The following is a 144,179-nucleotide window of genomic DNA, read 5'->3' on the forward strand; positions in this document are numbered from 1 at the left end:
CTTATGACAGCGAAATAAGATTGAGGCTTGATGTTTTACAGTTTAAACGTGAAATTTATTATAAATGCAACCAACAATCCTGCCTTCACTTGGATTGTCAGTCGCCGTGCCACATTACTCAGCATTTACATAAATAAGACTTCTCGTCTAGTTTGTCCTCATCCAGCTGGCGACATAGTAACCACTTGTCTCTTGTCACTATAAAATGCCCACTCTGCTTGAAAATGATTGACAGCTACTCGCTTTGCCTCACTCTCTTTTAGCAAATGAGACCAAGGGGTGATGGGGTCCCAGCTATGCCTTACAGCATTGTAAACAATGCTTGCCAGAGTGCCTTCTCCTAGACAAACCAGTTAATGACACCATTTAAACATTTTAAACACCATAAACATTTTTCATATCATCATGAATTATGCCGAGGCTGAGGCTCACATTGGCAAATACTAAATAAAATAGAGTTCAACTGATATCAGTTGCATATATTATCACATGTAGTAAAAGTTCTTTCTACTCACTTAAAATCATGTCTGTTTTGTGATCTACTCTGAGTTGCTGTTACAACTTGTAAATGTCTCTCTCTCTCTCAACACGTGCACGCTCCTCCTCCTATTTGCAAATTGGACAGTTTGTGTGGATGTCACCAGATCTGATGCTGGACATGACAAACAGCGGCGTCTGGGATATTGAGAGATTTTTCAAAATAAAGCTCTCAAAACAGCTGGAAAAAACACTCTGCAAGACATCAATGAGGAATGTTGTCACATTTTAATATTGTGAGATCTTGTGGTAAAAGATCTCATCAGACCCTTAGTAACATCTACCATCTAGCTAGTCAACCCAATCTCTTCAATGGCTCGCCATGCTAGTTTATTACAACCACTGTCATATTACCGAGCCATTTATTTTGACAATCGTAAAAACATATCAGTGTAGTTTACAGCAAATTGTAAGACTATACTGGACAACACAACTACACAGCCTTCATCTACTGTAACTAGTTTATTATTTGGTAGACACAAGCTAGTTAGATAGTTATCTCTTAGACCTACAACGGCCATATTGGCTTGCTAGTGTGGAGGTTTTAGTAAACATTTAAAATATATGCCAATCACATATGGCTGGATCGTACAAATTTATTCATTTAATTTTCCAAAATACTAATTGTTCATATTTCATTCACAAATATTTCAAGTTAGTGCCATTCTCCTCGTTGTGTATGCACTAATTTATTCATATCTAACCACCAACAGGGTTGCACCGTTGCGGTGTGAAATGTGGCATAACTTAAATTATAAATTATAAAGAAGCTTGGTCAACCTCTTTGACCTTCACTCCCACTTCAGCTCTGTTGGATAATTAACGTGTCATAATGCAGAACGATGTGTTTTGTCGGAGGTGAACAGACTCACATGGTAGAATGTTTTCAAGCCTGTGACCTTGGACGCTGAGGTCTCATTTTCCAAACCATTACCAGTGGAAGAGGCAGTTATCTCTGCCCCGCAAGATCCTCGTGTTCACATAAAGAAACAAACAAAAAAAAAATCACACATCCAATCATCTCTTTACTCCACTACTGCAATAACACTCAAATTAAGTCCCTTGTCCTGGAGGCATTAGAATAAATGTGAACTGACTGTTTTGTCTGCGTGCACGTCCAATCAACAACCTGGAGCGATAATAATGATGCCACATTGAGGATTATGAAACAATATAATAACCTCTATGAAAAAAAAAAATCCAACTTACATTCAGAGTTTGTCCAAATGTGATTTGATGATCTCAACGTCAAAGATGTGATTATATCAGATTTGATATGACTGGAACAAAATCAGGGTCTCAAACTAGTAAATGGTAATGGACTGCATTTTTCTAGTGCTTTCCCATCTTTACACTGATGCCTCACATTCACCCATTCACACTCACACACTGATGTCAGAGTGCTGCCATGCAAGGCTCTCATTACACACCGCGAGCAACTAGGGGATTAAAGACCTTGCCCAAGGGCCCTTATCGATTTTTCGATCAGGCTAGGGTTTGAACCGAGCATCTTCTGGTCCCAAGCCCAACACTTAACCACTAGACCATCACCTCCCCTGATGGCATGTGGGCCACATGGTTATGGCCTGTCCCAGTTATGTAGCTTGAAAATTTTACCTTGATGGAGCGCGATCAAACAAGTTTCAAGCCTTCTTAGTAGTCACTAAGAATACCCCGTTTAAAGAACTTCTAACATGATCGAAGACTGTGAATACCTGGAGGATACCACGTACTATCACCGATTTCAAGAATCACCAGATTTGAAATTTGGTGCCGATGATTGCAGTAGCTACTACGTATACCAAGTTTGTTCAACATTGACAAAGGTGGATCAAGACATTTCTGCAATGCTTCAAAACGAGCCTTGAAGGAACAGCATTCTGTGGAATAGCTCCATCAGCAGCCTCTTGTTAAAGGTTAACATGTGAAGACAAGCAATGCTGGAAATAGCAAGCGCTAGTTACACTACCTAGTATAGCCTTGCTTGTTAACTATAGCATTAGCGATAGACTACAGACTGAAATATAGACTATTCCAACAGACATTTTTACACTTTCTACAAGATACATACTATTATATTACATGGAAGGTATTTTAACTAGTACTTCATTTGGTTCTCAGGGATAGGGGTGGTGGCCAAGTGGTTAGCACTCCTGGTTTCAGTGCAGAAGGTTCCCGGTTCAAACCCCACGTCTGCTGGTTTCTCTGTGTAATGTGGAGTTGTATCAGGATGGGCATGTTGTGGCTGGCGTGCCTGGCTGGCTTTTGTTTGTCTTCTGTTTCTGTTTTTTGGTTTTCCTCCCAGGTGGTGCGCATTTGGGACTGAGTGGCTGTGTGGCTGAATTACCAGAACCTCACCCTGATCACCTGAAGCTGAGCAGGTGCGGCTCGTCAGGACTCACAGCTGTGGTGCATCTACACGGATTGGAACATGGTGGCATTTAAGTCTGGAGTACACAGTGTGTATTTGCCAGAGACTCGACCTTGTGACCAGACGGGTGAGATCGTCGTCTCGAGAGCCATCTCATCATCAGTGGATGCAGAGAACGTCCAGGTTTGATGCATGGTCTGTGAAAGAGGAGGGGGTGAGGTCTCACGCTCGTCAGCACACTTCCTGAGGTACGTTAGATTTTGTGACTAGCATTTATACAGTCAGTAAATGTGGTGTCCCTCACACCTTATTATATTGAGCTGTATGTTAGTCGTGTAATCAGCTTCCACTGCAGTGGAGTATTGTGAACTGGGTGTTCCATGCCTGCAGGGTGGGAAGCTGATTAGTAATTAAGCCAGGAAGTGTTTGCTGTTTGTGCACCTTTGAGCGGTCTCTCTGTGTGTGAAGTGTGGACTCACATAATGATTTCTTCTTTCACAGACTCGGTTTGTCGCGGCCACCTGGGGGGTGTCGGCGGGGTCCTTGGGTCCGAACTGGTTCTGGCTCCGGACCGTTTTGTGCTGCTAGGAACGCACCGCAAATCCACCACGCCAGACCGCGCACTTATTTGTTTGTATTTTTTCACATCACTGTTATGTCATTAAATTTAGTTATCCTTTGTACCGTGCTCTGCTTATTTCATACTGGGTCCTTCAAACGCTGGTCGGTTCTCCGGGCTGCGTCCGACACATAACAGGGCAAACTGAAACTGAGCTGTTTTTACCCCATAACTCCAGAACATTCAGTTATAGATAGTCCAAACTATACATTTTTGGAATCTTTGTGATCAGACACATAATGTGGTATCACTTTCAATATGATTGGAACATTTTTTTTACCCATATGCAATTGTTCACTTGACCCCTACTTGGCCCCCTATTGAAAATTCAAATGGCTAATGTTATTTTTCTGCAATATATACCAAAAGGTATACACAGTCAAAAATAGGTGCTTGTAACTGGATCTGAATGATTCTTACAGTTACCTGCTGTACTATAACCCCAAGTGGAAAAACAAGGGAGTGGCTGAAAGGACTTACTTACTTCATTTGGTTCTCACTGGTTTAGGAATGATAATTTTAAGGTGGAACCCAAAATCAAAAACATAAAAAAAAAAAAAATACTACAGTACTTTCTGGAGGATAACTGGCACCTGTCAAAAAACTGCCTCTTGAAGACGAACAAAACCATGTATAAGATGCACCGGAGTGACGCCTTTTTCTGTATATGGGCTCTTTAATTTGAGGTTTTGTGCATTTGTTGTTATGTACATTTTATTATTTGCATTTATTCTTTTATTATTAGAGTTTATTTTGTTTAGTGCTTTGAATTCTAGGAAAGTCCTATATAAATAGTAATTAAAATTAATGATTTGTTTTTGGGGTTTTTTTTGGTATATGAGTCCAAAATTTGAATTTTAAAAAGTGAATTATACACTGGAAAATAAATAATTCTGCTCAGAATGAACTCGATTGGGGGAAAGAAAGAAACAAATGTGGTTTGAAGCCCTGCATTAAACACAAACTAAATGAGTGCACACATGAATTAATTCTAAATGAATAACTGAGTGGAATCTGCATTGCTGAAATCTGTGTGTCTCTGTTTTGTTTGAGTAGGAAGCGAGTTCACCGCTGTTCCTCAGATGAGTGTTTGGAGATCAGACACAAATGACATTTACACATTAATCCACAAAGCGCCTGCAGAAATTAATAATGGCCACCCACGCTGCCCAAATATTACCCACAAAACATGTGCGTGTGAGTAGGCGCGGTAATTAATGTTTCAGAAACAAGCTACCAACACGGAGATTAACATTTCCATTCAGGCTCACAATAAAGGTGAAGAAAATACCTGAGCAATGCAACAAAATGGCATTTCAACTGCAAAACATTGTGCGTAGTCCCCTTAGGACAACAAGACTATGACCACCCGGATTGCTCCCCTCCTAAGACAGTCCCCAACACCCCCCCCCCCCCCCCCGTACCACTGAGGACTACAGGGCAAAAGCAGCACTACAGCATAGCACCCCAACCTGCTGGGGTGCACTCAAGGGTGACAACCAGAGATCCCCAAGCATATACAGGTCCACAGGCACCCCCAGGTTCCCTAGCTATGGGAAGAGGGGTTTGACTCCCAACCATAGCTAACCCAAGCTGGCAAAAGTCAGAGAAAGCTGGAGTAATTTAACCAGCTTAAAAGAATTTCTTAAGTTCAAAAAATGTCACCCTATTTCACCCCAACAGGCAATCCCCTACTTGATCTGTTACCCAGGAGTCACGACACGGACGAGGGGTTGGATTTTGACACCCGACTGAGTCACTGTAAATGGATTGCCAATGAGGGGCTCTTTTGTTTACTACAGGAACCAAAAACAACAAAATGTTGAACCCAAGTTGAAAAATGCTGGTGTTCCCCTTAAAATGAGATCTAATGTAGTACACACACACACACACACACACACACACACACACACACACACACACACACACACACACACACACACACACACACACACACACACACACACACACACACACACACACACATCTTCAGCCTCTTACTCTGGAGGACTGGAGCTTATCTCAGCAGTCATAGGGTGTGAGGCGGGTTCACCCTGGACAGGACGCCAGTCTGTCGCAGGGTCACATATGGACAAACACATTCACACCTACAGACAATTTAAAGTTTCCAGTCCACCTAACTTGCATGTCTTTGGAGGACCTGGAGGGAACTTACGCAAACACAGGGAGAAAATGCAAACTCCACACAGAAAGGTCTTAGGTGGGATTCGAACCCATGACTTTCTTTCTGTGAGGCAGCAGTGCTAACCACTAAGCCACTGTGCTGCCGTAATATGACCAATGAATTTTGATCTTATATCTTACACAGTTTTCCCCCATGCTTCATTTTGATTGCCGCGCCTAAATGATTAGAAGAGATTCATCAACTCGCCCTCCGATGATGAACGCATGAACGCATTACGCCGCCCGTCATGTCTACACCATTATAATTCCTGCACATCTGTTTCCAGACCAAGAAACAACATTTTCATCGGGGTTTGTAAAATCTGGTTCATTTATTTATGAGTAATGATGCAAGTAACCTAACAATCATACAATCTACAAGTGAGATCACAAATAAACCTCCTGTTGCCAAAGTTCAATAAATAATCCCAATGTGCCAAATGGCAGATTTGCAGTAACATCAAAAATCTATTGCAGCTCAAAGCTGATTTATCTAATGCAGTCACCTGATGCTTTGTTCGATGGTTGATTATAGCAGCCACCTGTTCCAATTAACGTCATTTCTGAGGACAAAGGTTCTGTTTGTCCTCCATTTATTGACATTCATGACTTCTAATGCTTTAACTGCAGTTTGGAAATTAATATATTGATGCAGTGATGAATTAATCAGCAGGAACAGTCTGTGTGCGTGTCAACAACAGCACAACATAGTAACACCAGTGTGTAATAGTGACTGGCCCCACTCACACGTTGTCCTCCCATGGACCTCTGACTCAGTGTCCATAAAGACAGGGCCTATGTGAAGTAGGACATTGTGTTATTGTAACATCTATTGCTTTTTTTCTATTGGTCAGTTTCTACATTCTTCTTTACTGGATGTAGAGCAGGTGGCTCGGTGAGACAAATATGTCGTCCAGAGTTCGATTCCCAGTGAGGCTACCTGTCTGTGTTCTTGGACAAGATGCTTCATCCGTGTTGTTCCAGTCCACCAACTGTAAGTGGGCGGTGGCTGTGGTTGGGGGAGTAACCTGTGATGGATTGGTGTCTCATCCAGCAATGTTCATTCGCTTTATGATGTAGCCGATTATAGGACGTTTCCTTATTTTTAACAGATCTAAGAAGATTTCTCACTATTAATGATGAAACTTTGTGAAGTGCTACAAGACACGCACACACACAAATCAGGCTATTTCTACTAAAATATGACTCCACAATGGGGACGTCTGGGACGTACTCCTCAAAGGTCAACTGTGTAGTCTTTTTAAATCGATCCGCATGACATGTTTTTCTGGGTGGCAGCATCCTTTATTTCAATTGCTCACAATATCACAAAAGAGTCATAAAACTAATCTGTGAGCAGACTGGACAGACACTTGGCTTGTTTGTTTGGGTATGTTTTTATTACGGTACATTATAATTTAGGTGTTTGCCGTTTATTGTCGTTATAGGAACATGTCATGAGGAGTGCTTCCCCAACCCCAGTGAAACCACTGAAACCACTGGTAAGATGTGTTCACCCAGCGCTTTTCCACCAGGAAAAAATAAATAAACAAATAAATAAATTATGTCATTAAAAAACATCTGAAATATTCCGACAAAAATTTGGTTTGTCAGAAATTACTAAAGGCATCACAATGTCACAGTCGGACTGCTGATATGACCTACTCTGATCAAGAAAAAAAAAAAACAAATCCCCCCGGTCTCCACAAATCAGTAATACAATGTCAGTAATGTCAAAATGTTGGGGATCATCCAAGTGCTAAATATCAAAGAAATTGGTTGACTGGTTCTTGAGATATCACACTAACAACTGAAAATGGGCCGACGGGCAACGGATGGACAGAAGGATGGACAGACGGACATGCTGATTACGTTAGCTACATAAATGTTCGTTAGCTTACCTGGAATTCATCCCTCTCCGTCATGTTAGTTATAGGCTAACCTGGGCTACATGCTGCTGCAGCCACAAGCCTCGAGCTCTCTTTAGCCGGGAATATAATCCACCTTTATATCCTTTCACTAAGGTACTTATATCATGTCTCCATATACATTTCAACATGCTTTACCTTTTCTTGTTCCCCCCCTTTTCAATATTATTACATTTATGGAAAAATTGGAGTAGTGGGGTACAATTAGTTATACCTAACAGCTAACGTTAGCTTATCTAGCCGGCTGTAGCACCGTTTATTGTAGCTTACAAAATAATTGGTTCTTTTCTGTTTGATAACCCACATTAATTCATACTTTTGTCCACATTTATTTGTATATGTATTTGTTAATACTGTTATTGTAGGCTTAACTACGCTATTATACTTTATACACTAATTATCGTTTCTGTTTATCTTGTTAGCTTGCTAGGTACGGTTGGCTTATTAACGGCTAATTTAGCTCTTCTAACTATAACTAGCTTATTTTTGTTATTTGCAATTTTATTCTACATGGTGTAGATTTTTAATGATTCATCAGTTTGTGTTCTTTTATAGATATCAACATATAGTACCTAAGTTCTTAGGTTTCCATTTGATAAAATATAGATTATACTTTTTATTTCCAATAGTATGCTAACAGAGTTACTTTACATAGATACCAATTCACAGCTTCTGTTTCTATAATAAAATACCAGATCTATAGCTTAGCCTACTAACTATATTTAAATTTTACTACTAGTCTACATACCTAATTACCTATACTACAATCTTCTCTTGTAATAATATTTAGATTTTAATACCTACTCCTGCTTCCCGAAGAGGAAGCAGAGACTGGGGACTCAGAGGCGGACTCATCCATTACCCAGGCCAAAGTCACCGAGGTGGTTAGAAAGCTCCTCGGTGGCAAGGCTCCTGGGGTGGATGAAATCTGTCCTGAGTACCTTAAGTCTCTGGATGTTGTGGGGCTGTCTTGGCTGACACACCTCTGCAACATCGCGTGGCGATCGGGGACAGTGCCTCTGGATTGGCAGACCGGGGTGGTGGTCCCTCTGTTTAAGAAGGGGGACCGGAGGGTGTGTTCCAATTATAGGGGGATCACACTCCTCAGCCTCCCTGGTAAGGTCTATTCCAGAGTACTGGAGAGGAGAATTCGACCGATGGTTGAACCTCAGATTAAGGAGGAGCAGTGTGGTTTTCGTCCTGGTCACGGCACACTAGACCAGCTCTACACGCTCCATCGGGTGCTCGAGGGTTCATGGGAGTTTGCCCAACCGGTCCACATGTGTTTTGTGGATCTGGAGAAGGCATTCAACCGTGTCCCTCGGCGCACCCTGTGGGGAGTGCTCCGGGAGTACGGGGTCCGGGGTCCTTTGCTAAGGGCTATCCAGTCCCTGTACGACCGCAGCAGGAGCTTGGTTCGCATTGCCAGTAGTAAGTCAAACCTGTTTCCAGTGCACGTTGGCCTCCACCAGGGCTGCCCTTTGTCACCGGTTCTGTTCATTATTTTTATGGACAGAATTTCTAGGCGCAGCCAGGGTGTAGAGGGGGTCTGGTTTGGGAACCACAGAATCTCGTCTCTGCTGTTTGCGGACGATGTGGTTCTGTTGGCTTCGTCAAATCAGGACCTTCAGCGTGCACTGGGGTGGTTTGCAGCCGAGTGTGAAGCGTCTGGGATGAAAATCAGCACCTCCAAATCCGAGGCCATGGTTCTCGACCGGAAAAAGGTGCTTTGCCCTCTTCAGGTCGGTGGTTAAGTATCTCGGGGTCTTGTTCACGAGTGAGGGATGGATGGAGCGTGAGATCGATAGACAGATCGGTGCAGCATCTGCAGTGATGCGGTCACTGTATCGGACCGTCATGGTGAAGAGAGAGCTGAGTAGGGGGGCAAAGCTCTCGATTTACCGATCGATCTACGTTCCGATCCTCACCTATGGTCATGAGATTTGGCTCATGACCGAAAGAACGAGATCGCGAGTACAAGCGGCCGAGATGAGTTTCCTCCGCAGGGTGGCTGGGCGCTCCCTTAGAGATAGGGTGAGGAGCTCGGTCACTCGGGAGGAGCTCGGAGTCGAGCCGCTGCTCCTCCACGTCGAAAGGAGTCAGTTGAGGTGGCTCGGGCATCTTTTCCGGATGCCCCCTGGACGCCTCGCTGGAGAGGTGTTCCGGACACGTCCCACTGGGAGGAGGCCCCGGGGAAAACCCAGGATATGCTGGAGGGACTACATCTCTCGGCTGGCATGGGAATGCCTTGGGGTTCCCCCGGAGGACCTGGAGGAGGTGTGTGTGGATCGGGAGGTCTGGGCGGCTTTGCTTGAGCTGCTGCCCCCGCGACCCGACTCCGGATAAAGTGGAAGAAAATGGATGGATGGATGGATACCTACTCCTGTATATTATATAGCGCCATATTTATTGTATATGTTGTTTATTACCCTTAATATTTAAATATAAGTTATATATACGATGTCTTATCTTTCTTATGTCTTATTATTTATTATATATATACCTTTTTTCTTGAGCCTTTTGGGTGGGTAGGGAGAGTTCCCATGGGATAAAAAAGCTTTTCAACCTACCATCCCTGGTTCTCAAGACCAGGCACCTAAGTGGCTCTACTCTACTCTTTTCTACTCATCTTTTTTACTCTTCCTTTTTTGGATATTCAAATATACCTTAGTGTACTGGTGTAGTTCCGCCTTGGAATTGGAATATACAACCCCTGGCAAAAATTATGGAATCACCGGCCTCAGAGGATGTTCATTCAGTTGTTTAATTTTGTAGAAAAAAAGCAGATCACAGACATGACACAAAACTAAAGTCATTTCAAATGGCAACTTTCTGGCTTTAAGAAACTATAAGAAATCAAGAAAAAAAGATTGTGGCAGTCAGTAACAGTTACTTTTTTAGACCAAGCAGAGGAAAAAAATATGGAATCACTCAATTCTGAGGAATAAATTATGGAATCACCCTGTAAATTTTCATCCCCCAAACTAACACCTGCATCATATCAGATCTGCTCGTTAGTCTGCATCTAAAAAGGAGTGAACACACCTTGGAGAGCTGTTGCACCAAGTGGACTGACATGAATCATGGCTCCAACACGAGAGATGTCAATTGAAACAAAGGAGAGGATTATCAAACTCTTAAAAGAGAGTAAATCATCACGCAATGTTGCAAAAGATGTTGGTTGTTCACAGTCAGCTGTGTCTAAACTCTGGACCAAATACAAACAACATGGGAAGGTTGTTAAAGGAAAACATACTGGTAGACCAAGGAAGACATCAAAGCGTCAAGACAGAAAACTTAAAGCAATATGTCTCAAAAATCGAAAAATGTACAACAAAACAAATGAGGAACGAATGGGAGGAAACTGGAGTCAACATCTGTGACCGAACTGTAAGAAACCACCTAAAGGAAATGGGATTTACATACAGAAAAGCTAAACGAAAGCCATCATTAACACCTAAACAGAAAAAAACAAGGTTACAATGGGCTAAGGAAAAGCAATTGTGGACTGTGGATGACTGGATGAAAGTCATATTCAGTGATGAATCTCGAATCTGCATTGGGCAAGGTGATGATGCTGGAACTTTTGTTTGGTGCCGTTCCAATGAGATTTATAAAGATGACTGCCTGAAGAGAACATGTAAATTTCCACAGTCATTGATGATATGGGGCTGCATGTCAGGTAAAGGCACTGGGGAGATGGCTGTCATTACATCATCAATAAATGCACAAGGTTACGTTGATATTTTGGACAATTGAAAGGATGTTTGGGGATGATGAAATCATTTTTCAAGATGATAATGCATCTTGCCATAGAGCAAAAACTGCAAAAACATTCCTTGCAAAAGGACACATAGGGTCAATGTCAATGAGCAGATCTGATTTGATGCAGGTGTTTATTTGGGGGATGAAAATTTACAGGGTGATTCCATAATTGTTTCCTCAGAATTGAGTCCATATTTTTTTCCTTCTGCTTGGTCTAAAAAAGTAACCATTACTGACTGCCACAATCTTTTTTTCTTGATTTCTTATAGTGTTTCTTAAAGCCAGAAAGTTGCCATTTGAAATGACTTTAGTTTTGTGTCATGTCTGTGATCTGCTTTTTTTCTACAAAATTAAACAACTGAATGAACATCCTCTGAGGCCGGTGATTCCATAATTTTTGCCAGGGGTTGTAATATATAAGATATACCTTACTGAATTTTCATGCTGATTGCTATAGCCTCCCCACAATTTCATACCGGGGGGATGGGGGTCCGCAGTAAAAGGCATTTTGCACATTGTTTGGAGAACAATGCATGTTTTGCATTTAACATTCAGAACTCTGTGTGTGTGTGTGTGTGTGTGTGTGTGTGTGTGTGTGTGTGTGTGTGTGTGTGTGTGTGTGTGTGTGTGTGTGTGTATACACATTTTGGTTAGGTTTTGGGTAAAACAGACAATGTTAACAAATAGACAACTTTCCACATTTAATTTTCGTTCAGATAATCTGCCATCTTGTTGTCAGTGATATCATCACTGCCTCCTGGTGCCAAATACGTGAGATACGTACAAATTCAAGCTCAAAAATATGTACAAATACATACAATTTTTTTTGCATTACTTTTTGTATGTTTTATAACAAAGTTTTCGTGAGAATAGGCCGAATCACGAGCTGTGTCACATTACAAAGGATGGCTATGCAAATAATAGGTATAAGTTATATAATTTGCATGGGCCTAGGGGTCCAACCTAGTCTCACGGCAAGTTGTGATTCAGCAGCACAAAATATACATTAATCTATTGGTTCATCATATTGTCACAAAAAGTGCAAAATTTTCAACACGGGAGTACAAATTCATTCTAATTCATTCTGTGATGGCTGCATGTAATTAAAAGTGCAGCTGGTGGTGGGGGGGGGGGGGGGGGGGGTGGTTAGGGTTGGGGTTAGGAGTAGGGTTAGTAATAGTGACTTAAAAAAATTTGAATCATTTCGTGACGGGAGGATGAAAAAATGTGAGACTGGGCTGTAGGGGTCAGATTTAAGGTTCAGAGCACATTAGGGAGCAAAAAATCTTGTTTAATAATCATTAGAATGACGGTGAACTGGGGGAGCGAGGTGGATTAGTGGTTAGCACTGTTGCTTCATAGCTAGAAGGTCATGGGTTCAATTCCCACCTATGTCCTTTCCTTGTGGATATAGTGTGTTCTCCTCCAGGTGCTCCGGCTTCCTCCCACATCCAAAGACATGCAGGTTAGGTGGACTGGAAACTTTAAATTGTCCGTAGTTGTGAATGTGTTTGTTTGTCTGGCGTCCTGTCCAGGGTGAACCCCGCCTCACACCCTGTACCTGCTGGGATAAGCTCCAGCCCCCTGTGACCCTTAATTGGAGTAAGCGGTTGAAGATGAGTGACTGAGTAAGTATCCAGGCAGCTTTAGTATATTTAACCAGGCAGATTGCAAATAACACAATAAACCCTTTTTTACCGCTGACAGTTTCTGATCCCATCGGTTAACATCGACACAGCTGTTCCATGACAATCTTTTATTTCAGGTTGTTTTCAATCACATGGCAACATTCTGTAGATTAGAAAACCCCCTCAGAGAACAATTCAGCAAAATGACAGAAGTGTAAAGTGACAACTCTCTCACCGCTGCAGTGACACAGTGAATCCCGTTCAAACTCAGTGACCTTTTCACCGCACTGCTACATTCTTCCTCATGTCCTCCCTTTTTTTCTTCAACCCAGCGATGACCTGTGAACGCTCGCCGCAATCTGTCCAGTCTTCGGACAGATATGCTTTAAAATGCCATGTGTGTCCTCTCCACTCACAGCCACTTTAATCCCCTTGCGTCCCCCCAAAAACTCAAACCCTAATTCCAATCCTTTCATATCCCTTCCTCTGTCATTTATCCCTCCATCCTTAGGAATAAAACTAGTCCATCCTTCCAGTCTAAACACCAGTGCTTGGTAGTCGAGCTTCAGCCGTATTATAACTTTACACTCACCGAAAGACAGATTGTGCTTCATGGGCATTTGTTCCAGAAGATGGTCACCAAACATCAAATATGGATTTTGGAGCAAAGGCAAAGAAGGGACAGAGAAAATCTAGCCGAGAGTGAGAGGTTCTGTGAGAAGAATGCTGAGCGTGACGGAGTACCCTGGGAGAAAAGTGGAGATTACGTCAAATTCTTATCTTGCGCCACAGAATCCACAGTGGGGACACATGATGATTAAACTGATGGCTGATACTGTTGCCAGACAATCTGCCAATAGTTAATATATTTTGTGCCAACATTAAAATAGATTTTTTTTTTTTTTTTTTTTTTGATCTGGCTGTGTGTGTGTGTGTGTGTAAGGATTTTTACCTCTGCCAAATAAGTTGGGCAGAGGTTATGTTTTCACCCGTTTGTATGTTTGTTTGTGAACAGCCTGGAGCCCACAATTTTTCTTATATAGTTATGAAAGTTTTACTGAAGATTCATATCCTGATAGGCAGGAACTGATTCAATTTTCAAGGTCACAAGTCAAAGGTCGAAGTCAGGAAAAATCCCTATCTTTAACATTGAACAAATTTTCAAAAATTCATAACGCTGTCAAAAAAGATCAAATTTCCTTTATATTTGACAGCATTATGTAGGATCATATCCCTTATCACCTGACAAAGTTTAATCCAGATCAGATCCATATTACAGATTTTGTGGTCATTTAAATTTAACATTGAAAACCCCTGTTAATGTATATTTTATAATATATCTTAATCAAACATGCCCCAATCACTCTCATATTCAAAAGTGAGGTGCAGACTGGCACTCACTATCACCTGACAAATTTTGATCCAGATTGTAGATTTTGTGGACATTTGAATTTAATATTGAAAAGCCCATTTGGTGCACATTTTGCATTATATCTCAATTAAACGTGCGTCAATCACTCTCATTTTTCTGTTACGGATTTACCTACACCACCAAAATTGGATGGAGGTTCCAGTTTTATGCCTGTTTGTCTTCAAGTTATCAGTTGAAAACCAAGTGTCAAAAAGTAAAGACGAATTGTGCATAGCAGAGATAAACAATTATTAACCAAAATTAGCTGAAAAAGAATTCAGAAACCAAAACAATTAATTAAAAAAACTAACAACACCAGAAAAAACTTTGATTCAAGTGCATGAACTAAATACATCCTTCTGATCACATCTAATTTATTTTATAAAAACAGGACTTTGACTTTGAAATTTTTTTCCAAGGTCAAATTTAGTGGAATGATAAACTAGTGCTGGTGGAGTTTTGTGCTCTAGTTGTGTGTGTGTGTGTGTGTGTGTGTGTGTGTGTGTGTGTGTGTGTGTGTGTGTGTGTGTGTGTGTGTGTGTGTGTGTGTGTGTGTGTGTGTGTGAGAGAGAGAGAGAAACAAAAGTTCTCACAAACCCCCCCCCGTGGTCCAAGAGTAAAGGCTGTCTGTCCAGCTGTCTGTCCCCGGTGTGTTTTTTTTTTTTTTTGTATCTAGTGGTGCGTTCTCAGTAATTCCAGTTTTGGTTAAGTTTGTGTTGTAGAAATTGTTTCTGGGTCCATTCATGTAACTCTTTAGTACTTTTAGTTCTGGCTAATTCTCTAAGTTTATATCTATTTCAGTCTTGTTTGCTAATTAATTGGTATTGAGGTTTAGGTTTATTTCTATTATAATGGTTTGTCAGGTTTAACCTACTTCCTGTTTTACTTTGACACTGCATTCTCTGTTCTTGTTTAGTTTGCTTTCTTCCTGTTTGAGCTCACACCTGAGCTCATTTAGCCATCAGTGCACCTGTAGTCAATTATAATCACCTCCCAGTCTACTTAAACTCTGCTTTTCTGGGTTTTTGCTGGCTAGTTCATCCTACGTACTGGCCCTAGTGGTTTTTGGCTTCCAAGTCAGATGGTCTGGTTTAGATCTGTTTTTTGTTTTTTTTGTGAGCTTTGATCCTGCTGTTTGAGTGTTGGACTTTGTGTTTTAAACAGTGATCATTTTTATGTGACCCTGGACTAAGTTTGGCTTTGATTTAGAAGCACTGTCTGAGCACATCCTCCTGGTTTCTCTGTGCTGAGGTCACATCAGAGCCCAACTACAACAAGGCCAGTGTGATTCAGTCATGCAAATATACTACAACAAGCCCAAAGCATAAAGTCTGAAAGCCACAGACTGTGCCAGGCTCTCAGTGCACTCCCTAGTTTGTTTCTAAGGGCTCATTTATCCTCTGTGTTAAATCCAGATATGGACGGAACCTTCTCTCCACAATCTGGGTACATTTTGTCTGCATTTGTGTCCACTTTCTGAAAACCTACAAAGCAATATCTGTGGCAATTGTGAGGGGGAATGTAGCCAACGCTGACTTGAGACACAACCACAAAGCAAAATGACACAAAGACAATTTTATATGTACGAGGTCTGTCAATAAAGTATCGTACCTTTTTATTTTTTTCAAAAACTATATGGATTTCATTCATATGTTTTTACATCAGACAAGCTTGAACCCTCGTGCGCATGCGTGAGTTTTTCCACGCCTGTCAGTGATGTCATTCGCCTGTGGGCACACCTTGTGGAAGGAGTGGTCCCGTCCCCTCGCCGGATTTTCATTGTCTGGAAATGGCGGAATGATTTGGACTTTTTTTCCGTCAGAATTTTTTCAGAAGCTGTTAGAGACTGGCACCTGGAAATCATTTGAAAAATTTATCTGGCTTTCCGCGATCTGAGCTGCGACGACGAGGCAGAAAATGCCAGATCATTTCAAAGCTGATGGCTCTGTGGGCACGGCGCCGAGCGTCCTTAAAGCCGTCCTTAAAGCCGTCCTTAAAGCTGTAGTAACAGTCCTTATTCTCTGTGAAGCCCGTAAAATTTTCACTGAAAGTCTGGGCACTGAATGGTCAAAATGTGCCTTAAAACTAGACAGAATTTTTATTTTAAGACCAGCCTCTGTCTCAAAATAAGGAAAACAATCTTGTTCCTTCGATTGGATGATGTGAAATCCGTTGCCTTTCCTTGTTACTGGTTAAATACAGCTGGATATTAGCTGGAAAAACTTTAAAGAAAAAGTGAGTTTTTTTTCTTATATGAAAAATGCTTGACAATATTATTTTTCTATTTATACAAAAATTAAGTAATTTTTTTCTTTAAACAAGATATCAGTTTTTACAGTGTGTGGGTGGCAAACACTTTGAAATGCAGATAGTTACAGTACCAGTTTCACATATATTGATGCATGTCTTAACAGATTGTGCTTCTATCAAGATGATGACAATGTAATTTACTTCCCATGGACTTCAATGTAACCCAATAGAGACCAACGTGACATTTCTAAACACTCACAGGTGATTTATGGATCTACCCTGTCCTCATCAATATGTTTGTATATTGTTACCGTGATATGAAATCACCTGTGTCGCGATATATATATATATATATATTTTTTTTTTGTCATATTGGACCCTATATGTGTGCATGAGGAACTGACACAGTCCTGAAAGGTAAACTAATCCCCACATCATCCAAAACTGACAATCCTACAGATCTCTTCTCAGCAAAGCACTGTCAATTTTGATTTGCCGAAAACCATTAAAACTGTAAATTTCATTGCCGGGAAATAACCACCCAGTCACTGTGCTGCTCACACCAGTCACCGAATCTTCACAAAAATCCAACCCAAACACTCAAACACATCTTATAAAAGAGTGAGGCCAGTTTCACTGCTGGATTTGGAGACTTCTGAGCAAAATCCACAAACGCTGCAGAGTAATGATTCCTCTGTGCAGCCGTGTTAAGATAATAAAAGCGTACTGACGAGCTGTGGTCGGGGAGGGAGCTCCATCCTGGCAGGGGTGGATGATCCAATATCAGATTTTTATTAAAATGTCTGTTACAGCATGCCAGCCTGACTTTAGCTTCAATAAAATGAAGGTGAAAAAAGCACTGGAGAGAAGATTAAGACTGAGAGATGTCTGCCAATGGCCATGTCATTAGGAATGGATGGAGAGAGAAAAGTGAGAGGGCTGGAGAGAAGAGGAGACACAGAGATGTGGGGGGGGGGGGTCAGTGCTGTAAGCGTCACACGGTTTAAGCAGACGGAGCTGGTGCCATGTAAAGAAGCAACAGATCAAAAAATCTGACAGGACCTATTGATTTTTTTTTTTTCTCTCTGCCTCACTCGAACGTTTTCAGCCTGCCGTCTCCAGTTGCTTATTCTCAAAGAGCAGCAACCCGAGAGGCCACCTGAGACACCAGGAAGCTTATACCATCCATAATTCTGTTCCTCCACCAGTCTTCTGTTTTTATCTCCCTCATAATTCTGCATAATTTCTGCCAAATGAGGCCTGACCCTCACAGTTCTTTGTTCCAAACCACGTATTTACATTTATTGGTCTCTCATTTTAAACCATGTAAAAACCTGTTTATCCCAAAACCCGCCACAGGGAGGCCAGGGAGCTGTAACTGATATGAATCGGAGATCAATTTTAAAGAAAACACTGCGACTACATTTATATGCCAACCCCCCCCCAAATCAGTCTAAATATATGCCATGTTCCAATACCCCAGAAGTTGTAATTTACAACTGGGAATGTCATCACACCCAAGTTAAATGCTTTCCAGTTTCCACACAACAGTTCAGTTCTGAGAGTAAGATGGAAGCCCAGAGAAAGCTTATTGCTTTGCTGACTATTTCAGAATATAGAGAGCTACAAAACAAATATACAGTCCACCAACGAGACCTCATGGAAGAGAACAAATGGTGTGGGACAGAGCTGGGCAACAAGGGCCAAGACAGTGCAGGTTTTCCTTGCAATCAATCACCTCAGAAGGTGATTTCATTGACGATCAGGTGTTTATGTTCAGGGGAGAAGCTCGTCAGCAAACCCACCTGCTGAGGTGACTGGTTGCACGGAAAACCTGCACTATCTTGGCCCTTCATGGCACATGACTGTTCACCCCTGCACAAATCCATAGATTAATGTACTTTTCCTTCTTTTTGTACTTTCCATGTGTCCATAAAGCAACAAAAATTCTTGAAGTAAAAGAATTTTGGTGCAGTTTTTGATCCATATTTGCACATTGGAGAGACTGCAAAGACCTGCCTTTTTTTTAATCTTTAATATAACGAGGACTTGACCAATTCTGTCTGACAGATGCACAAACATTGATTCATGCCTTTGTTTCATCTACAATTGATTATTGCAATGTTCTTTGTTTTGTTTTTTTTTCCCTGGCTTGCCACAGACCAGCATTAGGGGGCTTCAAATGGTTCTGAACTCTGCAGCAAGAGTTTTAATCCAGAGAAGAAAGTTCTCCTCCAGCATCGGTCTCTCTTCACTGGCTCCTTGTCCATGTGAGGTTCGACTTTAAAAAGACTAGTGCCTTCATACTTGGCTGATTTACTTACACCCTATATACTGGCCTGGATCTCGGGATTGTGGACCGTCATGTGTTCCAAGGGTGAAGAAGTCGTCAGCAAGTCAGAGAGCTTTTTGTTATTGTGGAATCAAGAAGGCAGTCTGATTCTGTGGACTTATTTAAACCAAGGCTGAAGATGCATTTTTTTTCCTCTCTTATAACTGACAAGGATTTATTTGTCTTTTAATTGCATACTGAATTTTTTAAGGACCTAATCATTGGTCCTTTACTCACTTTACTTTTATCTGACTGAACAAATTTTAGCCTGTTTCATACATATAAATCTACATCTTATATTTCAATTGTTAGTGCACCGTAGCCGGCGCCACGAGGGAGCGTTTGGGGGCGACGCCCCCTCATGTCATCAACCTCGCCCCCTCAGATGTTAGAGTTATCAAAAAAATAAAAAAGAAAGAAAAAGAAATACTGGAAAATATAGCAAAATATTAGTTATTCAATAATATCACGTATTTAACAAATAAACCAAATTAATTAAAGTAATTAATTTTAAAACAAACGGATATGGCGTGTGTCTGTGTTCAAGGGATTTGATAGGTTGAGGGTTGCGCTCGTCAGTGCAGCAGAGGGCGGTGAGTTTCCAACGCGTCATGACGTCAGACGTGTCGCTTCGGAAGTGGCAAGGGGAGATTACTACGTCACACTCTGGCTGTTTCCACAACCTGAATAAAGTTCAGTGATCACCATCTTGAATTTACGTCGCCTGAACCATAAAAAAAACCTTTAGAAACAGCAGTAGAACGATTCTCCCATCACCTGCTGGGAGAGGCTTTTTTCAGCTACTTTTCGGAGTGACACCGACCGAGGGAGGACTGACGACTTGGTGGGATATCGATCGAACCGCGACAGCGAGCCGACCCGCACGGAGAAGCCGGCCTTCAGGCATCATCACTGGTCAGAGCGAAGCAGGCCGCCGGGGTGATGGAGCAAACCCACTCAGTCCGAAATCTCCCACTTTTTGGATATATGCGAAGTCCCAGTTTGCCCAACGGAGGTTAGTTCTGCAGCTTTACTGAGGTGAGGATAATGTAAAAATAAAATGTGACGTTTACTGAACTGTGAAGGTTTAATGATCGGCTAACGTTAGCTTAGCCTTTTAGCACAGTTGATCTGAGTGAACACTTTAATTTGTAAATGGTTCAGTCTTTTTTATTTTTACCAAATAAAGCTACAGCTTTTTTCAGACACCACAAAAGCTCAGCTTTAAATAACTTATTTTTTCGGGCATTTTTTCCATCTTTTTTTTGCCGTTTTTCCCCCTTTTTTATGTATAAACTGTTTAGTGTTTCTTTATATTTAAAGAAATATTTTTATTTGTCCCAATCAGGACACCCGCGAAGTCCAGTCGAAAGAAAACATCTTTGCTCTTCAAAATAGGACAAAAGTGTCTTCAGCAACACCACCAGAGGTCAAAGCTGCAGAAGAGACCTTCATCTGGTCCCGAGAATCCAGCAGAACATCACCTGCTTCTAAATAAAAGGCTCTTTCAACAGCAACTACTTTATTATTTTTAAAAAAGCCGTTTCATTTTATATTTTAACAATAAATGAACGGATCATAAATGTCCACAAATCAAAGTCAAAAGACATTTGCACAAGTAGAAGCTCTCCACTTATTGTGCTCAAATTAATATTTTAGAAATGATTCTGTCCTGATAACATGAAAGGCAATTACATATTTTGACGAAATTACAAGTTTAAATGACCATAAAAAAATTCATCATGAGGTTTATGTCACAGAAATCCTACTTTACAATCACACTACAGTCATTGTTAAATTATTTCCTTTTGCATTTATAATAAACATTTGTATTTATTTAGTGTTTGTTTTTCTGGTTGAAATGAGATATAAATAATCTACCAGACTTAAAAAAAATACACAAGTTTCCATGTTATTTTATTTGTCTAAAAATAAATGTCTGAGTTTCCTTATGTTAAACAAGAAATTATCTAATATGAAATAACAGGTGGTTTTAATTTACAGATGAAAGGTTTCTAAAGAACCATTTATTGATTTATTTAGCTATTTTAATTACAAGTGTTCTAAACTTTTTTTTAACAGTAATCAGAAATTTTGAGGTAACAAACAACAACAAAAAAACATTTCCAATGATTTTTCTTCAGAAAACTGCTCTCTAAATGAGCAGTCCTGTCACACGTTAATGTTTTGTACAGATCAGTGGTTTCTGCACCAATCGGATTGGTCCAATCCATTTTGTAGAGATCAGTGGTTTCTGCCACGAGTCTTCCGTGTTTTGGCCCGACGCGTCGTTCCTATTGGACAACACGAAGGTACGTCACAGCTCAGAGCGTGGAAAGTTGGCGCACCTCATCTCGACAGAACACCGGCTCTGTGTGGTATGCAGGAGATCACTTGACCGAGCGTCTATACGTTCAAATAATAATTAAAAAAATACTGTCATCACTCTTCCCTCTTAGTCAGTCAGTCTCTTACAACGGTGTAGCCTAAATACACAAGCTTTCCAGGAGCGCACCCAATTCATTACGCACGCTGAGAGGCACGTCTCCTCCAGTGCGCACTTTTTTTGGGGGGGGGGGGGTCCCCGCCCCCTGTGATAAACTCATAGAATAGAATAGAATAATTCTTTATTGTCCACCAAAAAAGACAAAAAAACAGTCATAAAACATTCATACAAACACACGAATAAAACAAAAATAAGATAAATAAAATACATGGAAGTAAAAGAAGAAATAGAATAAGACCTAGTAAGATAAATAAAATGTACAGTAAGATCTAATAAAATCAAATAAAACAGAAGTAAAGCAGTTCAGGTTTAATTTGTGGAGTGGTCACTTTTTTGAGTTCATTATGGTGACGGCATTTGGTATAAAAGATTTTTTGAAAGAACCTTTGGCCAGAGGGTCATCGCCCCCTTAATATTTTTTTTTTTCTGGCGCTGGGCCTGTAGTGCACTCTTAGTGTTTTTTGCCTGTTTGAATTGGTTCTGCTGGTGTTGGAACCTGATTTTGTGATGAAACTTGAGGCAAATTTGTTGTGCTCTGGAGCTATATACAGTAGTGTTCAGAATAATACAACCCCTAGCAAAAATTATGGAATCACCGGCCTTGGAGGATGTTCATTCAGTTGTTTAATTTTGTAGAAAAAAAGCAGATCACAGACATGACACAAAACTAAAGTCATTTCAAATGGCAACTTTCTGGCTTTAAGAAACACTATAAGAAATCAGGAAAAAAAATTGTGGCAGTCAGTAACGGTTACTTTTTTAGACCAAGCAGAGGGAAAAAAATATGGAATCACTCAATTCTGAGGAAAAAATTATGGAATCATGAAAAACAAAAGAACGCTCCAACACATCACTAGTATTTTGTTGCACCACCTCTGGCTTTTAAAACAGCTTGCAGTCTCTGAGGCATGGACTTAATGAGTGACAAACAGTACTCTTCATCAATCTGGCTCCAACTTTCTCTGATTGCTGTTGCCAGATCAGCTTTGCAGGTTGGAGCCTTGTCATGGACCATTTTCTTCAACGTCCACCAAAGATTTTCAATTGGATTAAGATCCAGATTGTTTGCAGGCCATGACATTGACCCTATGTGTCTTTTTGCAAGGAATGTTTTCACAGTTTTTGCTCTATGGCAAGATGCATTATCATCTTGAAAAATGATTTCATCATCCCCAAACATCCTTTCAATTGATGGGATAACAAAAGTGTCCAAAATATCAACGTAAACTTGTGCATTTATTGATGATGTAATGACAGCCATCTCCCCAGTGCCTTTACCTGACATGCAGCTCCATATCATCACTGACTGCGGAAATTTACAAGTTCTCTTCAGGCAGTCATCTTTATAAATCTCATTGGAATGGCACCAAACAAAAGTTCCAGCATCATCACCTTGCCCAATGCAGATTCGAGATTCATCACTGAATATGACTTTCATCCAGTCATCCACAGTCCATGATTGCTTTTCCTTAGCCCATTGTAACCTTGTTTTTTTTCTGTTTAGGTGTTAATGATGGCTTTCGTTTAGCTTTTCTGTATGTAAATCCCATTTCCTTTAGGCGGTTTCTTACAGTTCGGTCACAGACGTTGACTTCAGTTTCCTCCCATTCGTTCCTCATTTGTTTTGTTGTGCATTTTCGATTTTTGAGACATATTGCTTTAAGTTTTCTGTCTTGACGCTTTGATGTCTTCCTTGGTCTACCAGTATGTTTGCCTTTAACAACCTTCCCATGTTGTTTGTATTTGGTCCAGAGATTAGACACAGCTTACTGTGAACCACCAACATCTTTTGCAACATTGTGTGATGATTTACCGTCTTTTAAGAGTTTGATAATCCTCTCCTTTGTTTCAATTGACATCTCTCGTGTTGGAGCCATGATTCATGTCAGTCCACTTGGTGCGACAGCTCTCCAAGGTGTGATCACTCCTTTTTAGATGCAGACTAACGAGCAGATCTGATTTGATGCAGGTGTTAGTTTTGGGGGTGGAAATTTACAGGGTGATTCCATAATTTATTCCTTAGAATTGAGTGAGTCCATATTTTTTCCCTCTGCTTGGTCTAAAAAAGTAACCGTTACTGACTGCCACAATTTTTTTTACTGATTTCTTATAGTGTTTCTTAAAGCTAGAAAGTTGCCATTTGAAATGACTTTAGTTTTGTGTCATGTCTGTGATATGCTTTTTCTCTACAAAATTAAACAACTGAATAAACATCCTCCGAGGCCAGTGATTCCATAATTATTGCCAGTGGTTGTAGTAGTGCTATGTGCCTAAAAAGATTAATCCAGGTTTTGCGTATATTTCTTATTGTTACATGGGAAACAAGGTACCAGTAGATTCAGTAGATTCTCACAAATCCAACAAGACCAAGCATTCATGATATGCACACTCTTAAGGCTATGAAATTGGGCTATTAGTAAAAAAAAGTAGAAAAGGGGGTGTTCACAATAATAGTAGCATCTGCTGTTGACGCTACAAACTCAAAACTATTATGTTCAAACTGCTTTTTTTTTAGCAATCCTGTGAATCACTAAACTAGTATTTAGTTGTATAACCACAGTTTTTCATGATTTCTTCACATCTGCAAGGCATTAATTTTGTTGGTTTGGAACCAAGATTTTGCTTGTTTACTAGTGTGCTTGGGGTCATTGTCTTGTTGAAACACCCATTTCAAGGGCATGTCCTCTTCAGCATAAGGCAACATGACCTCTTCAAGTATTTTGACATATCCAAACTGATCCATGATACCTGGTATGTGATATATAGGCCCAACACCATAGTAGGAGAAACATGCCCATATCATGATGCTTGCACCACCATGCTTCACTGTCTTCACTGTGAACTGTGGCTTGAATTCAGAGTTTGGGGGTCGTCTCACAAACTGTCTGTGGCCTTTGGACCCAAAAAGAACAATTTTACTCTCATCAGTCCACAAAATATTCCTCCATTTCTCTTTAGGCCAGTTGATGTGTTCTTTGGCAAATTGTAACCTCTTCTGCACATGTCTTTTATTTAACAGAGGGACTTTGAGGGGGATTCTTGCAAATAAATTAGCTTCGCACAGGCATCTTCTAACTGTCACAGCACTTACAGGTAACTCCAGACTGTCTTTGATCATCCTGGAGCAGATCAATGAGTGAGCCTTTGCCATTCTGGTTATTCTTCTATCCATTTTGATGGTTGTTTTCTGTTTTCTTCCATGCGTCTCTGGTTTTTTGTCCATTTCAAAGCATTGGAGATCATTGTAGATGAACAGCCTATAATTTTTTGCACCTGCGTATAAGTTTTCCCCTCTCCAATCAACTTTTTAATCAAACTACGCTGTTCTTCTGAACAATGACTTGAACGTCCCATTTTCCTCAGGCTTCAAAGAGAAAAGCATGTTCAACAGGTGCTGGCTTCATCCTTAAATAGGCGACACCTGATTCACACCTGTTTGTTCCACAAAATTGACAAACTCACTGACTGAATGCCACACTACTATTATTGTGAACACCCCCTTTTCTACTTTTTTAACTAATAGCCCAATTTCATAGCCTTAAGAGTGTGCATATCATGAATGCTTGGTCTTGTTGGATTTGTGAGAATCTACTGAATCTACTGGTCCCTTGTTTCCCATGTAACAATAAGAAATATACTCAAAACCTGGAATAATCTTTTTAGGCACATAGCACTACTATTATTCTGAACACTACTGTTAATATCAAAATTTTTTAATTGAAATTCCCTTGTCTGTGAAATATGTATTTGAAAGTACTGTAAGAAATCCCACTTTGACTTCTAATTTATCGTGGGGAAATAAGCCATCTATACTTAACGAAGAAATGTATTGGTCTGCATCGTGTCACAACAAATTGAATCACACTAAATCGCATTCCATAATTAAAGGTAAAATCTCAGATTCGTAAGGTTCCTCATGTATCTTGAGCATAGGTTGTATAGTTATTGGACAAACTACAATTCACATAGCCTCATACCATTAAGATATTTCTATTATTAGATCCACTGTACCTCCAAACTCCCACTGCAGGGACCTCAAACCAACCTTCGGAGGTGCCAGAGGGCAGATGGGCAGCAGTCTTATCTGTGGTGTCCAAGGGGGAAGGTTCCTAGTGGGTTCCCTTCCCCCTAAAACCACCAATTAATGAACATCTCACACTGCACAGCCACTTACGATGTATCCCTTCTGTTCATCTCCATGGGGAAGACTGAAGTACCTCCTGTGAGACTTTTTTTTAACCACTTACATCAAACCAAAATTACTTCCTTATATCAGCGACTGAGTCCAACCCTGTTGGGGGAAGGATACTGCATAAAAGCCACTCATTACAATCCCAAGAGAGGGTGGGGGGGTAATGGTCTAGTGTTTAAGGTGTTGGGCTTGAGACCAAAAGATCCTCGGTTCAAATCCCCGCCTGACTGGAAAATCACTAAGGGTCCTTGGGCAAGGTCTTTAATCCCCTATTGCTCCCGGTGTGTAGTGAGCACCTTATATGGCAGCACCCTGACATTGGTGTGTTTGTGTGAATGTCATTTACCATTTAACTGGATGTCAATATCCAAACGTGTGTCCAGATTGGACACTTCTGTCATTTATGGGCAGGGTATGCACCAATATAAGGTAATCCTCACCATCATTTCAAATTTACACATAAGTGACATTAAATGGACTGCATTTATATCGCGCTTTTCCATCTGCATCAGACACTCAAAGCGCTTTATAATTATGCCTCACATTCACACAAACACACCAACGTCAGGGTGCTGCCATGCAAGGTGCTCACTACACACCGGGAGCAACTTGGGGATTAAGGACCTTGCTCAAAGGTTTGAACCGAGGGTCCTCTGGTCTCAAGCCCAACGCTTAACCACTAGACCATCACCTCCCAACAATTACATCATTTATGCAATAATTATACAACAAGATTTTTGAGGGTCACCGTCTCACTATCTATGGTTAGCAACCTGCTATTTCATTAGCAGCCTGAGGCTTATCATCCATTACTTGGATGATAATAAACCATAGGACCTTGAATAAAACACTGCACGAGCACATACAAATCACATGAAACAAACAACCCTTTACCCTACAGTCACATTAGTTTGTTGGGCATTCCTGGGGGCGTGGCCAGCTCCTCATTACTGTACATTATGTTTAACGATAGATTATTAAATATGGGGAAACAAGACACTGCCAAAATTAACTCTCCCCCCCCCCATGCTTGATGGGCCCAAATTTGAAGTGATTTTTTTTTTCAGTCCAGCGTGCGTCACACTTATCTTACTAACATCTGTAAGATTTCTTGTAAATCACCTCAGTGGTATCATCTGGTTACAAAAACAGGGTTGTTAAATTTTAAGAGTCTTTATTTCTTGCTAACCTTGACAAAATACAATAATAAAAAAAAAACTAGCAAACAGATTTTTACAGAAATGTTTGGGAGCGTCTTCCGCCATCTTGGATAATTTTGTTCGATCAACCAACTAAATGTAGGTGGCGTTAAGGCCGGACTGCCTTCAGAAGCAGGTTGGGTGCTGCTGCTGAAGGGTTACAATACCAAAATATGAACCAGAGAGGGTTGATAATGACATTATCAACCCGCTTTTGTAGAGTATCAGCATCCATGTCAAGTAATGGTAACGCCCGAGTATATAATGTGGACTATCTGGTGTGGCACGTTTTTGGACGAATTGATAAGTTTGAGAAATCTGAAAAGAATTTTTGCAAACATTCTTGCATGAGGCCTAATTTCTCCAAAGCCTACCTCTGTAAAGCTGAGGCCTGCCGCTGCTTGTGGTGTGTGTGTGTGTGTGTGTGTGTGTGTGTGTGTGTGTGTGTGTGTGTGTGTGTATATCCAAACTGATTTTAACTGAACTCCCAGCTTGATGATAACTGATGAAGATATGGAGCCACAGAAGGAAAAGCTATTAATAAAGTGGTTAAAAATAAGAATAAGGTCTGGTCCTCAGTGTGGAGCCGGTTTGTACACAGAGAGAGAGAGAGAGAGAGACAGAGAGAGAGCTCATCACATGCAGCGAGGTGATAAGAATACAGCAACAATTCTTTGGTTTCTTTCACTTAAAAGTCCTCCGTAAAATCCAACCTGCCACTGCTGATAGAGCAAGAAAACAAGGACAAGAGAGGATAGCAAGATAAAGCCAAGTTTAAGATCACGGAAGAGCAGAAAGCAAAGGCTTAGAAGGTTCATGGTTTTTATTCACTGCAAAGAGCGATTTAAAGGGGGAAAAAAAGCCAAACCAATGAGGGATGATTCTAAATGGAAAAACAACCAAAACAAACAGCAGTAACAATAAAACCTCACACAGGAAAATCATCAAACATTATCAGACAAACACAGAAGACTTTCTATTACTTAAAGGTGGATTTTCAATTTCGAGCACTGTGGATACTTGATAAGCGCAGAGAGAGAGAGAGTGTGTGTGTGTGTGTGTGTGTGTGTGTGTGTGTGTGTGTGTGTGTGTGTGTGTGTGTGTGTGTGTGTGTGTGTGTGTGTGTGTGCAGAACAAAAATGTAAATATTGAACATGTTCTTCTCAGGAAAAGTGACAAATTATGTTGACACAGGTATAGAGCAGGCAGTCCAACACACTCAGAATAACTGGATCAGATTTACTTCACATAACTACATCTACAACACGGTGGTACATTCATACTTATATGGGTTCAAAACCCAGCCAGACTGGAGAATCACTAAGGGCCCTTGGGCAAGGTCCTTAATCCCCAAGTTGCTTCTGGTGTGTGTGTGTGTGTGTGTGTGTGTAGTGAGCACCTTGTATGGCAGCACTCTATCGGTGTGTTTGTGTGAATGTGAGGCATAATTGTAAAGCGCTTTGAGCTTCTGATGCAGATAGAAAAGTGCTATACAATTACAGTCCATAATAGAGAAATGTGGATAGGTATATCCAGTCTTCTATGCATGAAAACTTAATAATAATATTAATATATATATATATATATATATATATATATATATATATATATATATATATATATATATATATATATATATATATATATATTAAATTCGTTGTTTTTTTTTTACATAAATTGATAAATCATGACATCCAAGAAGAAATTCAGTTGTTCTTTTTAGAGATGGCACAATACTGCTACATAATGCCAATACTGGGACCTTCAGTGTTTGACCAAATGACTCCAACCATCCAAAAGATATGTATTTGCAATAAAATGCTGAGAAAGGATGAAAAGGATGGAGTCCACAGTAGCTAGCTACCACTTCTACCACGGCGCTGAAGTCTGGAATCCTTTTGCCAGCACATAGCTGTTACTCAGAGTGACCACACCCCTTATCATTCATAACTTTATTGCTTAAAATGGATAAAACTAGGGGTGGGGTGACTAGTGGTAATAGTCAACTACAACTAGCTAGTACCCAACAAGTCAACTATTATTCTACTAGTTGAGTACTTCCATTAGGATGATTTTCCTTCGAATTAAAGGCATATTATTAAGAACAGTTTCTAATAACTGTGCAGGTGATGTATGTCTGTGGCTTCCATGTCTGTTTTACAGTCAGTTTATTTAAAGTATAAATTTCCATTGTGGGATTGATTTTACAAAGCAAAGCCTCCTGACTTGAAAATGATTGCTTTGAATTCCAAGAATCAGGAAATCTCCAAGACCTTGGTTTCACTTTCACTTTTCAGCAAAGACTATTGCAGAGAATAAATGCTCAACATTCAGACAATAAAGCACATCTGGAATCAAATACAGTACATGAACATCTGTACAGCTACAAAAAGACACACGGGGTACCCTTGCACAGATTGTCAAGCAGGAACCAAACGCTTTGAGCATCTGATGCAGATGGAAAAGCGCTATATAAATGCAGTCCATTTAACTAACACAGTCCAGCCCTCACCAGCAGCCTGCATTGTCTCCATATTCTCAAGGTCGGTCATCTGGGCATTTTACCTGGAGGGGCGGAGGTTCTCAGTGAAAACATCACTGAGCAAATACAATGTACAAGTAATTTGGTCACTTTTCCAACAGGCAAGACTCATAAATAACATCAATTTAATGTACAATGGTTCATCTCAGGTCAGGTTGGTGTATAAATCTCACCATTCCAGACAATGATAGCTGTCAGCTGGCTGTTGGAAACGATAAAAAAACCCAACTGATTTCAATAGAACAGCACACAGACTGAGTGTGTTGTCGCGGAAGTACGAATTCTGGCCTTTGGGTTGATCATTTCACGTGTGACATGGTGCCGACCTCAAGAATAGATCAGTGTTTTTAATACCATATTCTTACTGCATTTGCAAGTCTTTGGTTCTTTTTTTTATGAAGTCAGTTTGGAAGATTAACTGCTTGAATTTCTTTGTTTTCAGAATTAGCCAACAACAAATGGTATCTGACTAATGATTTTCATTAGTAATCCAAACCCTGAGTATCAATGAGTACCAAAAGAAAAAGTATCTATAGAGATAAAAACAGTTTTTTTGTTTTCTTTTGTACCGTGCATCTTTATTTCTCCTGTAATGTTGGACAGGCCCAGCGACAGATTGCCGTCCTGTCCAGGGTGAACCTCGCCTCACACCCTGTGAGTGCTGGGATAGGCTCCAGCCCCCCCGACCCAAGCGGTTGAAGGTAGTGGTTCTATAAGGAGTGACTCGCTTTTGGAGCCAACTTCAAGTGGCCATTCAAGGAACTACAAGATTGCCACTTCAGCACTGGCTGTATTTTTCACAACTGGAGGTTAAGGCTTGTGCTATATGACAGCAATTCACTTGACCACACCCACCTTTTGACCAAAGCACGGGGTGTGAAAACGTTGACTGCAATGGTTGTACACGACCAATGACACTTGTGTTGCACTTTGTTCTGAGTGGAAGTCAATAATTTAATGAGTTTGGATATAAACCAAAACAGCGGTGTCCACAGAGGCATTTGTGTTCTTTCCCATTTATTGAGGTCAAGTACACGGACGCAATGATGCAATTCCCAGGTCCCTTCCCTGTTCTGAGTCGAGGTGAACACATTCATTTCTAAATTCACCTTGTTTTGGGATGATGGTGGAGAAAAATAGTAGAGTTGTACCTACTAGTGCATTAAAACCAAAATAATATCAATTATTTTAATTCTCAGTTTTTCTGTCATGTTTTCCAAAGGAATAAACTTAAATTCCAGGTATTTTAAAGCTTTTTGTAGAAATGCCAACATGTGAAAATGAAAATGGAGCTTAAAGTTACAGTTCCACGTGGAACAGCAAAGCCAGGAGCAGTAGACCACTTTGAAGAACTCACGACCTCCATCTGGGTCACGGCTGACCTCATTTATAACACATCCATCAGAGGGCAATGCTATTTCCATCTGGGTCAAAAAAGGTAAGAAATAATGTCCTTCATCCAGAAGTATCTTAAAGCAGATCAGCCTGATTGTCAGCACATTCACTGCCAGCTCCGTAGATGTCTGAGTCCCAAGTCGGTCTGGACAGATCAATTCTCTGCATGAGGAATCTGGGACTTTGTACTCTGCTGGGAATAGTTTTACCTGCAGGAGGTAAGGTGTTTTGGAATAATAGCCTCCTTGGCACAGGTTGACCATTTAATTTTCCTGGACAAAGAGACCGTTGGGCCTGTTGAACAGGTGTCCATGTGTCCTTTTTTTTTTTTGTCAGGAGACTCTGATCACATCTCAGAAGGTGTGGTAGACTTTTTCACTGCTTTTCAATCACCTACAACATACAACAATCTGTGGATTATCTCCTAATTAAGATGTTTTTCACTTCAAAAACCTAGCAAGACAAGAAAACAAATCAAATAATGTAAACATTTGAGCAATATCTGTATTTGCTCTGCCATCGATTACCCCCACCCCGCACGGCGATATATCAATCAAACTGGGCACATATATAGAGGTGGGTTCTGGAATTACCCAGCAAGGACCAGTTTGCTCAAGGTCATTCATTGGGGACATGGTCATGGTTGTCTGCCTGTTTGTTGGCCTCCTCCCAGGTCCTTTGGTTGATTTCTATTAAGTAGGTATGTCACTTAAAGTTGACACCGAAATTTCCCTTAATGAAGTAATTTTGACACAAAGTCAGTAAAGTTGATATTCAACCTAGTTTGAACCAAATGTGGCATAAACCTGGATTCCAGGATTGTTCTGCTAAGGTCTGACAGTGATCAGTTATTTGGGTGAAGGTCAAGATTATTAATGTATCAAGTCAAATTTGAAGTTTTCCATTCTGATTGGCAACTTACCTGCACACATGTTGATGGATTCTGGAATTGCCCAAGTGAGCTTAAATTTGCTAAAGGCCAGTCACTGGGCTCAAGGTCATGTCTGTTGTTCTGGCTGTTGGCCTTCAGCTCACTCAGTTTTTGAAATCAACCTACTAGTGTGCTGTTTTGTACTGTAGTTCTTAATGATTGAAGTAAATGAAGTACAACACATATTCAGTCACTTGCAAATGTATCCATCCCCTGAAATGTCTACAGAAGACGAGCTGTAAAAGTGGTTATTTTGTATGAACAAGTGTTGCCATCAAGACTACGACTACATTTGTATGAGTCCAACACTGTTTGACATGTTCACAGTAAAATGTGGAAACTACAAACCACAGGCACTATAGATGTGACATATCTCCATTCCCATCAATATACCCACAAACAAACATGAGGAGCTGAAAACAATTGAACATTCTTTATACGGCCCGTGTTTTCCATAGTATATCATCCACCAGTGCTAAAGCATCAGAGTTTGTAGGAGCCTATTCCAGCAGTCACAGAGCATGAGGCGGGGTTCACCCTGGACACAACACCACCCTGTCACAGGCCCTCATTCAGTACAAAATATATCATACAATTATTTAGCACTAATGACTTTACTTTGATCTGCCTACAACAAATCTTGTACAAATGTGTACCATCTAGGATGTAAACCAGTTTGTACACACTCAAGACATTCAAGCTTGTGGACTCTTTCTGCAAGTACAAAGCAATAGTTGGAGTCATTAAATGTAAAATACTGATGCTGATGATCAGTCATCAAGACTGAACAACAAACATGAGCTTTACAGTTTTTAAGGTTGCTTTTAGATAAATGTGTGGGCTTCAGCAGAGATCTGACCATCTCACCTTTAGGTTTTTCAAAGCAACATAAGATGAGTAATCAAAAGAGGTCCAATATTTGCTGGCTTAACTGCAGGAAATTTAGTCGTATCTTCACTGCTGTGGTCTTGAAATAAAATCCAGACTCTTGTCTGTCTAAGACGAGACGACGTAAGAAGGTGGTTGATTCTGAGACCAGACTGAGATAATCGAAATGTGGTCTTGAGATCAAGAGTGATGTCAAGTACTGCAAGATCAGTTAATAATAATCTTTATATTACTTTCTCCAATTACTTATGGCCTCTGAAGATGGAGAAGCTGTGTGTATAAATGCTCCAATATATTTTTAAAGCTAACGTCTACACTACAAGCACATATTGACTTTTTTATTCCATCTCTATTGTGGTTGAACAGAAGCAGAATTACAAACAGTGTCATTGTTCAAATACCTTTGGACCCAACTGCACAATTGCTGTTAAGTTGAGATGTAAAGTGATCTTACGTGGTAAAGGCTGAAATGCACCAATCTAACACATAGTCACATTTTTGTCACAAAGGATCCTGCACAGATACACCCAAGCTTTCCTTTCTTGCAGGGTTTTTTGGGTTTCATCTTTTCAAAGAGACAAAAACACTCCAGTAGTGCATACAGCAGAGAAACATGTGAACACTGCACAAGAAACAGCTGCAGTACAAACAGCTGCACGATGGCGGCAGGTAGACACCGTTTAGTCTTATTTAGTGGAAAAACTGGAAGTCGCTGCATTGCAAATGACTTCAGTGCCTCAGCATATGGCCGAGTTCAGACCTGCTGTCCGTGGCGTCACAGCGGGGGGGATTCTGCAGCCCGACTGCACTGACGTGTGCATGCGTGTGTGTGGGATGAGTCGCGGGTCATGGAGATGACGTGCTGAATGTGTGCACAGCTGGTGCATCAAACAAACTCCTCATCCACAGGAAAAAGGATGAGTTGAGAGAAGAGTAGATGATAAAAGATCAAACAAAACTACAAAAAAAAAACACAAACCACAGTCAGGTTTTATTGTCAGTTATGTGTTCACATACAAGGATTTTTGCTTTGCAGAACCACTGCAAAAATAAGGACAATACAAAAGGACATACAGTATATACACTCAGTGGCCACTTTGGTAGCGCCAGGTTGGACCCCTTTTTGCCTTCAGAACAGCCTTAATTCTTCATGGCATAGGTTCAACAAGGTGTTGGAAACATTCCTCAGAGATGTTGGTCCATACTGACCTGATGGCATCACACAGTCAACCATTCAACCAGTCTGTCTATTCTCCTCTGACATCAACAAGGCATTTATGTGTACACACCTGGTGCTCACTGAATATCTTCTCCTTTTTGGACCATTCTCTGTAAACTCTAGAGATGGTTGTGTGTGTGTGAAAATCCCAGTAGATCAGCAGTTCCTGAAACACTCAGACCAGCCCGTCTGGCACCAACAACCATGTCACGTTCAAAGTCACTTAAATCCAAATTCTGATGGTCAGTTTGAACTTCAGCAAGTTGTCTTCACCACGTCTAGATGTCTAAATGCACTGAGTTGCCATGTGATCGGCTGATTAGCTATTTGTATTAACAAGCAACTGAACAGGTGTACCTAATAAAGTGGCCATTGAGGATTAAGAAAATGTGCAAAACATATATATATATATATTTTTTTTTTACTATAATAGGTGATGGAACAAGATAGAAATTCCTCTTATCAGGATGTTCACTCTGGCTGTTGAAATGTGTGCAAAAGAAGGTGTTGGGCCTTGAATGAATGGGCCATTTTACAGAATATACACTGATTTATTTAAATACATATAAAAAAAAATGTACAACAGACAGTTAATGCTGAAAACTTCCTTCCCTCTGTCTGTATTTGTCTCAGTATCTCCTCCTGTGCTGTGTGCTGACCTTTAGCGAGCGTGTAATTCTAGTGCAGAGGCTGAGCATAATACGTAATATCTAAAAATCCATACTGTGCAGGTGAAGCAAAGACGGAGGCTGCTGACGAGCCAAATCACAGCATCCGCCCAGCCAGCCTGTGACATCAGCACCGGTGCGGGCGCTCCCACGGGGGTCGCCACAAGTGGACTCGTCTTTTCTCTTCCAAGCAGCAGAGCTTGTCATTGTACATTTCTCAATGCGTTTATTTTTCAGACATATTTTAAACAACAGCTTCTCCAAGAATATGTGACCTATAGCTGCATTAGTAATGACAGCCAGAGGGATCAAACAGAATAGAAACATACCAATACCCTTTAGATTGTTACGTTTTTGAAGCTCTCTGCTAAGGAGATCATGTTTTTGGAACATCTTTTTGGATGGTTGGTTTGCTGCAGCTGCTCACAAACTACTGATCCCAAACCTAGGTCAGTAGAAAATATTACATTTTGGTGATTTCCTGGATTAACACTACTACATGGACATTACGCTGCTCTCTGTGCCAGGAAAGGGACTTGTGTCATTCATTCATTTTCTACACCTGCTACCTCCAATCAAAGGTCACTGGAGCCATTCACAGCAGTCATAGGGCGTGAGGTAAGGGTTCACCCTGGACAGGATGCCAGTCTGTCTCAGGGCTGCATGTAGATGTTCACACCTACGGTCAATTTAAAGTCTCCAGTTCATTTAACCTGCATGTCTTTGGATGTGGGAGGAAGCCAGAGCACCTGGAGGGAACCCACACAAACACTGGAGAGGAACATGCAAATTCCACACAGAAAGGCCACAGGTGGGAATTGATCCCATGACCTTCTTGCTGTGAAGCAACAGTGCTAACCACTAAGGCATCAAAAAGGGCCCCAAAACACATTGCAGCTTAATTTAAAGCAGAGAAAAGCACAGCAGAGGAATGTACAACATTGCACTCAGAATTTAATGAACTGAAGAAATTAGTGGCACAGGGTAGAAAAATGGCATTAAAACTGCATAACAAATGATCTCGCACTGTGATAGTAGTCATGTGTTTTCTGTCACTTATCCGGGTCGGTGGCAATAGACCAAGTGACAACACATGTTCGTGTCCTTAGCCAAGTCCTCTAACCCTTCCTGGGGGATTCTGAGTCATTCCCAAGCAAATTGGGTGATATAATCGCTTTTCCCTGGAGACTTTCAAGTCCAGACACACTAATGTTCCCTTTCGTATGGCTAGCACACTGGCATAGTATGTTGCTATGCTTTTTACTCTTTTTAATTCATTTTATTAGGAAACAGAGCATGCAGCGGCCTCAACTTTATCTAAAGTCTGGGTCTGTTAGTGAAGCTTAGGGCTAGTGGCCGACGATCACCTTAGTATTTCTTGTTTTTCTTGTTGCTAACAAACACTGACAAATTACACTGTATTTGTCTTTCTGATGCCTGATTCTGCTTTTCTCTCTATTTGAAGTGCAGGTCCATCCAGAGATGGGTGTGATATCTGTTCCGGAAACCGCCCAGTGCACCGGCAACATTTCTTCTATGTTGGTTTTGTGAATTGTTCTGTAATTTATGTCTGTATCATGGCCCAAGCAGAGGGCCACCCCTTTGAGTCTGGTCTGCTTGAGGTTTCTTCCTCAGAGGGAGTTTTTCCTTACCACTGCTTCTCTTGGGGTTAGTAAAGTGAGACCTTACTTATGTGAAGTGCCTTGAGGCAACTCTGTTGTGATTTGGCGCTATATAAATGAAAATAAATTGAAATTGACTTCCCCCAGTTGGACCAGTGGATTTGACCAGTACACTGGTGCATCAATTAAAAAACATTAACATACTTGTCATATTTTGACCTCACTGTCATATCAGGTCAATGAATAAATACACAGTAATAACAATAGTAATATATTTAAAAAACACAAAATTGCAGATGTAAAAAAATTTTGTTCTCACACACTTGTGCCAATTCAACATGCAGATCCACCTTGGATTTACTGTGGCGACCCCGAGTGCAAACAAGGGAGCAGCCGAAGGGACTTACAAGAGTCACTTGAGACATTTATTGATTTCAAGTCTAAAGTTGACTCTCACTTTCTAAAAACATATAAATACCTCTAAATACATCTGGCAGCCGCAGAATCTCCTATGTTTTTCTTCCCGAGGTGAAGGAGAATCTTGATACATTTCTATTCTCGGCGGCAATCGATCTGCTGGCATACGACACCTCTCATTTAGTCTCTACTTTTTCTTTCCCCTCCATTGCTGCTCCATCTGTCTTCCTTCCCCTCTAAAGCATCTCCGGTGTCAGTTTGTCACATTTTTAACAGCCCTTGATCTTTGCTAACCGCCTCAGGCCTCACGTTGCTGGAGCCGGAGCTCCCTTGGTATCACTGCTCTTGATCTTTCCGTCCTGACTCTGCCAACACAAACTGGCAGCAGGACCTCTTACAGCCCAGCCTTCTGCCCCCCCGCTGCCACTAAATGACCTAAAAATGGGTTTCCATTTGCGGTGTCGTGCTGGGATTCATGAGCAGTGCCGTGGTGTCCTGGTTTAACTGTGTGGCTGAAATGGTTGGAATAATGGAAGCTCAGAACACCTGGAACCCAATGATGTCCCTCCGGTTTGAGGTTTTTTTTTTTTTTTTTCCATGCAGTCAAACAAACTTCCATCTTTATGTCCGTCCAGCAGACCGGGTAGTTTGAAAGTTTGTGGTCGGTGCAGTTGCATGTCTACACTGCAAAAACTGTCCCTCTCAAAATAAGCCTAATAATCCCAAATCTAGCCAAATTGTCTTGTATTAAGCAAAAAAATATGCCAATGGGGGAAGAAAAATGTACTTGGTTAGAATTCTCAAAACTAGCAAAATGTCTGGGCACTGAATAATCAAAATGTGCCTTAAAAACTAGACAGAATTCTTAATTTAAGATTAGCCTCTGTCTTATAATAAGGAAACAATCTTGTTCCTTTACTTGGATGAGTTGAAATCCGTTGCCTTTCCTTGTTCCTGGTTAAATACAGCTTGATATTAGCTGGAAAAATTTATTAAGAAAAAGTGAGATACATTTTTCTTCTGTAAAAAAAAAATGCTTGGCAAGATCATTTTTCTATTTAGACAAAAAATAAGTCAAATTTACTTTATACAAGTCTCTTTTTTTTTTTACTTTCTTAGATATCATATATTTTTGCAGTGTGTACACTGCCTAGCCAAGTACATTTTTCTTACCCCATTGGCAGATTTTTTTGCTTAATACAAGACAATTTGGCTAGGTTTTGGATTTTTTGGCTTATTTTGAGAGGGACGGTTTTTGCAGTGTGTAAGTGATCTTATAAGGGCAAGTTGAACAAGATACTGACAGAAACGTCTCTGCTTTCAGCTTTCCAACAGTATCACGTTGCCTACACAGGAAGTGATCTGTCCTACATGCACCGTGTGCTGAAAGGGTTTCTGTGGTGCTTTTCAACTCTGCATAGACTCAAAAAAAGAGGAAAAAAAATGAACTGGACATCCTTTGCTGGGAGATGTCTGCAGGGTAATGGGTGCTCCAGGTGCCAAAGTGTGTTTCAGCCCTCATCCAAAAGCAACGTCAGCACCACGGCACACCGGTAAGAGTCCCAAAGAGTCACTTGTGACCTCACATGGGATATACACACACACACACACACACACACACAGCTAATTAAAAAAAGGACAACAACAACACACCTGTGCATGCAGTAGACACACACACACACACACACACTTTCTCACATGAAGGTGGTAATTATTCTCCCAGCATCAATTTCGTTCCTTTTTTATGCTCAAGGCAATTATGTCATTATCTAGGTCAAGGATTGACTCCTAGTGGAAAACTAGTTACAAAAAGTAAAAAAAAAAGGCAGGTAAATGAGCACTGGGTGGATTTAGGAGAATGTGACACCTCTCACAATGAAGCCAAGACAGTCATCATTTGAAATGTTGGTCTTTTGGTGTTACTGCACATCTAGTCACTGTCATCGGAGAACTGGAACAGAACACTGACGCATGACAAGGAGAAAATAAATGAAATTTATTTAAAGTAGACCTGCATTGAAATAAATGTGGTCAGATCTCAGAAATAGCTGATATGTATTTATAAGACCCTTATGAATGCAGTAAAGTGAATCTGCAAGCCCAAATTTGTAATTCAGCGGAGAAATCTTCATTTAAAAATGACAAATTTGCAGCTAAAATTTGGCCCTCAGCGAAAACTGTTTGTACATCCGGGTCATTGCAGTGACATTCATTCAGCAGAAGACGGAGCGCTCCCGCCTTCAGTCCGATCCCGCACTGAAATTGATTTTATCTGTTAGTAATGTTACTGTTATACACATCCTGGTTTCAGCATCCAAAAGTAAGCTGCAATGAATGTGAGATACAGCTCTGCATGCTCAGATCAGCGGCGACATCGACAGCGGGCGACGTTCTTCCGTGACGCCTCGCTCTCTGCCTCCGCTGCGCTTACCGAGTCTGCGTGCTTGGTAAACGCCGAAGCGGGCCAGTCACATCGCCCCCGTGTCTGCTGTGCAGCTGGCACCACGTCCCTGTCTACTGAATGGAGGTGCAGCCAACTTGGCAAAAAGTCCAGAGACTACGCTCGCTGTTTTGATGTGGAGCGGCCGGTAACACCTGTTGCTGGAAGGACAGACTTTCTGCAGCGCCGCACATCTCGGTAATCGGAGCCGCAGAGCTCCGTGGCCGCTGAGAGAGGTTTATATCTTTTTAATGACTTGGATTCTTTGCGGGTCCCGCCTCTGTACCCCGCGATGGTAACACTGGAGGTGAAAGACAGTAGATTTTCATTGCGACACCACTCAATCAAACGGGCGTACGAAAAAGTCCCCCAAAATAATTTTCAAGCACAAATAAAAGAAATGTGTACTCACCAAACGTGTCGGAAAACAATAATGAAGTTTTTAAAAAAAGTAGATCCTTCCGTATAAGACAAGAGAAAGGTGCAGATGCAAACTGACGTAAATCCACAAATTACAGTTGGTGCGTGCAATGCATGCTGGGAGAGGGTCTTCTTCCTGACGTCTCGGCAGCGTCCCGGATGTGATGACAGTTTTGCGGAGGGCTAAATTTTAGCTGTAAATTTGTCATTTTTAAATGAAGATTTCTCCGTTGAATGACAGATTTGGGCTTCCAGATTTACTTTACTACATTCAGAAGGATCTTATGTGTAAATGCAAGTCATTTTTTGGTCCAAAGATCTCACTGCATTTATTTCAATGCAGGTCTACTTTAAAAAAGGAAAACTGGCTAGAGATGGGCAGAAGTAAGTCCTATACACAGTCTGAGGGCCATTGCTTGTCTCCAGATTCTCTACCGTCAAGCAGATGAGAGTTTACAACTCACCCTGGATGGGATGCCAGTCCGATGCAGGTTACTTGCCCAACCTAGGCTGGACCGAGACAAGTTAGACTGTCTTGTCCAAGGACACAGACAGATGGCAAGAGTAGGATTGGAACCCAAGTCTACATACTGGCAGACCATCTGCTTTTCCACTTAGCTACCTGCTCCACTAGAGATAGGAACCAACAAGAAAATGATGAAAACTAAAGTACTTAAAGTGCTTAAACTAAAAATCGTGCAAGAAAAAGTTATAAATCTCAAAGGTAAAATGAAAGACAAATACAAAGGTTGCTTTTCTGTGCAGGGATGAGAGCTGTATTCCTAATGGTGAAGGCCAAAAGATTAAATATCAAGAACTGTTTCTCGGCTTGACCCCAGAGATACTTTTTCTGTGTAGACATCACTTCTGACACGCTGGACACGTTCAGTCTACAACCTCCTGACACTGACAATCACCTCCTTGGTTTTGTCGACACCAGAATATTTTCCTTACACAGACTCAAAAGGTATTTGACCTCATCCCTGCACCGTGGTTCTTCATTTTGTCATCCACTCCTCTGCTAAACTATGATAACAGTGAAATTTATGAGCGATCACTGGAATCAGGACTGAAGTAAAACATCAGAAGCAGTAATGTCAAACAAGAGCAAGACAACGGAGTTGATCTGTTAGGTTCAATTAATCCACAATTACAGAGGAGATAAGCAGATCATAATATTTATGTTGTGTGGGCCGCCAGAAGAGGAGGTACTGCTGGCCCACCACCAAAGGGCGCCCTGCCTGAAGTGTGGGCTTCAGGCACGAGAGGGCGCTGCCGCCACGGACACAGCCGGGAGTGACAGCTGTCACTCATTAATTCCTGACAGCTGTCACACATTCTTCATCATCGCACTCCATAAAGACCAGACATCATCCCCACCTCATTGCCGAGATATCATACTTCATTAGAGGTAATATCCTCAGCCGTTTGTGTCTTTTGCAATATATCTGTATATTGTGAGTGTTTGCAGGAGTACCGGTTCCTTTTTCTGTGGAGGCTGAGTGAGTGCAGGACGGCACTCTTTTCCCCTGAGGAATCACTGCGGTACTCTGCAACATATTGAGTGAGAGGTGGAGGTGGCATTCCCACCGCTGTTGTTACTGGGTGTACACACACCCACACTTGACTGTCTTTGTTCTTCGCCAGCAGTACCAGATCCGACAGTCGGGGACGGTGATCACCTGGGAATTCGGGACTTGGCGGCTCCAGTATTCACCAGGTTCTGTGGGGGCGGAAATCGTGTGGTTCCGGCTCTTCTCAGGACAGACGTCTTCTATCCTCGAGCCTGCCCACACGTCACCTTTGTAATTTGACTGTAATTATATTCTGAGATTGTATGTATGTTCGTTGTGCACGTTTCACAACATTAAATTGTTACCTTTTGGCTCATCTATTGACCGTTCATTTGCGCCCCCTGTTGTGGGTCCGTGTCACTACACTTTCACAACAATTTAATGCCCACACCAAAGCAAACCAATATGAGGACCACTGCTCACTCCGCAGAAATATGATTTTAAATAAATATCTGAACAGAGGTTAGTCTCTTAGCTTAGCTTGACAGTTATTTAAAGATTGGGGTTGTGTTCAGGCTTCGGTTGTCCCGCCTCGGTCATGCACGGTGTCGACCACACTCCACCTCTTTTAGTGGGGCGGCATAGCAAAACAATTATACATTTTGTGATAAAAGCATGGAATTTGGCAGTCATATTCTAAATTAACTAATGTTTATTTTCAGATATGGAGCCATCCTGGAGGTGACCTCTAATGAGGTACAGGGGTCAAAATTTAAAAATGCTCCAATCATGTTGAAAACTATACCACATTATTTGTCTGATCATAACGGTTCCAAAAATATAGTTTGCACTATCTATGACTGAATGTTCTGGAGTTATGGGGTAAAAATGGCAAAAATGGTGACAAAGATCAGTTTCAGTTTGTACAGGGGTCAAAAGTTAAAGTTGCTCCGATTTTGGTAAAAAGTGATGCAAATTATTGGTTGAAATAAAAGGATTAATAAATGGAATAGTTTTGACTGTGCTGAATGCTTGGTCTCCAAAGTAAAGGTCAAACAAGGTCGACATCCATTGGATTCTGTTGGGGAAAGTGTAATGCACGGACCCACAACAGGGGGCGCAAATGAACAGTCAATAGATAATCCAATAAATACAATTTATTGCGGCAAATGTGCACAACAGGTCGAATACTGCTTTTAGACAGTCAATGACAAAATACAATAGGTGACGTGTGGGCAGGCCTGCGGGTAGGAGACGCCTATCCAGAGAAGAGCCGGGGCCCACAAGGTTCCGCCGCCAACAAAGACCTGCAGTATACTGAAGCCGCCAAGTCCCGAGTCCCCAGGTGGCCTCTGCTTCCAGCTGTCAGATCCGGTACTGCTGGCAGGAACAAAAACAGGTTAAGGGTGGGTGTGTGGACACCCAGTAAGCAATCAGCAAACTCACAGTTCCTTCCTGAGTGGAAACAGTCCTCTACTCCAAGGTAGCAGGAAACACAATCTGTGCAGTACCTAATGTAACAACTAAGAATTTAGGAGTGGATTCGCCTACTCCTCCAAATTCTCACCAACCAGCTCCAAGCTGCAAGTTACAGAAGGTTACAACTGCAAAAACGTTCAGAAAAACACTTATGTGCATGCGGCACAAAAGACGGCTGAGAGGTTACCTGTGTGGTAAACTGATGTGGTGTCTCCTCCAGGCTTTTATGGTGCAGTGATGATGATTGCTGACAGCTGTCAGTCCTGGCTCCTGGGTAGTAACTGCGCCCTCTGGTGCCTGAAACCTGACTACAGGCAGGGTACCCTCTGGCGTTGGCCAGCAGTACCTCCTCTTCAGGCTGCCCACACAACAGATTCTATATGACGTTCGACATATGTTACCCCATAACATGATAACTAAGCATGACAGATGGTGCAAACTATTCCTTTTTAAAATGCCATTAACTCAACCAATAATTTGCATCATTTTGTACCAAAATTGGAGCATTTTTAAATTTTGACCGCTGTAGCTCATTAGATGTCAGCTCCAGGATGGCTCCATATCTGAAAATAAACATTAGTTAATTTAGAATATGTCTGCCAAATTGCATGCTTTTATCACAAAATGAATATTTTTTATGGAAATTTTAGGTCAGCTGCCCCACTATTTTATTCAAATATGTGCTGATCGTGACGTAGGCAGAGTCAGCGCTGCCAGCACGGCGACCCCCAGAGCAGCAATTTTTGGACTTAAAAATGTCTCTTCCAGGCCTCTATCGTAAACCTACGGGTGACTTCACACAAGGTTTTGTCACGGCACATACAAGCTGTAGTAATTACACACTAAAGAAAGGTTATAAACGCTACATTTAATTTCTGCTCAAACACCCATGAAATCATGCAGGGAAAGCTTCAGATCTCATGAACTGAAGATGAACTCATGATACTGTAGAGAGGACGAGCAGCAAGCAAAGGTATATTTAAAACGCACAAATAACAAAAAGATGAAGTGGTGACACCGAGAGGGAAAAGGTGATGAAAACAAAGGAGAAGGCTCTGATCACGTTGATATGAGGAGGAGTTGTGGGTCTGAAAGGCAGATGGTACAGACAGCATCAGTCTTTTCCAGCTGCTCGTCCACACACACACACACACACACACACACACACACACACACACACACACACACACACACACACACACACACACACACACACACACACACACACACACACACACACACACACACACAAGGTTACGACTCCTCCAGCTTTGATGTTTCTTTTCCTCCTTTGCTCTTTTTCCATTTGCTTCTCTATTTTATTCTCTTTTATGTCACGGCATGTTGTTTTAATTTTACTTTGGTAAAATCGTTCAGTTGTATTCATCGCCGACGATTCCACGACAACATGCCTAACAAACGCAATGAATGATTCTATAATAACTTACAGTTTTGGCAGCTTGCATATCTGCCGCTTGTACTGTCGGTTTGTAGATGCTACGTTACATACAACAAATCAGTTGTGAAAACTCTAAACTATTTCCTGCAGCAAACAATTTACACCTATACAGAAGGTATCCATGGGTATTTTTCAGATATCTATACAAGCAACAGTGGACTCAGGGGGCTACCAGGACCCTACAATTAGCAACAAAGTTACATAAATTGTGTACAAACCAAAGGCCTGCAATACAAGCACATGTTCCACTTATTTAAAACCAATATATAAAATATTGGTATTAGATCTGTTTGACTATCATTCAAGCAATTGCCAAAGATCCTCTGAACAACTACTTCATCCGTTTAAGATGATCACTAATCACTTGCATTGTGAGGGAAGGCCAGCTAGGGGACACGCAGAGCCAGTTCATGCTTCAAGGCCTAACCTGACATGACTCTGGAGCAGTTTTTTAATGGAGCTACCTACAGAAATTTCACCAATCACTGAGAGCAAGACTTCATCCAGTTATTTTACTTATTTTTTTCTTTTTTTGACTGCATATTTTGGTTTAGTTTTATTCACAATCTTGACTAAAATGTTGTTTAGCTTTAGTCTGGGACCCTCTGATTAGCAGGCGATTTAGTTGCCTGAAACTCGACTAAAATAATTTGCACATTAAAATTGTGAGAAAAACTAAATTACATTTTCCTCAAGACCAGCGTTGCCGCACTTACTTTGAAACAGTCATCCAACTACTGATTACTCTTTGAATAAGTAACTTACGTTACTGATTACTCAATTTTAAAAGTAACTAAGTTAGATTACTAGTTACTTTCAGCAGCTTCCGACAACACCCCCCCCTGCCGCTGCCACATAACCAGCAAGGAAATTCAAATCTACAAACTTTTTTTAATCTGACAAATCCAGACTCCCAAAATTCTACATCTCTATTTTGTCATAGGCTTGTCCACGTGTCATCATGACAGTCCCTTAGTGGCAAGGAAGATTGTCTCTTTATCGATTCCCGGATGGGTTTTCTTGAGATGCCTGTGGATGGGTTTGTTTAATGTGGGAATGTCGCCGCATGCCAACAAACAGTCTTTGGCAGATCCTTAGCCTGGTCCGATGGCTGGTAAATCTTAGACAATTGCGTGTCTGAGGACCTAATGCAGCCTTCATCCACTTTCAGTCATTGGGTTACAAGCCATAAATTCCTCCACCTGATCGGCCGTTGAGGATTTTTTTGTTTCACCAGAGCCCCGTTAGCTGTCTCATATTCAGGGTTCTTGGGGGACTTTCATGGTTACAGTAGTGTCCATGGGGCCATGTTTCATCCAAACAGGCAACCTCCAACTTGATCTATTACCCAGGTGTCACGACATGGACAAGGGGCTGTATTTTGACACACTATCCACATGTAGTAGTGGTGGCATTTGTAGTAGTAGTAGTAGTGATGCAATGGACTGAATGAATCAGCATTACAATCATCAGCATATCCAGGTGCAGTCTGGGGGAGGAGGGTCTTCAGTTTGGTGGGTTCAGAGTCTCATCACTTCTTTTTGCAGATGATGTGGTCCTGTTGGCATCACCGGCCTGTGACCTCCAACACTCACTGGGGCGGTTTCCAGCTGAGTGTGGAGCAGATGAGATGCAAACTCCAGGTAGGCAACGAGGTCTTGCCTCAAGAGAAAGAGTTCAAGTACCTTGTGGTCTTGCTCACGAGTGAGGGGACAATGGAGCATGAGATTGGCCGGAGAATTGGCACAGCAGGGGCAGCGTTGCATTCACTCCACCGTACTGTTGTGATGAAAAGGGATTTTAGCTGACAGGTGATGCTCTCAATCTACTGCTCAGTCTTTGTTCCTGCTCTCACCTATGGTCATGAGGGTTGGGTCGTGACCGAAAGAACTAGATCGCGGGTACAAGCGGCCAAAATGGGTGTCCTCAGGAGGGTGGCTGGTGTTTGGAGATAAGGTGAGAAGCTTGGTCATCTGTAAAGAGCTCAGAGCTCCTTCACGTTGAGAGGAGCCAGCTGAGGTGGTTCGGACATCTAGTAAGGATGCCCCCTGGGCGCCTCCCTAGGGAGGTGTTCCAGGCACGTCCATCTGGGAGGAGACCCCGGGGAAGACCCAGGAGTAGGTGGAGAGATTATATCTCCACACTGGCCTGGGAACACCAGTCAGGATAGGTAAATGTGGCCAAGCAAAGGGAAGTCTGGGGTCCCCTACTGGAGCTGTTGCTTCCATGACCTGATCCCGGATAAGCGGTTGAAGAGGAGTATCATTGCAAGGCTAACTCTGATAGGTTGAAAGAAGGTGCTGCAGTTATCCTTTGATATCTTTTTTAATTAGAGTGTAATCAATGCATATTTCAGATATTTTGAAGTGAATTTTGACAAGTCTAATTTAAATAATATGTTGCATAAAAGGCACTGTTATGAGTGATGTTGCATAAAATCTACATGCGGTGTAAATATGTCATTACTATTTTTATATATGACTTTACAACTTTGCTGCACCAGTGGCAAAGACAGAGGAGTTATCTAAATATACCCACGTTTGTCAGAGAGGTGCACTCACTGAGCGATTTCCCCTTCACAAGCATCACGTCTCACACAGAGCGAGGCTGGCGAGATGCTGCAAGCCTTCCCACAATGCAGTGCCGTGACTCAAGCAGCAGCTCGCTTTGGGCTCAGATGGACAGCTCCCACCTTCACATGACTCTTTGTCTCGCAGACTTGCTCTACATCATCTCTCCACATTTCCCGCAGGCTTTCCTGTGTGGCTCATGCATCAGTGCGCTGATGGTGAAGAGTGATGGTGTCCTCTGTGGCTGTCGCCTTCCCCATGGAGCCGTGGATCACAAATACTGAAAGTGATCTCATCGCTACACCTGGGTGTTACGAAATCTTGTCATGGTGAAAATCACCTCGACTCCAAACACATTTTTACCAGCGCAGGAGTGCACAGATCCAGAACCTCACCACTGCCGAGTCACCTGGCAAAAATTATGGAATCACCGGCCTCAGAGGATGTTCATTCAGTTGTTTAATTTTGTAGAAAAAAAGCAGATCACAGACATGACACAAAACTAAAGTCATTTCAAATGGCAACTTTCTGGCTTTAAGAAACACTATAAGAAATCAAGAAAAAAAGATTGTGGCAGTCAGTAACGGTTACTTTTTTAGACCAAGCAGAGGAAAAAAATATGGAATCACTCAATTCTGAGGAATAAATTATGGAATCACCCTGTAAATTTCCATCCCCAAAACTAACACCTGCATCAAATCACATCTGCTCGTTAGTCTGCATCTAAAAAGGAGTGATCACACCTTAAAGAGCTGTTGCACCAAGTGGACTGACATGAATCATGGCTCCAACACGAGAGATGTCAATTGAAACAAAGGAGAGGATTATCAAACTCTTAAAAGAGAGTAAATCATCATGCAATGTTGCAAAAGATGTTGGTTGTTCAGTCAGCTGTGTCTAAACTCTGGACCAAATACAAACAACATAGGAAGGTTGTTAAAGGCAAACATACTGGTAGACCAAGGAAGACATCAAAGCGTCAAGACAGAAAACTTAAAGCAATATGTCTCAAAAATCGAAAAATGCACAACAAAACAAATGAGGAACGAATGGGAGGAAACTGGAGTCAACGTCTGTCACCGAACTGTAAGAAACCGCCTAAAGGAAATGGGATTTACATACAGAAAAGCTAAACGAAAGCCATCATTAACACCTAAACAGAAAAAAACAAGGTTACAATGGGCTAAGGAAAAGCAATCGTGGACTGTGGATGACTGGATGAAAGTCATATTCAGTGATGAATCTCGAATCTGCATTGGGCAAGGTGATGATGCGGGAACTTTTGTTTGGTGCCGTTCCAATGGGATTTATAAAGATGACTGCCTGAAGAGAACATGTAAATTTCCACAGTCATTGATGATATGGGGCTGCATGTCAGGTAAAGGCACTGGGGAGATGGCTGTCATTACATCATCAATAAATGCACAAGTTTGCATTGATATTTTGGACAATTGAAAGGATGTTTGGGGATGATGAAATCATTTTTCAAGATGATAATGCATCTTGCCATAGAGCAAAAACTGTGAAAACATTCCTTGCAAAAAGACACATAGGGTCAATGTCATGGCATAGGGTCAATATCAACGAGCAGATGTGATTTGATGCATGTGTTAGTTTTGGGGATGAAAATTTACAGGGTGATTCCATAATTTTTTCCTCAGAATTGAGTGATTCCATATTTTTTTCCTCTGCTTGGTCTAAAAAAGTAACCGTTACTGACTGCCACAATCTTTTTTCTTGATTTCTTATAGTGTTTCTTAAAGCCAGAAAGTTGCCATTTGAAATTACTTTAGTTTTGTGTCATGTCTGTGATCTGCTTTTTTTCTACAAAATTAAACAACTGAATGAACATCCTCCGAGGCCGGTGATTCCATAATTTTTGCCAGGGGTTGTAATATAGTAAAATACAGATTTTTTTTTCCTCATGTAGGAGCTGCGTAAATCTCGACGTAGAGTTGCAGCGAAATGAAAGCAGTCGCAAGTAGGCAACAGTTCAGGTGAATATGGTCCTGTGAATGATCAAGTTAAATGCAGACAGCCTGCATCTCCTAGTGGTCTGATCCTTCTCCAGGCTCGATGCATGTCGGGGTCCAAGCACAGAAAGAATTACTCCGAAATATCAGTACTTCAGGACAGAATGTCTGTACTAATCTCACTGAGTGTGTGAGATTTTTGCCCAGGAGTCGCTGGACTTTACTGTGATCAAGGAAAAAAAATAAGATTTTTTTTTTCAGCTTTTTATGAGTTTTGTGCCTTCTCAGGCGGATGAATGTATTTCTTCTGAGAGTGCAATAGAAATAATGTTGTTGTTGTTGTTTGTTACACTCTCACCAGACAATGTAAATATCCTCATCTTTTTGATATACAACTTTAAGTTATAGTAGAGAAGCTTGAATCTTCGACTGGACTGGGTTGCTTGACATGAGGACGTTTCGCTTCAAATCGCAGAAGCTTCCTCAGCTAAAATTCTTGCTCTGGTAGTCTGACTTCTGTCTTGACTCTTGTAGAGATGAATAACAGAAGCTACAAAAGCTGGCGCATTAAACCTAACCAGACCCCTCCTACCGAGAGGCAGACTGCTATAGGCTAGTGACTAAACAATAGCTTTAATTAGCACCTATTTACTCTAGTTAGCACCCTCCTAATGACAGGGCAGCTGTCCCTCCTAACGATGGGACTGACGCCTCTCCTGACGTGAATGACTCATTACCATGAACAAAAGACTGAAATTGCTTAGATCTGAGTACCCCATTGTAAACAGGGGACAAAGCGTGTCTCAGACCCCATCCCCTGGTTAAGGCTGGGTTTCAACTGTTTCACATAGAATGCCTCCTTCACTCCTCTCTCAAAACATTTCTTTTCTCTGGCTAAGATTTTAACTTCCTTGTCCTCAAACATGTGATTAGTGTCTTTAAGGTAGAGATGAACTGCAGACTGAGGTCCACCGGCGCCCCCTCTGCGGTGCTGGTATAGCCTTTTGTGCAATGGCTGCTTAGTCTCACCTATGTAGTGTTCGTTACAGTTTTCCTGACATCTGATAGAATACACTACATTGCTCTGTTTGTAACTAGGGATCCTGTTCTTAGTGTGAACTAATTTCTGTCTCAAGGTGTTAACAGGTTTAAAGTAAACTGGGATTTTGTGCTGTCTGAAAATCCTCTGTAGTTTTTCCCCTACTCCTGCTAAATAAGGGAGAGACACTCCTCTTCGTCTTGGTTCTGTCTCCTGTCTGTCTGGTCTCTTTGTTCTTTGGGACTTCTGCACTTTATCCAGGGACCATTGTGGGTACCCACATACAAACTGGTTAGATTTAATACTCCAGCTTTTATAGCTTCTGTTATTCTTCTCTACAAGAGGCAAGACAGAAGTCAGACTACCAGAGCAAGAATTTTAGCTGAGGAAGCTTCTGCGATTTGAAGCGAAATGTCCTCGCGTCAAGCAACCCAGTCCAGTCGAAGATTCAAGCTTCTCTACTATGGAAACCACCTGGACAACTGAGAGCCTTCACAGAAACTTTAAGTTATAATCTCAGGCCTTTGTTTCGTCTATATATTTATATAATATTCTGAAGTTGGACCTGGACCAAATCGGAATTCTGCTGCTGTATTGTTCAAATTTCCAAATGTTTTGTGTATTTCTCAAAAAGAATTAAACCCTAACCTTAAACCATTTGAGACATCTGGCTTAAAGCCTTGTTCCGATGTGGGAAGCGTGCAGCGGCCTTTCAGAAATAGCAGTCAGACTGATGAGTCCAAAAAAAAAAAATATCTAATTTTCCCTGGTTTGCATGCTGTGTAGAACAGATGCAATGACGTGTTGAACTACAACAGCAAAAACTCTACTTATTTTAGGACAGTTGTACATATTAGCGTGACTAATGTGTAGAACTGAGCGAACCATTAGACAGCTTATGTTTTCACGTATTTCATTTGCCTTCTCTGTTTCTGCTAAACACCTCGTCCACTTTCTCCGTCTGTCTCCACAGACCTGACCAACTCCTTCTTCATTTCTTCACCTCTTCTTTCTCTCCATCTGCCTCATTATTTTTTTCCCTGTCTAATGTATAAAAGACGATGCAGACATGTCTCCGTAGTGCAGAGTAACGGCTTGCACTCAGCAGCACAGCGCTCTGATCACCAACAAGCTGCTAAGCTGTGAGGAAGTCGATGTCATTGCTTCCACTTAAGCCAGAGCTGCTCTCATGTGTTAAGTGTTTCACAAAGGATTTGCCATCTGCACTGGTCACAGACTCTTCACCTTAGAGTTAAAAACCAGGTGCTCATCACTGGAAAACCTATCAATCCATATTTATCCGGCAAAGGCTCTTATTTTGTTCCATATCGCTTCCTTCATTTTTACAACTAGAATTGCCTTTTTTTTTTCCCTTCAGGTTGCCAGAAATCTTGAAGGTCTGCCTTTGTGATGAGGGTGGGGCTAAATATACTGTGCATACAAGTAATGCAGCTCTGAAGTGAGCTCCTGTGCAGCGGGTAACCATAGTGTTACGCTATCATAAAACAGACCTGGTGTCAGGTGGTTTGTGCATACTGAGGCATTTACTAGCACTCCGGGTGCAAATTAAATTGATATTCCATCATTAAACTGAAGAATGATAAATTTAAATTATATTTGGGGATCCACGGGCTCTAGATTGGGTCTTGTTTATGAAATAAGTAAGTTTCTATAATGAGTTTGAATGGTGTGTGTGGGTCCAGAATGTAAATATCAATGCCCATTGTTCAGTGTTGTTGCCAAATATATTTAGCTTCTCTAAAAATATTCATCCTGTCAATGTTCAGTTTTGGCACCGTTCATCCTTGACCCAAAACACATAAACATACCAAACAGCAAATGTCAGCTGTGCACAGTGTGTGCATGATCAAAATTGCACACACGCACAGCTGTTTGTCAAATTAAAAGCACCTGCTTACGGCAGAATGCAGAAAAGACAGAGACTGTGGTGGAAGACTTTAAAAGCAATACACTTGTCACTTATGGTACTGGGAGCATGACACTTGAATCACTCATGGTAAGAGCTACATATCACTTAAGTAAACTGACTAAACTATAGCAATTAAACTACAAAAACCCAATAAATCAATAACATTAACAACACTGTTAAGCTAACATGAACCACAATAACACTTAAAACACTACAGTCCCATGGTGCATTGCAGCATAATGTCCAGTGCTCACTGGTTAGCTAACTTTCCATTTTTGCAGCATTCATCCTTGACCCAAAGTACATAAGCATACCAAAAGGCAAATGTCAGATCTCCCAGGTTTCACCATGATCAAAGCCACACACTCGCATTGAGGCCACCTGGCTATTATAATACAGACTAGCATTATTTCTTTAATCTATCACCATTATACACAAGGATGAAAAATGTCTACGCACTGCGCTCAGATTAGTCTCCAAACCACAAAGTAGTCATTTTGAAAAGAGAGGATAGAACAAGATCAGTTGTCATGGATACAGGATGTCACACTTTGTAGCTCTATGCCCCAGGAGGCATGAGAAACACCAAGATGATGCTTTGCTATGTTGTGACATAACCTAAGGTATATGAGGCTCATCTTCATCACTGGTGGCAACTTCCCTAAAATCAATAATATTTCAGATGTCGGAACTGCGGCAGAGTGACATCAGATGAAATCAATATTCCACGCCAGAGGTCTCGGGGCTCTCCGAAGAAGTTTAGAATATGATGGTGCTGTACCTCTGGGGAGGGTGGCATGGGGATCTAGAATTTTGCTCTTTTTTTTCAAATCCAAATATAGGCCAATTCCTGCAACTTCAACTTTCTATCTTATCAAAAATCACCAAATAAAGACACAGAAGGGTCCAGAATTCTGTCATCTGGAGTAACCAATCCAGTCAACGGTTGCGCATAGCACAAAGGTCTGACATGCAGGATTCTGATACACCCCAGACGAAGGTCTTTGAGTCATTGTTCATTACATACAATGACATTTGTCCTCTGCATTTAACCCTTTAGAATTAGTCAAACACAACCCATCCACAAGGAGCAGTGCATGCTCAGTGCATTCTGGGGCCCAATGACCAAAACCTAGTTTTGAAACTCTGCCTTGGTTAATGACAGTGGAATGAACATTGGTCAGGGAGATGAAAACCATGCAAACCCTTGACCTTTCAGCTTAGAAGCAATAGTACTCATGCCCCATTCTCATTTACACAGATATGCATCCCCGAAGGTCATGGTTCGAATATCTTGTCCATACCTTGGAAAACCTCAGAGGGTGTCTGTAATATTCAGTCTTTTGTCCCATGATCTTGTTTCAATTCTGGTAGGGATTTCAAGACACTTTAAATGTTTCTTATCATTACACTGCTGTGGAGCCCATAGCATTGTCATACCTGACCTGAAATCACAGGGACATTTTCCTGAGGCACAAATGAGCTCAAGTTGTTTTTACATGTGATACAGTACAAGTTTGCTGTATTACACCAGACCACGCGTTACATCACCTTCCTGGGCAACAACAATCTGGTTTTTAAAGTTATTGACAAACCGTCCAGGAGGAATATCCATGAAAGAGAGAAAGGGGCGTTACTACTGTTCCAGTGCAAATATTACAGTAGATTAAATCTAACAGGAATTGAATGCAAGATTTAAATTCTAACTAAATTGTGTATAAAAAAAATGCTATAATCCTGAAATAGATAAGTAAAGCTGAACGGCTACACTGTAATTACATCTTGACTGATTTATTTCAGCTCCATTGTGATGGTGTACAGAAGCAAAATTACAAAAACTGTCAATGGCGTCCGAGCCGGCGCCACATCGATGTTTTTATATTTCTGATTGGTCCTCTATTATTTGTCCACAGTCCGTTGGGTAATAACACAAAGCTCCGTTGATCCGGTCACGGCATGAAGCAGGTTATGAATTTCCCCTGCAGAACATTTTATTTCATTCTTCTCACTGTTGCAAGACCTTTTGAACCCCCACAAAGACAGAGACGCAGCTGGTGTTCATTCCTCCACAAAAATCCCTACATTCTGTTCAGGCATAAGCCAAGTGTATAAATTCAGAGAACGCCTTGAAGACTCGAGAGTCGGCAATGAGGACAGAAAATACTTTTGTTATGTCTACTTCAGAAATGAATGAAGCTGCATCCACCCAGCAGGAGCCACCTGGATGGACAAAGTGAAGAGGCTGCACTGAAGAATGCTGGAAAAGAAGAAAGGAGAAGAGGAGCGGCGGAAGGAGATCTAATGCAGAGCAGAAAAAGATGTGAAAATCGCGTCAGGCGCTCCAGGGAGCGTGCAACCGCTTGTGTGGTCTGGAAGAGACATTATGGATACAAGAGGAGGAAAGCAAAGCTGTCAGATCTCGACAGAGGTATCCTGTTCTTCGTCGCGCCAAGTCAGCTAAGAGCTGATGGGCCTTTTGTGCTGAAGAAGACACACACACACACACACACACACACTTTTCTCTCCACGGACTTCATTAACCAAACTACATGCCGAGCGATGGGAATAAATTGGCTGCACTTTTCATTTCCTAATGGCTGGGCGAGAGAACAGTGGGGGTGAAACTGCATTGTGAAAGTTTCTTCAGCAGCTGTTCTTTCGTGCTGTGAGGATTCTCAGCTGCTCTTTTGTGGCACCGCCTTGTTCAGTTTGAAACAGACAACTTGGGAAATAAGAGCTTTCGAGTTGTTCCACAAACGTGTCATTTGACTGGATTCACTGCAGTGAGAGCTCAGCCTCCCCACACAGAGGCGTTTCATCACTTTGCTGAAGCGTCACATCAAACCCCTTAATCATTACTCATTTGGAAAAGCCCACAGGTCCCTCACGTTATCAAGATAAAACTATAACTCAATGCTAAAACACCCTCGGGCCATATGAGCGTTGTCTTCTTCATAATTTGCAGTTGTTTTAATTGGTGTCCCAGCACTCAAATTCTGGCATAATCAGTTCTGCAAAAATCAACCCAGAATGCCTTTCAGTGTCAACATCCAGACGGCCGACGTTAGGCTCACTTTCATGCAGTGAACGTTTCGCGTCACAGTCTGCTTACTTCTGCATGTGTTTGCAAAAAAGTCCTGCAAGTTTTCCAAGTTTACAAGATTGTGACCATGAAGGGTCAAAGAAGAAGTTGGGGCGAGCGACTACAGCTGACAGCTCTGGTGCCAGTAGGTAGCGCACCCCTACGTACCCCCCTGTGGGTAACTGTACAGAATCCCACCACTGTCCAAATGTAGGGTTTAAGCTATAAAGACACAAGTCCTGTAGAGGGCTGTAACATAAACAGGCCGGTCCTCATCACCTTATGTAATAGCTTGAAGCGCAGAAGAGCATCTATAATGACCATGTAGGGGGGGAGGGGGTTAAATGTTGGACTTCAAACCAGCGAATCCTCAGGTCAAATCCCAGCCTGAATGGAAAATCACTAAGGGCCCTTGGGCAAGGCTCTTAATCCCCTAGTTGCTCCAGATGTGTACTGAGCGCCTTATATGGCGGCACCCTGTCATCTTTGTGTTTGTGTGAATGGGTGAATGTGAGGCATCATTCTAATGCGCTTTCAGCATCTGATGCAGATGGAAAAGCGCTATATAAATGCAGTCCATTTACCATCTGTCTCCAGCCACAGCTTGCACCCATTTGCAGCTGGTTGGACTCCGATGATGCAGATGAAGCATCTTGTCCAAGGACACAGACGGGTCATGTCACCAGGACTTGAACCCAGGTGTACATATTGGTAAGTATCACTCATGGAATAATGAACTGATGTGGTTTGAGTTGAGGATTTTGTTTGTGGTTAAAAAAAAGTAAGACTTTATGCTTGTATGATCAATACTGGGTAAGTCTGTCCTGATTCATCAGCAAAATAAGCATTTCCATACCAAAAAGCTGCTTTCTGTGCCATGTTGGAGCTCTGCACCAAGCACTTCTCTCACTTTATGAAGTTGGGGAGGGCCAACAGTTGTCCAGGGTGGGACTCAGATGCAGGAAATGTTCATGCATGGTTGGTTTGTAAATGAGGAACAGAAAAGCCAGGGAGAATTGCAGACTCTGTCATCCGCTTCACACTGCAGTATCTGGGGAAAAGCACTGGCGGGCCTCAGGGCTGGCAGCATGTAGATCTTTACATTCATTCTTCTACTTTTTCCAAAGCAGGAAGCTGAATTATGGAGATCTACAATTTTTATGCAGATGCCTTCACTTAATTCTTTTGATCTTTCTTTCAACCTCCTGCTCTTAAACGAATAAGACGCTGTTCTTTGATTGGCACCTTAGGAGTAACAGGTTCCCCAATTAACCCCCTAATCAGACGCTCTTACAAGCAATTACAGCAATTTGTGGAATCTCCTGCAGTCTTCTATGCTCTTAAGAGGCAATCAACACAGTGTATAAAAAGTGGGAAAAAGTATTTTATTTTTAAAATTTGTCAGATTTGCAGTGGGTCAGAGGTTTCAAACAAGCAGTTACTTTGTATGAAAATAAGGCAGACATTCTCGCTGATGCAGCACACAAGCAGAGGCTTGTGTAACGAAAGAAACTGATCAATGAGCTAATTTCAAGCTGCGTATATCTTCAAAACCACACCTGCCATGTGTTTTCAGACTATCAGCGGCTCTTTTGTTTAATTTGCTTGACTGGTCTTGTAATTTATTTAAAACAAATACTGCAGTATCAGCTACGTCCATAAGATGGCAACATCTACATGCACGACAACTGAACACTGCCACTGTATACTGAGCGGGGGTCCTTGAAAACGAGCTCTACTCTGCACTCCTATAATAGATCGTGCATTTCTAATGATGTTTTCTTCTCTTCAGTGGCAACAAGAAAGTTTACTCTGAGTTCTTTTTGTCTCAAACAGTAACCTTAATGAGCCCGTTAGCTTCTGCTTGCTAATGTGATGTTTGCATTAGAAACAAATAATGCCACAGTCCAGTCCTCATTTGTGTACCACCCTTTAAATATCCTTAAAATTCTTTGGTCCTGCTGCTCAATTCCCCATTAAACATCTGAATTAAGTTGAGATGCCTTCACTCCACCATCATCATCTGAACCTTTCCTTGGACTTCTAGGCAGCCCCTACCCTTGACATTCTGCACATTCAGATCACACAACCCAGAATTTACCTGCCAAACTGTTCCAGAATTCAGTAATCATGTACCAAACTGCCTCTCCTTGTTGAACTTGTAATATGATTGGTACATCTGCCAACTGGCAGAGTAAAGGGGGGAGATGATATGATCTCCCCAGCCTGCTTGTTTGGCTGTTTACACAGTAACATAAAATTGACACAATTCTGCGGAAAGATGTCAGGAAGGAGTTGATGATATTTTGAGGCGGATCCATATCAGATTCAAAAGATTTTTTTTTCTCTCTCATCTCTTTGCCAATATTTCAACAACTGCCATTATGACATCACAACTATTGAAACAGATGCTGCACCAAATCCTGCAAAGCCAAGTTTAAAGCACCACCACATTTGGATGGCAATTAATAACAATAATTGGCCATTATTACCCAAGTGGAGGTGCATGAAGTACATTGCCCTCATGCTGTTGAAATGCAGCCTGCCTTATGATGTCATAAAGAGATTTCAAAAACATGTGCCAGGATTGGACAGGGAACACAAAGTTTTGTTGTGTCTGCAACACATGCATACCCTCACCGGCCACTTTATTCGGTACATCTTGCTAGTACCATTGGACCCCATTTTGCCTTCAGAACTGCCTTAAATCTTCATGGAATAGATTCAACAAGGTGGTGGAAACATTCCTCAGAGATGTTGGTTCATATTGACATGATGACATCACGCAGGCACCCATTCAACCAGTCTGTCCATTCTCCTCTGACATCAACAAGGCATCCACACAATCTACGTAATCTGCTGCTCATTGGATATCTTCTCTGTTTTGGACCATTCTCTGTAAACCCTACAGATGGTTGAACATGGCGTGGTTATTGGTGCCAGACGAGCTGGTCTGAGTATTTCAGAAACTGTTGATCTACTGGGATTATCATGCACAAAGTCACTTAAATCTCCTTTCTATCCCATTCTGATGCTCAGTGTATTTAGACATCTAGATGTGGTAAAGACGGCTTGCTGAAGTTCAATCTGAGTTGCTGCCATGTGATTGGCTAATTAACTATTTGTGTTAACAGGCAATCGAATAGGTGTATCTAATAAAGTGGCTAGTGTGTGTACATTTCTAATTCCATGTGCAAAATAAAATTTTGGGATAAACTTTAATTCAACATTAAGATTAAACTAATTAATTATGGCCTTATCCCCAGCACATTTCTCTTCTTATATGACAGAAAGACTAACATGAGCATGTACAAGCTAAGTGCCACCTCTTTACCAATAATCAGTGGTAAGACTGTGCCGTGTTTCCACTGGCAGCCAAACAGGGATCCAGCTGTGCAGATTTCTAAATGACGATGAATTTATTAGGAGCCGCGTCTCCTCCGAGCGTCACGTCCCAATTACCCGGAGGTCAGAGCCACATTACCAGATCTCTCGTCATTCTTTTCTACATTAGGTTCCTAAATGACAACTTGGAGATTACCACAGTGCCTTTTGCCCCGGTAAGTGCCACTCATGTGCAAACAACGCCACTGAACGAGCCTAAGCAGAGCACAGGTGACACAAATCTCACTCCTTATTTCTTGGTGACTCATTCTGAGGCTGTTTAAATTTGGAAGGATTCTGTTGCAGGGAAAAGTTGAAAATTTGGTTGAATTGAGGAAAGAAACAAAACTATACTTTTTATTTTCACAATGGATTGTACATATATACTGGACAAACCCAACGTGGCATCACCCAGAGGTTTTCTGAAGAACAGTTTTGATGCTCAAATGGGGCAGGTCCAGTGGTGGGCACAGTTCAGCTAATCCAATAACAGATCATTAGCAAAGCTAATATTTTTGCTAGTGGATTAGCTTTTCAGATAAGTTTTAAAACCATCATCAGACCAATTATCTTCCGATAAATTTAGTTCCGATAACTTTCAGTCCAATAACATTCTTTTTGCTGGTAAGGTGAGCAAAGTTTAATGGTCAAAAAGTTTGTAAACCCTAAAATCAAACATTTTAGTCCGTCTGTTGTGTATTTGTGGCAGACTGGATGGCTGTCGCTTGCTGATGACATCATCATTAAGCGCAAGACGTGATTGGCTGGTCGGCGCAGGGAGCATTGTGGGTAGTGTAGTTCAGGTTCACTTTGGGCGTTACACTGTTACCGTCTGCTCGACACAAAAACAAAATGGAGTAATTTTAACATTATTTTATTTCTTTGTGGCTGATGGGATAATTTAATCGCCAAGACTCGGTGGGGGACAGGAGCTCTCACAGCACAACTGTGTGTACAGAGGGACTTTTCTTCACCATTTAGACCCTGTTTTGGATTAAAAAAAAGGATGCTTTATGTGGATACCACTGAAACTAACAAGTAAGAATTGATATTTACTAATGTGTATTTTACTATCAACCAATCAATGCATTAATAGACGTATTTCAGTTGTTTAAGCCGCAGGGTTCAAAGCATGTGAAAAAAGCAGCAGCTTTTTAGTTCGTAAATGACGGTGTATCTAATACCGAGATGACCTGTGACTTCTAATACTGTGTTTTACTGCTTTTGAAAGATAATGACACTGTTTGGGGTTTTATTTTTATTCATTTATTTTTCGTGCGTTCTTATGTGTTTGTGATCCTTGAATTTACCCAGCAGTGAAAAGTGAAAGTAAAACTGGTTTATCAGAAGCCGACAGTGTAATCTGATGTGGCCTCGTCAGAATCAATACTATAAAGTTATCCTTATCTGTAATAAAGATAACTTTTTAGCAGTTTATCGGTTTAGCGTCATAAAAGATAACTTTTCAGTCATCGGATTAATGGTTATCGAAGCTAACTTTTTGGCTAGCTATGCCCACCACTGGGCAGGTCCAAATGTCACCATCTTGGCAGTGCCTGACTCCGCCTATCTCCTAGCCAACCCATAAATGGGAAAAGAGGTGGAGCATCTGCAAGACCGATATGACCTGGATGGGACAAATGTAGGCCAACTATACCGTACATGTTGGAGTTACCAAATAAGTTAAAGCTAATGGGCTACCTTTTTGGTTTGGACTTTTAAATGTACAGTTGTTTCTGGGTTAGTTGGGCAAGGGTGGAGGCCAAGTGGTTAATGAATGAGATATACTTTATACACTTGATTTCAGTGTGATAGGTTCCCAGTTCAAACCTCACCCCTGCCACATTTCTCCATGTAATGTGGAGTTGCGTCAAGAAGGGTATCCGGTGTAAAAATTATGCCAATCAACATGCGGGTCCACCTTGGATGTACTGTGGTGACCTAGAGTGAAAACAAGGGAGCAGCCAAAGGGACTTACTAGGTGGTGGGTGGTTTTGGTTTAAAACTAAAATTTAATTCCTCTTTTGAGATGGTCAACTGATATAATGATTCGTACCCGAGGGCGTGTTATCTCAGATATCTGTAATAAAATGCTCAGAAGGAACAAACATCAAGAAGTCTGCAGCAGCCACTGCTAACTGCTAGCAGTGCAGCACAGAAGTCTAGATCCAGTGTCGATCTAGAGACACCTGTGCATAGGTTGGTTTTGCCATTGCACATCGACGAATGCAGTCCTGGACAGATCTTCAGCCTGGTCCGATGGATGGCTGGAGAATCCCAAGTGATCGGGGTCTGAAGACCTGCTGCAGGCTTCCTCTACTTTGGGCAGCATGGTGGATTAGAGGTTAGCACTGTTGCCTCACAGCAAGAAGATCATGGGATCGATTCCCACCTGTGGTCTTTCTGTGTGGAGTTTGCGTGGGTTTCCTCCAGGTGCTCCGGTTTCCTCCCAGATCTAAAGACATGCAGGTTTGGTGAATTGGAAACTTAATAATTGCCCAGGTCTCCCTTGCAAAAGTGATCTCAAGCTCAACGGGAGTAACCAGGTTAAATTAAATACCCGTTGGGGTACAAGCCATCAACTCGTCTGACAAATCGAGGATTTCATGTTCCACCAGAGCCCCGTTAGCCATCTTGTATTCAAGATTCCTGTTGGGACTTCAGGGTTACTGTAGCGCACACAAGGTCTCCACCATATTTCACCCCAACAGGTGATCCCCTACTGGTTATCCCCTACTGGATCCCCGTTATCCAGATGTCACGACGTGGACGACTGGTTGGGTTTTGACACTCTGGCTTTGACATATTGCACTTTACATGCAAGATATAGCTCCTCCAAGGTCACTTCATTTTATCTACGTGGTGGTTGCCCCTTAGTTGTCACAATGCAGTTTAAAGCAGAAACATCACTGTCAGGGTCACACACTGCAAAATACTTTTTTTTGTTAAATCTTCCTTTTACAGGTATGTATGGTTGTATTTCATGTTAAATATCTTGGAATTCTGGCAGGTGAACGAGACACTGGATCCTCTCCCTCAGTTGCACACATGGGTCTACTGCTGCTGGAATCAAAAGCACAAATCTGCCTGTTTCTCAGAACACTGAACACTTTCATGGTGAGATTAAGGAACAGTTTTTGGCAAAACATTCAATGCTTTGGGCGCAAGACTGATGCAATGTCCCTGGAGAATTTAACACACTGCGGTTTTTGTTCACAAACTACACAACCATCAAGTTAAAGAAGTTCAACTTGTCACCATCATGACAAATAACCAAATTTTAAAAAATAATCAGAATTTGACCCCTCTAACACAGGTGGTGTTTGTGTGGCGTGTTGGTGGCAGCCACTGGCAGCCCAGTCTCACGTTTCAATAAAACAGGAATATCTGGTGATAAAAAATATCTTTAAAATCACTCGGAGACCAATATTAGCTGGCTGATAAACAAAACACAACAACATGTAAATTCCAAACGCCACTGAACAACTAGCATCTTTTATTCATTTAATCCACAATCTGCAAGACCAGCCGAGTTAATAAGCCACAGTATTTCCACATTTTATATGACGGGGTGCACACTAATTGCTGCAGCACTGCAAAGCATTAAAAACACCTTGACCCAACCATCTCCCGCGATTGAGAAAAAAATATTATTTGGGTTGATCACAACAAATCACAGTCAAAAAGAAGCGAGCACAGTCAGTAAATACTCATTTATAAATGGACTTTTAGATATTAGGGTTCGATATAGTTTCTCAAAAGTCAGTACAATACGATTTGCATCATCACGATACAGTGCTTATACTGCTTATAAAAAAATGATTTAAATTCATGCATAAATTATAGCATGTGGTGTTTAATGTGTAGCTTGCAGTATACTTCGGTTATACTGCTTAATATGTGATGTATTAATATTTTTCTCTTTGCACATTTTCACCTTTTCGTTGAGTTTATAATCCAAAAGTGGCATCACATCCTCCATGATTGTTTGATTAAAATTATTAACAAGGACCCTTCATCGTTTTCATATTCATGTCTTCCTGAATCCTAAATAGCCTGATTTATCTTGCAGTTTTAAAAGAACAGTGCATTTTAAAAAAATAACTATAACCTTGACTCACACCTGAGTTTTTTAATGTCTTTGGTTTTTCAGTTAAATAAACGTGTGTGTGTGTGTGTGTGTGTGGTGTGTGTGTGTGTGTGTGTGTGTGTGTGTGTGTGTGTGTGTGTGTGTTCAGATTTATTTTTCGGAGTGGCTATTCGCCCAACTGTTGGTTCAATAAAGTAAATACGTGAGCATATACGCCAAACCACAACCGACCAATGAGCGCGCTTGTAAGTTCACTTCCGGTTTCAACGCGGGAGGGATAAAAGGCGGATATTTTCTCTCCGGCGGGAGGGTTCGCAACCCACGGAGGGGCTGTGATCTAAAGTGGTTCTGTTTGGCTCATCACACCCAGGGAACTGTGTCAAACTAACACCATCTTACAGGCAACAAGCAGCATTTTGTTCAAAAACGGTTTTGTTGTTGTTGTTTGTTCCGTTCAAAATACTTATGAATTTTTTCTGCTTTCATCCATTGCGGTGTTTTTGCAGTAATTAAAGATGGCGCCGTTAAATGTGTCAAACATACGCTGCAATAGAGCCTTAAAAAGTGGTGTAAAAAACGTAGTTTAGATGCACAAAACATATCAAATACACGATCACGGTTGGGCAAATAAGATAAGACATTACAACCCCTGGCAATAATTATGGAATCACCGGCCTCGGAGGATGTTCATTCAGTTGTTTAATTTTGTAGAAAAAAAGCAGATCACAGACATGACACAAAACTAAAGTCATTTCAAATGGCAACTTTCTGGCTTTAAGAAACACTATAAGAAATCAGGAAAAAAAAATTGTGGCAGTCAGTAACGGTTACTTTTTAGACCAAGCAGAGGGAAAAAATATGGACTCACTCAATTCTGAGGAATAAATTATGGAATCACCCTGTAAATTTTCATCCCCAAAACTAACACCTGCATCAAATCAGATCTGCTCGTTAGTCTGCATCTAAAAAGGAGTGATCACACCTTGGAGAGCTGTTGCACCAAGTGGACTGACATGAATCATGGCTCCAACACGAGAGATGTCAATTGAAACAAAGGAGAGTATTATCAAACTCTTAAAAGAGAGTAAATCATCACACAATGTTGCAAAAGATGTTGGTTGTTCACAGTCAGCTGTGTCTAAACTCTGGACCAAATACAAACAACATGGGAAGGTTGTTAAAGGAAAACATACTGGTAGACCAAGGAAGACATCAAAGCGTCAAGACAGAAAACTTAAAGCAATATGTCTCAAAAATCAAAAATGCACAACAAAACAAATGAGGAACGAATGGGAGGAAACTGGAGTCAACGTCTGTGACCGAATTGTAAGAAATCGCCTAAAGGAAATGGGATTTACATACAGAAAAGCTAAACGAAAGCCATTTGCCATTTGAAATGACTTTAGTTTTGTGTCATGTCTGTGATCTGCTTTATTTCTAAAAAATTAAAGAACTGAATGAACATCCTCCGAGGCCGGTGATTCCATAATTTTTGCAAGGGGTTTGTATATTTATCTGCCCAGCGGTTGGGTGAATAGCCTTTGCCTTTATTTTTGTTCGCCTTTCACATATTTTTTTTTTTCCAGTTTTAGACTTCTGATCATTTTTTAACCATGGGAGGTGTGGTTTAAAATATTTACACTTAATTTTTTTGAATTCACTGTATTTTTAAAGGAACTGGATTTAAAAGAATGGACTTTTTTTTAGGTTTTTTGTTTGTTTGTTTGTTTTTTTGCACAAACAAATCTTGCCCCCTAATATGCCTCTTTCAAAGTAAAATACCTTTTGTTGCCACTGATTCTGCAGAGATATGACTGGAGATGTCTGGTAGCATGGGGAGGATCCCTGCACTTTTAAACTCCTGCATATTTACCTCCAGAAATGTAAAGAAACTTTTTAAAACTGACTGATTTCAGTTAGTGTCTTACCTTTGCCTCTTTTTATCAACCCACTCTACGAGTTTTTTGTTGTTGTTGCTGTTGTTGTTGTTGTTGTTGTTGTTGTTGTTGTTTGTGCTCCTGTCACGAAATGAGTCAAATTTTCGTGACAGGGTTGTTTTTTTTTTATCTTACTATTACTAACCGCACTCCTCTACCTAACCATGATCCCCCCCCCCCCCCCCCCCCCCCCCCGCAGCACTTTTAATTTCATGCACCCCTCACGGAATGCATTGGAATAAATTTGTGCTCCCCTTACGAAGATTTTGCACTTTTCATGACACTATCACGAACCAATAGATTAACGTATATTTCATGATGCTGAATCACGAAATGCCGTGAGATATGGTAGCTTTTTATTTTGACAGCACTGCAAGTCCATTGTGGATGAGGAGTTCATTACTGCTGTAAACAGGAGGATGAGATGCATTTTTCTCTGTATCAAACAAAGAGAACCAATGCACATGAACAAACCCTGAGAGCTGCTGGATGCAGACAGTCTGTTAATGTTTGTCTGGGACTTGTAGAGTTGTTCCTTTAAAATAAAACACAACCCCGACTTTTAATGTTCTTCAGTCTTATTATAATAGTGTTATTATTATAGTAATATTATGCAAATGTCCTTTCTGTTGAAATGTTGAGTGTAAACCTGTGCGTGATGATGGAGAACCCCTCACCGTCCACATTTTTATAACTAAGCGAAGGCTTTCAGAAAGTGAAGGAATAGTAGCAGGAGGTGTCATCGCTCAAAGTAACATAAAACCTTAGAACCAATTACAGAAGCTGCTTCCCCTCCTGACTGAATGACAACACGCTGTGGAGCTTTATCATAGTGACACCACGCTCCTCTCCCCCCAACACACACACACACACACACACACCACACACACACACACACACACACACACACACACACACACACACACACACATATATAAACATGGTCAGATACATGAAGAATAACATAATTTAAAACCAGTACCTTTTAAAAATTGTATTATTTATGGTAGTTTTTGTTGTGTGGGCCGCCAGAAGAGGAGGTATTGCTGGTCCATCACCAGAGGGCGCCCTGCCTGAAGGGGGGCTTCAGCACCAGAGGGCGCAGTCGCCCCCCAGGAGCCGGAGCTGACAGCTGTCATCAATCATCCATCATCACCATCTTCCATAAAAGCCTGGCAGTGACATCACATCCCTGCCGAGAAATCTGCTTACCCTACAGGTAACCTTCTCAGCCTTTCTCTGTGCCGTACGCACATATTGAATGCTAACCTGTTTGCAGTCGTAACCTACCGTAACTAACAGCTTGGAGCTGGTGTGTTGAAAATTTGGAGGAGTCGGCGATTCCGCTCCTAAATTTCTTCGTGTTCAGTAGGCACTGCACGAACTGGTTTTCATGCTACCTGAGAGTGAAGGACTTGTCACTCCAGAAAGAACTGTGAGTTGCTGACTGTTGTTGGGTGTTTCACACACCCACATAATCTGTTTGTGCTTCCTGCCAGCAGTACCCAATCCGACAGCTGGAGGCAGTGGCCACCTGGGGACTCAGGACTTGGCGGCTCTGGTGTGTTGCAGGTCTCCACTGGCAGTGGAAATCGTGTGGGGGCCGACTCTTCTCTGGACAGGCGTCTCCTATCCTCGAGCCTGCCCACACGTCACCTATTGTTTAACTGACTGTTTCCTAAAGTGGTATCTGTATTTCGTTGTGCACATTTTCACAACATTAAATTATCTTTTGGCATTTTCATTGTCCGTTCATTCACGCCCCCTGTTGTGGGTCCGTGTCACTACACCTTCCCAACAGTTTTGTGATGATACTAGAATTTCAAACTCTATACCAATAAACAGGAAAGTATTCAATACCGTTTTTGATACCATTTAGTGGGGGGGGGAGGGGGCAAAACGTAAGAAGCATGTCTTCATTCTTTATAACATTATAAGCTATAACATCAGTGGCAGCACTATTTTTAAGCTGTCTGACACAGCAGTGTGCACGTGTGTAGTTGGGTACTTGGAATTTTATGGCAGTTAAATGACTGGGTGGAGGGACTGTATGTCTTCCTGTCTGCAGTGATGCCGGTGTTAACTGGAGGAGGCAAAGATGGCACTGTTGGTTTAGATACTGTTGCAAATGAGCATCTAAGCCGATACTAATTATTAGTATCTGAGGACACAAAAACCTGACTCATTGGATGAACTCAATTGAATTATGAGCAGGATAATATATATGTACGTACATACCAAAGGATGCACTGTACGGCGAGATGGCCACAGGCTCCAGAGCAACAGGATGACTTGCGCTTCACTTCAAAGATGTTTGCAAATGTGACCTGAGGGCAGGTGGCTTCAACCCTGCGGACCTGGAGTCAGCAGCTGCAGACCGCGCCGAGTGGTGGTCCACCGCTAGAACCATTATCATGGAAATGGAGAAGAGAGAGGCCCGGGGGGGGGAGAGGAGACTCCGCTGACAGCAGGGACTCCAGCCAGCACCCACACTCAAAAAATGGCTCTTTGGATGAACTCAATTCAATTATGTGCAAGATTTCCATCTGATAAATATATTAGTCCCAACTCAATTAAATTACACGATCTTGAATGATGTTTTATTTGAGTTGGGCTACATATATTTATTAGATAGAATCCAATCCAATGAATCAGTTTTTTTGAGTGTATCACACAAACAAATGGCTCATTGGATGAACTCATTTCAGTTATGGGCAGGACTTCCATCTAATAAATATGTAGTCCCAACTAATTTAAATTATCTTACATGGATGTGCTTTATTTGAGTTGTGGCTACATATATTTATTAGATAGAAATGCTGCACATAACTGAATTGAGTTCATTCAGTGCATCAGTTTAGTATCATAGGCTTTCAACCAGTGGTTTACACCTGCAGCAATTGTAGCAGACCGTGCCAGTCCCACATCAGCCTGCACAGCCACAGCATGCACTGCAGCTCAACAACTTGATGGATGACCTCCAACGTAGAAACATGCTCTTACAGGATAGATGGAGCCAAGAGAGAAATATATGTTGTCCCAACTAAATTAAATTAAATTATCTTGGGTGTGCTTTATTTGAGTTGGGGCTACATATATTTATTAGATGGAAATCCTGCTCATAACTGAATTGAGTTCATCCAATGAGTTCTTGTTGCTGTTGTTGTTGTGTGTGTGGGTTTTTTTTTTTTTTTTTGAGTGTATCAATTTTTAGACAAATTTATGGATAATTTGAAACTTCATTGTGAAACTAAACTAAAACTAATAATAATTTTAAAAAAAGAACTGAAACATGCTTCTTTTTAATGACTTCCCATGGTCCAGTAGCAATACTGTCATGGGTCATGAAGGGCCACACCCCAGACTTTGGAAATCAGTCATTTTGGTTTACAAAAATAAATAGAAGAATAAAAACGTCACATTTTCTGATTTCAACTTCTTTGATATGAACACTTTGATTTATTTAGTGAATTTTATTTGTTTTTTTATTACTAATTCCTTGCAGTAACTTAAATATTTTTGGGTTGGGGACAAAAGAAAGATGACAGTGTTTCTTGTTTTTTTTTTTGGGGGGGGGGGGGTATTAAAAAACCAAAAATATAATATATAATATAATAATATAATAATAAAATATAATATATGATTTTATGGACCCAACAACACATCAATGTATCATGTCAAATAATTGACAGATAGCTCAACAGTGAAAATGACCTGATTGATTGATTGATTGTTGCAGACCTGAACAGAAAACACACACTGTGCAGGAGCAAATCAGTGTGATGAAACCTTAAAACTGTGAAATGAATAAACTCAAACTGTCATATCGTAAAGTAAGTGCAGTCTGTGAGTCTGTGTGTCTCAGATGGAGGCTGCAGCACATAGAGGTGAAGCTCCAGAGCTCCACCGTGCGTGCGCACCCGACGCACCTCTGGCGCCTTACAAAATCATTCATAAAAATAAATAAATTAAAAAAAAGAATGACTCTCAAACGCTTTATCTGCATTCCACTGTACCGACCACAAAGCTCACAGACACAGTCTGGACACAGGACTGTCCGGGACCGCGCAGCTGGGAGAATGTGCACGCAGCAGCAGCAGCATCATGACAGCATGCGCGCACAGTTCTGCATCATCTTACCCGATGCGCTGGCCTCGATGGAGGAGGAAGAGGAGGAGGGAGTCCCTGCGCCGAAATCAGCCGGGGCTGGTGTGCAGGACAGCCGGGAGCTTGCAGGGACGCTCGCTTTCTGCCGGACGGAGCGCAGGACAGCCGGAGCTCTCTGACTGCTGCCCCTTAAACGCGCACACGCCGAATGAGTGAGTTAAAAAAAAAAAGCCCAAACCGGCCTGTGGCTACAGCAGCCGAGCCGTGCAAATCATGTTACCGTGCACGCGGGGAGGTGCTGGTGCAGCTTTGCGCTCCCTCTCCTCCGTGGCACCGGGATCGAGCGGCGGAGGACGTGCGTGTGGAAGCGGCGGTGTGCGCCGGCGGAGTAGTTTTATAAGGGGGGTGGGGAGGAAGAGGAGCTGAGATTACAAGGTAGCGGTTTAATTAGACAGCACTGCGCCTATTGGCACTGCTGTTGCGCACGGCCCTCCTCCTGAACCCGCCCTCCTCCTCCTCCTCTCCGTCAAAACGTGAGATGAGACACAACGAGACAGAATGATGCATCAGTGTTTGGAATTCTCTCTGGAGCTGGGTGGACAGCGACAGTTATTTCAGCGTTGGGCTAATGGAGCCCTCAGACACGCAGTCAGAAATTAAAGCTACAGTGTGTATAATTTAGGGGGCGTTTGTTAACAAACGTAATAAAGCACTCATGACCATGTGTTTCTTTATCAGCAACAAAGAATTGGTGCGCTTTCATAAACTGAGAATAATTCCTTCACATCTACATGGGAGGGAGGCAGGGGCTCCCCCCTCATGGAGACCGCCATGTTCACGATCTCAACAGGAGAGTTGTGCCATGGACACGGGACTTGACATGTCTGTGAGTGATGTTACCTGCTTATTGACTGTGGACAGACGAATGAAAGAATCAAGCAGCACAGACGTGATGATGACTATCAGATGTTTACTGACCATCATATGGAACTTTCATTTCATTTATTTATATAGCACCAAATCACAACAAGGTTGTCCCAAGGCGCTTAACTCGTAGAACTTTGAAGTATCAAAAGGAATAACGACTTTGCACACTGCAGCCGTGTAGAATATTGTTCTGCTGTCTGGCATTGCTCTGATTTCACGCAGCTTTTTGTGTAAACAAACACGAGAGAAGTCAAATCAGCAAGATGCAGTTGTGTTTCCGGGTACTTTTTTTTTTTTTTTTACGTTTCTTGTGCCAGAGCTGGAAACATGCATATTGGCCAACCTTACAAAATTTAGGCAAGAACAAATAGTGCACCCCCCCATCACCACCACCACCTTTCCCCGCCCGAATCCAGTATTGCTGTACCGTCATCTCTTATAATGTTCAAGAAGCTCTCTGTCTCTTCCTCCATCCACACGTACTTACTCTGTGTATTTCAGAATTTCATGTGACTCTTTTTGTATGTGACCTACAGCTGTGTAAAACGTGTTTCCATTGCACTCTTGCAAAATGGGCGTTTGAATTGACTGAAAAACCACCTCTTGAGCATAAAAACTTTTTTTTGTCAAAATACACAGGTTTTCATTAAGTGCATTTTCCATTCACTATTTCAAATAGTGTAATTTGAAAGGTGATGGAAACTGTCTACTGGTTGCTCATGTAGGCTAACAATTTTGAGAATCCTCATTTGTGTAAAATGTGTAATCGCTCATCGAAGGGTCCAGGTCTGAGCATCAGCCCACCTCCTCTTTTGAAGAAGGTTGGTTGGTTCAGCGCCCACTTCAAAATTCAATTAAATTACAAGGAACACATTTAATGAGCGAAAAAAGGACAAAAAACAGGTGAGTTATTTGTGATATGTTTTTTCATTTGTGATGAAATCAACATTTTTGTCGTGCTCATGCATTAGTCCGCCCCCTATAGGCAGAATTTCATGTGCAGAGCCCTGGGTGCTGCTTATCATAAGAGAAAGAAGGGGAGCGTGAATCCCCATCATGAAAGGAGTGAAAGTGTGAAGTGAGAGAAAATCATGAGCAGCAACAGCATATTGCAGTCTGCAGCCTCACCACGAGATGATCTGAAATCCTCCACAATGTCGCTTTAATGCTTTATGATTCGGTTGTACCATAAAATGGTTCTCCGTGACCTTACCATTCGATCAGTTCTGTCCAAAACTGAACCACTTTATCCTCCACTTAACACACAACCCTTCAACCACGTTTAAACCATATTTATTCCAAATTCTTTGAGTTAAACAGTTGACCTTGAGTTTGACTTTTCAGCAGGTAGCTGCATTCATGAAAAAAATCTTACAAATTGAGAAAATGCTTGCAAAGAACACAATATTTAGCGCATCCAGGATGTGCACAGCGCTTCACTTTTTCCCCATTTTTTATGTTACAGTCTTATTCCAAAATGGATGAAACTCATTATTTTTCCTCAAAATTCTACACACAATACCCCATAATGACTATGTGAAAAAAGATTATTGCAAATTTATAAAAAAAAAAAAAAAGAAAATAATTCCCTCTGCTGGTAATGTTTTCACTGTCATTTTCCTGTTAGCAGGATAACTCAAAAAGCAATAAACACATTTCAGTAAAACTTTCTGAGTAAATAGATAATGTCTGGGAAACAAATGATTCAATTCTGGAGGTGATTTTAAAAAATGTATTTGGCAACATTTAACTGAAAAAGCTGTGAGGATGTTGACGAAATTTGGCGAACTGATGGATAATATCTTAAAAAATGAGTGATTTTTATTTTTAATTTGATCAAATCAAATCAAATCAATTTTATTTATATAGTGCCAAATCACAACAAACAGTTGCCCCAAGGCGCTTTATATTGTAAGGCAAGGCCATACAATAATTACGGAAAAACCCCAACGGTCAAAACGACCCCCTGTGAGCAAGCACTTGGCAACAGTGGGAAGGAAAAACTCCCTTTTAACAGGAAGAAACCTCCAGCAGAACCAGGCTCAGGGAGGGGCAGTCTTCTGCTGGGACTGGTTGGGGCTGAGGGAGAGAACCAGGAAAAGACATGCTGTGGAGGGGAGCAGAGATCAATCACTATGATTAAATGCAGAGTGATGCATACAGAGCAAAAGAGAAAAGAAACACTCAGTGCATCATGGGAATCCCCCAGCAGTCTAAGTCTATAGCAGCATAACTAAGGGATGGTTCAGGGTCACCTGATCCAGCCCTAACTATAAGCTTTAGCAAAAAGGAAAGTTTCGAACATAATTATTTTGGATTCAGAAGAAGTTTCGCTCTCTGGGTGCCTTCTTTTAATTTTCATTTTCATTTCATTTATATAGCTCCAAATCACAGCAAAGCTGCCTCAAGGTGGTTCACACAAGTAAAGTCTAACTTTACCAACCCCTAGAGCAAGAACATACACTCAACAAAAATATAAACGCAACACTTTTGGTTTTGCTCCCATTTTGTATGAGATGAACTCAAAGATCTAAAACTTTTTCCACATACACAATATCACCATTTCCCTCAAATATTGTGCACAAACCAGTCTAAATCTGTGATAGTGAGCACTTCTCCTTTGCTGAGATAATCCATCCCACCTCACAGGTGTGCCATATCAAGATGCTGATTAGACACCATGATTAGTGCACAGGTGTGCCTTAGACTGCCCACAATAAAAGGCCACTCTGAAAGGTGCAGTTTTATCACACAGCACAATGCCACAGATGCCGCAAGATTTGAGGGAGCGTGCAATTGGCATGCTGACAGCAGGAATGTCAACCAGAGCTGTTGCTCGTGTATTGAATGTTCATTTCTCTACCATAAGCTGTCCCCAAAGGCGTTTCAGAGAATTTGGCAGTACATCCAACCAGCCTCACAACCGCAGACCACGTGTAACCACACCAGTCCAGGACCTCCACATCCAGCATGTTCACCTCCAAGATCGTCTGAGACCAGCCACTCAGACAGCTGCTGAAACAATCGGTTTGCATAACCAAAGAATTTTTGCACAAACTGTCAGAAACTGTCTCAGGGAAGCTCATCTGCATGCTCGTCGTCCTCATCGGGGTCTCGACCTGACTCCAGTTCGTCGTCATAACCGACTTGAGTGGGCAAATGCTCACATTCGCTGGCGTTTGGCATGTTGGAGAGGTGTTATCTTCACGGATGAATCCCGGTTCACACTGTTCAGGGCAGATGGCAGACAGCGTGTGTGGCGTCGTGTGGGTGAGCGGTTTTCTGATGTCACTGTTGTGGATCGAGTGGCCCATGGTGGCGGTGGGGTTATGGTACGGGCAGGCGTCTGTTATAGACAAAGAACACAGGTGCATTTTATTGATGGCATTTTGAATGCACAGAGATACCGTGACGAGATCCTGAGGCCCATTGTTGTGCCATACATCCAAGAACATCACCTCATGTTGCAGCAGGATAATGCACGGCCTCATGTTGCAAGGATCTGTACACAATTCTTGGAAGCTGAAAATGTCCCAGTTCTTGCATGGCCGGCATACTCACCGGACATGTCACCCATTGAGCATGTTTGGGATGCTCTGGACCGGCGTATACGACAGCGTGTACCAGTTCCTGCCAATATCCAGCAACTTCGCACAGCCATTGAAGAGGAGTGGACCAACATTCCACAGGCCACAATTGACAACCTGATCAACTCTATGCGAAGGAGATGTGTTGCACTGCATGAGGCAAATGGTGGTCACACCAGATACTGACTAGTATCCCCCCCAATAAAACAAAACTGCACCTTTCAGAGTGGCCTTTTATTGTGGGCAGTCTAAGGCACACCTGTGCACTAATCATGGTGTCTAATCAGCATCTTGATATGGCACACCTGTGAGGTGGGATGGATTATCTCAGCAAAGGAGAAGTGCTCACTATCACAGATTTAGACTGGTTTGTGAACAATATTTGAGGGAAATGGTGATATTGTGTATGTGGAAAAAGTTTTAGATCTTTGAGTTCATCTCATACAAAATGGGAGCAAAACCAAAAGTGTTGCGTTTATATTTTTGTTGAGTGTAGGTCACAGTGGCAAGGAAGAACTCCCTCTGATAATACTGAGGAAGAAACCTCAAGCAGACCAGACTCAATGGGGTGACCCAATGCTTTGGTCATAGTAATAAAAAAGCATTAGTAACAATACAGAGGAACGTCAAAGTTTTGAGAGTTATGCAGTCCATGCAGATGTCCAGGACGGCACCAATTGATTCAGCTCAGGGTGTCTGGTCCCCCCAATCACTCCCCTCCAAGTTTATCCACTGCTGACCACATGAGCATTGAAGTGCCCCAGTAGAACTAAAGAGTGTCCAGCAGGATCTTTGTCCAGGATCCCACTCGGAGTCTCCAAGAAGATTGGATACTCTGAACTGCTGTTTGGTGTGCATGTGCACAAACAGTCAGATTCCTATCCACAACACAAAGTCCCACTGAGGCAGCCCTTCTTTTCTTTAATACTGCAAATATATTGTTTTGCAGCATCTCTCCCTCTTTTTGTTGTCGTTGTTAAAACAAACTCAGAAAATAGTTACTGTTCTTTGTGTTTGGGATCATCGATCTTTCTTAATGGACCCACAAATAGCTCAGATTGAGAGAATTCAGCTGCAACCCCCATGTGCAGGCAATGATTATTTGTGCTGATGGGACAGAGCGAGGAAAGCAGGCATCATCCCTTACGCCGTAACACACACACACACACACATGCGGTTTTCCATTTGGGCCAGCCGTCGGCTGCACCTCGTCACACCTGGCAGAACATGAGAGCTGTGGGAAGGTCGTGTGGACTCCAGAGGTTGGAAATGACTCACACTTTGGTGACTAAGTTTGGCTGATGTTGAAGGGACAGCTGGCCTGTGCCACCAGTGCGACTTAACAAATCAAAAATGACACACTCCGTGCAGGGGTACACATGGAGCAGTACGACACTGAGCACGACTAATTGGACTGTGAGACAGCCAGACTGCGAGTGCTCTGAAATAAGGAAGCTCACCCACTCCTGTGTGCACGACGACCAACGCTCACGAATCCCTCGTCATCTCAGCTGCGTATTGTGTAGACGTGCACAGAAAGTGCTTCTGCTCACAGTATTCTGTTCATTTCTGGCGTGCCGTGAATCAAGATGAATGTGATCAAGACAATCCCAGACGACTGCTCACACACAATCTTGAGATGGAAGATAAACCCTGGTTTGTTCACCCTTTAAAAATTGCCTCCGCTGCACATGCATCATGTCGGAGCTCAGCACCTCGTCTGAGACAGAGTCTCTTCAACCAAAGCGATCAAATGGATCAACGTGATTATTAACCGTCAGATGACAAGGTAAAATCATTCTAAAATCAGTTTAAGCAGAAACGAGGTGATACTCTGTGACACATTGAAATGACCGACGTGCAATGAACGCATCAGCTAGCAGCTCGTGTATCTGTTGTGCTTTGATCGCTTCCTTCATCTTTTATGATGAAATAATGCTGAATTTATGTGGACATGATTGTTGTACAAAAGTTTCAGATATCTGTCGCTGAGATAGATGATGACTGGAGGCAGTTTGAAGCAGAAACAAGGCAATAATCCGTGAATCGCGGCTAATGACGCATGCGCAGTGAAGGCAAGGGGGGCCGCTTTCTAGGGGAGGACCGTTCGGTTCGTGACACCGGTCTAATTGAAAGGAGACGTTATCGTCTCCACCAGAACCATCTCTCCATATGTGTTGGTGAATAATGCAAACACAGTCTCAACCATGGAATTTTTTTATTGACCTGATGACAACAAATCGCAGCTGAAAGAAGCTACGTAGTAGAGTTAGTACACTTACCCAGCCACTTTATTAGGTACCCTGTTCAATTGGTTGTTGAAACACAAATAGCTAATTAGCCAATCACATGGCAGCAACTCAATGTTTTTAGGCATCTAGACATGGTGAAGACGACTTGCTATTTGTTATTATTTAGTTCAAAGTTAAAGTCAGGAAAAAAATCCCTGACTTTGACCTATAACCTTGAAATTTGAATCAGTTCTTGCTTATCAGGATATGAATCTTCAGTAAATATTTCATAATATATGAAAAATTGTGGGTTGCAGGCCGTTCACAAACAAGCAGGGGCGAAAACGTAACCTCCTCCAACTTGGTGGAGGGAATAAAGTGTTCATGCAGGCATGTGTTGCTTAAATCAGTTGAGCAGTGATGAAATCAAAAGTAATCTCTTCACCAGTTCTGCAGTTCTTTCTCCAACAGGCCCAGAAATTCCTGGGCTGCAGTACTGACAACTAAAAACAGACGTGGAAAAACAGAGACACGTCTGATCGGGTCATTTCCCACCTGTCTGATTATGTCTTCTTTCCAGTGTCTCGCCCTCAGCTTGGTGTGTACGCTATAAAATGTACTGAGAGGATCAATTAATGGAACCATCTCTTCCAGTGTAACACTAAGTCAAAAAAAATGTATTCAGCTTGCACATCTCTAAATTTATGGCAATACAACATGAAAACAAAGAGAAAACACCCATGAAATGAAATAAAGAATTAATCTCGTGGAAAAAATACAAGACCTCACCTTACTGCTTCACCTCAGGGAGCTTTGGTGACCGATGTGCATTCAGACAAGTTCAAGTTAAAACATTAACATGCAAGAAATATCAGCTTCCTTGATATCACAGTGCTGTGCACGTGGTGTACTCTGGTTTAAAGGGAAGGACAGGTGTCACTCTGATTGGATGATGCCATGTTCTGACTACAGCACAGTCCATTTGCATCCAGTGACCAGTATTTCCAGTTGCTTAAATAGCAACGTGTGGTTGCACATGCCACTAATGGACTTGCACCAGTGGTGTCAAGGCCACCATTGCTTGTAATGTAAGAGCAGTTAAAAATAACAACTGTCAAAGGTGGAAGGTGGGCGTCCCCTTGGCCTTCTCCAACTATCGTCAACACTGCAATCTGGATCATACCCAAAGAAACTTGTCACATGGCCAAAGTATTGCCGCTGATACTCCCTCGCCATGCAAGTGATACTCATCTTTACCTCCCAAAGTAATCATGCGTTTGGTACTAGGTTTCTTTCTCATGTTGAGTACCACTGTAAAGACTTTGTGTCAAAGACATCCAGTTGTCAACTTAGGTCAAAGGTTAGCGTCCAAGTCTCACAATCGTGCAGTAAGACAGGAAGCACAGGAATCCCAAAGACTTGGACCTTCCTTCTCCTGCAAATATATCTGCATGGCTAAACACACACATTCAAAGATTTCTTGACTCCTTAAGCTCTTCCCGCCAACTCTTGATCTCAAACGCTGAGACTTTGGAGATGGTATTTTCCATTCAGAATTCACCAGCCTTGATGAAAAGGACTTTTAACTTTTTGATTGCAAAATACATTAAGAATTTCTTTGTGACATCATAAGGGATGAAGGTTTAAGTTTAACTCATGACTCTTCCTAAAGCTCGCGGATTGTTACTTCGCTGGTGCCCACCCTGTCATGAAGACATAAATAAGTTTCTTTAGATATTCTGCGAACAATCTGCCAACCCATCAAACACCACCACAAATATAACCTCTTCAACATGGTAATATCCCGTTTCTACCTGACAGTTTCACTGTGGCCGGACACACCCCGCCACCCCAGTGGGGGGCTTGACCCCTAATTTTGGAACTACACTTATACCTGAAGAGAGCTTTGGTACGTTCCACTTCACATGACGGTTCAGTACTGTTGTTGCACTCTCATCTTGCATAACTTTGTGGTGTCCTCTATCGCCGTGCTCCCAGGTGGGCTGGACACCGTGGGAAACAACGGCCTAGAAAGCTGACCTTCATTTCAAGCATGATACAAAGTCGTCCTACTCCTCCATGTGTGTGCAGAGTTCCACTCCCCAACCCGAGCTCATCAGCAGACCTCACTGACCTTTGTCATCAATCACTATAATTCTGTCAGATTACACAGGTTGCGATCAGTTTGTGTCCTTACTGAGTGTTGGACAGGTCTCAGCTGTCCGCTGTTCAGCGTCCTTCTTCACTAAGGGACTCACAGGTGTTCAATTATGTGAATAATGTCAGCTACAAGACTCCAAACAAGATTAAAACAAGACTTTGCACGCTGAATATGGATGTGGGTGATTTTAGTTTTGGGTAGTGGTGAGATAACGGCTAATTAGCGAAGCTACGTTTTTCTTTAGCGGATTAGCTTTTCGTATAATTGTAAAGAACATTTTTGCTTCCACTCAGTTTAGTTCAGTTAATTTTAAGTCAGCTGACGTTGATCTGAATAATGTTTTAATGGTCAAAAATGTTTGTGAATCGGCATGAGAAGCTTTCAGCACTGCATGATTTGATTCACGGGGTCACATTTCTAACCAAAAATCAATGTTAAGTTCTAAATCGATTCAGTACGCAGAGTGGCTAATTTCAGGGTCTACTCATGTGTGCTGCTGGGTGCTAAGAAAGTTGGTGTGACAAATGATGCCATGAAAGAAAAGTGTGTGTAAAATTATGTAGTTTCATATTTGAAAAAGGCAACGAAAAGAAAATCTATGAATAAACGTATTTGTTTTCCATGATGATGGATCTAATTATTCTTCTTGCACGTTCAGAACTGGCTGGACGTTTGTTAAAGTGGTGCAGTGCTCGCTGGTCGTGTCGCTGGGGCTGTTCGGCTTCTTTCAGCTTGGGGTGACTGTGTGCTAAATGCACACTCGCTGAATGCTTGGCATTCATTTTGCACAGCTTGCACAGTAAATTAGTCATATGAAAAACTCCTTCTTACCCGGGATATTACACAATCCATACTGTGCCCAAGGAAATGCTGTTGGTGCACAGGACAGGAGGGTCTCCAGCACAAACACCACACCCATCTCTGGATGGAGATGCACCTTAAACAGAGAGAAAAAAAACAGAATCAGGCATCAGAAAGACAAGAAATACAGTATAATTTGTCAGCATTAAACAAGAAAAACAGGAAATACTAAGGTGATCATCGGCCACGAGCCCTAAACTTCACTAACAGACCCAGAATTGACGCAGTTAGATCATTCCACAGAACAGGGGCACGAAAAGAGAAAGCTCTTGACCCGCAGACTTCTTATTCACCTTAGGGACACAAAGTAGTCCTGCACCCTGAGAACGCAAAGTCCGGGCCGGTACGTAAGATTTAATTAGGTCAGCTAGGTAGGGAGGTGCTGGTCCATGAATAATTTTATAGGTTAGTAGCAGAACCTTAAAATCTGATCTCACTGGGACAGGAAGCCAGTGAAGAGATGCCAAAATGGTTGTAATGTGGTCAAACTTTCTGCTTCGTGTCAAAAGTCTGGCTGTAATGGATGAGAAGATGTCATTAATGGCACTGTCAGCTGACAGTGAGAAAAACTGGTGGAGCGACGACACTGTAGCTACGACTGAATTACTTACAGAAAAATAAACTGTGCAAATGATGGAATTGGATCAGAATGGGAATAACCCCCTGTGTCTGATTTGCAGACGTTAATGCTGGATTACAGTCGCAAATATCTATTTTACCGGTAAAACTCCTTTTTAAAACTCAATTTCTGACCATAAAATCCAACATTAACGTCTGCAAATCATCAGACACAACAGGGTTATTCCCTAATCAAAACGTAATTTTAAAAATCTAATTTTGTTTTTTTGAAAGTTTTGAATCAGTTGTGAATCATTAAGGATAAGAATCACAATTGTGCTCCTGTTGGAGCTTATACACTCATTGGCCACTTTATTAGGTACAACTTGCTAGTACCAGGTTGGACCCACTTTTGCCTTCAGAACTACCTTAATTCTTGGTGGCATAAATTCAGAAACATTCCTCCAAGATGTTGGTCCATATTGACATGATGACATCATGCAGTCTGTCCATTCAACCAGTCTGTCCATTCACCTCTGACCTCTGACGTCAACAAGGCATTTACAACTACACAACAGCCGCTCACTGGATATCTTCTCTTTTTTGGGACCATTCTCTGTCATCCCTAGAGATGGTTGTGGGTGAAAATCCCAGTTGATCAGCAGTTTGAAGGTGGCATGTTTGTTGGTGGCAGACGGGCTGATCTGAGTATTTCACAAAGTCACTTAAATCCTCTTTCTTCCACATTCTGATGCTCAGTTTGAACTTCAGCGAGTCCTCTTCACCACATCAAGATGCCTAAATGCATTGAATTGCCATGTGATTGGCTGATTAGCTATTTTTGTTAACAAGCAATTGAACAGGTGTACCTAATAAAGTGGCTGTTGAATGTAGACTAATCCAGTAAGTAAAATGAACACATTGCACGAAGGTAACAAGCATCACTTCAAGGAGGAGCAGATGTCATTTTACATCTTATTACACAGTTTATACTTTCTGTGTTGTGTATAAACTGTACATTGAATGCAAATTACTGGTTAATTATTTATGTACATCTTAGTGAGCAATACCATGTTGACAACCTTCATGTTTATGCTCCAACATGTTAAAATTTCAGTTTAGGTTGAAGTTAAAATCACCCGTCCATGTGATATGAGTGATGAATTGTGCTGCATGAACAGTTACCACAGAGAAATCAAGTTACCTTGTGTTTTGAATGCAGACGTCACAGTCAGAGACGGCTGTTAACACCGAACAGACGACTTAAATTTGATTTAGTTGTGTGAGTTGTGCTGTCGTGACTTGATTCCCCTTGATTAACCTCCAGCTGCTCCTAATTGTTATAAATCGCGGCTAGTTTGCCACCTGGCTGCTGCACGTCTTAAATCTCTCTCACGGCTGACCTTTACCTTTGGTTCATATCAGCAGTTAAAGTTGCTTCAATTTTGGTGAAAGGTGATGCAAATTACTGGTTGAGTTAATATAGTTTTCAAAAGGAATAGTTTACAAAACTAACATTTCTCAAACTTGGGTGCAACATTGAGAAATGTTGGTTTCTCAGAATGCAACAGATGGAGAAGTAGAACCAATGCCCTGCCTTTTCTGGATCAGGCTCAAAACTTCTCAGTCGCCCCTTTTGTAGGTCGTGGCACTGGGAGTGACAACGTGCTCTTCTAGTTGTATGAGCTCCAGGATCTAAAAATAACATCACCATGAAAGACAAAACTCAAAGTTAACACTATATATACACAATTAATCCAAAAAGTTTGCAGAGTGACTCAAAGATTTTTTTCTGCTCTCCACAGGACTGACTGTGATTAACGTGCTTAATTATGTTTTCAGAACTCACTCCACAGTTCATATTGCCTCCATATTGCATTTTCACGGCTGCAGGGGCAGACACGGTGTCAAAAATATGATTGTTCCTGCAAAATACTATTGCAGTATATCAGAGTTTACAGTCTTGTGGTCATCACGGTCGGTATCAGCTTTTATGACCAAACTGAAAAGCAGCAGGTTTTGTTTTTGGCTTCCCGGCATGCTGCTGGAATAAGCAGAAAGATGACGGTGCGTTCAAGGTCCTGCTTCCAGACAAGTTCCTCAACACAAGCTGCTTGATAATAAATTACATTTTATGCATATTCGTGTCAGCTGCTGATATTATTATAAAACGCTGAATAACAGGGGTGTGGTTCTAGAGTAAAATACCCGCCGCGACACAGTGCTGCCGCTAATTACTAAATCATGGAGGTGCTGTTCAGACATGTGCCAGGCAGTTAATGTCATTTTTCTATTCCTTAGACACAACAGGACATAAAAAAGAGGCCAGTCCAGACCACTGAAGGAGAGGAGGATCCATGTTGTGATGACCGGCTGGACCAGAGCGGAACAGTTAGCGGGTTTTCGTTACCCTTCAGTGCTGCAATCTGAAACAGAGAGTTGAAAATATGTTTTGTGGAATTGTGACTTGTGATCAAACTCTCAAATACTGGAAATGGGAACGTGAGAGAGTCTAGAGACTGTATCACATCACTCAGTGGAAATGCTGGAATTTCGCAATTGTTTTGTCGACAGTCTGAAAATATAGCTTAAGTTTTGTCCAATTTGTTGTTCAGTGCCTGGTAGGTCGGCCCCGAAGATTTTTAAATTTTATAGTTAAACTTGGTGTCAATTTTGCCTATGTGCATCCACATCCTGAAGCTTGTGTCCACATACCTCTGTGTTCGTAGCCTTGACAACTATTTTCCGATACATTTCTATGGAATTCAATTTAATTTTTCATTTAGCGTCAAATCACAACAAAGCTGCCTCAAGGTGCTTCACGCAAGTAAGGTCTAACCTTACCAAACCCTAGAGCAAGCACACAGGCGACAGTGGGAAAGAAAAACTCCCTCTGATGATATTTAAGAAGAAACCTCAAGCAGACCAGACTCAAAGAGGCTACCCTCTGCTTAGGACATTCTACCAAAAAAGTTTACAATACAGAACACAACACAACAACAATTGGCTAGAGTCCATGCAGGTGTCCAGTCCACTTTCAGGGGAGAAGGGGGGGGCATCATCAAGACACTCACTGGATCTGTTCCTACAACGGAGTCCATCCGCATCTGCCACAGAATGCTTCTGTGATGTCCACTGGATGTCCAAACCTCCTCCTTCCATTTTTTCCCCATCTAGAATTTGCCTCAAGTACATAAAAAAATAAATAAATAAATAAAAATTTTTGCTGTGGGTTTCAAAGAAACCTTATTTGCCGTGTGCCAGGAAACTAGCTTTGGAATGCTAACGAGTTCTGGAAAACTAGCAACAGACAAATTTGTTGCCACTTGTTTTTGTTTCTGTAGTATTCCGTGCATATATTCCACACAACTGGATGATGAAAAACAGGTAAGATTAGCTTCTCAAGGCTACTGCCATCGCTGTAATGAAATGCATTTCTTGATGTTGAACACCAGAGGGCGTATCGTACAGTATGTGGAAGTGAGGCTTCAGAATGAACCAGTTCAACCACTATGAGGGGGAATGAACCCATCTAGATTATTTATGCTGACAAAGATAAGACTCACAAAAAGGATTTTAAAACAAAAAAACAACTTTTTTGAAAACTTACCTACGTACTGAACCACATATTCAGTGAGACATCAGATGTGGAAATGTCTTCATTTTAATGTGAGGAAAAAAAAGTCAAGAACCTCTCGTCTATTTAACTAGATAATGTGGCTGTAACTTTCCTGACGGCAGGTGACTACAGCAGTAAAATCATTAACTGCACCCTTAGAGGATTTTCCATGTCTTCATTCAACCTGTGCTTCATGACACGTGGAAAATTAATGAATGGAGCTCGACATGTAACTGGATATTTTTCTTTTCAGGAAACACAATGACGGGAGCGCTGCCCTAAACCTTACCTGTGTCTCCAGCAAAGCTCTCCGCTCTGCAAAGCTTCCGTACAAAAAACCGTGTGACGCTTTAACAGACAGTTCGACTTCACGTGTGTCCGTGTATTTCCTGAATACTGCTGTGAACCATCTGACTTCAACTCCAGGAATAAATCGGGACATCAAAACACTGCTTCACCGTCCACCAATGTTTGAATTGTCCTCTAGCTTCCGGTGGTGTCATTTGATCAGCAATACATGGGGTGGTGGGGGTGACCTAAAATTTTCATAAATACACTGGACACAATTTAAGGAGGTGACCTGGTACCCAAAGAAACTTGTCACATGGCCAAAGTATTGCCGCTGATACTCCCTCGCCATGTAAGTGATACTCATCTTTACCTCCCTAAGTAATCATGCATTTGGTACTAGCTCTCTTTCTCATGTTGAGTACCACTGTAAAGACTTTGTGTCAAAGACATCCAGTTGTCAACTTGGGTCAAAAGTTAGAGTCCAAGTCTCACAACTGTGCAGTAAGAAAGGAAGCACCAGGAATCCCAAAAACGTGGACCTTCCTTCTCCTGCAAATACAACCCCTGGCAAAAATTATGGAATCACCGGCCTCGGAGGATGTTCATTCAGTTGTTTAATTTTGTAGAAAAAAAGCAGATCACAGACATGACACAAAACTAAAGTCATTTCAAATGACAACTTTCTGGCTTTAAGAAACACTATAAGAAATCATGAAAAAAAGATTGTGGCAGTCAGTAACGGTTACTTTTTTAGACCAAGCAGAGGAAAAAAATATGGAATCACTCAATTCTGAGGAAAAAATTATGGAATCACCCTGTAAATTTGCATCCCACAAATTAGCACCTGCATCAAATCAGATCTGCTCATTGACATTGACCCTATGCCATGACATTGACCCTATGTGTCTTTTTGCAAGGAATGTTTTTGCAGTTTTTGCTCTATGGCAAGATGCATTATCTTCTTGAAAAATGATTTCATCATCCCCAAACATCCTTTCAATTGTCCAAAATATCAACATAAACTTGTGCATTTATTGATGATGTAATGACAGCCATCTCCCCAGTGCCTTTACCTAACATGCAGCCCCATATCATCAATGACTGTGGAAATTTACATGTTCTCTTCAGGTAGTCATCTTTATAAATTTCATTGGAACGGCACCAAACAAAAGTTCCAGCATCATCACCTTGCCCAATGCAGATTCGAGATTCATCACTGAATATGACTTTCATCCAGTCATCCACAGTCCACGATTGTTTTTCCTTAGCCCATTGTAACCTTGTTTTTTTTTTCTGTTTAGGTGTTAATGATGGCTTTCGTTTAGTTTTTCTGTATGTAAATCCCATTTCCTTTAGGCGGTTTCTTACAGTTCGGTCACAGACGTTGACTCCAGTTTCCTCCCATTCGTTCCTCATTTGTTTTGTTGTACATTTTTCGATTTTTGAGACATATTGCTTTAGGTTTTCTGTCTTGACGCTTTGATGTCTTCCTTGGTCTACCAGTATGTTTGCCTTTAACAACCTTCCCGTGTTGTTTGTATTTGGTCCAGAGTTTAGACACAACTGACTGTGAACAACCAACATCTTTTGCAACATTGCGTGATGATTTACTCTCTTTTAAGAGTTTGATAATCCTCTCCTTTGTTTCAATTGACATCTCTCATGTTGGAGCCATGATTCATGTCAGTCCACTTGGTGCAACAGCTCTCCAAGGTGTGATCACTCCTTTTTAGATGCAGACTAACGAGCAGATCTGATTTGATGCAGGTGTTAGTTTTGGGGATGAAAATTTACAGGGTGATTCCATAATTTTTTCCTCAGAATTGAGTGATTCCATATTTTTTTCCTCTGCTTGGTCTAAAAAAGTAACCGTTACTGCCGCCGGTGATTCCATAATTTTTGCCAGGGGTTGTATATCTGCATGGCCAAACACACACATTCAAAGATTTCTTCACTCCTTAAGCTCTTCCCGCCAACTCTTGATCTCAAATGCTGAGACTTTGGAGATGGTATTTCCCACTCAGAATTCACCAGCCTTGATGAAAAGGACTTTTAACATTTTGACTGCAAAATACATTCAAAATTTCTTTGTGACATCATAAGAGATGAAGGTTTAAGTTTAGCTCATGACTCCTAAAGCTAGCAGATTGTTACTTTGCTGGTGCCTACCCTGTCATGAAGACATAAATAGGTTTTTTAGATATTCTGTGAACAATCTGTAGATTGTGACCTGGTTCTGATCCGAACTGCCTACATTCAGGACAATCTGACTCCTTAAAGCACATTCACTGGATAGCCACAGGATAAAAGTGTGGAAAATTATTATTATTTATTTGTTTATTTAGCACAAAATAAAACTCATACAAAAATAATGTATAAAAATCAAACTCTAAAAGAGAGAGGAAAAAATACAATATGAGTAATATGCAAGGGAGTGGTGGAAGCCAAACCCGCTCCCGAACAAAACAAACATAGCAACAGTATACAACAGTATTGCACCATTTTATCCAGATTATTGTAAATACTCCTGCAAGATCTTTGCTTTTAGTCCACTTTTATATCTATATAAAGTGATAGATGGATTTACATAATGTACATTATCATTCCAAGATTTAACACCATGACATCTGATGTGATGCTGATAACGAGTCGCTCTATGCAAAGGTAAATGCAAATGTGCAGCCTGTCTGGTCGGATAATTATGAATATGATTGTTATACACAAAATAATATTTGATAGAGGAAGGCCACTTAATATCATAGAGAGCTCTGAAAACAAAAGTACAGGTCAGGAAAATATTTATGTGGAAAATATTTAAGAGCTGCAATTTAAAGAGCAGATGTGCACTTGGAGCACAAGGTTTCAAATGAGTAGCTATACAAACAATTTTTTTCTGTAGAAGAAATATTTTTATATAAGTTGCAAAGGTGCTTCCCCATACAATATTACAATAACTTAAATATGGATAAACTAAACTATAATATAATGTTAAAAGACATTTGTGATGTACTAAATGTCTTATTTTCCTTATGATTCCTACTGACTTGGTTATTTATTACAAACATGTTTCCAAGACAGTTTCTCATCTATCCACACACCCAGAAAACATGTAGATGAGACCCTTGATATTATTTCATTATCGATGCAAATTTTAATTAGACCATGATTAGTTTTTTGCCATCAAATAACATAAAATTAGACTTTTTTTATATTCAATGATAATCTATTGGCTTTGAACCAGATTGAATAATTCAAAATATCGTAATTTAAAATACTGGCCAAACTATCTATATCTTTGCTGGGAATAAAAAAAAATAAGTATCATCAGCAAACAACAAAGGGAATGTAGTAGTAGAAACAGATGCAAAATCATTAATATATATTGTAAACAATAACGGCCCCAAAATTGAACCTTGAGGTACTCCACATTCTATAGAATTGATATCTGAATTAGACTAGCTAGAACTTTATTAATCCCTTGAGAAGACTCCCTCAGGGAAATTGAGGTCCCAGCAGCATTGTATAGCAGCACAAAGGGTAAGAAGCACACAGAGTATCAAAAGTGAAAGAAAAAAACAATTTATAAATACATATAAATACCAGAAATACTGCTTGTTACTGGCTACTACTAACCCTTTCCTTCCCATCCTCGGTCTTCCTGTTAATATAAAATAAGTACTATTATAAAAAATAATGAAGGATAACAGCGTGAGTACACTTTTTATCTTTTAAATAATTACACCAAACCCTTACTGTACTGTATAAACTGGATTAGAGTGGCATCTAATTTTAGCCAGAATCTCTCTTGGCATTGGTGAATAGTGTCATAGATAACGACAGGCCAAGGGATATTAATTATGAGACCACATCTTTTATATTGTAAATATTTCTGACATACAAATAGATATCAAAAGGTTTTTATATCCACGACATTGCCACCTAAATACATACATTTTGAATTATGCATGAAAGTACACAATCCAATAAAAGTATAGCTATATTATTTAAAGAATATAAATGGGAAAACCAAGAACAGAAATGTTGTCTGGAGTAGTGAGTCAAGCCGTCTCTGCACGGCGTCACAATAACTGTTTATAAAATGCAACATATTTCTTGCAAAGAACGACAAACACGACAGACTTTGGGTGGAATACGATGGCTTGCAAGTAATTTTTTGGGATACAGTCAGATCAGTGACACAATTTTCCTGCTTTCGCCCAAACACCACCACAACGGGTTGAACATGAAACAATTAAGATGTCCTTCAAGTGTAGACTTTCGTTGTTAATTCAAACTGTTTTTAACAAAAAAGTCATATGATCGATTTGGGAATTACAGCCATTTTTATACACAACCCTACATTTTCGGAGGTCATAAGTACTTGGGCAAACGAAACATCAGGATTGTTGTTAACACAAATCATCATGCTTAAAGCCGGTTTTCTTTTCAGTCATCTCTGTTCTACTCCACCATGAAGCTGTGTAAATCATGATGTAACAGACAGACGTTGCCCTACGCACAGTTGCCACAGCCACAGAAGCCTATACCTTCATACTTGTCTGGGTGTCTTGGTACTTTCCCTCACTGATGTCCTTCTTCCATCGTCACTCAGTTTTTGAGACAAATTTGCCACAGAATATAATAGTTCTTAATGATTGATGTCAATCAGGTGTTCGGTGAAGTTAGCATCTTTGTCTGCATCACCATTGTCGGCATCAAGAGAATGAAGTTCTACGTCTTTAGGGTCCTGGTGCATCTTGTCATACTGTGTGGTTGTGAGACTTGGACACTAAACAGTAACATAACTCAACAACTTGATGTCTTTGGTACTACATTAGGTCTCTTAGGAGGATTCTTGGGTATTGCTGAAATTTTTATGCAAAATAAATGGTTACTTAGGAAGAATCAGGTGCTTGGTATCTATTGCATGGTGATGGAGCGTCAGCTAAGGCACTTTGGATATGTGGTGTTTCTTTGTGCAAGATCTAGTGTGTAGGTGCCTCAGGACTCCAGCAGCTGGACAAGACCGAGGAGACGCCAACATTTAACCTGGCTGCTGCAAATGGATGGACTACTTTTGTGCCTTTGTGTGATTCAGGTTAGGTCTGGGAGCATGGACTGGCAACCACCAAGTTTTCAGTCTGTCACAAACTTACTTGTTATCTCACACATGCTATGATGCTTTCTTATTAATAACATTAGTTTGCTTTTACGGGCTCGACTTTATAATTTACAGCCTTTTGCAATGTATTACAACCATTAATTCTTTATATTGCACCTTTCACAGACAGAAGCTCACACGGGGCTTCACAGTTGTGATTAAATAAAATTCAAGGTTAAAAAAATGGCAAGCAGTTAAAAAAAAAAAAAAAAAAAAAATGATATCACTGTACAAAAGCAGCTCAAGCAATACCTTTTTTGTTTGTTTTGTTTAGTATTTTTTTTAAATAATAAAAAAAGATGCTCCAAAAGCTATTGTGAAAATACTGTAAATGTCTTCAGCGTCACTCATTCCAGAGTGCTGGTGCTACATCTTGATACCTGCTGTCTTTCAAGGTCTTAGAGGGTAGAATTATGGAATTGTCCTATAATTTCTGACCGGAGAACCTGAGTGGGTTTTTAGAGTGGATGTAGTAAGAGATGTACATGATTTTATACCAAGCAAGACTCTGTACATTAGTATCAATGATATTAGGAAACCAAAGAAAAGATAACATTTGACTACTACAGGTTATTCTCTTGGATATATGCAGTTCCAAAATGATTTTTGATTGGTTGTTTTTCATTAGAATTCAACTGCAGGAACCTTCCAGTCTCATACTTGATGGCACCAAAGCATTTGTGGAGCATACTGATCAGAAATGGCTCATCACAGGTGACATGCATAGTGAAATGGAACAGATTCTAAGAGAGATTCCTGTGGAGCTCCACAGAGCAATAACAAACAAGTTGATGGTATTCAATGATTTATTTTAATTGGAAGCTTGACTGGTAATTACAGTAGATATGGATAAGTTAAAAACAACTAATCCTACAATTGGACCCTGTGGAACACCACATATCAAAACAATGCTTTTAAAAAAAAGATACAGCAATGTCCTTTCTGAGAGCAATATTTGTAGTAATTATAAACTGACTGTAATAATGTTACATGTAAAGAAACTGCATTTATATTTCACTGCTGTCAAAACATTTGATGGTAATGCCTCACATGCATACAGCAATATCGTACAAGACACTCACTAAATACAGGGAGCAACACCAGGATTTAGGACCTCATCCAAGGGAGCTGAGTGATTTTTCCAGTTTGACGGGGATTTGAACAAGGGATTTTCTGGTCCACCAAACCCACCAATTTAACCACTTGACCATCACCTCACCCACCCAAACAACATTCACTAACTACATCTATATGAATAAGTCCAATCTAAGTGGAATACAGTCAGAATGGAATCACTCTGATCAGTGAGTCCACAGGCATCGTTTTCATGGCTGTAATAAACACGATCAGACAGATCACCTCTTTATACGTATGTGCTGCTCAAACAACAGGATTGGCTCTTCTGGCATGAACACAAAGCAGCCCTTGTTGTTCCACCATTGCAATTTAGCAATTTTCAACAACAGGTCAATATTATGGTATTTTAGCTGATCAAACTGCAGCAGCAGAGAGATTAGATTTTAATAAAGTGGGCAGCAGAATCACACAACGTTGTGTGGTTTTCACTTCCACTGTTCTCTCCCTTGGACTGGATTCTGCAAAAGAGGTCTGGTGGTTCATGCACATTACAGAACAACTCCTCAGTCTATTTGTCATCAATAACACATGAAGATTGTTGGGGAAAGTGTAGTGACACGGACCCACAACAGGGGGCGCAAATGAACGGTCAATAGATGAGCCAAAAGGTAACAATTTAATGTTGTGAATGTGCACAACGATGATACAGACAATCACAGCAGTCAATACCACCAGTGCTGGGGCTTGAAGGGTTAAATCCCCACTCAGGATTGTAACTGGGAGTCGTGTTGAAAGATGTGTATGACCCACGTGAATGTTTTGACCCCCCCTCAGCCCAGTCTCTAAGGGCGGGCGTTTGTGTTTTGACCGTTTGGGGCAGACTCTCTGCTGATGCTCACTCGAGCCGCAGACAAAGCATTCCCCGCGGATCAGCCTCCTCTGTCTGAATGTGGCCCTGCTCGTGTCCCTAGCATCGTCAGCAGGGGGAGCTGTAGCCACACGGAGCGCTGTGGCTGTGGAGCGTGGGGAAGACGGCTCTCTTTCGGACCCGGGAGGAAGAGGGACGGCTTGTGCCTGACCACGCCCTTCGCCTCGCTCCCGTCGGCATTCTTCTAACTGATTGTCCAATCGTATAACCAAATCGATAAGCTCAGCCAAATCCCGCGGTTCCTCCTTAGCCACCAGGTGCTCCTTCAGGACCGACAACAGTTCGTTTATGAAGGCGGCGCGGAGCACAGTCATATTCCAGCCGGATCTCGCAGCCGTGATGCGGAAGTCGACTGCATATTCGGCTGCGCTCCGGCGCCCCTGTCTCATTGACAGCAGCACGGTAGACGCGGTTTCGCCTCTGTTGGGGTGATCAAAAACAGTTCTGAGCTCCCTCACAAACCCAGTATAAGAGGCAAGGAGCCGTGAACCTTGTTCCCAAAGCGCTGTAGCCCAAGCGCGTGCCTTACCTCGAAGCAAATTAATCACGTAAGCCACCTTACTGTCGTCAGACGCGTACATCACGGGACGCTGTGCAAAGACGAACGAACACTGCATAAGAAAGTCCGCGCACGTCTCCACACAACCTCCGTACGGCTCTGGGGGGCTTATGTATGCTTCAGGGGATGGTGGGGGGGGTCATTGAATGACCAGTGGAATGTCTGTATTCGGCACCGGGTCGGCAGGAGGAGGAGCTGCAGCAGCGCCCTGAGCGCGTGCTTCCACCTGCGTGGTGAGAGCCTCCATCCTGCGATTAAGGATGATGTTGTGCTCGGTCATCAGGTCCATCCGAGCGGTAAAGGCGGTGAGGATGTGCTGCAACTCACCAATCACGCCTCCAGCCGACGCCTGTGCACCCTGCTCTTCCATTGGCTGTCCAACAGATGGTTGACGCCCCTCGGGATCCATGACGTTGGCCGAGATATCCTGTTGGGGAAAGTGTAGTGACACGGACCCACAACAGGGGGCACAAATGAACGGTCAATAGATGAGCCAAAAGGTAACAATTTAATGTTGTGAATGTGCACAACGATGATACAGACAATCACAGAATCTGACAGCAGTCAATACATCAAGGTGACGTGTGGGCAGGCTCGAGGATAGAAGACGTCTGTCCTGATAAGAGCTGGAACCACACGATTTCCACCGCCACAGAACCCGGAGAATACTGGAGCCGCCAAGTCCCGAATTCCCAGGTGATCACCGTCCCCGACTGTCGGATCTGGTACTGCTGGCGAAGAGCACAAACAGTGAGATGTGGGTGTGTGCACACCCAGTAACAAAAACAGTCAGAAGGTGGAAAGTCACCTCCACCTCTAATCACACACACGTGCAGCTCCTGTCAACCACTTATCTGGTAGGGGTGTGAAGCGAAGCCGTCGCTGATCACACCAAACGCCAATCCCACAGATAAGGCAACACCACAGGAAAACGGCTGCAAAGAAGTTCAGACTATTAGTCAGCATTAAATACAGCAGAGAATATTACCTTCACAGGTAGATGATATCTCGGCAGCGAGGTGGAGATGACATCCGGCTTTTATGGAGTGATGAAATGATGGGTGACAGCTGTCATGAGTTGATGTGTGACAGCTGTCACTCCCGGTTGTGTCCGTGGCGGCAGCGCCCTCTCGTGCCTGAAGCCCGCACTTCAGGCAGGGCGCCCTCTGGTGGTGGGCCAGCAGTACCTTATCTTCTGGCGGCCCACACAACAGAAGATGTTTGTAAAACTTATACAAAAAATGTCTGTAGTCGCTTCACTCAGAAGAAAATGTCTGGACTTTTAAGGTGTTTAGTCGTCTGAAAAGTCCTCAGTTTGGGTCTATGGTACTATGCAAGTGGTGAGGATTTGCTTATTGGCTGTTTACATAGTTAATAGGTGCTAATATTTTCCTATTTAACAGAAACACCATTGTCAATCTGATTGGATTTCTGATTAGATTCGCATAATTCATTATGAGAGGAGCGTTCACATACACAATATCATCTAGCATCTCTTCACCTCCATCCAGTACCTGTTTCGCCTCCTCCAAGAATTTAACACAACCACTTTTAGCTTCTACCATCTCTTCCTTTGTTCAGCCTTCACTCTCTCCGTCTTATTCTAGTGCAACTGTGTCTTTGCACAGTGCTGTCAATCAGATTATTATTATATCCCTACATATTTAAAATACACAGGCTTGTATAAACCAGTGGAATTATCCTAAACCCATCTGAACACAGTTGCTTGAACTTCTGAGTTGACAATATTTGTGGAAGAGAGTGGGCTTATTGCCATCGGATGATCTGGTAATGAGGATCTGGATTGTAAAATTCCACATGGTTTATCTGTTGGAAATCAGGTTTCCCTTGACACCTGTCTGCTGGGTGACAGTTAATCCTGCAGCAGATGATATTGTCTGCGTTGACACGGAGGGATTATATCGGTGCTCTTTCAGAGAGTGGAACTTTGTTGTTATTTTTGCTATCTTCATGCAATCCGAACTTTGTTGTTATTTTTGCTATCTTCATGCAATCCAAACCTGGATGCACTCAGTAATATGCAAGAACTAACCAGTGATGTTGAGGCTGTGGAACAATACTGTCGTAAAACCTGGAAATGTTACAGCAAATCAAAAGAAGCAGTTCAGTGTGAGCGTGCAGAGGTATGAGTCAGACAAAAGAAGGAAAAAAAAAAAACAATCACCTCACTGATTGTAGTTTTATTATACCAGAAAAGCTTTTGGTCTTTTTGCCGACAGACTGCAACCCAGACAGACTGAGAAGGTTGGTTTTAATGCAGCTCTAACTAACGCTCTGACAGCACACTGTAATGCTTCCACTTAATCTGCTTTGGCTGTGAGAAGAGGATGTTCTCACCTGTAACATCAACACGGGCAGACTTAATGAGCGTGTGCAAGAGTGAAGGGAGCTGTGACTGAAGTCACAGTTATGAATGATGCTCTTTAACAAGCTCTTCAGCTGCACAGAAGTGAAATGTGCACTCAACAATATTACAGACCAAACCAGACCAATTCTTCCTATCAAATGGGCTGCAATATCCGTAGAAGTATTTCAAACATACAAAACCATTTTCCTTCCCTTCTGCATTATGCATAAGCAGTTTGAGAATTGACCCGGAGGGATAATCACAGAAGCAATTGTACAGTGAGTCATAAACGCACTGAAACAGGAGCTCAGTGCTTTGCATTGTGATAATACACTGTTAAAAAACAACAAAAAAGGTTTCATGGGGTTAGTGTGAATACCTCACTGAAGAGCCTTTTCAGCATGAAAAACATTTTCTTTTTCTACATGTACATGATTTAGCAAGTTGATAAGTTATTACAAGATGTTAATACAAAACTGCATGGTTTAAAATGAAAAGGCATCAAAGGGCTGATGCACATCGTGTGCACTCTGCCACAAGTACATAAATGTATTTCTGTTATGGTGTCAATATTTTACAGATAAATATACATATGCTTCAGGTGATCCATCTAGGGGTCTTGGTTGTTGAGATGACAAGTGAAATGAAACATGCATAGTGAAATGGAGCAGTTTCTAAAACCAATTCCTGTGGAGCTCCACAGAGCAATAGAAAGCATATTGATGGCATTCAGTGATTTATTTTAATTGGAAGCTTAAGAAATATTATTGACTGGTAATTACAGGAGGCATGCATGAGGAAAAAAACAACTGATCCTACAACTGAACCCTGTGGAACACCACATATCAAAAAAATGCTTTTCAATATATAGAAATAATAGCAATGTCCTTTCTGGGAGCAATAATTGTAGTAATTACAAATTGTAATAATGTTGCATGTAAAGAAACCGCATTTATACTGCAATGTTGTTGTCAACAGTGATCCATGATCCATTAAGGGTTGAAGGCATGATGAGTAAAACAGAACATGCATAGTGAAATGGAACAGATCCTAAAACAGATTCCTGTGGCGCTCCACAGATCAATAGAAGTTGATAGCATTGTTGAGATGACAGAAGGATGATTTTCAGATCATTTTTTCACCATCTAGCAGTCCCACCGCAAACCTGAGATGCCAGGATTTAAACAATGAATTCAACAACTAATTCAACCAATATATCTCTCAGTGTGACATTACTGATGTCCAGAATTACAGATTTGCCCTTCCTGATGCAACTGCAGTTCTAAACACTCTCTCTCTCTCTCTCTCTCTCTCTCTCTCTCTCTCTCTCTCTCTCTCTCTCTCTCTCTCTCTCTCTCTCTCACTCTCTCAGAAATTTATATATATATAAATGTATGTGTGTGTGTGTGTGTGTGTGTGTGTGTGTGTGTGTGTGTGTGTGTGTGTGTGTGTGTGTGTATATATATATATGTATGTATGTATGTATGTATCAAAACAATATGCTTTCTGCTGAATAGTACTGTTTTTTTTCTCTCTCTCTCTCTTGTGTTCTCCCTGTCGTGGGCTGCCACACGGCGAAGTGTTTCCCATCACTGTCATAATCTAATTTCAAATTGGGCAGCTGGTCCGAGGTGTGAAGAGTGAGGTAAAAAGCCTCTGTGTTTTTGATTTGCACTAATGAAACAGAAAGTCTTGGGTGCACAGATGAAGCATGCCATACTTCAGATGAAGATGAAGTGAAAAGGAACTGCAGCCAGAAAAGCTCCTGCACCGTGATGGATTCCTCTCTTAAAGAGTTTTTCTTCCAAATGCCTCCAGCTTTCACAGTATTTCCAGACACGTTCCCCATACTGTAAATAACAACAGTTGGCTCGTCTTTTTGGTAACTGCTTAGAAATTTAATTTCAGAGGGACTTTGCCACTTAAATTGTGGATCATGAAGAACTGTCAGCTGCTGCTTTGTGCCAGACTATGACAGTGCCACCGATTGTATGAGAGGATTAGACACTTGACTCTTTGGCTGGGACATGTTAATGGTTCTTTGGTGAAAAATACACCAAGGTTACACCGTTATATAACACAAACACACACGTACATCTATGACCATGATTTCCTTTTGTGTCTTTTAATAATAAGTCAACTTTCAAACAGTCTACACATTAAATAGATGGTCCAGACCAGTGGATTGTCAGATATGGGAGCAGGGGCACCAAAAATGGGAGAATAAGGAGAAGGATTCTCGGGGCCCAGAGAGGCCCCTAATACAATTATAATACTGACAGAATAATATGGGAGGGGGGGCTAGCAAGATTTCTTTTTATGGGGCCCAAAATCCCTGGCAGCGCCCCTGTCTGGGAGCATGCGCTGGTGTCACTGGATCTACCAGACTACGAATGGCAACCCAGGCAGACAATCGGTCCATTCCCACATCTCTAAAATAACCATCTATCTGCCACATCCAGGTAAAATGTGGGGGTTCCTTTGGTCTTCTACAGCTACTGGGTTCCTCAACACTTGGGCTCCTGCATGCTTGATCATGATCATGCACAGAGGAACGGGACGCACGGCCAAACTGTTGAAGCTAACCCTCCCTCACAAGTGATACTCCTCATCTTCATCTGTCTTACTAACTGCTCCTTTGAAACAAATTCATACCAGTGGTACCTGAAGGATCCTCTGATGACACCTTGTACCAAAGACATCCAGTCGTCACCTTCGGTCGCTGGTTAGCATCTACGTCTTGCACCAACACACTCCCTGGAGTCCAAAAACTTGGACCTTTGCTCACCAGCAATGATTTCAGCATCACCAATGACCTCATAACTTCTTCTCAGGCACCTCTCGATCTCAAAGGTCGAGGACTGGCGGTGCTGCATGGCACAAAGCAACGCCGTGATGAAGCCTCACAGGACATGTTCTGGCATGTCCAGGCACATCCACAATTTCTCGGATAATCACTCGATGGAAAAACCACTGACAGCTGTCTGAACGCCATCTCAAAGCCATCCTGTGAGATCAGAACGGAGGTGGTTTTGTCTCACTCCAGTAGCGAATCCATCGTGACGCGTGAAGCCTCCGCTCGGCTTTCCATGACAAAATCTCTTGTTAAAAGTGAAATCTGCCGGAAAATGGTTGATGTCCAGCTCTTGTGATAACCAGAGAAATGGTACATTATGGTCATCGATCCAGACAGCCATCCGTTTAGAAATGAAATGGTCGTTCAGCCTGTCGATGGCAGCTTCGGAGCGCGGCGCGCCCCACAGCCGCTGGGGGCTGTCCTTAAAGTGACAGTAACACTCCTTATTCTCTACCAAGCCCGTAACATTTTCACCGAAAGCCAGATAAATTTTTCTAATGGTTTCCAGCTGCCAGTCTCTAACAGCTTCTGACAAAAGTCTGATGGAAAAAAAGCCCAAATCATTCCGCCATTTCCTGGCAATGAAACAACGACGAGGGGGCTGGACCACTCCTCACTCAAAGCCTGCTCACAGCTGAATGACGCAACCGACAGGCGTGGAAAAACTCACGCATGCGCACGAAGGTTCAAGCTTGTCTGACGCAATGACACGTGATTCAAATCCATATGGTTTTTGAAAAAAATAATAAGGTCAGATACTTTTCTAATAGACCTCGTACAGTGGGGAAAATAAGTATTTGGCCCCCTGTCAGTTTTGCAGGTTTTCCCACCTACAAAGAATGTAGATGTCTGTAATTTTTATCATAGGTACACTTCAACTGTGAGAGACAGAATCTAAAAAAAAAAAAAAAAAAATCCAGAAAATCACATTGTATGATTTTTAAATAATTAATTTGCATTTTATTGCATAAAATAAGTATTTGAACACCTACCAACCAGCAAGAATTCTGGCTCACATAGACATGTTAATTTTTCTTGAAGAAGCCCTCTTATTCTGCACTCTTTACCTGTATTAATTGCACCTGTTTGAACTTGTTACCTGTATAAAAGACACCTGTTCACACAGTCACTCAATCACACTCCAACCTGTCCACCATAGCCAAGACCAAAGAGCTGTCTAAGGACACCAGGGATAAAACTGTAGACCTGCACAAGGCTGGGATGGACTACAGGACAACAGGCAAGCAGCTTGGTAGAAGACAACAACTGTTACAAGTATGATTATTTATTAGAAAGAGGAAGAAACACAAGATGACTGTCAATCTCCCTCGGTCTGAGATTCCATGCAAGATCTCACTTTGTGGGGTAAGGACGATTCTGAGAAAGCTCAGAACTACAGAGGAGGACCTGGTCAATGACCTGAAGAGAGCTGGGACCACAGTCACAAAGATTACATTAGTAACACATGATGCTGTCATGATTTAAAATCCTGCAGGGCAGCAAGGTCCCCCTGCTCAAGCCAGCACATGTCCAGGCCCATTTGAAGTTCACCAGTGACCATCTGGATGATCTAGAGGAGGCATGGGAGAAGGTCATGTGGTCAGATGAGACCAGAATAGAGCTTTTTGGATTGGGGCACGTTTGATTAAGATATAATGTAAAATATACATTCAATGGGGTTTTCCATGTTAAATTTAAATGGCCACAAAATCTGTAATCTGGATCAGATCTGGATCAAACTTTGTCAGTCAGTTAAAGGGTACCGTCCTACATAATGCTTCCAAATACAGAGGTGGGACGAAGTCACCATCAAGTCACTCTGAAGTCATGAATCAACAAGTCTCAAGTCATAATGACAACCAATTGTTTTCAAGCTGACTTGAGACTTGACTTGTGACTTGCAGATTCATGATTTGAGAGTGACTTGACAGTGACTCCCTCCCCCCTCTGCCAAAATATGAAAGAAATTTGATATTTTTTGGCAGTCAAGAATTTTGATAATTAATTATATTCATCATCATCATCATCATCTATTTTATTCTATATATTATAAATTATAGGGATTTTTCCAATATTTTGCCTGACTTTGACCTTTGACCTTGAAAATTTAATGAGTTATTGCCTATCAGGATATGAATCTTCAGTAAAAAATTTTAGAACGATATATGAAAAATATTGGATTCTAAGCTGTTCACAAAGAAACAAACAAACAAACAAACAAACGGGGTGAAAATATAAGGTCCGTCTGACTTCGTTGGCAGAGGTAATAAAAGTCATACCAGAGTATAAGTCGCAGGGCCTCCCAAACGAGTAAAAAAAACACAACTTATACTCAAGAAAATGCAGTAATATTGGTAGTGCTCATGCACCCTCTTCAGGCAGAATTTCATGTGAAACACCCTGGGCGGTCCAATGTGCTAGCACACAAAAAGCTTCAATTCCAAAATGATTTGAGTGCCGTAGCACCAAAGGATGAAGTGTATACGTGATATACTCTTAGAACTGAAAATGGTTTCACCCACAAAGGTATCATGGTTATGAATTCTTTTTACTTGATCACAACTTCACAAAACAAACAAACAAAAATGCCTCAAGTTAGTTATAATAGGCAGACCTGGTAACATACCTTAACTCCCCCCTGTAAAAGCCCACTTATCCTTTGGCCCCACCCCTCAAGACTGACCGAATAACGCATTTGCCTCCCTTGTGTCAGCATATTCCATTATTCCACACAAGTACCTCTAGTATTATATTCAAAATCCAAGTTAATGAGCTGTAGCCTCCAGAGGTTTTTCTATGGACCTTGAAATATGGAGTTTTCACCTCATTAGCATGCTAATGGCCAGTGGTCATTTTAAGGCCTTCTTCAGTGATGCGTGAAACCAACAGGAAGCAGCAGAAGAAGTTAGGTGTTGACAAATTTTAGTGTTTGATGGTGATAATCACTGCAGTTTGATTTCAGAATTAATTTATATGCAGATGATTACACACTTAATTAATGCGGGTGTTCTGGGTTTATTTTAAAGTGGCACTCTCAGCTTGCTAAGATCTCATTTACATGTATTCTGGCATGCAAAAACGGCTTTTACTAATCAGCCGTAGCGTATCCACTTCACCTCAGATGTGACAGCTTAGTCTGCTCAGCCTGCAGGGTCAGCTGCTGGGTTTTACACTTTGTGCCAAGTACAAACATCACCTTCTAATGGCTGAGTCCTGGAAGTCCGTGAAAGCCTGGATTTGAGGGAATACTCACACAATTTAAATATTATATAAATATTCATATATTATTTATGTATGAACATTTTTTACTTGCTTGGTTGCCCGAGGAAAGTATTTGTGGGAGTGAGTGAACTCAACGCAGTTGAGTTCACTCCCATTCTGCACATGCTGATTCTTTTCTGACTGTATCCCAGCCCTTAAACTCAGCCTGAAACTCCATCGAATAAGAATTCCAATCTTAACCTTAAATTCAATCCTACAGTCTTCGTCAATAGTGGAGATAAACTTCAGACACAAACAGACCGAGACACTTGAGCCTGTCTTTCATTACCGCTTCCTCTTCTCTGTCTCAATTCAGTTTATGAACCTGATAAAATAATTGCCATATCTGCAGCAGAGACTTCTGGCAATTGTTGCTCAGAGCAAAGAAGATAAGACAGAAGCAATATATCCACCAGCAACAGGGCATGTAACTATCCCGGGTTAATAAATGTCACTTGTGATGCAATACAGCATTCTGCATTATTAGCTTCAGCGTAAGTTGGAAACAAGGATATTGTAATGGCTGTGTCTTGTCTGCCTGTTTGTCTGTCCACAGTGATGTCCTCAAAATGGTCAAATAGTGATGTAGATCAAACCTGGTGAACAAACTCAAGAGATTCAGATCATAGGCCTAAAGTAAAGGTCAAATCAGAGGTCATGTTCTACTGTCTAGGGTGATATCTTCAAAACACAATAATTTCAGTCCATAGTTGGTGGATAAACCTACTGGACAGTTCTACCATTAAGAGTCAGGAGACAGAGACTTGAACATTGATTCCACAGATATAAGTGTTACAAATGTGGATAGTGTTTTTGGTGTTGGTCCCCACTCCTGATGGCATCAGAGCATGTTGAACTTGAATCCTGCCGTCGGAAGAAGGCAGGTTGTAGAGCCTACCCTCAGTGTAGGACAGGGATCAACTGGCGGCAGTGGGGTGGAGGAGAGTGCGGTGCAGGACAGCAACCAGGGTGTATACAGGAACCAAGCAGAGGTGATGAGAGGAGGAGGCAAGGTGAGGAAAGGGGTATGAGGGAGAAGCCAAAGGGACCTACTAAATTCATGCATTTAATAATTCCTTGCAGCGTGCTATGTTGAGAGCATTTTGAAATTTTACAGGGACTATTTCCCACTGGTGGGACTCCATGGTGTAAACATTCACTGAATGGCCACATTTGTTGTTTTCTGCTCAATTAATTTTGGGGGGAAATATTAATTGTTTTGTTGGAAAGCATCACTTCTGCCTTGGCAACCAGAGAAGCTCACAACACATTTGATGTTGAGTCTGTTATTTCTACTGCCTGATCATTGCTGTATTTCACTTGTGCCGCTCGCTCCGTGCACATCACGTGCAATGCATAGGGCACCAGATGCTTGAGGGATCACCAAAATAGCTTCTTGAGTTGTCATCATAGTCATAATAATTGTGGATGCACAATTAATCACACTGAGGTCAAGCCTGTGTGAGTATGTAATTTCAAAAAGCCACGATTTAAATAAATAAATAATAAATAAACTTCACACACTGTGCTGCTCCCTGCTCTGCGCCCGACCATTAAAATGCAATTGAACTCCCCCCGACCCAATCATTTGCACAGCTTGTTAACTGAGAAGCTAATTGGTTAAACACATAAAGTAAAGTAAGTCCCTTCGGCTGCTCCCTTGTTTGCACTCGGGGTCGCCACAGCAAATCTAAGGTGGATCTGCATGTTGAATTGGAACAGGTTTTACGCCGGATGCCCTTCCTGACGCAAGTCCACATTACATGGAGAAATGTGGCAGGGGTGGGATTTGAACCCGGAGCCTTCTGAACTGAAACCAAGCACATTAACCACTTGGCCACCACCCCTGCTGTTAAACACATAAAGCTACATCAATAATCTGTTCCTTGAAAGACAATCATCACACACTGAGTGTATTAAAATACTGATTAAAAAGATGTACAATCTGTGACTGACGTAACATTTGGATCAAATCAGTAACCCCAACAGGGCTGGATTCATGTATGGGCATGCACAAGCTGAAGGCCACGGGCCCAAAGTCACAGGGGGCCCCATGCTGTTGTCCACCATAATGTTATGGAAATCACAAAATACAACAATCATACAAATAACACACAATATAGTACACAAAATTAGATATGCTAGAAACTAGTAACATGCCAACAGTTTCTAACAGAATACAAATAATAGTAACTAGCGTGTTGCCCATGGGGATCCATGGGCTCTAGATTGGGTTGTGTTTATAAAATAGGTAGCTGACATTTTTCAAGAGTGGTAATAAATTATGCAAAGTTTCTATAATGATTTGGAACGACATGTGAGTCCAGAATGTCCAGAAGGGGGCTGGAGCCTATCCCAGCAGTCACAGGGTGTGAGGCGGGGTTCACCCTGGACAGGACACCAGTCTGTCGCAGGGCCACATAGCCACATAGAGACAAACAAACACACTCACACCCGCAGACAGTTTAAAGTTTCCAGTTCACATAACCTGCATATCTTTGGATGTGGGAGGAAACCGGAGCACCCGGAGGGAACCCACGCAAACACGGGGAGAACATGCAAACTCCACACAGAAAGACCACAGGTGGGACTCGAACCCATGATCTTCTCACTGTGAGGCAACAATGCTAACCACTAAGCCACTGTGGTGCCCCCCCCGAATGTTTTCAATTAAAATAATTTTTTAATGATTTGTATGTATCCAAACTAACTGGAGCTCTCTTGTCAGACGGGTGTTTTAACCAGTATGTTGGTAAAACAATACTCATATGACAGTAGGATAATTAATCCACTACACAGTTAGGTTACTCGTAGTATTTCATTGTCATTTTGAACATCCAGTGGATTTTTTTTAATTCCCATTATGACGCCCCGTTCACATTGAACTACTTTTTCAAAAATGAAACAGTCTTCATGTTTTTGAGAAGGGAATCGTCATCAGGTGTGGCACAAACTGGGTGGACACAAATGCAATCTCACGCAACTGATAGAGTTCAAAAGGTTTAATAAGTGAAACAGGCGGGAGGTTGGTACATGGGGAATTCAGCAGAAAAGCAAAGGTAGCAGAATGGCGAGAGGCTGAGACATAGTTCAATAAACAGGCACAGATCAAAAACACGATGTATGGGCTATCAGAGGCAAGGCAAAATCAAGGTAAAAAACGAAGCAGAGTAAAAAAAAAAACAGGCAGGCAAAAACGGAGCAAGGTACAAGGCTGGAAAGTGACACAAAATCCATAATCTGGCAGTGAGCTGTGAGACTGTGAGGGCTTAAATGGGGAGTAGACTAATCAAGATGTGATGAGGTGCAGGTGTGTGGAAGGGCCTGGAAGGGGGCGTGGCCAGGGAAGACAAATGTAAGTGCAACAGACAAAAAACAGACAGACAAAACAGACAAAAGCAAAGCAAACTGGGGCAAGATAACTAAGTGCCTGAAAAACCAACAGTGCAAAATGTGAGGTGCTCAACAAAAATTAACTTGAGCAAAACAGAAGGGGGAAAACTAGGAAATAACGTTACTAAAGTAAATAACAGGAAACAATAAGATCAATGATTATAATTAGAACTAGAACAGAACTGCTACTGATACTAAAATATAAAAGTAAATGCAATAACCAATGAGGTGACAACATAAACTAAGACCACACCGAACACAAATGAACAGAATGAGAAAACCCGAGACTACAGAAAAATGCAATAAATAAAAGGAACTAACTGATAAGCAATAAGTGACAAACGGAACATAATCAAATGAGAAGCACTTGAAGATCAATAATAGCCAAAACCGTTGACTAAAGCATAATACAATAAATGTGATAAACAGAAATAAACTAAGACTAAAGCAACGTAAGGGACCAAGAGTGAAAGAATACAAAGGTAATAAAACAAGCAATAAGGAAAAACAAACTACAGGCAAGACAGGAACTAAGACAAAACTAAATACATGGTAACCAAGTGAAACACGGAAAATAAATGGAACAAAACTAATCATAATAAGAGCATGACCAAAAGGACAACACTGAGGGCTCCGAGCACAGCAGAGGAAAAGAGTCCAGAACTAAGACAACTGGCCCTAAAGGGCCGGACCGTGACAGTCGTCATGGAAATTGAGAAGAACATCCCCACTTTTCTTTTTTCCTCTTGACAAATGCATAACAAACTGAGGGTTTGTTCATTGATTTGATTTCCTCTAAAAGAACGTTAGTCCTGATAAGTACATGATTTGGTATCTTGCCTAGCAGTGTTTTTTTTTTTCTTTGTGGTCGGGGGATGATATGCATTTTCAATTAAGTTAAATCAATCACCATATGGAGGGAAAGGGCACAGTGGGGCTGATTTATTACCGGTGGTGAGTTTATTTGAAGATCCTCTCAGTGCAGAAAAGGCAGAAAATGATGAAGAACAGGAGAACGGGGAGTGTCGGGAGTGTAGGTTTGGGCTGACACATCGAAAAGTGGATTTTAAAAAATGAAAAGCCTGGAGGCAAAAGTATGACTAGTCTGAATAAGGGTCCTGGAGCTGGAGGAATCCTCCAAGCTGAATGTTGCAGATCTCCATCCAAACCATCAGTGCTTCCAGACAATGCCGCCACTCTTTTCCAAGCCTGTTTGTTGTAATTTGGCTCGTGACCTTCCTTCCTTCCTGCCTTTCCAACTGGGTTTGGACAAAGCAAGACATTGAGGTTGTAAATGGGAAAACACAGCAGCGTGTGTATGTGTATGTGTGTGTGTGTGTGTGTGTGTGTGTGTGTGTGTGTGTGTGTGTGTGTGTGTGTGTGTGTGTGTGTGTGTGTGTGTGTGTGTGTGTGTGTGTGTGTGTGTGTGTGTTGGCGTGCGTGCACCTGCATGCCGGTGGTGCCTCAGAGTCAGTTTGTGCAGCATCTCTCTTTACAGCGGGATCTCTCCCAGCCAAGGCTCGGTGTGGTGAATGTGACACATCAATTATGGATCGGCTGCAAAGCGTCCTTTGCCTGACTGCTTCCCGAGTGGCAACATTAAAGGCAAAAAACATTCTGAGCTACGCTCTCTGCAACATCATCTAATCATCACTGTAGCGCTCCTTTGTTCTGTGAATGCTGCACTTTTACGGTCTGTTCTCTGTGACTTTTTCAGTTTATTAGGAATGTAGGAGTTATGGCAGCAGAAGAGGAGATGGCTTTCTAATTACTAGTTCCTCTGCCAACTTCACACTGACTGAGTGAAAGTGAGAGCGAAAGAACACCTAACCTGTGACAACTCTGATAAATAATCATGATGGAGAATTAAAATTTTAATTCATGTGTCTCAGTTGACAGAAACACACTTTTGCCTCAACTGCATCACGCCCTGCCTTTGTCATGCAGGTACAGTATATTTAAAGGGTAAGATGTCTGGGTTGTTTTTTTTTTGTTGTTGTTTAATAACAGGGGTACTGGGAGACATGACCCACCCCCACAAAAGTGGTAAAAACAGTAGTTCAGAAGGTGCACAACATTTATATATCCTTCTAACCTGTAATTGTAACATTACAATTAAAAAATTTATTCTATTTAATGCATCCATGCATTGGTGTGCTCCCCCCCGGCAACAAGCATCCATTCACCTCCTTTTTTAATGAAAGTTGATTAAACACCCACCCTGAGTTAAATTTAGTTTCGTGACCTCAACAAATTGTAAAAAGCAAAAAAAAAAAAAAAAAAAAATTACAAGGTTTTTTCCATCGGGTTCCATCTTGTTGGTCCCTCGTCTTACCTGTGATGACATCATCGGGGTGCGTTGGTCTTCCCTGAGGTCTGTAAATGTACCAGGTGACTCATGATAACTTTTGTCTTGCATGGGGATTTTCTTTTTATTTATTCATTATTTTATTAATGCATGTAATTTTTTTTTTTTTTTTTAAATCACTCTGCATGGCAAGTCCTCTGAGGAACATTGTCTCTTGATCGATTCCCAGAGGGGTTGATGGAAGCAGATACAGAAAATCTACATTCAGGGTTGATCTGGAGATGCCTGAGTGTGGGTTTGTTGAACATGCCAGTGTCACGCCAACAAATCCACGGTCCTTCACATATCCTTAGCCTGGACCGAGAGCTGGAGAATCGCAGAGGATTGGTCCAAATCTTAAGTAAGCAAGTGGTCTGTGTTGAACCTTTTCAGTTCAGACTACCTTCCTGAGCTATGTAAAGTCTGCATAGTCACAACATTAATACATTGTTGCACAATAGTTTGCACAGTTGCTTGTGTTGCTTTGAATCTTTTGGAGGTGACTCTTAAGGAGGAACCTGACTTGTGGAGATGCACAGTTTACATTCATTCTTCATTTAAAGACTCCGCTGGACATCCAGGATCTTCTTAACAACAGACTCTGCCAATTAGCCAGTCGGAAGCTTCTAAAAGCAATTGCATCAATCACGCACTGAAACTCTGACTTATTCCAGATTTGATACAAGATCTCTTGATTATTTTTTTTAATAACTTTACGTGGACACTAAGCAGACATCCTACTTGAACCTATTGTTTGGTGACGCTACTGCTATATTTATATATGTTGGCTGCACATGTCAGACTGTAAATTGGATGTTCTATTGTTTTCCATGATGGGACAATGGAAAATTCTGTCTCCAGCATTGGCTGTGACAGAAGCAGTTGCTGTTGAAAGTTAAAAAAATGTCAACTTTTTTTTTGTCACTACAGCAACAAGGACAAACTGTATGTTGTTTTGCCTTTAATGATGAGGAAGACAGAGATGGAACTGTTTTGCCAAAGAGAGTTCTACTTTTGTATCAGGTAAATAGGGAATACTTGTATGATATTAAGGAGAGAAATTAAGATTTAGCATCACAAAAAGCTAAATTTTAAAACAAAAATCAGCAAGAGCTTCCTGTATTATGCAGAATGTTAAAACCCTTTATTATTTTTCAGTAAGTAATTATCCATCTTGATGACAATGCACTAATTGCTGCATGTCACGTCTGCTGTAGGCAACAGCTATTCTCCTCTAACTAAGGGGATAACATCTTTTTAACTGTCAACATGTGAGAGCAAGATAACCCATTGTGTGCACGAGCTGAAAAATCCAACCGAACCACAGTCCACAGGGTACAATAACATCGGCGGTACAAAGAAACATGATGACAGATGAGGAGAAGCCGCTGGTGCTCATCCAGAATTGCCCATATTGGAAATTTGTCAACGTTATAGTGACAAATATGCATGTGAGAGCAGCTAACATAAGCTCAAAAAGGTAATAAAGAGTCTGTCAAAGATGATTTACCCATTTGGGTGCACAGGTGTGTCGACATGTTAGTCCCAAATGAAAGTCCTCATACAGACAAATACCGTATTTGGAGACTATGTCAGCAGAATATTAGTTGGATCTGTCCAGAAATGATTTCTGCCCAGAGGAAAAAAGAACATACAGTAAGTCATATCAGTCTATAAGTCAGATTTATTTTTGAAACATGGTGCTGCTGTTTTATCTAAAAAGAAGCAACATTTAAATTGTGCATTATTTATTTATAATGGAAACACTGCATTAGTGAGCAGAAGCTAATGGGCTAATTAATGTTATTGTATGATGCACAAAAAAGTCAAGACTAAACTGCTCCTTGACAATTGAAAACATCTATTCAGAGCTAAATGTGTGCAAATTTACCTCAGTAAAGGTGAATAAACTTTAAAAAAGGACTATACATTATTGAAAGTGGTAGGTTTGCCCCCCTCATTCTGATCTTCGGCTCCTTCTTGTTTTATGGTGGCTTGCATCCAGCTTAATGGTGCATTACTCACACCTTCTGCTCCAAACTGTGGATCAGGCTACCTCATTCAGATCATTATACAAGAGCAGCTTGTCAGGCATGTAGGTAGTGTTATCTTGAAGCTGTAGCTGATACTACTACACCATACCATCTTTGACCCAAAGTGCTGTACACTAAAACATACAGTTAAAACATTAAAACATATATTTAAACAAGTTAATAAATAAATATAAAATCTAAAAAAAAAATGTCTAAAAATGGCCAATGAAGGTGCCTCTCTTACACCCAAAGGCAAACTGTTCCACAATTTAGGTGCAACAATAGAAAAGGTCTTGCCCCCGCTGAGCTTCCTTTTAGATCTCAGTACCTCCAGGAGCAGCTGGTCAGCTGACCTGAGAGACCGACAAGGTATATAAGGGTAAAGAAGCCCAGAGAGGTACAACGGGGCTAAGCCATGAAGACACTTAAAAAAGATGAAATTTTAAAATGAACCCTAAAATATACAGGTAACCAATGAAGAGAGGCCAAGACAGGGGTAATGTGTTCTCTCCTTTGAGTTCCTGTCAAAAGTCACGCAGCAGCATTCTGAACCAGCTGCAAATGTGAAAGCACCGACTGACTGACTCCTGCATAAAGCGAGTTACAATAGTCCAAGCAAGATGAAATAAAAGCATGGATCACTGTCTCAAAATGCTGTCTAGAAAGAAAGGGTTTTAATATAGCCAAATGCCTCAAATGATAAAAGCTGGATTTTGCTACAGCTGAAATTTGGCTGTCCATTTTAAAATCAATATCCACCTTCAAACCAAGATCAGTAATCACAGGCTTAAAATATACCTCCAAGGACCAGCCAAACATGTCAAATAATTGTGTCTTACAGTCTGGAAAATGCAGTATGACTTTACTGTTTTTATATAAGTATATGTCACGATCATGTCTTAGTATGAATAGTAGCTCATATTGAATGATAGGAAAGGGTGATGAATCTGTTAGTTTCATCTTCAGACTCATGAGTAAAGCTTATTTTGTTTTGTATGCTGATGCCTTTGCAGGAGGATGAAGGTCCATGTGTTCAGAGTCTTGGTGCATCTGATCTTACTGTATGATTGTGAGAGCTGGACTCTATCACCATTGACCGAAGGTGATGCCTGGATGTCTTAGATAGCACGTTTGTCTGGGGAATCCTTGTGTATCACTGAAATTACTGTATCAAATAAGCAGTTACTTAAAGATTCACAGATGTGAGGCCCATCTTCGGAATATGGTAATTGACTGCTGGTCTGTAAAGGTACTTGTCAATCACATACCAACAATGTGTAGTACTGACACATGTTCCCATGCCAGACATCGGACAGAAAGCAGCACATGTATTATGGTGGATGTTACATGTTGTTTAGCAGCTCTGATGGTGTGTCCCAAGATGCTGAGCTTTTGACACAAATGGAGTTTAAGATTATGAAGTTGTTTATGTTGACAGGTGATTGGAGTTGGTCTACTAATATGGAGACCTGAGTTCAATTTCACGGTACTCTCAACTATACCTGTACCACCAAGCTTGGCTGAGGAAGGAAACTGCAATGGACCAGTATCTCATTTAGGGAAAGTCATGGAGTCTTGTCCACTTCCAGTACCACTGCGCCTGTATAGGACTTAATTCATCTATGTCGACAAAAACATAACATCCCATTGGAGCAAATGTGTTGATTAGAAAAGCTGTATGTACTTCTACTTTTTAATCTGTGAACATATATTTTTTTTTAACTTTTTAAATTGTATATAACACAGTTATGGTGAAAATTCATGAGCAGTAAACTATTAAATTTGCAAATTTATTGCTGTTTCCTTTTGGGGTAAGTAATATAATCAAAGCCGACTTCTCTCTTCTGCCCCTTGCCTTTATTAAATATTTGTTTCTGCGCTGCCCCCTGCTGTATTGGAGAATATCATCACTAAGAAAATGGCCGTAAAGTCGATTTTTTTTCCTCTGTGTTAAAGCGTCTGCACCATGCTGGACCACCTCTGGCTCCAGCGTGCCCAAAGCGAAGTATAGCCAAAGCTCAAGCTTGAGTCAAGACATTGTTTTCTCATGAATCCTCTGCTGTCCTCTTCACGCTGAAACACCCAGTGCTTCTTCCTTCATCCTCTTCAAGCTACTCTCTCCACTTTCCATCTGCATACTTTCCCTCATCATTACCACTTTTATAAAGTACTGAACCATGCTTTGTCTTTTCCTCTTTTAATTACTTGCCCCTTCATTTGCATTTCCCAGTGTCTCCTTTCAAAATGCTTTTAGACCATGAATTAGCCATAATTACATTTTTCCATTCTAGTAAATGTTTTTTTCCCCACTGCAGCATCAAATGTGTGATACTTTGAAACAATTTTGGTTTGAAAATCAGACATAAATTATACATATTTTGAGCGTAGTATAATTCCAATTATTTATATAGCTTAACAATATCATTAAGATGCAATAAGGTTAGGTTGAGTCTGGGAGCATTTCCTGGTGCCGCGCACTGCCACAGCCACCACACCACAATCTTGGGTCCTTGATGGAAGCCACCAAGGCAGACGGTCAATCCATCCCAGGTGAATTCTGGGTATCCCTTTGGCCTTCTCCATGATCAGTTAAGGGCCCTGTCCCACTGGCGTTTAGGAGGATTTGCGTATGGATTGCGCACAAAATTGGCCCATATTCGCCAAACATCCACAATATCTGTGTAACATGCCTGTATGAGTCCGCTGTCATCCGAACACACCCGTGATCATCCGCAGAGGCACACATGTCCGCAGCCAGGATTTTTGAGCTGTTCAAAAATCTGGATGCGGATAATATCTGCCTTACATACTCCATACATACTCAATTCATACACAATACATACTCACTCTATGCACTGTATATCTGCTGTTAACCGCTGATATCCGCAAGTGACGGGGCTTTGCGGCTTGGCAGCAGACCGGGACAGTGTGTAAAACAGATACATATCCTGCCCATCATGTCCACATCGCAAACTAAAGTATGTTGTAGCAAATGCATACAGATTGGCCACAAATAAAGAGTTTTTATTACATCTGCTTTGCAGCTGATTTGCGGGCAATCTGTGAATTCATAACAAACACGTCACGTAAAACCCACTTTTATTTAACACCAACAAAAGGAAGAGTTGCTGTTTGCTGAAGTGTGTTTTCTGTGACACTCTCAAAAAAAGAAAAAAAAAAACACAGTCTCACACCCCGAGCGGCTTCCCCCCTCCCGCTCCCCAAACTCATGAACAGTTAACCCTCGCATGACAACACTCTGTGATCAACTTGTCCAAGTCCAGCAAATGCTCCAGAGGCTGTATTGTTGGTGTGAATAGTGATGCTGACGGCCGGAGTGAGCTTATTTTATGACCGCAATGCAGATGCCGTGCAAGCGCAACACGTGTGCGATGCATTCATAATACACCCGTAATACTGCGGTGATAATCTCAATGTGTCGGATCAGTTTCCTCACTACATGTGTTATATAACCGTGATTGTTCATCATATATTCACTATATACTATTAATATATCCGTAATTCATACTGGGACATTTGTCATTTTTGGCCATTTTTGTTGCGGATGACAACGAATGCCCGCAATTTGTGTACTCAATTCATGCGCAACTTCTTTGATATCTTGGCTGTGTGCTTAGAGTCAATGTTCTGCTGAAAGATGAACCGTCGTCCCAGTCTGAGGTCATGAGCGCTCTGGAGCAGGTTTTCATCCAGGATGTCTCTGTACATTGCTGCATTCATCTTTCCCTCAATTTCTCCCAATTCCTGCTGCTGAAAAACATCCCCACAGCATGATGCTGCCACCACCATGCTTCACTGTAGGGTTTCCTTCCAAACATGACACCTGGCATTCAAACCAAATAGTTCAATCGTTGTCTCATCAGACCAGAGAATTTTGTTTCTCCTGATCTGAGTCCTTCAGGTGCCTTTTGTCAAACATCAGGTGGGCTGCCATGTGCCTTTTACTAAGGAGTGGCTTCCGTTTGGCCACTCTACCATACAGACCTGATTGGTGGATTGTTGCAGAGATGGTTGTCCTTCTTGTCCTCTCTCCACAGAGGAATGCTGGAGCTCTGACAGAGTGACCATCAGGTTCTTGGTCACCTCCCTGGTGGAACTGCTCTTATTCATTTACAGATTAAGGTATTATCAGGTGATGACCTGCCAACGTTCACACCATATAAAAAAAGCAGTAATTCCAAGCAGAAATGAAGAGCATAAAAACAGAAAACCTTTTGGAAAATGGGCCATGCTGAACATTCTTTTTTTAAGCACCCTTGAATATAGAGGTTTTTTAAAGAATCTGTGAACTTGTCGTACTTTGAACGCCTCAGCTCCATATTTCATTCTCTGGATATTACCTGAGAATAAATCCTCTGGATTTCTCTCAGGAACCCAATACGACGCCTACCCGTTTCCACGGTCGAGGACCAGATTTGAAGTGGATACCAAGAGGGAGAGATTTTAATGAATTAATATGCAATGGCCCAATTAGCCTCAGTGCTGCAGTAATGATCATCAGCGCACACATGTGAGCGCGCATTCATGCACTGGAAATAGGGGCATCCCATTACGCAGTTCCAATGACCCAAAGGATTGTGGGACTTATTTTTAAGCAGGGGGAGGTCAAATGTTTCAGATTTGTTCTCTCTGCACATTAATTAGCTGAAATTTTCTGGCATAATGTGATGTGACAGACAAGTGGAGTAATATCTAATTCCTCCGATCTTGCCTCCGGGAATGCGGCGGAAGTGGAGGGGGGGGGGGGGGGGGGGGGGGGTTGGGGGCTGGCACGTTGTTAGAAAGCAAAGCACAGTTTGTAACGTGATTATCTTAATCAGCTTATGTTCAAGCTTGGGTGCCAATTAAGGGTGTTCCATCAGCTTGTGCTTTTTATTATTTCAGTGGCATCGTGAAAGTAGAGAAGACTGAAAGCTGATGAATACCGCAGATAACCACGTGTCCCTTTAGTTCACAGAAACGTCTTCATTAGTCATCTGAGACTTTTAGAAACAAGGCCAAAGATGCCAAATGTGTACTGCTTCTAAAAAGCCCCAACTTTTTAGATTTTTTGGGGGGAAAGGGGTGTGTAGACCTTTAGGGTTGAAGTTAGATGTGCACAGCAGAATGTAAATGTCATCAGTCATGTACAACCACCACAGTTATCATTTTCACACCCAGCGCCAACATGGTGTGAGTTGCACTCATTTGTTTGGTCTAAAGTTGCATCATCAACTCTGTACCTGGTTCGGATCCATCTGGTTCAACCCTTTTTCAGGTTATTGGTGTGTCTGAAAAAAAAGTCGATTAAAATCTCCAACAGAGCCTGAATTTAATTTTAATTTAATTTATTTCATTTACGTAACGTCAAATCACAACAAAGCTGCCTCAAGGTGCTTCACACAAGTAAGGTCTAACCTTACCAACCCCTAGAGCAAGAACACAGGCGATAGTGGTAAGAAAAATCTCCCTCTGATGCAGCGGTGGGCACACTTGCGATAATCCGATAACCAATAATTATCGAAGACAAAGTTTCCATTATCGGATTACCTTTTCAGATAACTTTAAAAACCATTATCAGAGTAATTATCGTCCGATAAATGTTTGTCCAATAATTCTTACACCGATAACGTGGTAAACAAAGGTGGACAGATGTGTAATTCTACCCTCTGCAAACAGAGGAGAGCTGGTTCTAGATGAAGCTGCTCCATTCTCTGCAGGCAAAGGAGAACTGCTCACCAAAACAAACAAACAAACAAACCAACCAACCAACCAACCAACAAACAAACAAAACCACTTCTTTTAAACCCATACTGATATGCGGCCAATATCACCCAAGTCATCCAGAGGCATACATTTTTAATTTATGGTTCAAATTTTAACCAAAATTTAAATTAACGTCACTTATGAAGTTTTATAAAGTGAAAATATCAGATATATGTTTTAGTTTTAAAGTAATGTGCTAATTTTTAAGGTTTTAGCATGGGCATGCTGTGCCCAGCAGTGCATTATGGGTAGGATAGGGTAATCTCAGTACGGTAATCTCAGTAGGGTAATCTCAGTATGTTCACAACAGGAGAATGCATTTGAGACACTCTGATCAGGACAACAGAATTAAACTCTAGTGCTGAAAACTCTTGTGAATATATTCTCTGGGTTTATAGACATTGTTTTTGTGTTTGCTTTTATTAAATTCCACACATCTTAAACGTAGCAAGTAGCAACACAGATTATCTGGAATTTCGTTTTGGCAGGTTTTCAAGGTCTCTACTGCCATCTACTGGCCAGTAGTGTTCATGGCAGTGCTCAGACTGAAGCTGGGCAGACACTGTACCAGAGAATTGCACGGTGTAAAAGTTCAGAACAGAAACTCTCGATGGGACACGTCAAAGTAAAAAAAAACAAAAACATTACAAGACAATGCCTGTGCAAACAGGTGTTTGCACAGGAACAAGAATATCAAACAGGTTTGATTTTCATCTGACCTTACGATCAGCGAACAGGAGGTGGTTGTGAGATGTTAAACGCAGCTCGTTACTCCATGTATACTAAACGATGCAGGACACGCAATTAACCTGAAACTCGGTGCGATCCAGAAAATTCTCACACAAATGAAAAATCATCTGAAAAAGGGCCAAAACTCGCACTGGAACCAGCAGTTGGCAGTGTTCTATTTTTTTTTGACAACAGTTATATCAGACGGTTATCTAATTACAACTTGGCTATTTTTTTTAATGCATTTTTTTACAAATAAAAATAACATATTTTACAAAAGCACATTTATCTGTAAACACACACGACACGCCTCACATTAACGTGTTGGTTTACCCAGAATCTCATCTGTCTGTGTTTGTTACAAAACTTCAGAATTAGTGCATTATTCAACATTAAAAGATATACGAGGGCTGTCAATAAAGTAACGGTCCTTTTTATTTTTTTCAAAAACTATATGGATTTCATTCATATGTTTTTACGTCAGACATGCTTGAACCCTCGTGCGCATGCGTGAGTTTTTCCACGCCTGTCGGTGACGTCATTCGCCTGTGAGCACTCCTTGTGGGAGGAGTCGTCCAGCCCCTCGTCGGAATTCCTTTGTCTGAGAAGTTGCTGAGAGACTGGCGCGTTGTTTGATCAAAATTTTTTCTAAACCTGTGAGACACATCGAAGTGGACACGGTTCGAAAAATTAAGCTGGTTTTCAGTGAAAATTTTAACAGCTGATGAGAGATTTTGAGGTGATTCTGTCGCTTTAAGGACTTTTCACGGTGCGAGACGTTGTGCAGCGCTCTCAGGCGGCGTCATCAGCCTGTTCAAGCTGAAAACCTCCACATTTCAGGCTCTATTGATCCAGGACGTCGTGAGAGAACAGAGAAGTTTCAGAAGAAGTCGGTTTCAGCATTTTATCCGGATATTCCACTGTTAAAGGAGATTTTTTTAATGAAAGACGTGCGGACGGATCCGCGCGTCGGGACGCAGCCGACGCGGTGCGGCGGCACAGGAAAAACACCTCCGTGTTGATAACCATTTGTAAAATCCAGGCGGCTTTTGATGGCTTTCAGTGGAGTGAGTATATGGGAAATTGTTTAACAGGCAGGACATGTTCCAACTTGTCCTTAAGGCTTTCAACAGAGGTGTTTTTCCTGTGGCGGAGCGTCACGGCGGCTGCGTCCCGACGCGCGGACCCGTCCGCACGTCTTTCATTAAAAAAATCTCCTTTAACAATGGAATATCCGGATAAATGCTGAAACCGACTTCTTCTGAAACTTCTCTGTTCTCTCACGACGTCCTGGATCAATAGAGCCTGAAATGTGGAGGTTTTCAGCTTGAACAGGCTGATGACGCCGCCTGAGAGCGCTGCGCGACGTCTCGCACCGTGAAAAGTCCTTAAAGCGACAAAATCACCTCAAAATCTCTCATGAGCCGTTAAAATTTTCACTGAAAACCAGCTTAATTTTTCGAACTGTGTCCACTTCGATGTGTCTCACAGGTTTAGAAAAAATTTTGATCAAACAACGCACCAGTCTCTCAGCAACTTCTCAGACAAAGGAATTCCGACGAGGGGCTGGACGACTCCTCCCACAAGGAGTGCTCACAGGCGAATGACGTCACCGACAGGCGTGGAAAAACTCACGCATGCGCACGAGGGTTCAAGCATGTCTGACGTAAAAACATATGAATGAAATCCATATAGTTTTTGAAAAAAATAAAAAGGACCGTAACTTTATTGACAGCCCTCGTATGTTGTATCTTAACTTTGCACAAATGACAGAATTGACATTAATGGAGTTATTCTATCAGTATTCATTTTATTTATACACCAAACCATAACTCAGCACTGCTTTATTTTCCAAGACCTCGACCTAACGGCAGCGCTGTTATTGAGTAGAGTTGAGCTTTTTAAAGCTCCTCTCAGTTGCGTCTGTGCTGGAAGCCATGTAGTAAACAGGAGCTTCCAGCAGGGGGCAGGGCGCTGAAAGACAAAAGTGCTGATTCATTGTTTGGGTCTGTTGTCACTTTTGATGCTTCCAAAAGTGATTGCGGTGTTAAAACTCAAAATCAGCTTGTTAGTAGTTGCAACTATACCAGAGACAATACTGGAATTTATCGGTTATCAGTAACTTCTGATATATTTTTGGGTGGTTTATCGTTTTATCTTTATCAAAGATAACTTTTCAGTTATCTGGTTATCTGTTATGGAAGTTAATTTTTTGGTTATCTGTCCCACCACTGCTCTGATGACAGTGAGGAAGAAACCTTAAGCAGACCAGACTCAAAGGGTGACCCACTGCTTAGGCCATTCTACCAAAAAAGTTTGCAATACAGAACACAACACAACAATTGTGAGAGTCCATGCAGGCATCCAGTCCACTGTCGGGGGGTCATCGAGCCACTCTCTGGATCTGTTCCTTCAGCATAGTCCATTCCACACCCCATTACAGAAATCATATAATCTAGCAAGTGGATCCAGCCGCAGAGAGAAAAATCAGTCTGTCGTAGGGACACATATAGACAATCAAACACATTCACACCCCCACACACACCTATGGTCATCTTAAAGTGGCCATTTCCCTTAACATGTATGTCTTTGGAAGTGAGGAAGCCAAAAACACCCAGAGGGAGTCCACACAAACACCAGAAGAACATGCACACGGAGAGGTCCCACGTGGAAGAGAACCCACAACCTTCCTGCTGTGAGGCAACAGTGCTAACCACTAAGCACCGTGCTGCCCAAATCAATCATGTCAGTCATTTATTAAAAATAATCCATCACATGCTGTGCACTTCCGATTTCAATATGGAGTCATTTTGGATTAAGGGACATTTATTTATTTATTTATTTATTTTTATGGCGATAGCTGCAAACAAGAATAGAGTGAAGTGACAAAAGAGAAATTTCTGTGTAAGTGATAGAAAGCCAACATGACAGGTCAGAAACATGGAGCCAAAGACTCCAATGGCCTTTGGCATCATTTACACACTTTAATTAAAATGGATTAGTGATGGAGAGAAAGGGAGGGGTCTGTTACTATGGAAACCAAGTTAGGGCAGTCTCCGAGCATGAGTCATTTCCAAGAGGAAGATGCTGGTGTGTGTGTGTGTGTGTGTGTGTGTGTGTGTGTGTGTGTGTGTGTGTGTGTGTGTGTGTGTGTGTGTGTGTGTGTGTGTGTGTGTGTGTGTGTGTGTGTGTGTGTGTGTGTGTGTGTGTTAATTTGAGTCAATAAAATGAGTCTTTTGGCTGAGATACAGGCACATGCCCACACTGTACACAAGTACGTGTTTGGATGTGAAGGTCTTAATATAATGTCGCAATTGATGCAGACCACAGAGCAGTTTGGCAGAGGCCTGGAGGCTCCCTGCAGAGTCCTGGAGGGAGGCTGTGCTCAGTTCATCACTCACACAGAATGGGGGCGATTACTTGGATACTGTATTCTGGGTCCAGGATCTAAATATAGCAGCGCTGTTGTGCTGGAGAAGCGCCTGTGGCTGCAGAGGGGGTCGTGATGAAGGCATGTGGTCATCACTGATTTAGTGACAGGAGCGGAAACAGCTTCAATGTTTATCGAGGGGACAGCAAGTCTTCTGTTCGCAACATCACATGTGAAGAAGCTGATCTGCACATCATTGTTTGAAGGATGTTTACAGCATCGATTTGAGTGCAAATGCTGATGTTTTGTAGTTTAACACCATCCAGTCTTCATCGCTCTGAAGATTATGTGCTACCAAACAATCAATGTTTGTATAATACAACTCCAAATCAGAAAGAGCTGGGACAGAATGGAAAATGCAAATTACAAAAACAAACCAAAAAACAGCATTTTTTTTTTACATTTATTTTGATTTCTGTTCAATTGCAAACAGTATGTGCCCATACCATTTTTGATCAGGATATGTCATTCAAAGTGCATATTAAACAAATATGTAGGACTGCTTTTTTGCATTTATGCAATATCTCTAAAATTAGAAAGGTCTTGTCTCAGAGTGATGCTGAAAAACTAATTCATGCATTTATTTCCTCTAGGCTGGACTATTGTAATTCATTATTATCAGGTTATCAGAGGAATGGTCTATTTGAAGAGTTTCAGTCAGGTTTTAGAATTCATCATAGTACAGAAACAGCATTAGTGAAGGTTACAAATGATCTTCTAATGGCCTCAGACAGTGGACTCATCTCTGTGCTTGTTCTGTTAGACCTCAGTGCTGCTTTTGATACTGTTGACCATAAAATTTTATTACAGAGATTAGAGCATGCCATAGGTATTAAAGGCACTGCGCTGCGATGGTTTGAATCATATTTGTCTAATAGATTACAATTTGTTCATGTACATGGGGAATCTTCACAGACTAGGGTTAATTATGGAGTTCCACAAGGTTCTGTGCTAGGACCAATTTTATTCACTTTATACATGCTTCCCTTAGGTAGTATTATTAGACGGTATTGCTTAAATTTTCATTGTTACGCAGATGATACCCAGCTTTATCTATCCATGAAGCCAGAGGACACACACCAATTAGCTAAACTGCAGGATTGTCTTACAGACATAAAGACATGGATGACCTCTAATTTCCTGCTTTTAAACTCAGATAAAACTGAAGTTATTGTACTTGGCCCCACAAATCTTAGAAACATGGTGTCTAGCCAGATCCTTACTCTGGATGGCATTGCCCTGGCCTCTAGTAATACTGTGAGAAATCTTGGAGTCATTTTTGATCAGGATATGTCATTCAAAGCGCATATTAAACAAATATGTAGGACTGCTTTTTTACATTTACGCAATATCTCTAAAATCAGAAAGGTCTTGTCTCAGAGTGATGCTGAAAAACTAATTCATGCATTTATTTCCTCTAGGCTGGACTATTGTAATTCATTATTATCAGGTTGTCCTAAAAGTTCCCTAAAAAGCCTTCAGTTAATTCAAAATGCTGCAGCTAGAGTACTGACGGGGACTAGAAGGAGAGAGCATATCTCACCCATATTGGCCTCTCTTCATTGGCTTCCTGTTAATTCTAGAATAGAATTTAAAATTCTTCTTCTTACTTATAAGGTTTTGAATAATCAGGTCCATCTATCTTAGGGACCTCGTAGTACCATATCACCCCAATAGAGCGCTTCACTCTCAGACTGCAGGCTACTTGTAGTTCCTAGGGTTTGTAAGAGTAGAATGGGAGGCAGAGCCTTCAGCTTTCAGGCTCCTCTCCTGTGGAACCAGCTCCCAATTCAGATCAGGGAGACAGACACCCTCTCTACTTTTAAGATTAGGCTTAAAACTTTCCTTTTTGCTAAAGCTTATAGTTAGGGCTGGATCGGGTGACCCTGAACCATCCCTTAGTTATGCTGCTATAGATGTAGACTGCTGGGGGGTTCCCATGATGCACTGTTTCTTTCTCTTTTTGCTCTGTATGCACCACTCTGCATTTAATCATTAGTGATCGATCTCTGCTCCCTCCACAGCATGTCTTTTTCCTGGTTCTCTCCCTCAGCCCCAACCAGTCCCAGCAGAAGACTGCCCCTCCCTGAGCCTGGTTCTGCTGGAGGTTTCTTCCTGTTAAAAGGGAGTTTTTCCTTCCCACTGTAGCCAAGTGCTTGCTCACAGGGGGTCGTTTTGGACCGTTGGGTTTTACATAATTATTGTATGGCCTTGCCTTACAATATAAAGCACCTTGGGGCAACTGTTTGTTGTGATTTGGCGCTATATAAAAAAAATTGATTGATTGATTGAGTGTACTTAAAATATACTTGGATTTTCAGTGTACTTTTCAGTGTATACATGCACACTTCAGTATAAGTATGGGTCAAGTCTTTGATAAGTTCATACTGTAAGTAAGGTGAAAGTACACCAAAGTACTTATGGTGTTTTAGTTTAAAAGAAGTATACTACTAGTAAACCTGGATAAACGTCTTTTCCCCCAGGGCTAGAAACTTGTATGTGCATTTTTCATGTGTTGTAATTACCTCTGCCAGTGAAGTTCTGTTTTCACCCCTGTTTGTGAATAGCCTGGAGCCCACAACTTTTCATATATCGTTATGATATTTTTACTGAAGAGTCATATCCTGATAGGCAAGATGTGATTCAATTTTCAAGGTCATAGGTCCAATCCAATCCAATCCACTTTATTTATAAAGCACATTTAAACAGACCCGAGTCTCCAAAGTGCTGCACAACAAAAGCATAGACACGGAAAATAGCAATAATAACAATAATAACAATAAATAGATAAGATAAAATAATTCATAAATAGATAAAACCATGATTAAAAAAAATAAAATAAAATAAATGTCAATAAAATAAAAATAAAATAAGACACAAGGACCGTACAACTCACGCGGTGTTAAAAGCTAAGGAATAAAAGTGGAATAAAAGTGTCCCCTCGAGTTTTAAGTCTTGTCCTAGGCACCATGAGCTGGGACTGGCCCTCGGACCTCAGAGCTCATGCAATTCTACAACCCCTGGCAAAAATTATGGAATCACCGGCCTCGGAGGATGTTCATTCAGTTGTTTAATTTTGTAGAAAAAAAGCAGCTCACAGACATGACCCAAAACTAAAGTAATTTCAAATGGCAACTTTCTGGCTTTAAGAAACACTAAAAGAAATCAAGAAAAAAAGATTGTGGCAGTCAGTAACAGTTACTTTTTTAGACCAAGCAGAAGGAAAAAAAATATGGACTCACTCAATTCTGAGGAAAAAATTATGGAATCACCCTGTAAATTTTCATCCCCAAAACTAACACCTGCATCAAATCACATCTGCTGATTGACGCTGACCCTATGTGTCTTTTTGCAAGGAATGTTGTCACAGTTTTTGCTCTATGGCAAGATGCATTATCATCTTGAAAAATGATTTCATCATCCCCAAACATCAGAAAAGTGTCCAAAATATCAACGTAGAGTTGTGCATTTATTGATGATGTCATGACAGCCATCTCCCCAGTGCCTTTACCTGACATGCAGCCCCATATCATCAATGACTGTGGAAATTTACATGTTCTCTTCAGGCAGTCATCTTTATAAATCTCATTGGAACGGCACCAAACAAAAGTTCCAGCATCATCACCTTGCCCAATGCAGATTCGAGATTCATCACTGAATATGACTTTCATCCAGTCATCCACAGTCCACGATTGCTTTTCCTTAGCCCATTGTAACCTTGTTTTTTTTCTGTTTAGGTGTTAGTGATGGCTTTCGTTTAGCTTTTCTGTATGTAAATCCCATTTCCTTTAGGCAGTTTCTTACAGTTCGGTCACAGACGTTGACTCCAGTTTCCTCCCATTCGTTCCTCATTTGTTTTGTTGTGCATTTTCATATTTTGAGACATATTGCTTTAAGTTTTCTGTCTTGACGCTTTGATGTCTTCCTTGGTCTACCAGTATGTTTGCCTTTAACAACCTTCCCATGTTGTTTGTATTTGGTCCAGAGTTTAGACACAGCTGACTGTGAACAACCAACATCTTTTGCAACATTGCGTGATGATTTACCCTCTTTTAAGAGTTTGATAATCCTCTCCTTTGTTTCAATTGACATCTCTCGCGTTGGAGCCATGATTCATGTCAGTCCACTTGGTGCAACAGCTCTCCAAGGTGTGATCACTCCTTTTTAGATGCAGACTAACGAGCAGATGTGATTTGATGCAGGTGTTAGTTTTGGGGATGAAAATTTACAGGGTGATTCCATAATTTATTCCTCAGAATTGAGTGAGTCCATATTTTTTTCCTCTGCTTGGTCTAAAAAAGTAACTGTTACTGACTGCAACAATCTTTTTTTCTTGATTTCTTATAGTGTTTCTTAAAGCCAGAAAGTTGCCATTTGAAATGACTTTAGTTTTGTGTCATGTCTGTGATCTGCTTTTTTTCTACAAAATTAAACAACTGAACGAACATCCTCCGACGCTGGTGATTCCATAATTTTTGCCAGGGGTTGTAACAGGACTTTGACCTTGAAAATTTTGTAGAATTGGAAACTAGTGTTGGTGGAAGTTTGTGTTCTATGAGTGCGGTGCTCTAGTTCATACTTAAATTGACAGCCAGGAAATAGACATTTAGATGGATGCCATGAAACCAAGTAAAACAATGCAAAAAATGTTGGAGGGAAGGAAAAATTCCTTGGTGAGACAAATTAGGACAAATGAAGGTTCATTTGAGAGCTCATGAGGAGTATAATTAAGGCCTTCTCTCCATGTACTGTGGAGTTGGGTCAGGAAGGGCATCTGACGTATTTTCTGTGGCGACCCCAAGTGGAACCAAGGGAACAGCCAAAGGGTCTTACTATTTGCTGTCTTTTTGCAATATAAAAGGAACATATCTCATGCAGCTTTAGGGGGACTGAGGGGTCAGGTCAGGTTCACCATTCTAAGGAGTTCTTTGCAGAACCTACAGAGCACATACTAGTGGAAGGGGTGATTAATACAGTATATTGATATGGGGTGGGGGGGTGTAATGCACTGAAAAGCAACAATTCCAGGTACCCTGATATGCTCAGCCTAAAATGATACAACTCCAAAATGGTAGAAAACACCAAACCTTTGTATAAAATACAAAGTTATGAACCTGCAATCATGTAGGTTGGTTCAAACTAGCACACCATTTCCTGCTAAAAAATAAAAAACACTACAAGAGACCCTGCTGACCTCAATAAGGGGGCAAAGCGTGTTTGCCTACAGCGCAGCTATAAATCTGCCTGGTTGCCATGTATGACAGGCCATCAGTTCTGACTGGCTCCCTGCACTGAGGCGAGTGACAGCAGTCGCTCCCTGATGGACCTCAGAGACAGAGAAATATCACATTTCAATGATGGACTAAGGTCTACCCCAGAGCTTGTTTGTGTGTGGACATGCACACAAAATAAACTAATCAATGTGCATAGCTGGTGGGTTAGACTGGCTGTTATTAAACTGACAGAACCTCTAGTGCCGTTTCATCCATTCTGCAGGGAAAAACACCACTGACTGGATTTAGAAGACTGAAGACTTTAAGCAGGACCAGAGGTTTCACAGAGCTCAGCTTCATCCAAAAGTCATCAAGTAATGATGCTTTATCGGTGCCGTCAGCGTCACACACCCACTGAGGGTTACAGAAACAGACACCACATCCATCTCTGGACGGAGCTGCACCTCAAACAGAGAGAAAAATTAAAATCAGGCATCGGAAACACAACAAATACAGTGTAATTTGTCAGCATTAAGCAACAAGAAAAACAGAAGAAATTTATTGTTAGAGTTGTTCCAGAATCCTGTGACATCACTGAGCTGCTATTAAGATAAAACCTCTTCAAATGAATTGTGAGCAGTGAAAATGATGTGGGTGGAAGTGCTGGATTGGACTTTAGCATTTAATTGATGTATCATGTGATATTGACTTTTTAAGTACAATGCCTCCTAAACAGCTTCATGGATTTCAGTGGAACTTCACACAGTGGTTGCACACCATCTGAAGGGTAAAGTGTTTGTGAGCTTGAACTCTAGTTTCTTGTTAACATGTGCAAACAGGGGTGTAATGTTGAGATTTTACTGATGAGAGCGATGTTCTTCGACAGTTGTCACACCATCAGTTACTGCCTTTTCATTTATTTATTTATGTATTTATTTATTTATTTTAGAACCACAACTGAGCCATCGCTGCTCACTTTTTATGTGCCTGATAATCAGACACAAACATGCACACGTTGTCCTGGTCCTAATCTGTGCACATTAAGGCCATTAGTGGAAACATCCCTCTGACCGGTGATTCCTGCAGCCAGACGCCATCGCTGTGAAGAAGCCTTTTGAAAACTCAGAGTGCTTCAGATCATTTGCAGGGAGATGATCCTTTGCAGCATCATTAGAGGAAAACTGTAGCTTTAAATCAAAAGATGCTGAGAGAGCAAAGAATCCTCCCCAAATTACACACTCAACTCTGATTTGACTCAATCTCCTGATATTATTTGCGTGTTTGTGCTGACGACACCAGATGGTGTCATTTTTATGATTCTCATTTGAAACTTGTAGAAGGTGCAGACTGAACTGTGTTCTTTATTATTCAACCTCATCTTTGAGAATTTTGTCCAAGTTGTTGTGATCACGTTTAGTAGTCAGTGTCTTTTTGCCCCAATCACAGTAATGGGTGTAATGAATGAGAATAGCTGTTTCCCCTCAACTGAGCTATTTCATCTTGTTTGTTGAGATAAGTAAAAGATAACAAGGAACCTTCATCCATCCTTCTTTACCTGCTTCACTGAGTTGTTTTCAATGGTGTGTGTGTGTGTGTGTGTGTGTGTGTGTGTGTGTGTGTGTGTGTGTGTGTGTGTGTGTGTGTGTGTGTGTGTGTGTGTGTGTGTGTGTGTGTGTGGAGTAGTGGAAATATTACTAAGGTGTAATTCAGTCAAAGGTCTGAAAAAAAATTTATTGTACATCTGAACAACCAAGAGGTGTAGATGAATCATGGTATTTTAGAGTAGTATGGACAAAGAACAAGGAAAATATGGTCCAAAAACACAGTTTTTTTTTGTGTATCACAACAAAAAAGAAGCCTAGATGGATCAAACTTGGTGGGAATATTATTCTGATAGATTTCCACACCTTGAGATATCTGTACCCTTCCCCTGATTTGTGCCTTAAGATAATCTCGGCGGTCTACACACAATTCCTTTGACTTCATGCTTGGTTTGTGCTCTGACTGTCAACTGTGGGACCTTATATCAATCAATCAATCAATTTTTTTATATAGCGCCAAATCACAACAAACAGTTGCCCCAAGGCGCTTTATATTGTAAGGCAAGGCCATACAATAATTATGTAAAACCCCAACGGTCAAAACGACCCCCTGTGAGCAAGCACTTGGCTACAGTGGGAAGGAAAAACTCCCTTTTAACAGGAAGAAACCTCCAGCAGAACCAGGCTCAGGGAGGGGCAGTCTTCTGCTGGGACTGGTTGGGGCTGAGGGAGAGAACCAGGAAAAAGACATGCTGTGGAGGGGAGTGTTGGGTATTTTCTCCTCCAAACATTCTTAAAACTTTTAACAAGACAAACAGAGTCAAAAAACACCAGTGAGACAGAAAGTCAAATTTATCTCGCGTGGAGTGCAAACAGTCCGTACACGTAGTACCACTGAAAGCACTAAGGACTGCTGCGCCTGCTCACTCTTTTTATTATGAGAAAGCCCTACCCACATTGTGAAACTTGTCCTAAGGGGGGGAAAGAACAGCGCATGACAAGTTTCTTCAAGTAAAACAAACACATGCGTCAATAAGTGCATCTGCGTGGAAAAACAGTTTCTTTACTTTTATCAATGGAGGTCAGCACATCTCGTTCGTCTGTTGCACTTATCATCTGTTCTGCATCTGCCTGGAGTGTCCTGTTCTTCACACTAAGCATCACATATCACAAGGCCATAATTTCACAACGGTCAAAACAACCTCCAGTTCTTTTACTCCCAGTTCAGACTGACCCCAGCATGCTAAAACAAAGTTGAATAACAAATACATTCTCAGGGTTACTTTTAAGACAGGTGCATAACAGCACAATAATGTTTTCATAAGAAAGAAGACAAAGGTACAAATGTTTAACAGTGATAACATATATATATATATATATATAAAATCCTTAACAGGGAGCAGAGATCGATCACTAATGATTAAATGCAGAGTGGTGCATACAGAGCAAAAAGAGAAAGAAACAGTGCATCATGGGAACCCCCCAGCAGTCTACGTCTATAGCAGCATAACTAAGGGATGGTTCAGGGTCACCTGATCCAGCCCTAACTATAAGCTTTAGCAAAAAGGAAAGTTTTAAGCCTAATCTTAAAAGTAGAGAGGGTGTCTGTCTCCCTGATCTGAATTGGGAGCTGGTTCCACAGGAGAGGAGCCTGAAAGCTGAAGGCTCTGCCTCCCATTCTACTCTTACAAACCCTAGGAACTACAAGTAAGCCTGCAGTCTGAGAGCGAAGTACTACGAGGTCCCTAAGATAAGATGGGACCTGATTATTCAAAACCTTATAAGTAAGAAGAAGAATTTTAAATTCTATTCTAGAATTAACAGGAAGCCAATGAAGAGAGGCCAATATGGGTGAGATATGCTCTCTCCTTCTAGTCCCCGTCAGTACTCTAGCTGCAGCATTTTGAATTAACTGAAGGCTTTTTAGGGAACTTTTAGGACAACCTGATAATAATGAATTACAATAGTCCAGCCTAGAGGAAATAAATGCATGAATTAGTTTTTCAGCATCACTCTGAGACAAGACCTTTCTGATTTTAGAGATATTGCGTAAATGCAAAAAAGCAGTCCTACATATTTGTTTAATATGCGCTTTGAATGACATATCCTGATCAAAAATGACTCCAAGATTTCTCACAGTATTACTAGAGGTCAGGGTAATGCCATCCAGAGTAAGGATCTGGTTAGACACCATGTTTCTAAGATTTGTGGGGCCAAGTACAATAACTTCAGTTTTATCTGAGTTTAAAAGCAGGAATTAGAGGTCATCCATGTCTTTATGTCTGTAAGACAATCCTGCAGTTTAGCTAATTGGTGTGTGTCCTCTGGCTTCATGGATAGATAAAGCTGGGTATCATCTGCGTAACAATGAAAATTTAAGCAATACCATCTAATAATACTGCCTAAGGGAAGCATGTATAAAGTGAATAAAATTGGTCCTAGCACAGAACCTTGTGGAACTCCATAATTAACTTTAGTCTGTGAAGAAGATTCCCCATTTACATGAACAAATTGTAATCTATTAGACAAATATGATTCAAACCACCGCAGCGCAGTGCCTTTAATACCTATGGCATGCTCTAATCTCTGTAATAAAATTTTATGGTCAACAGTATCAAAAGCAGCACTGAGGTCTAACAGAACAAGCACAGAGATGAGTCCACTGTCCGAGGCCATAAGAAGATCATTTGTAACCTTCACTAATGCTGTTTCTGTACTATAATGAATTCTAAAACCTGACTGAAACTCTTCAAATAGACCATTCCTCTGCAGATGATCAGTTAGCTGTTTTACAACTACCCTTTCAAGACTTTTTGAGAGAAAAGGAAGGTTGGAGATTGGCCTATAATTAGCTAAGATAGCTGGGTCAAGTGATGGCTTTTTAAGTAATGGTTTAATTACTGCCACCTTAAAAGCCTGTGGTACATAGCCAACTAACAAAGATAGATTGATCATATTAAGATCGAAGCATTAAATAATGGTAGGGCTTCCTTGAGCAGCCTGGTAGGAATGGGGTCTAATAAACACGTTGATGGTTTGGATGAAGTAACTAATGAAAATAACTCAGACAGAACAATCGGAGAGAAAGAGTCTAACCAAATACCGGCATCACTGAAAGCAGCCAAAGATAACGATACGTCTTTGGGATGGTTATGAGTAAGTTTTTCTCTAATAGTTAAAATTTTGTTAGCAAAGAAAGTCATGAAGTCATTACTAGTTAAAGTTAATGGAATACTCAGCTCAATAGAGCTCTGACTCTTTGTCAGCCTGGCTACAGTGCTGAAAAGAAACCTGGGGTTGTTCTTATTTTCTTCAATTAGTGATGAGTAGAAAGATGTCCTAGCTTTACGGAGGGCTTTTTTTATAGAGCAACAGACTCTTTTTCCAGGCTAAGTGAAGATCTTCTAAATTAGTGAGACGCCATTTCCTCTCCAACTTACGGGTTATCTGCTTTAGCTACGAGTTTGTGAGTTATACCACGGAGTCAGACACTTTCTGATTTAAAGCTCTCTTTTTCAGAGGAGCTACAGCATCCAAAGTTGTCTTCAATGAGGATGTAAAACTATTGACGAGATACTCTATCTCACTTACAGAGTTTAGGTAGCTACTCTGCACTGTGTTGGTATATGGCATTAGAGAACATAAAGAAGGAATCATATCCTTAAACCTAGTTACAGCGCTTTCTGAAAGACTTCTAGTGTAATGAAACTTATTCCCCACTGCTGGGTAGTCCATCAGAGTAAATGTAAATGTTATTAAGAAATGATCAGACAGAAGGGAGTTTTCAGGGAATACTGTTAAGTCTTCTATTTCCATACCATAAGTCAGAACAAGATCTAAGATATGATTAAAGTGGTGGGTGGACTCATTTACTTTTTGAGCAAAGCCAATAGAGTCTAATAATAGATTAAATGCAGTGTTGAGGCTGTCATTCTCAGCATCTGTGTGGATGTTAAAATCGCCCACTATAATTATCTTATCTGAGCTAAGCACTAAGTCAGACAAAAGGTCTGAAAATTCTTCCTTATATGTAGACAGGTGTGTGTCTTTCCAAATCATGTCCAATCAACTGAATGGTGGACTGAGGTGGACTCCAATTATTAAACTGTAGAAACATCTCAAGGATGATCTGTGGAAACAGGAGGCACCTGAGCTCAATTTTGAGCTTCGTGGCAAAGGCTGTGAATACTTATGTACACGTGATTTTTTTTTTTTTTTTTTCCTGTTGTTTTGTGTTTTATAAATTTGCAAAAATCTAAAATAAAAACAAAAACAAAATCACATTGTCATTATGGGGTATTGTGTGCTGAATTTTTAGGGGGAAAAAGAATTTCATCTATTTTGGAATAAAGCTGTGGAAAAATGTGGAAAAAGTGAAGTGTTGGGAATACTTCCTGCAAGCACTGTATACACAACCAAACCAGATTCTTTCATTGGCTTTATAGGTATGTCATCTTCTCAGTTTGGTAGGTAATGGTAGTTTTCGTGGTGGTTCTGGGTCTCTGTTTCACAGTTACACTGCATCTTTTTTCATCAGCTGTTTATTTATAATGCTCTCATATTCTCTTTCAGATGGATAATGGATATCTGTGCTACTCTCCCAGCCGATGATGCACATGTGTTCATTTAGAATACATTTGCATCAGACATACATGAAAAAATAACACATATTTAAATATTCATGCAAAACCACTGAATGTTATGTTGACTTCATACTAAAAAGACATGCTTGGGCGCTGTGTGAATACAACTTATTCAACCAATATATCTCTCGATGTGTGACATTACTGATGTCCAAAGTTACAGATTTGCCCTTCCTGATGCAACTGCAGTTCTAAACACACACACACACACACACACATACATATATGTATATGTGTGTGTGGTACATGATGATTGGTTAAGGTAAAAGCTGTTTGCAGTAATATATGTTCAGTGGCGGCGCCAATAATTCTGCCAGTAACGTGAATAGCGACTGACATATTTGGGATATCACTGCAGTTTTGCACTGAGAATGTCTCAATATTACATAACTGTGCAAAGTGATGAATGTGTGTGTTCGGTGATCCACCAATCCTGAATCACCCTTCACAAACAGAATTTTCAGTTTTGCAAATAAACATTTATTTGTAAAAACCCACAGACAAGTTACAAATCAGAAATTTGTGTTTGTGGAACACAAAGCACGTGTACAAATCAAAGGATATTTGGGGTAGATTGTATACAAACTTCATAAAGAATCACTTTTTTGTATGTTGTTTACAACTAAGTTTCTCAGGCTATATCTTTTACTTACTTTTATCGAATAGTTATGACCTCAGTGTTAAATTGGCAATAAATCTTTGATATAGACAATTTTTGTAAGGTTGATTCCATGCATTGTCTTGAGCACCATTTCAATGAAATCAGTTTGTATACCTATGTGCAAGTTTACTGAACTTGCAATAATTCTGTGTTGTGTGTGTGTGTGCACTGATACCACATTTTAGAGGAGCACGGGTGACTAAAACATATACCTTGGTATTTATAAACCAATTTACTATATATTGTTAATTTCAACGACATTTTGTGGAGCTCCTCCAACTTTTACCACAGCCCGCCCTCAGCCCCCCCAACAAAAATTTCCTGGTGCCGCCACTGCGTATGTTAGAGATCCAGTTTATTTCAAATTTCTTTTATATGAAGGCCAAGCATTATGTGTGATGACATAAACTCTGTTTCTAAGACTAATATTGTTAAGTTCCAAGATATACAGAATGCATGAAAGTCACCAATAAGAAGATAATTATTTTCAGATGTCATTAATTATATTTTCGTATATGTTCACTTATGATAAAAGGAAATTATATTTCCATGCTCCTTCACATTAAGCTGTGGCAAACAGGATGAATTCTAAGAATTATATTTGGAACATGTTGGTTTTAAGTGTCCTAGAAGAGAAACTGGTTATTATCAACACTGCATGAGCGTCATAGATTTTTCAATGATTTACTGCTTCCTTTTTTCTCTCCTTCTGATATGTGATCAAATGAGGTGTTAGGAACATACAACAGGTTTCATTTTTCTTGCAATTATTGTCATCATGGGTCATAAATGGTGCAACTTTTACTGGACTACTGAGAGGAGCCCGAGATCAAACAGACAAATGTTCCTCAAATGATGACGGTTCCTCTCAGGTCACCTTAAATTTTGTCTTTCTGAAAGCCAGTGCTGTGTTTTTCAACCCTGTTAGTCCACTCGACGTGAGATGATGGAGTCAGTCTTGTGGATTGTAACAGGCTCTGCTCTCATGTCGGGTTACAGAAAATCAATTCCTCTGATGAAGCCCCATGAAGTAAAACATGTCTGCCAGCCATCCACCTTATGCTCTCCACAAGCCACCTTCTCTCCTTTTTATCCTTTCTGTCCATCTTTTCTGTCCTCTGCCATCTCTGTGGATCTACCACAGTTTAGTGGCCTCATCACTGTGTGTGCATGTGCACACACACACACACACACACACACACTTCATCGTCACTCTGTGTCTGTGATGTATGGTTGAATTTAGTGCTTCAATATTTCTGTACTCTGCAAACCTGGAAGTTTCTATTGGTGCCTCACATTAAGGCTAAAGGACATTCCTTTTTTTTTTTCTTTTTTTGTTAAACATGTTTTTTAAATAATAATAATTATAAATAAATAAAAATAATAAGTACGTACCGTAGATTTTTACCTGACTTAAATCATTTATTCATTCTTCTATCGTTTTACAATTTCAGCTCTGCCACCCCCTCCACACCAAAGGGGATGTGGTAGCCATGGAAACAGTCAAGGTGTGCTGGAGATTACAAGTAGGTTTTGTCAAGGGCTGACCAATGGTTACATCCTTTTGAGTTTCCTACCTGTAGGCAGATTTCCATATGAACTCTTGAATTGAAAAAGTGTTGTATGGAAACACATGGATTTTTCTGTAAAGCTCTCGAATAATGCAACAAAGGTTTTATGCTCACATGAAGTGGTTTGTCTGGAGAATTGAAAAAGCCTTATATGGCAATAATAGAATGGAGACATTTTTTCACCATTACAGGTCACATGATATAGAGGAGTCACATCACATTCTAGAATACATGCCACGATACGTGTGGATGGAGACGGAGAGTTTATTAAACCTTACAAGAAAAGTCGTGACTGTTGGGGTTTCACTCACACTACAGATCACAATGTCGTCTGCAAACATCATAGTCCATGGACACTTTTGTCTGATCTCGTCCATCACCACTGCAAACAAGAAAGGACTCAAAGCTGATGCTTGGCGTAATTACACCTCTACCTTGAATAAGTCTGTCATTCTTACTGCGCATCTCACCGCTGGCACACTATCCTTGTACATGTCCTGTACTATCAATCAATCAATCAATCAATTTTTTTTTTATATAGCGCCAAATCACAACAACAGTTGCCCCAAGGCACTTTATATTGTAAGGCAAGGCCATACAATAATTATGTAAAACCCCAACGGTCAAACGACCCCCTGTGAGCAAGCACTTGGCTACAGTGGGAAGGAAAAACTCCCTTTTAACAGGAAGAAACCTCCAGCAGAACCAGGCTCAGGGAGGGGCAGTCTTCTGCTGGGACTGGTTGGGGCTGAGGGAGAGAACCAGGAAAAAGACATGCTGTGGAGGGGAGCAGAGATCGATCACTAATGATTAAATGCAGAGTGGTGCATACAGAGCAAAAGAGAAAGAAACAGTGCATCATGGGAACCCCCCAGCAGTCTAAGTCTATAGCAGCATAACTAAGGGATGGTTCAGGGTCACCTGATCCAGCCCTAACTATAAGCTTTAGCAAAAAGGAAAGTTTTACGCCTAATCTTAAAAGTAGAGAGGGTGTCTGTCTCCCTGATCTGAATTGGGAGCTGGTTCCACAGGAGAGGAGCCTGAAAGCTGAAGACTCTGCCTCCCATTCTACTCTTACAAACCCTAGAACTACAAGTAAGCCTGCAGTCTGAGAGTGAAGCACTCTATTGGGGTGATATGGTACTACGAGGTCCCTAAGATAAGATGGGACCTGATTATTCAAAACCTTATAAGTAAGAAGAAGAATTTTAAATTCTATTCTAGAATTAACTGGAAGCCAATGAAGAGAGGCCAATATGGGTGAGATATGCTCTCTCCTTCTAGTCCCTGTCAGTACTCTAGCTGCAGCATTTTGAATTAACTGAAGGCTTTTCAGGGAACTTTTAGGACAACCTGATAATAATGAATTACAATAGTCCAGCCTAGAGGAAATAAATGCATGAATTAGTTTTTCAGCATCACTCTGAGACAAGACCTTTCTAATTTTAGAGATATTGCGTAAATGCAAAAAAGCAGTCCTACATATTTGTTTAATATGCGCTTTGAATGACATATCCTGATCAAAAATGACTCCAAGATTTCTCACAGTATTACTAGAGGTCAGGGTAATGCCATCCAGAGTAAGGATCTGGTTAGATACCATGTTTCTAAGATTTGTGGGCCAAGTACAATACTTCAGTTTTATCTGAGTTTAAAAGCAGGAAATTAGAGGTCATCCATGTCTTTATGTCTGTAAGACAATCCTGCAGTTTAGCTAATTGGTGTGTGTCCTCTGGCTTCATGGATAGATAAAGCTGGGTATCATCTGCGTAACAATGACAATTTAAGCAATACCGTCTAATAATACTGCCTAAGGGAAGTATGTATAAAGTGAATAAAATTGGTCCTAGCACAGAACCTTGTGGAACTCCATAATTAACCTTAGTCTGTGAAGAAGATTCCCCATTTACATGAACAAATTGTAATCTATTAGACAAATATGATTCAAACCACCGCAGCGCAGTGCCTTTAATACCTATGGCATGCTCTAATCTCTGTAATAAAATTTTATGGTCAACAGTATCAAAAGCAGCACTGAGGTCTAACAGAACAAGCACAGGGATGAGTCCACTGTCTGAGGCCATAAGAAGATCATTTGTAACCTTCACTAATGCTGTTTCTGTACTATGATGAATTCTAAAACCTGACTGAAACTCTTCAAATAGACCATTCCTCTGCAGATGATCAGTTAGCTGTTTTACAACTACCCTTTCAAGAATTTTTGAGAGAAAAGGAAGGTTGGAGATTGGCCTACAATTAGTTAAGATAGCTGGGTCAAGTGATGGCTTTTAAGTAATGGTTAATTACTGCCACCTTAAAAGCCTGTGGTACATAGCCAACTAACAAAGATAGATTGATCATAATTAAGATCGAAGCATTAAAATAATGGTAGGGCTTCCTTGAGCAGCCTGGTAGGAATGGGGTCTAATAGACATGTTGATGGTTTGGATGAAGTAACTAATGAAAATAACTCAGACAGAACAATCGGAGAGAAGAGTCTAACCAATACCGGCATCACTGAAAGCAGCCAAAGATAACGATACGTCTTTGGGATGGTTATGAAGTAATTTTTTCTCTAATAGTTAAAAATTTTGTTAGCAAAGAAAGTCATGAAGTCATTACTAGTTAAAGTTAATGGAATACTCAGCTCAATAGAGCTCTGACTCTTTGGTCAGCCTGGCTACAGTGCTGAAAAAAACCTGGGGTTGTTCTTATTTTTCTTCAATTAGTGATGAGTAGAAAGATGTCCTAGCTTTACGGAGGGCTGTTTTATAGAGCAAACAGACTCTTTTTCCAGGCTAAATGAAGATCTTCTAAATTAGTGAGACGCCATTTCCTCTCCAACTTACGGGTTATCTGCTTTAAGCTGCGAGTTTGTGAGTTATACCACGAGAGTCAGGCACTTCTGATTTAAAGCTCTCTTTTTCAGAGGAGCTACAGCATCCAAGTTGTCTTCAATGAGGATGTAATACTATAGACGAGATACTCTATCTCACTTACAGAGTTTAGGTAGCTACTCTGCACTGTGTTGGTATATGGCATTAGAGAACTAAAGAAGGAATCATATCCTTAAACCTAGTTACAGCGCTTTCTGAAAGACTTCTAGTGTAATGAAACTTATTCCCCACTGCTGGGTAGTCCATCAGAGTAATGTAAATGTTATTAAGAAATGATCAGACAGAAGGGAGTTTTCAGGGAATACTGTTAAGTCTTCTATTTCCATACCATAAGTCAGAACAAGATCTAAGATATGAGTAAAGTGGTGGGTGGACTCATTTACATTTTGAGCAAAGCCAATAGAGTCTAATAATAGATTAAATGCAGTGTTGAGGCTGTCATTCTCAGCATCTGTGTGGATGTTAAAATCGCCCACTATAATTATCTTATCTGAGCTAAGCACTAAGTCAGACAAAAGGTCTGAAAATTCACAGAGAAACTCACAGTAATGACCAGGTGGACGATAGATAATAACAAATAAAAACTGGTTTTTGGGACTTTCCAATTTGGATGGACAAGACTAAGAGTCAAGCTTTCAAATGAATTAAAGCTCTGTCTGGGTTTTTGATTAATAATAAGCGGGAATGGAAGATTGCTGCTAATCCTCCGCTCGGCCCGTGCTACGAGCATTCTGACATTTAGTGTGACTCGGGGGTGTTGACTCATTTAAACTAACATATTCATCCTGTTGGGAAAGGTAAGTACACGGACCCACAACAGGGGGCGCAAATGAACGGACAATAGAATAGGTCAAATAACAACACTTTACTGTTGCGAACGTGCACAACAAACACAACAGATTCCACAATAGATCAAAGGTCAAATTACAAGGTGTCGTGTGGGCAGGCTCGAAGATAGGAGACGCCTGTCCAAAGCAGAACCGGAACCACACGATTTCCTCCGCCACCAGACCCCGGGAATACTGGAGCCGCCAAGGTCCCGAACTCCCAGGTGGCTACTGCCTCCGCGTGTCGGACCTGGTACTGCTGGCGAGGAACAAAAACACAATTAACGTGGGTGCGTCTGCACCCAGCAATCTGCACGGCAGGGAAGCTACCTCCACCTCTCGTTGGAGAAAAAGTCTGTTATCACTCACAAAAAATCACAACAAAAAGGCTTTCTATCAAGCAGTCAGGCTGAGGATATTACCTTTCAGGTAGAACGATATCTCGGCAAAGAGGTGGAGATGACGTCTTGCTGATATACCGATGCAGATCAGATGAGTGGTGACAGCTGTCACAGGTGATGAGTGTCAGCTGTCACCCCGGCTGCTCCTGTGAGGCGGCAGCGCCCTCTGGTGCCTGGAGCCCGCACTCCAGGCAGGGTGCCCTCTGGTGGTGGTGGGCCAGCAGTACCTCCTCTTCAGCAGCCCACACAACACATCCTGCTGTAACCAGGTTTCTGTAAGCAGAATAAATCAATATGTTGATCAATTATTATATCATTACCAACAGGGACTTAGAGAGAGAGACCTAATGTTTAATAGACCACATTTAACTGTTTTAGTCTGTGGTGCAGTTGAAGGTGCTATAAGGTGCTACCCTCAAATACTTCTCCGCCTCTCCAGACTTCCTCATACAATATCACAACTCTTCTCTTGGCGCCAATCTTCTACGACTCTTTCCCATAACTTTATGCTGTGGCTGATCAGCTTGATGCCTCTGTAGTTACTGCAGCTCTGCACATCACCCTTATTCTTAAAAATAGGAACCAGCACACTTCCTCTTTACTCCTGAGGCATCCGCTCACTTTCCAAGATGTCATTAAACAATCTGGTTAAAAACTCCACTGTCATCTCTCCTAGACATTTCTCTGCCTCCACTGGAATGTCATCTGGACCAACTGCCTTTCCACTGTTCATCCTCTTCATAGCTGCCCTCACTTCATCCTTACTTATCCCTTGTACTTTCTGATTTACTCTCTCCACATCATCCAGCCTTTTCTCTCTCTCATTTTCTTCATTCATCAGCTCCTCAAAAGATTCCCTCCACCTTCTCAACACACTCCTCTCCTTAACATCTGTATCTTTTACCACCCTAACCTGCTGCACATCATTTCCAGCTCTGTTCCTTTGTCTGGCCAATCGGTACAAGTCATTTTCCTCCTTCCTTACTGTCCAACCTGGTCTCACGGCAAGTCGTGATTCAGCAACACGAAAAATACATAAATCTATTGGTTTGTGATATTATGATGAAATGCTCCTCATTTTAGTCACGGCAGCACAAATCCATTGTAATTCATTCCATGATGGCTGCACGAAATTAAAAGTGACGCTGGGGGGGTCGGGGTGGTTATGGTTAGGTTTGGGGGAAGGAATAGGGTTAGGTTATGGTTAAGGTTAGGGTTGGGGGTAGGAGTAGGGTTAGCAATAATGAGTTTAAAAAAAAAAACAGTCACGAAAATTTGACTCATTTCATCACGGGAGCACAAAAAAAAAAAAAAAAAAAAAAAAAAAAACGTGAAACTGGGCTGCACAAACATTACTAAAAACCTTAAATCTAAAAATCTTCTGGAGTACATTTTGTTGCTGCACATTACAAAGATGAGTTAGTGAAGCATATTAGCTCTGCTCCCTTTGACAAACTGGATGAATAAAACTGAGTTTACCCACTAACTAACTTCAAACTTTGGTGACCAGTTTTTCAAAGTGTTTGCGAGCACGTTATCAAAGCTGTCTTGGTACAGACGGTGTTGTTATGTCCTGCCAGAGTGACTCAGCTGTTTTCCCTCCATGGGTGTCGCTGTGCTTTGTAAGCTAGCAGAAGGAAAGAAGGAATATGTTTGCCCGTATGACAAGTGCTGATCACCATTTGTCTCTTTCTATTCTTCTTTCTTAGAACCTCCCACTCGGATCTCCTCTGTACAGGTCACATCTGGCACAAAGTTATTACATAATGTTCCACATCAGTGTAACATATCCCCATATAACTTTCCTCTTTGTTGTGGTTTCTCATTGGAACAGTATTTAAAGGGGTCATATTAAACACATTGTCAACAAGTTCATATACCCGGGTCAGAATTTTGCACTCTTTATTTTAAGTACAGAATTTAAGTAATAAATCAACTGTTATGCTACGGTCACATTAGCAACAGTTGAGGTTTGTCGCTTGATGGGCGTTCGCAGGGGCGTGCACGCTCACATCTTCGGAAAATGTCTTGTATTGTTATCTGTGTTATATAATAACAGCTTTTTATATTCAGAAGTGTTTATTTCTTGCTAACTTTCAGAAATATATGAGAATCTTATTCGATTATACAGAAACACAGATGTTTCAGAGCATTTCTGCCATCTTGGATAAATTTGTTTGAGTGAACAGTTGATGTGACGCCCCCTATTGACTTAGATTGGCAGTCACCATGTCATGTTGCTGTGTATTTGCTATGAAATAAACTTTGGGTCTATTTTGGGCCCACATAGCTGCCAGCAGAGCAACGTTGTCTCTTGCTGCCCACTCTCATTGAAAATGAACAGGAAGTTGGATTACTAATATATAGACCTGGGTTCGATTCCTGATCACACTACCTTCTCGTTGTCCTTAGATAAGGCACTTCTTCTACATTCTCCCAGTCCACAGCTTTAAATGGGTACTGATCTTGGCTTGAGAAGTAACTTGTGTTAGACTGGAGTTCTGTCAAGGGGAAGTTGTAGACTCTCATCTTCTTCAAGCTACAGAATCCGGGGATGAGACCCAGCACCTATAGGTACTTATCAAAAATAAATAGACCAATAATGTATAATCAGAATATTTTATAAAAATGGCCAAAGTTATTGAACAATAATAAAACCACTTTTATTTCAGTTTGAGAGGAATTTGGGTAGAGCACTGGATGGAAGTGTTTGAGGAAAGAAGATCCAAGTCTTTCCTCTGCCCCTGACCAAGGCAGAGTCTCTACATCTGTTGTTAGTCCTCTGGACAACGGAGTGTGGCTCCCCACTGCTCTTAGTGGTTGGATTGTGCCTAACTATAATTGGGATGGTTAAATGCCGAGGACAAATTTCATTGTATGTATGTATGTACAATGACAATAAAGGCCCTTCTTGCCCTTCATCTTCTGTCTCGTACTGATGTCTTCAGTACCAGGTCTCTTCAGAGGGTCCTTGGGTACTGTTGAAATGAGTTTATGTCAAACAACTGTTAATAGGAGACTATGAAAAGTATCACTTGCCTTGTAAAGGTAGATTAGCTATGACATTTTAGGCATGTGGTGCATTTCCACAGGAATAGGGGAGGTGATGGTCTAGTGGTTAAGGTGTTGGGCTTGAGACCAGAAGATCCTGGGTTCAAATCCCCACCTGACTGGAAAATCACTAAGGGCCCTTGGGCAAGGTCTTTAATCCCCTATTGCTCCCGGTGTGTAGTGAGCGCCTTGTATGGCAGCACCCTGACATCGGGGTGAATGTGAGGCATAACTGTAAAGCGCTTTGAGCGTCTGATGCAGATGGAAAAGCGCTATATAAATGCAGTCCATTTACCATTTCCTTGAGCATGCCTCAGTTGTTGAGACAGCAGCTGGACAAGGCCAAGCAGACACCCACATTTCACCTGTTTGTGGTAGAGAGATGTCTAATTTCAAGAGGTGGGTTGTATTCCAGGGTGGTTGCCATCAAGGACCCAAATTGGTTTTGTTGTATGGTCAGTGTGGAAGCGGCACCTGCTCCTGGCGTTCCCGTTTAGCACTTTTACTGGTGCAACCAATATCCCACCAGTTTGAGTATAATTAAACTGTAGAAATGGCACAAATCTGCTTTCAGAGACATACTGGACAATACTTTGTCTTACCCTTTGCCCTGGTAGCTCAAGCATTGTGTAAGCCAAGTCCAACTTCTTCCATTTAAAAAAAAAAAAAATGAAGCAAAGCTATCTTGTAATTAGCTTTGTGTTAAGCGAACACTAAAACATTATCAAGTGTAATAGTATGATAAATGGAATGTTAACAGGAATGGAGGGAAAGTGGGTTTTTATGTTTTTGATTTGAATTCCAGGTCTTGCAGTGGTTTCTTTCTTTAAAATGAATCTTAAAATCACCAGTGAAATCTCAGCCATGATTTGGAGAGGGTTTGCCAAATGACCCTTTTAAATAAGGACGCTAGTCCCTTGATACCTGAATTGTGATGCTCACCAATTAAAATTAGTTGTAGCATCACATTAATATGAGTTTCTCTAAATTAGAGCATCAAATAAAACCAGAGACTGAGATGCGTCCACATGAAAAAACCTCAACCTGACCTGCACTTATTGTTTGTCACTTCAATCTGCATCTGCCTCATTAAAATGAAGGATGGAGCCAAATTAGGAACAGTCTCGTCCCCATCCAGGCACATCTCAGTCTCCCAGATCTTGTGCACTCTGCTGCTTTCACACTGATGGTTATTGTGTGTTGATGGATACAGCTGGCAGCCTCTGCACATCATTATGTACAGTGCCTCTCTGCTCTGCAAATATTCTGCAGAAGCTTTGCAGAGTTCGCCAGCTGGCCACATCTTATTTATCGGCCCCATTTCGCCTGTAATATCAGCTCGCTGGTTTGCAAATTCTAAAATGGAGATGAACGTCCGTCCATCAGCATCTCCTGCACCAGCAGACAGTCTCGTTCGTCCCTGTGGTGCTGTTAGGAAGTGACTGCTGCTTCATGCTGGCACTCCGTGGGGCTTTATCACCTAAATTCTGCTGGGAAAGGCCCAGTTCAGCTTCGGATGATGTGCAATATTAACACATTCATCATATAGATATAAGAGCTGAGGCGTGAGTGTGGCTGTTGTGGGCCATAATGGGATTCTGCTTATTGTAAAGAGTGAAAAATGACAATAAGTGGGGAAAAGCAAGGAAGGAAAACTGAATGAAAGAGAAATGTGCAACATGAACATCTTCTAGGAGTTTTTGAAAATAAATTAGAAATTCTAAGTCCTAAATGTTTACAAGCAAGTTCAATATGAATTGCTCATTTATTGTGCCAATGCTGCCACCTCATGGTGATATGCAGAGGTGCATGTTGCAGAAGATTTTGCAAGTGCTGATTTCTTGTCACTTTCCCTCTCAGCTTTGAAAATTTGGAAGAAACCGGACGATATGTGAACAGCAACAAAGCAGCTCAATTGGCAACATCACTGAGTGCTTCCTATGCCAAAAGTTATAATGGCTAAGTTCATTTTCAATTTATTTCCATTTATATAGCACCAAATCCCAACAAAGTTACCTCAAGGCGCTTCACACAACCTTACTAACCCCCAGAGCAAGCAAACAGGCGACAGCTGAGGAAGAAACCTCAGCAGACCAGACTCAAAGGGGTGACCCTCTGCTTGGGCCATGCTACAGACATAAATTACAGAACAATTCACAAAACGAATATACAGGAAATGCTGTTGGTGCACAGGACAGGAGAGTTTCCGGGAACGACCCCACACCCATCTCTGGATGGAGCTGCACCTTAAACAGAGAGAAAAAACAGAATCAGGCATCAGAAAGACAAGAAATACAGCATATTTGTCAGCATAATGTACAAAACAGGCAGTCAAACTTTTGGCCAGAAGGGGCACTTTACATTTTTGGCATTGATTCATAAATTCTTTGTTATTCAGGAATACCATACTGTGTGGTGCTGTGCGGCTTAAACTTTTGACCATGAGTTAAAGTTGTCACTATGACTGTTCAAGGTTGGCCAAAGATCATGTGACAGATAGAAACGTGATACATAAATGCATGTTAGTGTTTCATAGTAAACATATATGTATAAGCCAAGTTGTCAAAAATGCATTATCCCAGCACTGGGCTCAAATATTGACCTTAACCTGAGATGTTGAATTTTGGGGTTTTGCCCAAATTGGATCAAAAGATCTTTTCATGCAACCACCAACCAAAAGTTAATATCAACACCAAAGTTTGCAGTGTAAATGGACTGCACTTATACAGCGCTTTCATGGTCAAAGTGTTTTACAGTGATGCCTCACATTTACACACACACACACACTGATGACAGGGAAGGTGCTCAACTGCAAACCCGCACCAACTTTAAACTTAAGGACTTTGCCGCAAAGAATTCCACCATCAAAACCAATAATAATAATTGCTGAGATTAATTTATCAACTCTTTGGCCATCAATCCATATAATGACAGAACAGGCACTAAATCAGGGTTTAGCACTAACTTTATAATAAATACCTCGTGTGATTAGAAGTTTTGGGCTCTGACAGATACTGCTGAGGGGGAGTCAACCTGCTATTTTGGGTCATGCTGGTGTCTTTTAACATGTAAAAAAAAAAAAAAAAAAAATCAAGGCAGGACATGCGTGTCAGGATTCTTGAGAAACATTTCTGTTCAATGTGACGTCATTGTGGACAGTAGGGGGCACTGTTGCTTACGATGTCACTCTCCCTACATGGGTCATGTTGAGAGACTGGCTGGTGCAGCTGACCACTCAGCAATAACTTTAATTTTTAAATTAAGACTAACAGGCAAAGTCACCCGTACAAAATGACAACACTGTGTGTAATGTACATATCATGATACTTACATAATGATGACACATTCCCATTCCTTATTCCCTCTTAAATTCTTCAAAATCACTGACATTTACAGAAAATGTACTATGACCCAATTGTTATACAATATAATATTTATATCTATACATATGTATAGCTTCCTTTGCATTGTGCCCATGGCCTGACAGTGACTCCCTTCAAGGAGTCTGTATGTATGTGTGAAGCCATTCTTCTGCTGACATCAAGCAATCACATACTGCAGTTCTGATAAGTTACTCCAGCTCAAACACTTTGAGGTCATCAAATGCCTCAAACCCTTTAAGGTACTCAAAAAGTCCAGCAACATATTTAAATTAAAAAACTTGATAGATTACTGCTGAAACAACATTTCCATGTATATTGCACTCATTCATAGTCCCTCAAGGTAAAACTGACCAGACTGGGTGATGGTTCTTGCAGACAGTCACTGATCTTTCATGGCGTTTGGTCTTGCACACGATGGGGGTTTAGTGTTTCCACCAAGGACACTTTGACATACAAGAGTACTTGGGGATCGATTCCGAGCAGCCTATAGCTTCAGGACCGCATGGCTATCACCTGCACCATGACAACTCAGTACTTCTTCATGCAAATGCAATCAGTGTATTCAAGTGTCTTTTTCACGTTTGATTCTATCATGTTTGTTGCTCCGTTTGGAGTGCAGGTTGTTCATAAAACATATAGTTACTGGATCAATACCTCAATGTTTCTGTGCATTATAGTGTAAAAAGATTCCAGGGCATTATCATATTATGCACATTAAGTTAACCATTTAATCATTAAGCTGGTTGCCCCAGAGCAAGATCAGATGCCTCAAAATGTTGAATTGGACTGGGTTGGTATCCAGGTCTTCTCCGGTTCAACTTCTCACCTAGAACTTGACCAAACTGAAAACCTCATCACCATTTGTTGAGGCAGTTTAACCAACAATATGATGGGAAAAAAATTGCCACAGTTTGGAAATGATGTATCCACACATTACGGTTGTCACGAGACCAACAGTGTAGTGGTCGATACAATATCATGTATATATGTATAATTTAATTAAAAATAGAATATCTGTTCTTTTAAGCACACAATTAAACTGTTGACCAGGTCATACAATAGATAAACACTGAAGTTATTCCATGTATATAGTTAATATTGTATCACCTGATGAGAAGCCAAGAGAATTGACTTTTAATTATATAGTATTGTGCTACAAACTATTTGACCAGTAGATGTCATGATGACAATGAGCTGCTGTGGCGGCACCTAACGGAGCAGCCAGAAGAAGAAGAAGAAGAAGACATTGGCGTGTCATTTCCCAGTGGTGGGCCCAGTTCCACTAATTAGCAAAGCTAACGTTTTTGTTAGCAGCTTAGCTTTTCAGATAACTGAAAACCTCTGCTTTCTTCAGGATGCCATCATGTTTAACCAGTTTGTAGAACCAACCATTTTTTAAAGTAATTTATCCCTTTCGGCAATTCAACTTTTAAATTCTCCGTACGTCTGGCGTGTTTATTTAGTTATTTATTCTGGCTACCCATTTTAACGCCTTCTTAAGTCTGTTTTATTTGTTTTATCCTTCTTATATGTTGTTGTGTTATTGTGTTTTTTACAGGCTGCTTAAATTTAATTGCCCCTTGTGGGATTAATAAAGTTGTTTGATTGCTTGATTGATTGAAAACCATCAACAGACCAATTAGCTTCTGCTAACTTTCAGTCCGCTTGGGTTTTTTTGTTGTTTGTTTGTTTGTTGTTTTGTTTTTTGTTTGTTTGTTTTTGTTGGTAAAGTGAGTAAATTTAATCATAAAAAATCATTTGTAAAAACTACAGGTCAAAACACACAATTGCTGGTAAAAAGACAAGAAGTTACACTGTGGCAAAAATGGTATGTTAGCAGCTCAAAGTCAGTATTTTTTGTGCATTTGTTTTGTGTTTATGAACACAATATGGGTGAGACGTAACTCCGTTAACGGTTCATAAATATGTAATATCGAGCTAAACAGTAACTTCTAATACTGCAATTGACTGCTTTTGATAAAGATGACAGTGTTTGGGGATTTATTTTTTATTTATTTATTTTTAGTGCATTTGTTTTGTGTTTGAGATCGCCTTTGAATTTACCCAGCAGCCCCTGCGGTGTTTAAACTTGAAACTGGCTTATCAGTAACCAACAATATAATCCGACCAAGTCAATACTAAAAGTTAGCAGTTAGCAGTAACGTCTGCTAATTTTTTAGCAGTTGGCGGTTTAGCGTATAAAAGTTAACTTTTCAGTTAGCGGGTAATGTTATCGGAGCTACTTTTCAGGTAGCTGTGCCCACCATTGGACACTTCAAATAATGAAGCTTTTAGTGAAGCCTGGGACTCATCGCTACGACACCAAATGACACTTGATAATAATAATGAAATGATGTCAGGTATGACAAGATGAAACTATATCTCATTTTGTCCAGCTTTCATTTTATTACCAACAATAAGTGTCACAGTCGCAATGAACTGTCCCTGACTCCACTCTATGTTCTAGTGAGGCGCTACGAAGCTTTGGTTCATGACACTGTACAGGTGCCGGCTGCCAAGTTTTGATCAAGTGCAAACATTATACTTGATTACATTACATTAGCCTACACGGTTAATAGAGTAAGTTAGCTCCTTCAGCTTCTCCCTGTTTCACGTCATTTGGTTTGATCCAGATGTAGTTGCATGTTGATTTCTTTTAACGCCGGATGCCCTTCCTGGTGCAACACCACATTACTCTCCACTGGAGAACGGTCAGAGGGTGGTCTTACCCTTCTGCTCGGGAAACAAGAACACAAACTGCTTATCCACCAAGGCTTAGAGGGTGACACCTCATTAACACCTGATCTTCAGACAGATCTGGATCATCTTCTCCATGTTTTGGTAAATGTGAGGTGCCCTTTGGTTTGAAATGCATGATTGCACATTTACAAATGGCTTTTATGAAACAATTATTACTCTATATCTGCTTCAGATGAAAAGTACTTTGTCTCTTACAAGTCGGATTGAAGGTGTTGCTGCTGAAGCAGGAGTTGTTTTTCTGTTTTTCACAGTTTTGGTATTGACTTGATACCAAAGTACTTGTTCTCGTGACATCTCAACCCCACATACATGACAGTGAATTTTAAGGCATTTTTCCATATACGCCCTCAACTACTGGTCTACTTCCATCCAGAGGTCTTATTTTCTCACAGTGGTTTTCTTTGTGGTATGATTTTGTGCGATGCCATATGGCACATGGGCAGCAATCGTGCCCATCTCTGCTGCTCCCTCCACATGAAACATCTGATCATCAAAGTAGATGTGTGGCCTGATCTTCTCCAACATTGGGCCCTTTGGTGCCCCTGCAAGGAATAAGGCCTCATCAATTTCCAATCCCCATGCCCGGAGAGTCTTCAGCGCCCGATCCCAGAGCTGGCAGCACTACGAGCTGTTACTAAATACGTCCTGATGGGGCAGTCCAGACGCTGGCCTTTAGCGTAAAACTTCTTCTGGAGGTGTCCCAGTACTTCCAGAAACCCCTTCAGGGGACCCTGAAGAGATCAGGAGAAATGCCAGGTGATGTATTTGCTGTTGTTAAAAAGAATATGAACACATAACCTTCAAGTGATTTATACAAACGTGGTCGAGCAGCGTGTCCTCGTTTTCTTTCGTGTTCAAAGAACTTGTCCAACCCGTGGGCCTTGTAGATCCGCTCTGACTCATCGGAGAAGAGGACGGCGTCGCCGTCAAACGCTACCCTCAGCTGCGACTGTGACACTTCTGTCAGTTTTCCCGGCATGAACATGGTGGCTGCTGCGATCCCTGAACACAAAAGCAGAGTTTTTAAAATAGAAAAATTTCACAACGTTCAACAAAGAC

General features: G+C 41.2%; 3 long non-coding RNA genes and 1 pseudogene across 3 annotated transcripts; 1 reads left to right on the forward strand and 3 right to left on the reverse strand.

Annotated features, from left to right (window-relative positions):
* Window positions 1-19,027: 19,027 nt before the first annotated feature.
* On the reverse strand, window positions 19,028-29,542 carry LOC117502275. Its single transcript, XR_004558255.1, has 3 exons — window positions 29,533-29,542; window positions 23,118-23,122; window positions 19,028-19,208 (listed from the first exon to the last, which is right to left on the reverse strand). It is a non-coding gene; the product is annotated as an uncharacterized LOC117502275 (long non-coding RNA).
* A 25,304-nt stretch (window positions 29,543-54,846) lies between these two features.
* Window positions 54,847-68,005, forward strand: LOC117501895. The gene is made up of 3 exons (XR_004558118.1): window positions 54,847-54,989; window positions 61,589-61,592; window positions 67,993-68,005. It is a non-coding gene; the product is annotated as an uncharacterized LOC117501895 (long non-coding RNA).
* LOC117501896 lies at window positions 59,738-80,363 on the reverse strand. Its single transcript, XR_004558119.1, has 3 exons — window positions 80,352-80,363; window positions 75,329-75,332; window positions 59,738-59,871 (listed from the first exon to the last, which is right to left on the reverse strand). It is a non-coding gene; the product is annotated as an uncharacterized LOC117501896 (long non-coding RNA).
* A 63,101-nt stretch (window positions 80,364-143,464) lies between these two features.
* The window catches only part of LOC117501529, a 2,340-nt pseudogene continuing 1,625 nt past the window's right edge, over window positions 143,465-144,179 (reverse strand).

The sequence above is a fragment of the Thalassophryne amazonica genome, chromosome 20 (genome assembly GCF_902500255.1).
Source record: "Thalassophryne amazonica chromosome 20, fThaAma1.1, whole genome shotgun sequence".
NCBI classification, from domain to species: domain Eukaryota; kingdom Metazoa; phylum Chordata; class Actinopteri; order Batrachoidiformes; family Batrachoididae; genus Thalassophryne; species Thalassophryne amazonica.